This window comes from Cavia porcellus, unplaced genomic scaffold (genome assembly GCF_034190915.1).
Source record: "Cavia porcellus strain 051 isolate PalLab524CR breed Dunkin Hartley unplaced genomic scaffold, mCavPor4.1 scaffold_22, whole genome shotgun sequence".
NCBI classification, from domain to species: domain Eukaryota; kingdom Metazoa; phylum Chordata; class Mammalia; order Rodentia; family Caviidae; genus Cavia; species Cavia porcellus.
Genome location: NW_026947505.1, coordinates 1,332,886 through 1,477,064, shown reverse-complemented (window position 1 = coordinate 1,477,064; position 144,179 = coordinate 1,332,886).

Genomic DNA, 144,179 nt, shown 5'->3' with positions numbered 1-144,179 from the left:
GTAGGATAGGTTTCTGAAAAACATCTCGGGGTGGTGCGCATTGTATGGGTGTGTGTTATATTACATTCACTAGTAGGAGTGAGAAAAACATCGCGGGGTGGTGCGCATTGTATTGGGTGTGTGTTACATTACATTCACCAATACGAGTGAGAAAAACATCTCGGGGTGGTGCGCATTGTATGGGTGCGTGTTACATTACATTCACTAGTAGGAGTGAGAAAAACATCACGGGGTGGTGTGAATCGGAGGGTCTGAATTAGGATAGGCAGTGAGTGGCTATGTAGGATGGAGAAAAGCACCGCGGGGTGGTCAGCATGTTGAGGTCAGCGAACATGTAGTGGCAATGTAGGATAGGTTTCTTAAAAGCATCGCGGGGTGGTGCGCATTGTATGGGTGTGTGTTACATTACATTCACTAGTAGGAGTGATAAAAACATCACAGGGTGGTGCGCATTATATGGGTGTGTGTTCCATTACATTCACTAGTAGGAGTGAGAAAAACATCACGGGGTGGTGCGCATAGTATGGGTGTGTGTTACATTACATTCACTAGGAGGAGTGAGAAAAACATCACGGGGTGGTGGGAATCGGAGGGTCTGTATTAGGATAGGCAGTGAGTTGCAATGTAGGATGGAGAAAAGCACCGCGGGGTGGTCAGCATGGGGAGGTCAGGGAACATGCAGTGGCAATGTAGGATAGGTTTCTGAAAAACATCGTGCGGTGGTGCGCATTGTATGGTTGTGTGTTATATTACATTCACTAGTAGGTGTCAGAAAAACATCACGGTGTGGCGCGCATTGTATGGGTGTGTGTTACATTACATTCAATAGTAGGAGTGAGAAAAACATCACGGGGTGGTGCGCATTGTATGGGTGTGTGTTACATTTCATTCACTAGTAGGAGTGAGAAAAACATCAAGGGGTGGTGCGCATTGTATGGGTGTGTGTTACATTTCATTCACTAGTAGGAGTGAGAAAAACATCACGGGGTGGTGTGAATCGGAGGGTCTGAATTAGGATAGGCAGTGAGTGGCAATGTACGATGGAGAAAAGCACCGCGGGGTGGTCAGCATGGTGAGGTCAGCGAACATGCAGTGGCAAAGGAGGATAGGTTTGTGTAAAACATCACGGGGTGGTGCGCATTGTATGGGTGTGTGTTATATTACATTCACTAGTAGGAGTGAGAAAAACATCACGGGGTGGTGCGCAATGTATGGGTGTGTGTTACATTACATTCACTAGTAGGAGTGAGAAAAACATCACGGAGTGGTGCGCATTGTATGGGTGTGTGTTACATTTCATTCACTAGTAGGAGTGAGAAAAACATCACGGGGAGGTGCGCATTGTATGGGTGTGTGTTACATGACATTCACTAGTAGGAGTGAGAAAAACATCACGTGGTGGTGCGCATTGTATGGGTGTGTGTTACATTACATTCACTAGTAGGAGTGAGAAAAACATCACGGGGTGGTTTGAATCGGACGGTCTGAATTATGATAGGCAGTGAGTGGCCATGTAGGATGGAGAAAAGCACCGCCGGGTGGTCAGTATGGGGAGGTCAGGGAACATGCAGTGGCAATGTAGGATAGGTTTCTGAAAAACATCGTGGGGTGGTGCGCATTGTATGGGTGTGTGTTACATTACATTCACTAGGAGGAGTGAGAAAAACGTCACGGGGTGGTGTGCATCGGAGGGTCTGAATTAGGATAGGCAGTGAGTGGCAATGTACGATGGAGAAAAGCACCGCGGGGTGGTCAGCATGGTGAGGTCAGCGAACATGCAGTGGCAAAGTAGGATAGGTTTCTGTAAAACATCACGGGGTGGTGTGCATTGTATGGGTATGTGTTATATTACATTCACTAGTAGGAGTGAGAAAAACATCACGGGGTGGTGCGCATTGTATGGGTGTGTGTTACATTACATTCACTAGTAGGAGTGAGAAAAACATCACGGGGTGGTGCGCATTGTATGGGTGTGTGTTACATTTCACTCACTAGTAGGAGTGAGAAAAACATCACGGGGAGGTGCGCATTGTATGGGTGTGTGTTACATGACATTTACTAGTAGGAGTGAGAAAAACATCACGGGGTGGTGTGCATTGTATGGGTGTGTGTTACATTACATTCACTAGTAGGAGTGAAAAAAACATCACGGGGTGGTACGCATTTTATGGGTGTGTGTTACATTACATTCACTTGTAGGAGTGAGAAAAACATCACGGGGTGGTGCGCATTATATGGGTGTGTGTTACATTACATTCACTAGTAGGAGTGAGAAAAACATCACGGGGTGGTGCGCATAGTATGGGTGTGTGTTACATTACATTCATTAGGAGGAGTGAGAAAAACAACACGGGGTGGTGGGAATCGAAGGGTCTGAATTAGGATAGGCAGTGAGTGGCAATGTAGGATGGAGAAAAGCCCCGCGGGGTGGTCAGCATGGGGAGGTCAGGGAACATGCAGTGGCAATGTAGGATAAGTTTCTGAAAAACATCGCGGGGTGGTGCGCATTGTATGAGTGTGTGTTACATTACATTCACTAGTAGGAGTGAGAAAAACATCACGGGGTGGTGCGCATTATATGGGTGTGTGTTACATTACATTCACTAGTAGGAGTGAGAAAAACATCACGGGGTGGTGCGCATAGTATGGGTGTGTGTTACATTTCATTCACTAGGAGGAGTGAGAAAAACATCACGGGGTGGTGGGAATCGGAGTGTCTGAATTAGGATAGGCAGTGAGTGGCAATGTAGGATGGAGAAAAGCACCGCGGGGTGGTCAGCATTGGGAGGTCACGGAACATGCAGTGGCAATGTAGGATAGGTTTTTGAAAAACATCTCGGCGTGGTGCGCATTGTATGGGTGTGTTTTACATTACATTCACTAGTAGGAGTGAGAAAAACATCACGGGGTGGTGCGCATTGTATTGGTGTGTGTTACATTTCATTCACTAGTAGGAATGAGAAAAGCATCACGGGGTGGTGTGTTCGGAGGGTCTGAATTAGGATAGGCAGTGAGTGGCAATGTAGGATGGAGAAAACCACCGCGGTGTGGTCAGCATTGGGAGGTCAGGGAACATGCAGTGGCAATGTTGGATAGGTATCTGAAAAACATCGCGGGGTGGTGCGCATTGTATGGGTGTGTGTTACATTACATTCACTAGTAGGAGTGAGAAAAACATCACGGGGTGGTGCGCATTGTATGGGTGTTTGTTACATTACATTCACTAGTAGGAGTGAGAAAAACATCACGGGGTGGTGGGAATCGGAGGGTCTGAATTAGGATAGGCAGTGAGTGGCAATGTAGGATGGAGAAAAGCACCGTGGGGTGGTCAGCATGGGGAGGTCAGGGAACATGCAGTGGCAATGTAGGATAGGTTTCTGAAAAACATCTCGGGGTGGTGCGCATTGTATGGTTGTGTGTTACATTACATTCACTAGTAGGTGTCAGAAAAACATCACGGTGTGGTGCGCATTGTATGGGTGTGTGTTGCATTACATTCACTAGTAGGATTGAGAAAAACATCACGGGCTGGTGCGCATTGTATGGGTGTGTGTTACATTACATTCACTAGTAGGAGTGAGAAAAACATCACGGGGTGGTGCGCATTGTATGGGTGTGTGTTACATTTCATTCACTAGTAGGAGTGAGAAACACATCACGGGGTGGTGCGCATTGTATGGGTGTGTGTTACATTTCATTCACTAGTAGGAGTGAGAAAAGCATCACGGGGTGGTGTGAATCGGAGGGTCCGAATGAGGATAGGCAGTGAGTGGCAATGTAGGATGGAGAAAAGCACCGCGGGGTGGTCAGCATTGGGAGGTTAGGGAACATGCAGTGGCAATGTAGGATAGGTTTCTGAAAAACATCGCGGGGTGGTGCGCATTGTATGGGTGTGTGTTATATAACATTCACTAGTAGGAGTGAGAAATACATCACGGGGTGGTGTGAATCGCAGGGTCTGAATTAGGACAGGCAGTGAGTGGCAATGTAGGATGGAGAAAAGCACCGCGGGGTGGTCAGCATGGGGAGGTCACGGAACATGCAGTGGCAATGTAGGACAGGTTTCTGAAAAACATCGCGGGGTGGTGCGCATTGTATGGATGTGTGTTACATTACATTCACTAGTAGGAGTGAGAAAAACGTCACGGGGTGGTGTGAATCGGAGGGTCTGAATTAGGATAGCCAGTGAGTGGCAATGTACGATGGAGAAAAGCACCGCGGGGTGGTCAGGATGGTGAGGTCAGCGAACATGCAGTGGCAAAGTAGGATAGATTTCTGTAAAACATCACGGGGTGGTGCGCATTGTATGGGTGTGTGTTATATTACATTCACTAGTAGGAGTGAGAAAAACATCACGGGGTGGTGCGCAATGTATGGGTGTGTGTTACATTTCATTCACTAGTAGGAGTGAGAAAAACATCACGGGGAGGTGCCCATTGTATGGGTGTGTGTTACATGACATTCACTAGTAGGAGTGAGAAAAACATCACGGAGTGGTGCGCATTGTATGGGTGTGTGTTACATTACATTCACTAGTAGGAGTGAGAAAAACATCACGGGGTGGTGTGCATTGTATGGGTGTGTGTTACATTACATTCACTAGGAGGAGTGAGAAAAACATCACGGGGTGGTGGGAATTGGAGGGTCTGAATTAGGATAGGCAGTGAGTGGCAATGTAGGATGGAGAAAAGCACCGCGGGGTGGTCAGCATTGGGAGGTCAGGGAACATGCAGTGGCAATGTACGATAGGTTTCTGAAAAACATCGCGGGGTGGTGCGCATTGTATGGTTGTGTGTTACATTACATTCACTAGTAGGTGTCAGAAAAACATCACGGTGTGGTGCGCATTGTATGGGTGTGTGTTGCATTACATTCACTAGTAGGATTGAGAAAAACATCACGGGGTGGTGCGCATTGTACGGGTGTGTGTTACATTACATTCACTAGTAGGAGTGAGAAAAACATCACGGGGTGGTGCGCATTGTATGGGTGTGTGTTACATTACATTCACTAGTAGGAGTGAGAAAAACATCACAGGGTGGTGTGAATCGGAGTGTCTGAAATAGGATAGGCAGTGAGTGGCAATGTAGGATGGAGAAAAGCACCGCGGGGTGGTCAGCATGGGGAGGTCAGGGAACATGCAGTGGCAATGTAGGATAGGTTTCTGAAAAACATCGCGGGGTGGTGCGCATTGTATGGGTGTGTGTTACATTACATTCACTAGTAGGAGTGAGAAAAACATCACGGGGTGGTGGGAATCGGAGGGTCTGGATTAGGATAGGCAGTGAGTGGCAATGTAGGATGGAGAAAAGCACCGCGGGGTGGTCAGCATGGGGAGGTCAGGGAACATGCAGTGGCAATGTAGGATAGGTTTCTGAAAAACATCGCGGGGTGGTGCGCATTGTATGGGTGTGTGTTACATTACATTCACTAGTAGGAGTGAGAAAAACATCACGGGGTGGTGCGCATTGTATGGGTGTGTGTTACATTTCATTCACTAGTAGGAGTGAGAAAAACATCACGGGGTGGTGCGCATTGTATGGGTGTGTGTTGCATTACATTCACTAGTAGGATTGAGAAAAACATCACGGGGTGGTGCGCATTGTATGGGTGTGTGTTACATTACATTCACTAGTAGGAGTGAGAAAAACATCACGGAGTGGTGCGCATTGTATGGGTGTGTGTTACATGACATTAACTAGTAGGAGTGAGAAAAACATCACGGAGTGGTGCGCATTGTATGGGTGTGTGTTACATTACATTCACTAGGAGGAGTGAGAAAAACATCACGGGGTGTTGTGCATTGTATGGGTGTGTGTTACATTACATTCACTAGGAGGAGTGAGAAAAACATCACGGGGTGGTGGGAATCGGAGGGTCTGAATTAGGATAGGCAGTGAGTGGCAATGTACGATGGAGAAAAGCACCGCGGGGTGGTCAGCATGGTGAGGTCAGCGAACATGCAGTGGCAAAGTAGGATAGATTTCTGTAAAACATCACGGGGTGGTGCGCATTGTATGGGTGTGTGTTATATTACATTCACTAGTAGGAGTGAGAAAAACATCACGGGGTGGTGCGCAATGTATGGGTGTGTGTTACATTTCATTCACTAGTAGGAGTGAGAAAAACATCACAGGGAGGTGCGCACTGTATGGGTGTGTGTTACATGACATTCACTAGTAGGAGTGAGAAAAACATCACGGAGTGGTGCGCATTGTATGGGTGTGTGTTACATTACATTCACTAGTAGGAGTGAGAAAAACATCACGGGGTGGTGTGCATTGTATGGGTGTGTGTTACATTACATTCACTAGGAGGAGTGAGAAAAACATCACGGGGTGGTGGGAATCGGAGGGTCTGAATTAGGATAGGCAGTGAGTGGCAATGTAGGATGGAGAAAAGCACCGCGGGGTGGTCAGCATTGGGAGGTCAGGGAACATGCAGTGGCAATGTAGGATAGGTTTCTGAAAAACATCGCGGGGTGGTGCGCATTGTATGGGTGTGTGTTATATTACATTCACTAGTAGGAGTGAGAAATACATCACGGGGTGGTGTGAATCGCAGGTTCTGAATTAGGACAGGCAGTGAGTGGCAATGTAGGATGGAGAAAAGCACCGCGGGGTCGTCAGCATGGGGAGGTCAGGGAACATGCAGTGGCAATGTAGGATAGGTTTCTGAAAAACATCGCGGGGTGGTGCACATTGTATGGATGTGTGTTACATTACATTCACTAGTAGGAGTGAGAAAAACGTCACGGGGTGGTGTGAATCGGAGGGTCTGAATTAGGATAGGCAGTGAGTGGCAATGTACGATGGAGAAAAGCACCGCGGGGTGGTCAGCATGGTGAGGTCAGCGAACATGCAGTGGCAAAGTAGGATAGATTTCTGTAAAACATCACGGGGTGGTGCGCATTGTATGGGTGTGTGTTATATTACATTCACTAGTAGGAGTGAGAAAAACATCACGGGGTGGTGCGCATTGTATGGGTGTGTGTTACATTTCATTCACTAGTAGGAGTGAGAAAAACATCACGGGGAGGTGCGCATTGTATGGGTGTGTGTTACATGACATTCACTAGTAGGAGTGAGAAAAACATCACGGAGTGGTGCCCATTGTATGGGTGTGTGTTACATTACATTCACTAGTAGGAGTGAGAAAAACATCACGGGGTGGTGTGCATTGTATGGGTGTGTGTTACATTACATTCACTAGGAGGAGTGAGAAAAACATCACGGGGTGGTGGGAATCGGAGGGTCTGAATTAGGATAGGCAGTGAGTGGCAATGTAGGATGGAGAAAAGCACCGCGGGGTGGTCAGCATTGGGAGGTCAGGGAACATGCAGTGGCAATGTAGGATAGGTTTCTGAAAAACATCTCGGGGTGGTGCGCATTGTATGGGTGTGTTTTACATTACATTCACTAGTAGGAGAGAGAAAAACATCACGGGGTAGTGCGCATTGTATGGGTGTGTGTTACATTACATTCACTAGTAGGAGTGAGAAAAACATCACGGGGTGGTGCGCATTGTATCGGTGTGTGTTACATTTCATTCACTAGTAGGAATGAGAAAAGCATCACGGGGTGTTGTGTTCCGAGGGTCTGAATTAGGATAGGCAGTGAGTGGCAATGTAGGATGGAGAAAAGCACCGCGTGGTGGTCAGCATTGGGAGGTCAGGGAACATGCAGTGGCAATGTAGGATAGGTTTCTGAAAAACATCGCGGGGTGGTGCGCATTGTATGGGTGTGTGTTACATTACATTCACTAGTACGAGTGAGAAAAACATCACAGGGTGGTGTGCATTGTATGGGTGTGTGTTACATTACATTCACTAGTAGAAGTGAGAAAAACATCACGGGGTGGTGGGAATCGCAGGGTCTGAATAAGGACAGGCAGTGAGTGGCAATGTAGGATGGAGAAAAGCAGCGCGGGGTGGTCAGCATGGGGAGGTCAGGGAACATGCAGTGGCAATGTAGGATACGTTTCTGAAAAACATCGCGGGGTGGTGCGCATTGTATGGATGTGTGTTACATTACATTCACTAGTAGGAGTGAGAAAAACGTCACGGGGTGGTGTGAATCGGAGGGTCTGAATTAGGATAGGCAGTGAGTGGCAATGTACGATGGAGAAAAGCACCGCGGAGTGGTCAGCATGGTGAGGTCAGCGAACATGCAGTGGCAAAGTAGGATAGATTTCTGTAAAACATCACGGGGTGGTGCGCATTGTATGGGTGTGTGTTATATTACATTCACTAGTAGGAGTGAGAAAAACATCACGGGGTGGTGCGCATTGTATGGGTGTGTGTTACATTTCATTCACTAGTAGGAGTGAGAAAAACATCACGGGGAGGTGCGCATTGTATGGGTGTGTGTTACATGACATTCACTAGTAGGAGTGAGAAAAACATCACGGAGTGGTGCCCATTGTATGGGTGTGTGTTACATTACATTCACTAGTAGGAGTGAGAAAAACATCACGGGGTGGTGTGCATTGTATGGGTGTGTGTTACATTACATTCACTAGGAGGAGTGAGAAAAACATCACGGGGTGGTGGGAATCGGAGGGTCTGAATTAGGATAGGCAGTGAGTGGCAATGTAGGATGGAGTAAAGCACCGCAGGGTGGTCAGCATTGGGAGGTCAGGGAACATGCAGTGGCAATGTAGGATAGGTTTCTGAAAAACATCTCGGGGTGGTGCGCATTGTATGGGTGTGTTTTACATTACATTCACTAGTAGGAGTGAGAAAAACATCACGGGGTAGTGCGCATTGTATGGGTGTGTGTTACATTACATTCACTAGTAGGAGTGAGAAAAACATCACGGGGTGGTGCGCATTGTATCGGTGTGTGTTACATTTCATTCACTAGTAGGAATGAGAAAAGCATCACGGGGTGTTGTTTTCCGAGGGTCTGAATTAGGATAGGCAGTGAGTGGCAATGTAGGATGGAGAAAAGCACCGCGGGGTGGTCAGCATTGGGAGGTCAGGGAACATGCAGTGGCAATGTAGGATAGGTTTCTGAAAAACATCGCGGGGTGGTGCGCATTGTATGGGTGTGTGTTACATTACATTCACTAGTACGAGTGAGAAAAACATCACAGGGTGGTGTGCATTGTATGGGTGTGTGTTACATTACATTCACTAGTAGAAGTGAGAAAAACATCACGGGGTGGTGGGAATCGCAGGGTCTGAATTAGGACAGGCAGTGAGTGGCAATGTAGGATGGAGAAAAGCAGCGCGGGGTGGTCAGCATGGGGAGGTCAGGGAACATGCAGTGGCAATGTAGGATACGTTTCTGAAAAACATCGCGGGGTGGTGCGCATTGTATGGATGTGTGTTACATTACATTCACTAGTAGGAGTGAGAAAAACGTCACGGGGTGGTGTGAATCGGAGGGTCTGAATTAGGATAGGCAGTGAGTGGCAATGTACGATGGAGAAAAGCACCGCGGGGTGGTCAGCATGGTGAGGTCTGCGAACATGCAGTGGCAAAGTAGGATAGATTTCTGTAAAACATCAAGGGGTGGTGCGCATTGTATGGGTGTGTGTTATATTACATTCACTAGTAGGAGTGAGAAAAACATCACGGGGTGGTGCGCAATGTATGGGTGTGTGTTACATTTCATTCACTAGTAGGAGTGAGAAAAACATCACGGGGAGGTGCGCATTTTATGGGTGTGTGTTACATTACATTCACTAGTAGGAGTGAGAAAAACATCACGGGGTGGTGCGCATTGTATGGGTGTGTGTTACATTTCATTCACTAGTAGGAGTGAGAAAAACGTCACGGGGTGGTGTGAATCGGAGGGTCTGAATTAGGATAGGCAGTGAGTGGCAATGTACGATGGAGAAAAGCACCACGGGGTGGTCAGCATGGTGAGGTCTGCGAACATGCAGTGGCAAAGTAGGATAGATTTCTGTAAAACATCACGGGGTGGTGCGCATTGTATGGGTGTGTGTTATATTACATTCACTAGTAGGAGTGAGAAAAACATCACGGGGTGGTGCGCATTGTATGGGTGTGTGTTACATTTCATTCACTAGTAGGAGTGAGAAAAACATCACGGGGAGGTGCGCATTGTATGGGTGTGTGTTACATGACATTCACTAGTAGGAGTGAGAAAAACATCACGGGGTGGTGCGCATTGTATGGGTGTGTGTTACATTACATTCACTAGTAGGAGTGAGAAAAACATCACGGGGTGGTACGCATTGTATGGGTGTGTGTTACATTACATTCACTAGTAGGAGTGAGAAAAACATCACGGGGTGGTGTGAATCGGAGGGTCTGAATTAGGATAGGCAGTGAGTGGCAATGTAGGATGGAGAAAAGCACCGCGGGGTGGTCAGCATGGGGAGTTCAGGGAACATGCAGTGGCAATGTAGGATAGGTTTCTGAAAAACATCGCGGGGTGGTGCGCATTGTATGGGTGTGTGTTACATTACATTCACTCGGAGGAGTGAGAAAAACATCACGGGGTGGTGCGCATTGTATGGGTGTGTGTTACATTACATTCACTAGGAGGAGTGAGAAAAACATCACGGGGTGGTGGGAATCGGAGGGTCTGAATTAGGATAGGCAGTGAGTGGCAATGTAGGATGGAGAAAAGCACCGCGGGGTGGTCAGCATTGGGAGGTCAGGGAACATGCAGTGGCAATGTAGGATAGGTTTCTGAAAAACATCTCGGGGTGGTGCGCATTGTATGGGTGTGTGTTATATTACATTCACTAGTAGGAGTGAGAAAAACATCACGGGGTGGTGCGCATTGTATGGGTGTGTGTTACATTACATTCACTAGTAGGAGTGATAAAAACATCACGGGGTGGTGCGCATTATATGGGTGTGTGTTCCATTACATTCACTAGTAGGAGTGAGAAAAACATCGCGGGGTGGTGCGCATTGTATGGGTGTGTTTTACATTACATTCACTAGTAGGAGTGAGAAAAACATCACGGGGTAGTGCGCATTGTATGGGTGTGTGTTACATTACATTCACTAGTAGGAGTGAGAAAAACATCACGGGGTGGTGCGCATTGTATCTGTGTGTGTTACATTTCATTCACTAGTCGGAATGAGAAAAGCATCACGGGGTGGTGTGTTCGGAGGCTCTGAATTAGGATAGGCAGTGAGTGGCAATGTAGGATGGAGAAAAACACCGCGGTGTGGTCAGCATTGGGAGGTCAGGGAACATGCAGTGGCAATGTATGATAGGTTTCTGAAAAACATCGCGGGGTGGAGCGCATTGTATGGGTGTGTGTTACATTACATTCACTAGTAGGAGTGAGAAAAACATCACGGGGTGGTGGGAATCGGAGGGTCTGAATTAGGATAGGCAGTGAGTGGCAATGTAGGATGGAGAAAAGCACCGCGGGGTGGTCAGCATGGGGAGGTCAGGGAACATGCAGTGGCAATGTAGGATAGGTTTCTGAAAATCATCGCGGGGTGGTGCGCATTGTATGGTTGTGTGTTATATTACATTCACTAGTAGGTGTCAGAAAAACATCACGGTGTGGTGGGCATTGTATGGGTGTGTGTTACATTACATTCACTAGTAGGAGTGAGAAAAACATCACGGGGTGGTGCGCATTGTATGGGTGTGTGTTACATTTCATTCACTAGTAGGAGTGAGTAAAACATCACGGGGTGGTGCGCATTGTATGGGTGTGTGTTACATTACATTCACTATTAGGAGTGAGAAAAACATCACGGGGTGGTGTGAATCGGAGGGTCTGAATTAGGATAGGCAGTGAGTGGCAATGTAGGATGGAGAAAAGCACCGCGGGGTGGTCAGCATGGGGAGGTCAGGGAACATGCAGTGTCAATGTAGGATAGGTTTCTGAAAAACATCGCGGGGTGGTGCGCATTGTATGGGTGTGTGTTACATTACATTCACTAGTAGGAGTGAAAAAAACATCACGGGGTGGTGCGCATTGTATGGGTGTGTGTTACATTACATTCACTAGTAGGAGTGAGAAAAACATCAAGGTGTGGTGCGCATAGTATGCGTGTGTGTTACATTACATTCACTAGGAGGAGTGAGAAAAACATCACGGGGTGGTGGGAATCGGAGGGTCTGAATTAGGATAGGCAGTGAGTGGCAATGTAGGATGGAGAAAAGCACCGCGGGGTGGTCAGCATTGGGAGGTCAGGGAACATGCAGTGGCAATGTAGGATAGGTTTCTGAAAAACATCTCGGGGTGGTGCGCATTGTATGGGTGTGTTTTACATTACATTCACTAGTAGGAGTGAGAAAAACATCACGGGGTAGTGCGCATTGTATGGGTGTGTGTTACATTACATTCACTAGTAGGAGTGAGAAAAACATCACGGGGTGATGCGCATTGTATGGGTGTGTGTTACATTTCATTCACTAGTAGGAGTGAGAAAAACATCACGGGGTGGTGCGCATTGTATGGGTGTGTGTTACATTTCATTCACTAGTAGGAGTGAGAAAAGCATCACGGGGTGGTTTGAATCGGAGGGTCTGAATTAGGATAGGCAGTGAGTGGCAATGTAGGATGGAGAAAAGCACCGCCGGGTGGTCAGCATTGGGAGGTCAGGGAACATGCAGTGGCAATGTAGGATAGGTTTCTGAAAAACATCGCGGGGTGGTGCGCATTGTATGTGTGTGTGTTATATTACATTCACTAGTAGGAGGAGAAATACATCACGGGGTGGTGTGAATCGCAGGGTCTGAATTAGGATAGGCAGTGAGTGGCAATGTACGATGGAGAAAAGCACCACGGGGTGGTCAGCATGGTGAGGTCAGCGAACATGCAGTGGCAAAGTAGGATAGGTTTCTGTAAAACATCACGGGGTGGTGCGCATTTTATGGGTATGTGTTATATTACATTCACTAGTAGGAGTGAGAAAAACATCACGGGGTGGTGCGCAATGTATGGGTGTGTGTTACATTACATTCACTAGTAGGAGTGAGAAAAAAATCACGGGGTGATGCGCATTGTATGGGTGTGTGTTACATTTCACTCACTAGTAGGAGTGAGAAAAACATCACGGGGAGGTGCGCATTGTATGGGTGTGTGTTACATGACATTCACTAGTAGGAGTGAGAAAAACATCACGGGGTGGTGCGCATTGTATGGGTGTGTGTTACATTACATTCACTAGTAGGAGTGAAAAAAACATCACGGGGTGGTACGCATTGTATGGGTGTGTGTTACATTACATTCACTTGTAGGAGTGAGAAAAACATCACGGGGTGGTGCGCATTATATGGGTGTGTGTTACATTACATTCACTAGTAGGAGTGAGAAAAACATCACGGGGTGGTGCGCATAGTATGGGTGTGTGTTACATTACATTCACTAGGAGGAGTGAGAAATACATCACGGGGTGGTGTGAATCGCAGGGTCTGAATTAGGATAGGCAGTGAGTGGCAATGTAGGATGGAGAAAAGCACCGCGGGGTGGTCAGCATGGTGAGGTCAGGGAACATGCAGTGGCAATGTAGGATAGGTTTCTGAAAAACATCGCGGGGTGGTGCGCATTGTATGGGTGTGTGTTACTTTACATTCACTAGTAGGAGTGAGAAAAACGTCACGGGGTGGTGTGAATCGGAGGGTCTGAATTCGGATAGGCAGTGAGTGGCAATGTATGATGGAGAAAAGCACCGCGGGGTGGTCAGCATGGTGAGGTCAGCAAACATGCAGTGGCAAAGTAGGATAGATTTCTGTAAAACATCACGGGGTGGTGCGCATTGTATGGGTGTGTGTTATATTACATTCACTAGTAGGAGTGAGAAAAACATCACGGGGTGGTGCGCAATGTATGGGTGTGTGTTACATTACATTCACTAGTAGGAGTGAGAAAAACATCACGGGGTGGTGCGCATTGTATGGGTGTGTGTTACATTTCATTCACTAGTAGGAGTGAGAAAAACATCACGGGGAGGTGCGCATTGTATGGGTGTGTGTTACATGACATTCACTAGTAGGAGTGAGAAAAACATCACGGAGTGGTGCGCATTATATGGGTGTGTGTTACATTACATTCACTAGTAGGAGTGAGAAAAACATCACGGGGTGGTGTGCATTGTATGGGTGTGTGTTACATTACATTCACTAGGAGGAGTGAGAAAAACATCACGGGGTGGTGGGAATCGGAGGGTCTGAATTAGGATAGGCAGTGAGTGGCAATGTAGGATGGAGAAAAGCACCGCGGGGTGGTCAGCATTGGGAGGTCAGGGAACATGCAGTGGCAATGTAGGATAGGTTTCTGAAAAACATCGCGGGGTGGTGCGCATTGTATGGGTGTGTGTTACATTACATTCACTAGTACGAGTGAGAAAAACATCACAGGGTGGTGTGCATTGTATGGGTGTGTGTTACATTACATTCACTAGTAGGAGTGAGAAAAACATCACGGGGTTGTGGGAATCGGAGGGTCTGAATTAGGATAGGCAGTGAGTGGCATTGTAGGATGGAGAAAAGCACCGCGGGGTGGTCAGCATTGGGAGGTCAGGGAACATGCAGTGGCAATGTAGGATAGGTTTCTGAAAAACATCGCTGGGTGGTGCGCATTGTATGGGTGTGTGTTACATTACATTCACTAGTAGCAGTGAGAAAAACATCACGGGGTGGTGCGCATTGTATGGGTGTGTGTTACATTACATTCACTAGTAGGAGTGAGAAAAACATCACGGGGTGGTGCGCATTGTATGGGTGTGTGTTACATTACATACACTAGTAGGAGTGAGAAAAACATCACGGGGTGGTGCGCATTGTATGGGTGTGTGTTACATTACATTCACTGGTAGGAGTGAGAAAAACATCACGGGGTGGTGCGCATTGTATGGGTGTGTGTTACATTACATTCACTAGTAGGAGTGAGAAAAACATCACGGGGTGGTGCGCATTGTATGGGTGTGTGTTACATTACATTCACTAGTATGAGTGAGAAAAATATCACAGGGTGGTGCGCATTGTATGGGTGTGTGTTACATTACATTCACTAATAGGAGTGAGAAAAACATCACGAGGTGGTGCGCATTGTATGGGTGTGTGTTACATTACATTCCCTAGTAGGAGTGAGAAAACCATCACGGGGTGCTGCGCAATGAATGGGTTTGTGTTACATTACATTCACTAGTAGGAGTGAGAAAAACATCACGGGGTGGTGCGCATTGTATGGGTGTGTGTTACATTACATTCACTAATAGGAGTGAGAAAAACATCACGGGGTGGTGCGCATTGTATGGGTGTGTGTTACATTACATTCACTAGTAGGAGTGAGAAAAACATCACGGGGTGGTGTGCATTGTAAGGGTGTGTGTTACATTACATTCACTAGTAGGAATGAGAAAAATATCACGGGGTGGTGCGCATTGTATGGGTGTGTGTTACATTACATTCACTAGTAGGAGTGAGAAAAACATCACGGGGTGGTGCGCATTGTATGGGTGTGTGTTACATTACATTCACTAGTAGGAGTGAGAAAAACATCACGGGGTGGTGCGCATTGTATGGGTGTGTGTTACATTACATTCACTAGTAGGAGTGAGAAAAATATCACAGGGTGGTGCGCATTGTATGGGTGTGTGTTACATTACATTCACTAGTAGGAGTGAGAAAAACATCACGGGGTGGTGTGCATTGTATGGGTGTGTGTTACATTACATTCACTAGTAGGAGTGAGAAAAACATCACGGGGTTGTGGGAATCGGAGGGTCTGAATTAGGATAGGCAGTGAGTGGCATTGTGGGATGGAGAAAAGCACCGCGGGGTGGTCAGCATTGGGAGGTCAGGGAACATGCAGTGGCAATGTAGGATAGGTTTCTGAAAAACATCGCGGGGTGGTGCGCATTGTATGGGTGTGTGTTACATTACATTCACTAGTAGGAGTGAGAAAAACATCACGGGGTTGTGCGCATTGTATGGGTGTGTGTTACATTACATTCACTAGTAGGAGTGAGAAAAACATCACGGGGTTGTGCGCATTGTATGGGTGTGTGTTACATTACATTCACTAGTAAGAGTGAGAAAAACATCACGGGGTGGTGTGCATTGTATGGGTGTGTGTTACATTACATTCACTAGTAGGAGTGAGAAAAACATCACGGGGTGGTGTGCATTGTATGGGTGTGTGTTACATTACATTCACTAGTAGGAGTGAGAAAAACATCACGGGGTGGTGCGCATTGTATGGGTGTGTGTTACATTACATTCACTACTAGGTGTGAGAAAAACATCACGGAGTGGTGCGCATTGTATGGGTGTGTGTTACATTACATTCACTAGTATGAGTGAGAAAAACATCACGGGGTGGTGGGAATCGGAGGGTCTGATTTAGGATAGGCAGTGATTGGCATTGTAGGATGGAGAAAAGCACCGCGGAGTGGGCAGCATTGGGAGGTCAGGGAACATGCAGTGGCAATGTAGCATAGGTTGCTGAAAAACATCGCGGGGTGGTGCCCATTGTATGGGTGTGTGTTACATTACATTCACTAGTAGCAGTGAGAAAAACATCACGGGGTGGTGCGCATTGTATGGGTGTGTGTTACATTACATTCACTAGTAGGAGTGAGAAAAACATCACGGGGTGGTGCGCATTGTATGGGTGTGTGTTACATTACATACACTAGTAGGAGTGAGAAAAACATCACGGGGTGGTGCGCATTGTATGGGTGTGTGTTACATTACATTCACTAGTAGGAGTGAGAAAAACATCACGGGGTGGTGCGCATTGTATGGGTGTGTGTTACATTACATTCACTAGTAGGAGTGAGAAAAACATCACGGGGTGGTGCGCATTGTATGGGTGTGTGTTACATTACATTCACTAGTATGAGTGAGAAAAATATCACAGGGTGGTGCGCATTGTATGGGTGTGTGTTACATTACATTCACTAATAGGAGTGAGAAAAACATCACGAGGTGGTGCGCATTGTATGGGTGTGTGTTACATTACATTCACTAGTAGGAGTGAGAAAACCATCACGGGGTGCTGCGCAATGAATGGGTTTGTGTTACATTACATTCACTAGTAGGAGTGAGAAAAACATCACGGGGTGGTGCGCATTGTATGGGTGTGTGTTACATTACATTCACTAATAGGAGTGAGAAAAACATCACGGGGTGGTGCGCATTGTATGGGTGTGTGTTACATTACATTCACTAGTAGGAGTGAGAAAAACATCACGGGGTGGTGTGCATTGTAAGGGTGTGTGTTACATTACATTCACTAGTAGGAATGAGAAAAACATCACGGGGTGGTGCGCATTGTATGGGTGTGTGTTACATTACATTCACTAGTAGGAGTGAGAAAAACATCACGGGGTGGTGCGCATTGTATGGGTGTGTGTTACATTACATTCACTAGTAGAAGTGAGAAAAACATCACGGGGTGGTGCGCATTGTATGGGTGTGTGTTACATTACATTCACTAGTAGGAGTGAGAAAAATATCACAGGGTGGTGCGCATTGTATGGGTGTGTGTTACATTACATTCACTAATAGGAGTGAGAAAAACATCACGAGGTGGTGCGCATTGTATGGGTGTGTGCTACATTACATTCACTAGTAGGAGTGAGAAAACCATCACGGGGTGCTGCGCAATGAATGGGTTTGTGTTACATTACATTCACTAGTAGGAGTGAGAAAAACATCACGGTGTGGTGCGCATTGTATGGGTGTGTGTTGCATTACATTCACTAGTAGGATTGAGAAAAACATCACGGGGTGGTGCGCATTGTATGGGTGTGTGTTACATTACATTCACTAGTAGGAGTGAGAAAAGCATCACGGGGTGGTGCGCATTGTATGGGTGTGTGTTACATTTCATTCACTAGTAAGAGTGAGAAAAGCATCACGGGGTGGTGTGAATCGGAGGGTCTGAATTAGGATAGGCAGTGAGTGGCAATGTAGGATGGAGAAAAGCACCGCGGGGTGGTCAGCATTGGGAGGTAGGGAACATACAGTGGCAATGTAGGATAGGTTTCTGAAAAACTTCGCGGGGTGGTGCGCATTGTATGGGTGTGTGTTATATTACATTCACTAGTAGGAGTGAGAAATACATCACGGGGTGGTGTGAATCGCAGGGTCTGAATTAGGATAGGCAGTGAGTGGCAATGTAGGATGGAGAAAAGCACCGCGGGGTGGTCAGCATGGTGAGGTCAGGGAACATGCAGTGGCAATGTAGGATAGGGTTCTGAAAAACATCGCGGGGTGGTGCGCATTGTATGGGTGTGTGTTACATTACATTCACTACTAGGAGTGAGAAAAACGTCACGGGGTGGTGTGAATCGGAGGGTCTGAATTCGGATAGGCAGTGAGTGGCAATGTACGATGGAGAAAAGCACCGCGGGGTGGTCAGCATGGTGAGGTCAGCAAACATGCAGTGGCAAAGTAGGATAGATTTCTGTAAAACATCACGGGGTGGTGCGCATTGTATGGGTGTGTGTTATATTACATTCACTAGTAGGAGTGAGAAAAACATCACGGGGTGGTGCGCAATGTATGGGTGTGTGTTACATTACATTCACTAGTAGGAGTGAGAAAAACATCACGGGGTGGTGCGCATTGTATGGGTGTGTGTTACATTTCATTCACTAGTAGGAGTGAGAAAAACATCACGGGGAGGTGCGCATTGTATGGGTGTGTGTTACATGACATTCACTAGTAGGAGTGAGAAAAACATCACGGAGTGGTGCGCATTATATGGGTGTGTGTTACATTACATTCACTAGTAGGAGTGAGAAAAACATCACGGGGTGGTGTGCATTGTATGGGTGTGTGTTACATTACATTCACTAGGAGGAGTGAGAAAAACATCACGGGGTGGTTGGAATCGGAGGGTCTGAATTAGGATAGGCAGTGAGTGGCAATGTAGGATGGAGAAAAGCACCGCGGGGTGGTCAGCATTGGGAGGTCAGGGAACATGCAGTGGCAATGTAGGATAGGTTTCTGAAAAACATCGCGGGGTGGTGCGCATTGTATGGGTGTGTGTTACATTACATTCACTAGTACGAGTGAGAAAAACATCACAGGGTGGTGTGCATTGTATGGGTGTGTGTTACAATACATTCACTAGTAGGAGTGAGAAAAACATCACGGGGTGGTGGGAATCGGAGGGTCTGAATTAGGATAGGCAGTGAGTGGCAATGTAGGATGGAGAAAAGCACCGCGGGGTGGTCAGCATTGGGAGGTCAGGGAACATGCAGTGGCAATGTAGGATAGGTTTCTGAAAAACATCGCGGGGTGCTGCCCATTGTATGGGTGTGTGTTACATTACATTCACTAGTAGCAGTGAGAAAAACATCACGGGGTGGTGCGCATTGTATGGGTGTGTGTTACATTACATTCACTAGTAGGAGTGAGAAAAACATCACGGGGTGGTGCGCATTGTATGGGTGTGTGTTACATTACATACACTAGTAGGAGTGAGAAAAACATCACGGGGTGGTGCGCACTGTATGGGTGTGTGTTACATTACATTCACTAGTAGGAGTCAGAAAAACATCACGGGGTGGTGCGCATTGTATGGGTGTGTGTTACATTACATTCAGTAGTAGGAGTGAGAAAAACATCACGGGGTGGTGCGCATTGTATGTGTGTGTGTTACATTACATTCACTAGTAGGAGTGAGAAAAACATCACGGGGTGGTGCACATTGTATGGGTGTGTGTTACATTACATTCACTAGTAGGAGTGAGAAAAACATCACGGGGTGGTGTGAATCGGAGGGTCTGAATTAGGATACGCAGTGAGTGGCTATGTAGGATGGAGAAAAGCACCGCGGGGTGGTAAGCATGTTGAGGTCAGCGAACATGTAGTGGCAATGTAGGATAGGTTTCTGAAAAACATCGCGGGGTGGTGCGCATTGTATGGGTGTGTGTTACATTACATTCACTAGTAGGAGTGAGAAAAATATCACGGGGTGGTGGGCATTGTATGGGTGTGTGTTACATTACATTCACTAGTAGGAGTGAGAAAAACATCACGGGGTCGTGCGCATTGTGTTGGTGTGTGTTACATTACATTCACTAGTAGGAGTGAGAAAAACATCACAGAGTGGTGTGCATTGTATGAGTGTGTGTTACGTTACATTCACTAGTAGGAGTGAGAAACACATCAGGGGGTGGTGCGCATTGTATGGGTGTGTGTTACATTACATTCACTAGTAGGAGTGAGAAAAACATCACGGGGTGGTGTGCATTGTATGAGTGTGTGTTACGTTACATTCACTAGTAGGAGTGAGAAAAACATCAGGGGGTGGTGCGCATTGTATGGGTGTGTGTTACATTACATTCACTAGTAGGAGTGAGAAAAACATCACGGGGTGGTGTGAATCGGAGGGTCTGAATTAGGATAGGCAGTGAGTGGCAATGTAGGATGGAGAAAAGCACCGCGGGGTGGTCAGCATGGTGAGGTCAGGGAACATGCTGTGGCAATGTAGGATAGGTTTCTGAAAAACATCGCGGGGTGGTGCGCATTGTATGGGTGTGTGTTACATTACATTCACTAGTAGGAGTGAGAAAAACATCACGGGTTGGTGCGCATTGTATGGGTGTGTGTTACATTACATTCACTAGTAGGAGTGAGAAAAACATCACGGGGTGGTGCGCATTGTATGGGTGTGTGTTACATTACATTCACTAGTAGGAGTGAGAAAAACATCACGGGGTGGTGCGCATTGTATGGGTGTGTGTTACATTACATTCACTAGTAGGTGTGAGAACAACATCACGGGGTGGTGCGCATTGTATGGGTGTGTGTTACATTACATTCACTAGTAGGAGTGAGAAAAACATCACGGGGTGGTGGGAATCGGAGGCTCTGATTTAGGATAGGCAGTGAGTGGCAATGTAGGATGGAGACAAGCACCGCGGAGTGGGCAGCATTGGGAGGTCAGGGAACATGCAGTGGCAATGTAGCATAGGTTTCTGAAAAACATCGCGAGGTGGTGCGCCTTGTATGGGTGTGTGTTACATTACATTCACTATAAGGTGTGAGAAAAACATCACGGGGTGGTGCGCAATGTATGGGTGTGTGTTACATTAAATTCACTAGTAGGAGTGAGAAAAACATCACGGGGTGGTGCGCATTGTATGGGTGTGTGTTACATTACATTCACTAGTAGGAGTGAGAAAAACATCACGGGGTGGTGCGCATTGTATGGGTGTGTGTTACATTACATTCACTAGTAGGAGTGAGAAAAACATCACGTGGTGGTGCACATTGTATGGGTGTGTGTTACATAACGTTCACTAGTGGGAGTGAGAAAAACATCACGGGGTGGTGTGAATCGGAGGGTCTGAATTAGGATAGGCAGTGAGTGGCTATGTAGGATGGAGAAAAGCACCGCGGGGTGGTCAGCATGTTGAGGTCAGCGAACATGTAGTGGCAATGTAGGATAGGTTTCTTAAAAACATCGCGGGGTGATGCGCATTGTATGGGTGTGTGTTACATTACATTCACTAGTAGGAGTGAGAAAAACATCACGGGGTGGTGCGCATTGTATGGGTGTGTGTTACATTACATTCACTAGTAGGAGTGAGAAAAACATCACGGGATGGTTCGCATTGTATGGGTGTGTGTTACATTACATTCACTAGTAGGATTGAGAAAAACATCACGGGGTGGTGCGCATTGTATGGGTGTGTGTTACATTACATTCACTAGTAGGAGTGAGAAAAACATGACGGGGTGGTGCGCATTGTATGGGTATGTGTTACATTACATTCACTAGTAGGGGTGAGAAAAACATCACGGGGTGGTGTGCATTGTATGGGTGTGTGTTACATTACATTCACTAGTAGGAGTGAGAAAAACATCACGGGGTGGTGCGCATTGTATGGGTGTGTGTTACATTACATTCACTAGTAGGAGTGACAAAAACATCACGGGGTGGTGGGAATCGGAGGGTCTGAATTAGGATAGGCAGTGAGTGGCAATGTAGGATGGAGAAAAGCACCGCGGGGTGGTCAGCATGGGGAGGTCAGGGAACATGCAGTGGCAATGTAGGATAGGTTTCTGAAAAACATCGCGGGATGGTGCGCATTGTATGAGTGTGTGTTACATTACATTCACTAGTAGGAGTGAGAAAAACATCACGGGGTGGTATGCATTATATGGGTGTGTGTTACATTACATTCACTAGTAGGAGTGAGAAAAACATCACGGGGAGTGCGCATAGTATGGGTGTGTTACATTTCATTCACTAGGAGGAGTGAGAAAAACATCACGGGGTGGTGGGAATTGGAGAGTCTGAATTAGGATAGGCAGTGAGTGGCAATGTAGGATGGAGAAAAGCACCGCGGGGTGGTCAGCATTGGGAGGTCAGGGAACATGCAGTGGCAATGTAGGATAGGTTTTTGAAAAACATCTCGGGGTGGTGCGCATTGTATGGGTGTGTTTTACATTACATTCACTAGTAGGAGTGAGAAAAACATCATGGGGTGGTGCGCATTGTATGGGTGTGTGTTACATTTCATTCACTAGTAGGAATGAGAAAAGCATCAGGGGTGGTGTGTTCGGAGGGTCTGAATTAGGATAGGCAGTGAGTGGCAATGTAGGATGGAGAAAAGCACCGCGGGGTGGTCAGCATTGGGAAGTCAGGGAACATGCAGTGGCAATGTAGGATAGGTATCTGAAAAACATCGCAGGGTGGTGCGCATTGTATGGGTGTGTGTTACATTACATTAACTAGTACGAGTGAGAAAAACATCACGGGGTGGTGCGCATTGTATGGGTGTGTGTTACATTACATTCACTAGTAGGAGTGAGAAAAACATCACGGGGTGGTGGGAATCGGAGGGTCTGAATTAGGATAGGCAGTGAGTGGCAATGTAGGATGGAGAAAAGCACCGCGGGGTGGTCAGCATGGGGAGGTCAGGGAACATGCAGTGGCAATGTAGGATAGGTTTCTGAAAAACATCGCGGGGTGGTGCGCATTGTATGGTTCTGTGTTACATTACATTCACTAGTAGGTGTCAGAAAAACATCACGGTGTGGTGCGCATTGTATGGGTGTGTGTTGCATTACATTCACTAGTAGGATTGAGAAAAACATCACGGGGTGGTGCGCATTGTATGGGTGTGTGTTACATTACATTCACTAGTAGGAGTGAGAAAAACATCACGGGGTGGTGCGCATTGTATGGGTGTGTGTTATATTTCATTCACTAGTAGGAGTGAGGAAAGCATCACGGGGTGGTGTGAATCGGAGGGTCTGAATTAGGATAGGCAGTGAGTGGCAATGTAGGATGGAGAAAAGCACCGCGGGGTGGTCAGCATTGGGAGGTCAGGGAACATGCAGTGGCAATGTAGGATAGGTTTCTGAAAAACTTCGCGGGGTGGTGCGCATTGTATGGGTGTGTGTTATATTACATTCACTAGTAGGAGTGAGAAATACATCACGGAGTGGTGTGAATCGCAGGGTCTGAATTAGGATAGGCAGTGAGTGGCAATGTAGGATGGAGAAAAGCACCGCGGGGTGGTCAGCATGGGGAGGTCAGGGAACATGCAGTGGCAATGTAGGATAGGTTTCTGAAAAACATCGCGGGGTGGTGCGCATTGTATGGGTGTGTGTTACATTACATTCACTAGTAGGAGTGAGAAAAACGTCACGGGGTGGTGTGAATCGGAGGGTCTGAATTAGGATAGGCAGTGAGTGGCCATGTATGATGGAGAAAAGCACCGCGGGGTGGTCAGCATGGTGAGGTCAGCGAACATGCAGTGGCAAAGTAGGATAGATTTCTGTAAAACATCACGGGGTGGTGCGCATTTTATGGGGGTGTGTTATATTACATTCACTAGTAGGAGTGAGAAAAACATCACGGGGTGGTGCGCAATGTATGGGTGTGTGTTACATTACATTCACTAGTAGGAGTGAGAAAAACATCACGGGGTGGTGGACATTGTATGGGTGTGTGTTACATTTCATTCACTAGTAGGAATGAGAAAAGCATCACGGGGTGGTGTGTTCGGAGGGTCTGAATTAGGATAGGCAGTGAGTGGCAATGTAGGATGGAGAAAAGCACCGCGGGGTGGTCAGCATTGGGAGGTCAGGGAACATGCAGTGGCAATGTAGGATAGGTATCTGAAAAACATCGCGGGGTCGTGCGCATTGTATGGGTGTGTGTTACATTACATTCACTAGTACGAGTGAGAAAAACATCACGGGGTGGTGCGCATTGTATGGGTGTGTGTTACATTACATTCACTAGTAGGAGTGAGAAAAACATCACGGGGTGGTGGGAATGGGAGAGTCTGAATTAGGATAGGCAGTGAGTGGCAATGTAGGATGGAGAAAAGCACCGCGGGGTGGTCAGCATGGGGAGGTCAGGGAACATGCAGTGGCAATGTAGGATAGGTTTCTGAAAAACATCGCGGGGTGGTGCGCATTGTATGGTTCTGTGTTACATTACATTCACTTGTAGGTGTCAGAAAAACATCACGGTGTGGTGCGCATTGTATGGGTGTGTGTTGCATTACATTCACTAGTAGGATTGAGAAAAACTTCACGGGGTGGTGCGCATTGTATGGGTGTGTGTTACATTACATTCACTAGTAGGAGTGAGAAAAACTTCACGGGGTGGTGCGCATTGTATGGGTGTGTGTTACATTTCATTCACTAGTAGGAGTGAGAAAAGCATCACGGGGTGGTGTGAATCGGAGGGTCTGAATTAGGATAGGCAGTGAGTGGCAATGTAGGATGGAGAAAAGCACCGCGGGGTGGTCAACATTGGGAGGTCAGGGAACATGCAGTGGCAAAGTAGGATAGGTTTCTGAAAAACTTCGCGGGGTGGTGCGCATTGTATGGGTGTGTGTTATATTACATTCACTAGTAGGAGTGAGAAATACATCATGGGGTGGTGTGAATCGCAGGGTCTGAATTAGGATAGGCAGTGAGTGGCAATGTAGGATGGAGAAAAGCACCGCGGGGTGGTCAGCATGGTGAGGTAAGGGAACATGCAGTGGCAATGTAGGATAGGTTTCTGAAAAACAGCGCGGGGTGGTGCGCATTGTATGGGTGTGTGTTACATTACATTCACTAGTAGGAGTGAGAAAAACGTCACGGGGTGGTGTGAATCGGAGGGTCTGAATTCGGATAGGCAGTGAGTGGCAATGTACGATGGAGAAAAGCACCGCGGGGTGGTCAGCATGGTGAGGTCAGCAAACATGCAGTGGCAAAGTAGGATAGATTTCTGTAAAACATCACGGGGTGGTGCGCATTGTATGGGTGTGTGTTATATTACATTCACTAGTAGGAGTGAGAAAAACATCACGGGGTGTTGTGAATCGGAGGGTCTGAATTAGGATAGGCAGTGAGTGGCAATTTGGGATGGAGAAAAGCACCGCGTGGTGGTCAGCATGGGGAGGTCAGGGAACATGTAGTGGGAATGTAGGATAGGTTTCTGAAAAACATCGCGGGGTGGTGCGCATTGTATGGGTGTGTGTTACATTAGATACACTAGTAGGAGTGAGAAAAACATCACGGGGTGGTGCGCATTGTATGGGTGTGTGTTACATTACATTCACTAGTAGGAGTGAGAAAACCATCACGGCGTGGTGCGCATTGTATGGGTGTGTGTTACATTACATTCACTAGTAGGAGTGAGAAAAACATCACGGGGTGGTGCGCATTGTATGGGTGTGTGTTACATTACATTCACTACTAGGAGTGAGAAAAACATCACGGGCTGGTGCGCATTGTATGGGTGTGTGTTACATTACATTCACTAGTAGGAGTGAGAAAAACATCACGGGGTGATGCGCATTGTATGGGTGTGTGTTACATTACATTCACTAGAAGGAGTGAGAAAAACATCACGGGGTGTTGTGAATCGGAGGGTCTGAATTAGGATAGGCAGTGAGTGGCAATGTAGGATGGAGAAAAGCACCGCGCGGTGGTCAGCATGGGGAGGTCAGGGAACATGTAGTGGGAATGTAGGATAGGTTTCTGAAAAACATCGCGGGGTGGTGCGCATTGTATGGGTGTGTGTTACATTAGATACACTAGTAGGAGTGAGAAAAACATCACGGGGTGGTGCGCATTGTATGGGTGTGTGTTACATTACATTCACTAATAGGAGTGAGAAAAACATCACGGGGTGGTGCGCATTGTATGGGTGTGTGTTACATTACATTCACTAATAGGAGTGAGAAAAACATCACGTGGTGGTGCGCATTGTATGGGTGTGTGTTACATTACATTCACTAGTAGGAGTCAGAAAAACATCACGGGGTGGTGCGCATTGTATGGGTGTGTGTTACATTACATTCACTAGTAGGAGTGAGAAAAACATTACGGGGTGGTGCGCATTGTATGGGTGTGTGTTACATTACATTCACTAGTAGGAGTGAGAAAAACATCACGGGGTGGTGCGCATTGTATGGGTGTGTGTTACATTACATTCACTAGTAGGAGTGAGATAAACATCACGGGGTGTTGTGAATCGGAGGGTCTGAATTAGGATAGGCAATGAGTGGCAATGTGGGAAGGAGAAAAGCACCGCGCGGTGGTCAGCATGGGGAGGTCAGGGAACATGTAGTGGGAATGTAGGATAGGTTTCTGAAAAACATCGGGGGTGGTGCGCATTGTATGGGTGTGTGTTACATTAGATACACTAGTAGGATTGAGAAAAACATCACGGGGTGGTGCGCATTGTATGGGTGTGTGTTACATTACATTCACAAACAGGAGTGAGAAAAACATCACGGGGTGGTGCGCATTGTATGGGTGTGTGTTACATTATATTCACTAGTAGGAGTGAGAAAAACATCACGGGGTGGAGCGCATTGTATGGGTGTGTGTTACATTACATTCACTAGTAGGAGTGAGAAAAACATCACGGGGTGGTGCGCATTGTATGGGTGTGTGTTACATTACATTCACTTGTAGGAGTGAAAAAAACATCACGGGGTGGTGCGCATTGAATGGGTGTGTGTTACATTACATTCACTAGTAGGAGTGAGAAAAACATCACGGGGTGGTGCGCATTGTATGGGTGTGTGTTACATTACATTCACTAGTAGGAGTGAGAAAAACATCACGGGGTGGTGAGCATTGTATGGGTGTGTGTTACATTACATTCACTAGTAGGAGTGAGAAAAACATCACGGGGTGGTGCGCATTTTATGGGTGTGTAATACATTACATTCACTAGTAGGAGTGAGAAAAACATCACGGGGTGGTGCGCATTGTATGGGTGTGTGTACATTACATTCACTAATAGGATTGAGAAAAACATCACGGGGTGGTGCGCATTGTATGGGTATGTGTTACATTACATTCACTAGTAGGAATGAGAAAACCATCACGGGGTGGTGCGCAATGTATGGGTTTGTGTTACATCACATTCACTAGTAGGAGTGAGAAAAACGTCATGGGGCGGTGTGCATTGTATGGGTGTGTGTTACATTACATTCACTAATAGGAGTGAGAAAAACATCACGGGGTGGTGTGAATCGGAGGGTCTGAATTAGGATAGGCAGTGAGTGGCAATGTAGGATGGAGAAAAGCACCGCGCGGTGGTCAGCATGGGGAGGTCAGGGAACATGCAGTGGCAATGTAGGATAGGTTTCTGAAAAACATCGCGGGGTGGTGCGCATTGTATGGGTGTGTGTTACATTACATTCACTAGTAGGAGTGAGAAAAACATCACGGGGTGGTGTGCATTGTAAGGGTGTGTGTTACATTACATTCACTAGTCAGAATGAGAAAAACATCACGGGGTGGTGCGCATTGTATGGGTGTGTGTTACATTACATTCACTAGTAGGAGTGAGAAAAACATCATGGGGTGGTGCGCATTGTATGGGTGTGTGTTACATTACATTCACTAGTAGGAGTGAGAAAAACATCACGGGGTGGTGCGCATTGTATGGGTGTGTGTTACATTACATTCACTAGTAGGAGTGAGAAAAATATCACAGGGTGGTGCGCATTGTATGGGTGTGTGTTACATTACATTCACTAATAGGAGTGAGAAAAACATCACGAGGTGGTGCGCATTGTATGGGTGTGTGTTACATTACATTCACTAGTAGGAGTGAGAAAACCATCACGGGGTGCTGCGCAATGAATGGGTTTGTGTTACATTACATTCACTAGTAGGAGTGAGAAAAACATCACGGGGTGGTGCGCATTGTATGGGTGTGTGTTACATTACATTCACTAATAGGAGTGAGAAAAACATCACGGGGTGGTGCGCATTGTATGGGTGTGTGTTACATTACATTCACTAGTAGGAGTGAGAAAAACATCACGGGGTGGTGTGCATTGTAAGGGTGTGTGTTACATTACATTCACTAGTAGGAATGAGAAAAACATCACGGGGTGGTGCGCATTGTATGGGTGTGTGTTACATTACATTCACTAGTAGGAGTGAGAAAAACATCACGGGGTGGTGCGCATTGTATGGGTGTGTGTTACATTACATTCACTAGTAGGAGTGAGAAAAACATCATGGGGTGGTGCGCATTGTATGGGTGTGTGTTACATTACATTCCCTAGTAGGAGTGAGAAAAATATCACAGGGTGGTGCGCATTGTATGGGTGTGTGTTACATTACATTCACTAATAGGAGTGAGAAAAACATCACGAGGTGGTGCGCATTGTATGGGTGTGTGTTACATTACATTCACTAGTAGGAGTGAGAAAACCATCACGGGGTGCTGCGCAATGAATGGGTTTGTGTTACATTACATTCACTAGTAGGAGTGAGAAAAACATCACGGGGTGGTGCGCATTGTATGGGTGTGTGTTACATTACATTCACTAATAGGACTGAGAAAAACATCACGGGGTGGTGCGCATTGTATGGGTGTGTGTTACATTACATTCACTAGTAGGAGTGAGAAAAACATCACGGGGTGGTGCGCATTGTATGGGTGTGTGTTACATTACATTCACTAGTAGGAGTGAGAAAAACATCACGGGGTGGTGCGCATTGTATGGGTGTGTGTTACATTACATTCACTAGTAGGAGTGAGAAAAACATCACGGGGTGGTGCGCATTGTATGGGTGTGTGTTACATTACATTCACTAGTAGGAGTGAGATAAACATCACGGGGTGCTGTGAATCGGAGGGTCTGAATTAGGATAGGCAGTGAGTGGCAATGTGGGATGGAGAAAAGCACCGCGCGGTGGTCAGCATGGGGAGGTCAGGGAACATGTAGTGGGAATGTAGGATAGGTTTCTGAAAAACATCGCGGGGTGGTGCGCATTGTATGGGTGTGTGTTACATTAGATACACTAGTAGGAGTGAGAAAAACATCACGGGGTGGTGCGCATTGTATGGGTGTGTGTTACATTACATTCACTAATAGGAGTGAGAAAAACATCACGGGGTGGTGCGCATTGTACGGGTGTGTGTTACATTACATTCACTAGTAGGAGTGAGAAAAACATCACGGGGTGGAGCGCATTGTATGGGTGTGTGTTACATTACATTCACTAGTAGGAGTGAGAAAAACATCACGGGGTGGTGCGCATTGTATGGGTGTGTGTTACATTACATTCACTTGTAGGAGTGAGAAAAACATCACGGGGTGGTGCGCATTGAATGGGTGTGTGTTACATTACATTCACTAGTAGGAGTGAGAAAAACATCACGGGGTGGTGCGCATTGTATGGGTGTGTGTTACATTACATTCACTAGTAGGAGTGAGAAAAACATCACGGGGTGGTGAGCATTGTATGGGTGTGTGTTACATTACATTCACTAGTAGGAGTGAGAAAAACATCACGGGGTGGTGCGCATTGTATGGGTGTGTGTTACATTACATTCACTAGTAGGAGTGAGAAAAACATCACAGGGTGGTGCGCATTGTATGGGTGTGTGTTACATTACATTCACTAGTAGGAGTGAGAAAAACATCACGGGTTGGTGTGAATCGGAGGGTCTGAATTAGGATAGGCAGTGAGTGGCAATGTAGGATGGAGAAAAGCACCGCGGGGTGGTCAGCATGGGGAGGTCAGGGAACATGCAGTGGGAATGTAGGATAGGTTTCTGAAAAACATCCCGGGGTGGTGCGCATTGTATGGGTGTGTGTTACATTAGATTCACTAGTAGGAGTGAGAAAAACATCACGGGGTGGTGCGCATTGTATGGGTGTGTGTTACATTACATTCACTAATAGGAGTAAGAAAAACATCACAGGGTGGTGCGCATTGTATGGGTGTGTGTTACATTACATTCACTAGTAGGAGTGAGAAAAACATCACGGGGTGGTGCGCATTGTATGGTTGTGTGTTACATTACATTCACTAATAGGAGTGAGAAAAACATCACGGGGTGGTGCGCATTGTATGGGTGTGTGTTACATTAGATTCACTAGTAGGAGTGAGAAAAACATCATGGGGTGGTGCGCATTGTATGGGTGTGTGTTACATTACATTCACTACTAGGAGTGAGAAAAACATCACAGGGTGGTGTGAATCGGAGGGTCTGAATTAGGATAGGCAGTGAGTGGCAATGTAGAATGGAGAAAAGCACCGCGGGGTGGTCAGCATGGGGAGGTCAGGGAACATGCAGTGGCAATGTAGGATAGGTTTCTGAAAAACATCGCGGGGTGGTGCGCATTGTATGGGTGTGTGTTACATTACATTCACTAGTAGGAGTGAGAAAAACATCACGGGGTGGTGTGCATTGTATGGGTGTGTGTTACACTACATTCACTAGTAGGAATGAGAAAAACATCACGGGATGGTTCGCATTGTATGGGTGTGTGTTACATTACATTCACTAGTAGGAGTGAGAAAAACATCACGGGGTGGTGCGCATTGTATGGTTGTGTGTTACATTACATTCACCAGTAGGAGTGAGAAAAACATCACGGGGTGGTGCGCATTGTATGGGTGTGTGTTACATTACATTCACTAGTAGGAGTGAGAAAAACATCACGGGGTGGTGCGCATTTTATGGGTGTGTGATACATTACATTCACTAGTAGGAGTGAGAAAAACATCACGGGGTGGTGCGCATTGTATGGGTGTGTGTTACATTACATTCACTACTAGGAGTGAGAAATACATCACGGGCTGGTGCGCATTGTATGGGTGTGTGTTACATTACATTCACTAGTAGGAGTGAGAAAAACATCACGGGGTGATGCGCATTGTATGGGTGTGTGTTACATTACATTCACTAGAAGGAGTGAGAAAAACATCACGAGGTGTTGTGAATCGGAGGGTCTGAATTAGGATAGGCAGTGAGTGGCAATGTAGGATGGAGAAAAGCACCGCGCGGTGGTCAGCATGGGCAGGTCAGGGAACATGTAGTGGGAATGTAGGATAGGTTTCTGAAAAACATTGCGGGGTGGTGCGCATTGTATGGGTGTGTGTTACATTAGATACACTAGTAGGAGTGAGAAAAACATCACGGGGTGGTGCGCATTGTATGGGTGTGTGTTACATTACATTCACTAATAGGAGTGAGAAAAACATCACGGGGTGGTGCGCATTGTATGGGTGTGTGTTACATTACATTCACTAATAGGACTGAGAAAAACATCACGGGGTGGTGCGCATTGTATGGGTGTGTGTTACATTACATTCACTAGTAGGAGTGAGAAAAACATCACGGGGTGGTGCGCATTGTATGGGTGTGTGTTACATTACATTCACTAGTAGGAGTGAGAAAAACATCACGGGGTGGTGCGCATTGTATGGGTGTGTGTTACATTACATTCACTAGTAGGAGTGAGAAAAACATCACGGGGTGGTGCGCATTGTATGGGTGTGTGTTACATTACATTCACTAGTAGGAGTGAGATAAACATCACGGGGTGTTGTGAATCGGAGGGTCTGAATTAGGATAGGCAATGAGTGGCAATGTGGGATGGAGAAAAGCACCGCGCGGTGGTCAGCATGGGGAGGTCAGGGAACATGTAGTGGGAATGTAGGATAGGTTTCTGAAAAACATCGCGGGGTGGTGCGCATTGTATGGGTGTGTGTTACATTAGATACACTAGTAGGATTGAGAAAAACATCACGGGGTGGTGCGCATTGTATGGGTGTGTGTTACATTACATTCACTAACAGGAGTGAGAAAAACATCACGGGGTGGTGCGCATTGTATGGGTGTGTGTTACATTATATTCACTAGTAGGAGTGAGAAAAACATCACGGGGTGGAGTGCATTGTATGGGTGTGTGTTACATTACATTCACTAGTAGGAGTGAGAAAAACATCACGGGGTGGTGCGCATTGTATGGGTGTGTGTTACATTACATTCACTTGTAGGAGTGAGAAAAACATCACGGGGTGGTGCGCATTGAATGGGTGTGTGTTACATTACATTCACTAGTAGGAGTGAGAAAAACATCACGGGGTGGTGCGCATTGTATGGGTGTGTGTTACATTACATTCACTAGTAGGAGTGAGAAAAACATCACGGGGTGGTGAGCATTGTATGGGTGTGTGTTACGTTACATTCACTAGTAGGAGTGAGAAAAACATCACGGGGTGGTGCGCATTTTATGGGTGTGTAATACATTACATTCACTAGTAGGAGTGACAAAAACATCACGGGGTGGTGCGCATTGTATGGGTGTGTGTTACATTACATTCACTAATAGGAGTGAGAAAAACATCACGGGGTGGTGCGCATTGTATGGGTATGTGTTACATTACATTCACTAGTAGGAATGAGAAAACCATCACGGGGTGGTGCGCAATGTATGGGTTTCTGTTACATCACATTCACTAGTAGGAGTGAGAAAAACATCACGGGGTGGTGCGCATTGTATGGGTGTGTGTTACATTACATTCACTAATAGGAGTGAGAAAAACATCACGGGGTGGTGTGAATCGGAGGGTCTGAATTAGGATAGGCAGTGAGTGGCAATGTAGGATGGAGAAAAGCACCGCGCGGTGGTCAGCATGGGGAGGTCAGGGAACATGCAGTGGCAATGTAGGATAGGTTTCTGAAAAACATCGCGGGGTGGTGCGCATTGTATGGGTGTGTGTTACATTACATTCACTAGTAGGAGTGAGAAAAACATCACGGGGTGGTGTGCATTGTAAGGGTGTGTGTTACATTACATTCACTAGTAGGAATGAGAAAAACATCACGGGGTGGTGCGCATTGTATGGGTGTGTGTTACATTACATTCACTAGTAGGAGTGAGAAAAACATCACGGGGTGGTGCGCATTGTATGGGTGTGTGTTACATTACATTCACTAGTAGGCGTGAGAAAAACATCACGGGGTGGTGCGCATTGTATGGGTGTGTGTTACATTACATTCACTAGTAGGAGTGAGAAAAATATCACAGGGTGGTGCGCATTGTATGGGTGTGTGTTACATTACATTCACTAATAGGAGTGAGAAAAACATCACGAGGTGGTGCGCATTGTATGGGTGTGTGTTACATTACATTCACTAGTAGGAGTGAGAAAACCATCACGGGGTGCTGCGCAATGAATGGGTTTGTGTTACATTACATTCACTAGTAGGAGTGAGAAAAACATCACGGGGTGGTGCGCATTGTATGGGTGTGTGTTACATTACATTCACTAATAGGAGTGAGAAAAACATCACGGGGTGGTGCGCATTGTATGGGTGTGTGTTACATTACATTCACTAGTAGGAGTGAGAAAAACATCACGGGGTGGTGTGCATTGTAAGGGTGTGTGTTACATTACATTCACTAGTAGGAATGAGAAAAACATCACGGGGTGGGGCGCATTGTATGGGTGTGTGTTACATTACATTCACTAGTAGGAGTGAGAAAAACATCACGGGGTGGTGCGCATTGTATGGGTGTGTGTTACATTACATTCACTAGTAGGAGTGAGAAAAACATCACGGGGTGGTGCGCATTGTATGGGTGTGTGTTACATTACATTCACTAGTAGGAGTGAGAAAAATATCACAGGGTGGTGCGCATTGTATGGGTGTGTGTTACATTACATTCACTAATAGGAGTGAGAAAAACATCACGAGGTGGTGCGCATTGTATGGGTGTGTGCTACATTACATTCACTAGTAGGAGTGAGAAAACCATCACGGAGTGCTGCGCAATGAATGGGTTTGTGTTACATTACATTCACTAGTAGGAGTGAGAAAAACATCACGGGGTGGTGCGCATTGTATGGGTGTGTGTTACATTACATTCACTAATAGGAGTGAGAAAAACATCACGGGGTGGTGCGCATTGTATGGGTGTGTGTTACATTACATTCACTAGTAGGAGTGAGAAAAACATCACGGGGTGGTGCGCATAGTATGGGTGTGTGTTACATTACATTCACTAGTAGGAGTGAGAAAAACATCACGGGGTGGTGCGCATTGTATGGGTGTGTGTTACATTACATTCACTAGTAGGAGTGAGAAAAACATCACGGGGTGGTGCGCATTGTATGGGTGGGTGTTACATTACATTCACTAGTAGGAGTGAGATAAACATCACGGGGTGTTGTGAATCGGAGGGTCTGAATTAGGATAGGCAGTGAGTGGCAATGTGGGATGGAGAAAAGCACCGCGCGGTGGTCAGCATGGGGAGGTCAGGGAACATGTAGTGGGAATGTAGGATAGGTTTCTGAAAAACATCGCGGGGTGGTGCGCATTGTATGGGTGTGTGTTACATTAGATACACTAGTAGGAGTGAGAAAAACATCACGGGGTGGTGCGCATTGTATGGGTGTGTGTTACATTACATTCACTAATAGGAGTGAGAAAAACATCACGGGGTGGTGCGCATTGTACGGGTGTGTGTTACATTACATTCACTAGTAGGAGTGAGAAAAACATCACGGGGTGGAGCGCATTGTATGGGTGTGTGTTACATTACATTCACTAGTAGGAGTGAGAAAAACATCACGGGGTGGTGCGCATTGTATGGGTGTGTGTTACATTACATTCACTTGTAGGAGTGAGAAAAACATCACGGGGTGGTGCGCATTGAATGGGTGTGTGTTACATTACATTCACTAGTAGGAGTGAGAAAAACATCACGGGGTGGTGCGCATTGTATGGGTGTGTGTTACATTACATTCACTAGTAGGAGTGAGAAAAACATCACGGGGTGGTGCGCATTGTATGGGTGTGTGTTACATTACATTCACTAGTAGGAGTGAGAAAAACATCACGGGGTGGTGCGCATTGTATGGGTGTGTGTTACATTACATTCACTAATAGGAGTGAGAAAAACATCACGGGGTGGTGCGCATTGTTTGGGTGTGTGTTACATTACATTCACTAATAGGACTGAGAAAAACATCACGGGGTGGTGCGCATTGTATGGGTGTGTGTTACATTACATTCACTAGTAGGAGTGAGAAAAACATCACGGGGTGGTGCGCATTGTATGGGTGTGTGTTACATTACATTCACTAGTAGGAGTGAGAAAAACATCACGGGGTGGTGCGCATTGTATGGGTGTGTGTTACATTACATTCACTAGTAGGAGTGAGAAAAACATCACGGGGTGGTGCGCATTGTATGGGTGTGTGTTACATTACATTCACTAGTAGGAGTGAGATAAACATCACGGGGTGTTGTGAATCGGAGGGTCTGAATTAGGATAGGCAATGAGTGGCAATGTGGGATGGAGAAAAGCACCGCGCGGTGGTCAGCATGGGGAGGTCAGGGAACATGTAGTGGGAATGTAGGATAGGTTTCTGAAAAACATCGCGGGGTGGTGCGCATTGTATGGGTGTGTGTTACATTAGATACACTAGTAGGATTGAGAAAAACATCACGGGGTGGTGCGCATTGTATGGGTGTGTGTTACATTACATTCACTAACAGGAGTGAGAAAAACATCACGGGGTGGTGCGCATTGTATGGGTGTGTGTTACATTATATTCACTAGTAGGAGTGAGAAAAACATCACGGGGTGGAGCGCATTGTATGGGTGTGTGTTACATTACATTCACTAGTAGGAGTGAGAAAAACATCACGGGGTGGTGCGCATTGTATGGGTGTGTGTTACATTACATTCACTTGTAGGAGTGAGAAAAACATCACGGGGTGGTGCGCATTGAATGGGTGTGTGTTACATTACATTCACTAGTAGGAGTGAGAAAAACATCACGGGGTGGTGCGCATTGTATGGGTGTGTGTTACATTACATTCACTAGTAGGAGTGAGAAAAACATCACGGGGTGGTGAGCATTGTATGGGTGTGTGTTACATTACATTCACTAGTAGGAGTGAGAAAAACATCACGGGGTGGTGCGCATTTTATGGGTGTGTAATACATTACATTCACTAGTAGGAGTGAGAAAAACATCACGGGGTGGTGCGCATTGTATGGGTGTGTGTTACATTACATTCACTAATAGGAGTGAGAAAAACATCACGGGGTGGTGCGCATTGTATGGGTATGTGTTACATTACATTCACTAGTAGGAATGAGAAAACCATCACGGGGTGGTGCGCAATGTATGGGTTTCTGTTACATCACATTCACTAGTAGGAGTGAGAAAAACGTCACGGGGCGGTGCGCATTGTATGGGTGTGTGTTACATTACATTCACTAATAGGAGTGAGAAAAACATCACGGGGTGGTGTGAATCGGAGGGTCTGAATTAGGATAGGCATTGAGTGGCAATGTAGGATGGAGAAAAGCACCGCGCGGTGGTCAGCATGGGGAGGTCAGGGAACATGCAGTGGCAATGTAGGATAGGTTTCTGAAAAACATCGCGGGGTGGTGCGCATTGTATGGGTGTGTGTTACGTTACATTCACTAGTAGGAGTGAGAAAAACATCACGGGGTGGTGTGCATTGTAAGGGTGTGTGTTACATTACATTCACTAGTAGGAATGAGAAAAACATCACGGGGTGGTGCGCATTGTATGGGTGTGTGTTACATCACATTCACTAGTAGGAGTGAGAAAACCATCACGGGGTGCTGCGCAATGAATGGGTTTGTGTTACATTACATTCACTAGTAGGAGTGAGAAAAACATCACGGGGTGGTGCGCATTGTATGGGTGTGTGTTACATTACATTCACTAATAGGAGTGAGAAAAACATCACGGGGTGGTGCGCATTGTATGGGTGTGTGTTACATTACATTCACTAGTAGGAGTGAGAAAAACATCACGGGGTGGTGTGCATTGTAAGGGTGTGTGTTACATTACATTCACTAGTAGGAATGAGAAAAACATCACGGGGTGGTGCGCATTTTATGGGTGTGTGTTACATTACATTCACTAGTAGGAGTGAGAAAAACATCACGGGGTGGTGCGCATTGTATGGGTGTGTGTTACATTACATTCACTAGTAGGAGTGAGAAAAACATCACGGGGTGGTGCGCATTGTATGGGTGTGTGTTACATTACATTCACTAGTAGGAGTGAGAAAAATATCACAGGGTGGTGCGCATTGTATGGGTGTGTGTTACATTACATTCACTAATAGGAGTGAGAAAAACATCACGAGGTGGTGCGCATTGTATGGGTGTGTGCTACATTACATTCACTAGTAGGAGTGAGAAAACCATCACGGGGTGCTGCGCAATGAATGGGTTTGTGTTACATTACATTCACTAGTAGGAGTGAGAAAAACATCACGGGGTGGTGCGCATTGTATGGGTGTGTGTTACATTACATTCACTAATAGGAGTGAGAAAAACATCACGGGGTGGTGCGCATTGTATGGGTGTGTGTTACATTACATTCACTAGTAGGAGTGAGAAAAACATCACGGGGTGGTGCGCATTGTATGGGTGTGTGTTACATTACATTCACTAGTAGGAGTGAGAAAAACATCACGGGGTGGTGCGCATTGTATGGGTGTGTGTTACATTACATTCACTAGTAGGAGTGAGAAAAACATCACGGGGTGGTGCGCATTGTATGGGTGTGTGTTACATTACATTCACTAGTAGGAGTGAGATAAACATCACGGGGTGTTGTGAATCGGAGTGTCTGAATTAGGATAGGCAGTGAGTGGCAATGTGGGATGGAGAAAAGCACCGCGCGGTGGTCAGCATGGGGAGGTCAGGGAACATGTAGTGGGAATGTAGGATAGGTTTCTGAAAAACATAGCGGGGTGGTGCGCATTGTATGGGTGTGTGTTACATTAGATACACTAGTAGGAGTGAGAAAAACATCACGGGGTGGTGCGCATTGTATGGGTGTGTGTTACATTACATTCACTAATAGGAGTGAGAAAAACATCACGGGGTGGTGCGCATTGTACGGGTGTGTGTTACATTACATTCACTAGTAGGAGTGAGAAAAACATCACGGGGTGGAGCGCATTGTATGGGTGTGTGTTACATTACATTCACTAGTAGGAGTGAGAAAAACATCACGGGGTGGTGCGCATTGTATGGGTGTGTGTTACATTACATTCACTTGTAGGAGTGAGAAAAACATCACGGGGTGGTGCGCATTGAATGGGTGTGTGTTACATTACATTCACTAGTAGGAGTGAGAAAAACATCACGGGGTGGTTCGCATTGTATGGGTGTGTGTTACATTACATTCACTAGTAGGAGTGAGAAAAACATCACGGGGTGGTGAGCATTGTATGGGTGTGTGTTACGTTACATTCACTAGTAGGAGTGAGAAAAACATCACGGGGTGGTGCGCATTTTATGGGTGTGTAATACATTACATTCACTAGTAGGAGTGAGAAAAACATCACGGGGTGGTGCGCATTGTATGGGTGTGTGTTACATTACATTCACTAATAGGAGTGAGAAAAACATCACGGGGTGGTGCGCATTGTATGGGTATGTGTTACATTACATTCACTATTAGGAATGAGAAAACCATCACGGGGTGGTGCGCAATGTATGGGTTTCTGTTACATCACATTCACTAGTAGGAGTGAGAAAAACGTCACGGGGCGGTGCGCATTGTATGGGTGTGTGTTACATTACATTCATTAATAGGAGTGAGAAAAACATCACGGGGTGGTGTGAATCGGAGGGTCTGAATTAGGATAGGCAGTGAGTGGCAATGTAGGATGGAGAAAAGCACCGCGCGGTGGTCAGCATGGGGAGGTCAGGGAACATGCAGTGGCAATGTAGGATAGGTTTCTGAAAAACATCGCGGGGTGGTGCGCATTGTATGGGTGTGTGTTACATTACATTCACTAGTAGGAGTGAGAAAAACATCACGGGGTGGTGTGCATTGTAAGGGTGTGTGTTACATTACATTCACTAGTAGGAATGAGAAAAACATCACGGGGTGGTGCGCATTGTATGGGTGTGTGTTACATTACATTCACTAGTAGGAGTGAGAAAAACATCACGGGGTGGTGCGCATTGTATGGGTGTGTGTTACATTACATTCACTAGTAGGAGTGAGAAAAACATCACGGGGTGGTGCGCATTGTATGGGTGTGTGTTACATTACATTCACTAGTAGGAGTGAGAAAAATATCACAGGGTGGTGCGCATTGTATGGGTGTGTGTTACATTACATTCACTAATAGGAGTGAGAAAAACATCACGAGGTGGTGCGCATTGTATGGGTGTGTGTTACATTACATTCACTAGTAGGAGTGAGAAAACCATCACGGGGTGCTGCGCAATGAATGGGTTTGTGTTACATTACATTCACTAGTAGGAGTGAGAAAAACATCACGGGGTGGTGCGCATTGTATGGGTGTGTGTTACATTACATTCACTAATAGGAGTGAGAAAACATCACGGGGTGGTGCGCATTGCATGGGTGTGTGTTACATTACATTCACTAGTAGGAGTGAGAAAAACATCACGGGGTGGTGTGCATTGTAAGGGTGTGTGTTACATTACATTCACTAGTAGGAATGAGAAAAACATCACGGGGTGGTGCGCATTGTATGGGTGTGTGTTACATTACATTCACTAGTAGGAGTGAGAAAAACATCACGGGGTGGTGCGCATTGTATGGGTGTGTGTTACATTACATTCACTAGTAGGAGTGAGAAAAACATCACGGGGTGGTGCGCATTGTATGGGTGTGTGTTACATTACATTCACTAGTAGGAGTGACAAAAACATCACGGGGTGGTGCGCATTGTATGGGTGTGTGTTACATTACATTCACTAGTAGGAGTGAGAAAAACATCACGGGGTGGTGCGCATTGTATGGGTGTGTGTTACATTACATTCACTAGTAGGAGTGAGAAAAATATCACAGGGTGGTGCGCATTGTATGGGTGTGTGTTACATTACATTCACTAATAGGAGTGAGAAAAACATCACGAGGTGGTGCGCATTGTATGGGTGTGTGCTACATTACATTCACTAGTAGGAGTGAGAAAACCATCACGGGGTGCTGCGCAATGAATGGGTTTGTGTTACATTACATTCACTAGTAGGAATGAGAAAAACATCACGGGGTGGTGCGCATTGTATGGGTGTGTGTTACATTACATTCACTAATAGGAGTGAGAAAAACATCACGGGGTGGTGCGCATTGTATGGGTGTGTGTTACATTACATTCACTAGTAGGAGTGAGAAAAACATCACGGGGTGGTGCGCATTGTATGGGTGTGTGTTACATTACATTCACTAGTAGGAGTGAGAAAAACATCACGGGGTGGTGCGCATTGTATGGGTGTGTGTTACATTACATTCACTAGTAGGAGTGAGAAAAACATCACGGGGTGGTGCGCATTGTATGGGTGTGTGTTACATTACATTCACTAGTAGGAGTGAGATAAACATCACGGGGTGTTGTGAATCGGAGGGTCTGAATTAGGATAGGCAGTGAGTGGCAATGTGGGATGGAGAAAAGCACCGCGCGGTGGTCAGCATGGGGAGGTCAGGGAACATGTAGTGGGAATGTAGGATAGGTTTCTGAAAAACATCGCGGGGTGGTGCGCATTGTATGGGTGTGTGTTACATTAGATACACTAGTAGGAGTGAGAAAAACATCACGGGGTGGTGCGCATTGTATGGGTGTGTGTTACATTACATTCACTAATAGGAGTGAGAAAAACATCACGGGGTGGTGCGCATTGTACGGGTGTGTGTTACATTACATTCACTAGTAGGAGTGAGAAAAACATCACGGGGTGGAGCGCATTGTATGGGTGTGTGTTACATTACATTCACTAGTAGGAGTGAGAAAAACATCACGGGGTGGTGCGCATTGTATGGGTGTGTGTTACATTACATTCACTTGTAGGAGTGAGAAAAACATCACGGGGTGGTGCGCATTGAATGGGTGTGTGTTACATTACATTCACTAGTAGGAGTGAGAAAAACATCACGGGGTGGTGCGCATTGTATGGGTGTGTGTTACATTACATTCACTAGTAGGAGTGAGAAAAACATCACGGGGTGGTGAGCATTGTATGGGTGTGTGTTACATTACATTCACTAGTAGGAGTGAGAAAAACATCACGGGGTGGTGCGCATTGTATGGGTGTGTGTTACATTACATTCACTAATAGGAGTGAGAAAAACATCACGGGGTGGTGCGCATTGTATGGGTGTGTGTTACATTACATTCACTAATAGGACTGAGAAAAACATCACGGGGTGGTGCGCATTGTATGGGTGTGTGTTACATTACATTCACTAGTAGGAGTGAGAAAAACATCACGGGGTGGTGCGCATTGTATGGGTGTGTGTTACATTACATTCACTAGTAGGAGTGAGAAAAACATCACGGGGTGGTGCGCATTGTATGGGTGTGTGTTACATTACATTCACTAGTAGGAGTGAGAAAAACATCACGGGGTGGTGCGCATTGTATGGGTGTGTGTTACATTACATTCACTAGTAGGAGTGAGATAAACATCACGGGGTGTTGTGAATCGGAGGGTCTGAATTAGGATAGGCAATGAGTGGCAATGTGGGATGGAGAAAAGCACCGCGCGGTGGTCAGCATGGGGAGGTCAGGGAACATGTAGTGGGAATGTAGGATAGGTTTCTGAAAAACATCGCGGGGTGGTGCGCATTGTATGGGTGTGTGTTACATTAGATACACTAGTAGGATTGAGAAAAACATCACGGGGTGGTGCGCATTGTATGGGTGTGTGTTACATTACATTCACTAACAGGAGTGAGAAAAACATCACGGGGTGGTGCGCATTGTATGTGTGTGTTACATTATATTCACTAGTAGGAGTGAGAAAAACATCACGGGGTGGAGCGCATTGTATGGGTGTGTGTTACATTACATTCACTAGTAGGAGTGAGAAAAACATCACGGGGTGGTGCGCATTGTATGGGTGTGTGTTACATTACATTCACTTGTAGGAGTGAGAAAAACATCACGGGGTGGTGCGCATTGAATGGGTGTGTGTTACATTACATTCACTAGTAGGAGTGAGAAAAACATCACGGGGTGGTGCGCATTGTATGGGTGTGTGTTACATTACATTCACTAGTAGGAGTGAGAAAAACATCACGGGGTGGTGAGCATTGTATGGGTGTGTGTTACATTACATTCACTAGTAGGAGTGAGAAAAACATCACGGGGTGGTGCGCATTTTATGGGTGTGTAATACATTACATTCACTAGTAGGAGTGAGAAAAACATCACGGGGTGGTGCGCATTGTATGGGTGTGTGTTACATTACATTCACTAATAGGAGTGAGAAAAACATCACGGGGTGGTGCGCATTGTATGGGTATGTGTTACATTACATTCACTAGTAGGAATGAGAAAACCATCACGGGGTGGTGCGCAATATATGGGTTTCTGTTACATCACATTCACTAGTAGGAGTGAGAAAAACGTCACGGGGCGGTGCGCATTGTATGGGTGTGTGTTACATTACATTCACTAATAGGAGTGAGAAAAACATCACGGGGTGGTGTGAATCGGAGGGTCTGAATTAGGATAGGCATTGAGTGGCAATGTAGGATGGAGAAAAGCACCGCGCGGTGGTCAGCATGGGGAGGTCAGGGAACATGCAGTGGCAATGTAGGATAGGTTTCTGAAAAACATCGCGGGGTGGTGCGCATTGTATGGGTGTGTGTTACATTACATTCACTAGTAGGAGTGAGAAAAACATCACGGGGTGGTGTGCATTGTAAGGGTGTGTGTTACATTACATTCACTAGTAGGAATGAGAAAAACATCACGGGGTGGTGCGCATTGTATGGGTGTGTGTTACATTACATTCACTAGTAGGAGTGAGAAAAACATCACGGGGTGGTGCGCATTGTATGGGTGTGTGTTACATTACATTCACTAGTAGGAGTGAGAAAAACATCACGGGGTGGTGCGCATTGTATGGGTGTGTGTTACATTACATTCACTAGTAGGAGTGAGAAAAATATCACAGGGTGGTGCGCATTGTATGGGTGTGTGTTACATTACATTCACTAATAGGAGTGAGAAAAACATCACGAGGTGGTGCGCATTGTATGGGTGTGTGTTACATTACATTCACTAATAGGAGTGAGAAAAACATCACGGGGTGGTGCGCATTGTATGGGTATGTGTTACATTACATTCACTAGTAGGAATGAGAAAACCATCACGGGGTGGTGCGCAATGTATGGGTTTCTGTTACATCACATTCACTAGTAGGAGTGAGAAAAACGTCACGGGGCGGTGCGCATTGTATGGGTGTGTGTTACATTACATTCACTAATAGGAGTGAGAAAAACATCACGGGGTGGTGTGAATCGGAGGGTCTGAATTAGGATAGGCATTGAGTGGCAATGTAGGATGGAGAAAAGCACCGCGCGGTGGTCAGCATGGGGAGGTCAGGGAACATGCAGTGGCAATGTAGGATAGGTTTCTGAAAAACATCGCGGGGTGGTGCGCATTGTATGGGTGTGTGTTACATTACATTCACTAGTAGGAGTGAGAAAAACATCACGGGGTGGTGTGCATTGTAAGGGTGTGTGTTACATTACATTCACTAGTAGGAATGAGAAAAACATCACGGGGTGGTGCGCATTGTATGGGTGTGTGTTACATTACATTCACTAGTAGGAGTGAGAAAAACATCACGGGGTGGTGCGCATTGTATGGGTGTGTGTTACATTACATTCACTAGTAGGAGTGAGAAAAACATCACGGTGTGGTGCGCATTGTATGGGTGTGTGTTACATTACATTCACTAGTAGGAGTGAGAAAAATATCACAGGGTGGTGCGCATTGTATGGGTGTGTGTTACATTACATTCACTAGTAGGAGTGAGAAAACCATCACGGGGTGCTGCGCAATGAATGGGTTTGTGTTACATTACATTCACTAGTAGGAGTGAGAAAAACATCACGGGGTGGTGCGCATTGTATGGGTGTGTGTTACATTACATTCACTAATAGGAGTGAGAAAAACATCACGGGGTGGTGCGCATTGTATGGGTGTGTGTTACATTACATTCACTAGTAGGAGTGAGAAAAACATCACGGGGTGGTGTGCATTGTAAGGGTGTGTGTTACATTACATTCACTAGTAGGAATGAGAAAAACATCACGGGGTGGTGCGCATTTTATGGGTGTGTGTTACATTACATTCACTAGTAGGAGTGAGAAAAACATCACGGGGTGGTGCGCATTGTATGGGTGTGTGTTACATTACATTCACTAGTAGGAGTGAGAAAAACATCACGGGGTGGTGCGCATTGTATGGGTGTGTGTTACATTACATTCACTAGTAGGAGTGAGAAAAATATCACAGGGTGGTGCGCATTGTATGGGTGTGTGTTACATTACATTCACTAATAGGAGTGAGAAAAACATCACGAGGTGGTGCGCATTGTATGGGTGTGTGCTACATTACATTCACTAGTAGGAGTGAGAAAACCATCACGGGGTGCTGCGCAATGAATGGGTTTGTGTTACATTACATTCACTAGTAGGAGTCAGAAAAACATCACGGGGTGGTGCGCATTGTATGGGTGTGTGTTACATTACATTCACTAATAGGAGTGAGAAAAACATCACGGGGTGGTGCGCATTGTATGGGTGTGTGTTACATTACATTCACTAGTAGGAGTGAGAAAAACATCACGGGGTGGTGCGCATTGTATGGGTGTGTGTTACATTACATTCACTAGTAGGAGTGAGAAAAACATCACGGGGTGGTGCGCATTGTATGGGTGTGTGTTACATTACATTCACTAGTAGGAGTGAGAAAAACATCACGGGGTGGTGCGCATTGTATGGGTGTGTGTTACATTACATTCACTAGTAGGAGTGAGATAAACATCACGGGGTGTTGTGAATCGGAGGGTCTGAATTAGGATAGGCAGTGAGTGGCAATGTGGGATGGAGAAAAGCACCGCGCGGTGGTCAGCATGGGGAGGTCAGGGAACATGTAGTGGGAATGTAGGATAGGTTTCTGAAAAACATCGCGGGGTGGTGCGCATTGTATGGGTGTGTGTTACATTAGATACACTAGTAGGAGTGAGAAAAACATCACGGGGTGGTGCGCATTGTATGGGTGTGTGTTACATTACATTCACTAATAGGAGTGAGAAAAACATCACGGGGTGGTGCGCATTGTACGGGTGTGTGTTACATTACATTCACTAGTAGGAGTGAGAAAAACATCACGGGGTGGAGCGCATTGTATGGGTGTGTGTTACATTACATTCACTAGTAGGAGTGAGAAAAACATCACGGGGTGGTGCGCATTGTATGGGTGTGTGTTACATTACATTCACTTGTAGGAGTGAGAAAAACATCACGGGGTGGTGCGCATTGAATGGGTGTGTGTTACATTACATTCACTAGTAGGAGTGAGAAAAACATCACGGGGTGGTGCGCATTGTATGGGTGTGTGTTACATTACATTCACTAGTAGGAGTGAGAAAAACATCACGGGGTGGTGAGCATTGTATGGGTGTGTGTTACGTTACATTCACTAGTAGGAGTGAGAAAAACATCACGGGGTGGTGCGCATTTTATGGGTGTGTAATACATTACATTCACTAGTAGGAGTGAGAAAAACATCACGGGGTGGTGCGCATTGTATGGGTGTGTGTTACATTACATTCACTAATAGGAGTGAGAAAAACATCACGGGGTGGTGCGCATTGTATGGGTATGTGTTACATTACATTCACTATTAGGAATGAGAAAACCATCACGGGGTGGTGCGCAATGTATGGGTTTCTGTTACATCACATTCACTAGTAGGAGTGAGAAAAACGTCACGGGGCGGTGCGCATTGTATGGGTGTGTGTTACATTACATTCACTAATAGGAGTGAGAAAAACATCACGGGGTGGTGTGAATCGGAGGGTCTGAATTAGGATAGGCAGTGAGTGGCAATGTAGGATGGAGAAAAGCACCGCGCGGTGGTCAGCATGGGGAGGTCAGGGAACATGCAGTGGCAATGTAGGATAGGTTTCTGAAAAACATCGCGGGGTGGTGCGCATTGTATGGGTGTGTGTTACATTACATTCACTAGTAGGAGTGAGAAAAACATCACGGGGTGGTGCGCATTGTATGGGTGTGTGTTACATTACATTCACTAGTAGGAGTGAGAAAAACATCACGGGGTGGTGCGCATTGTATGGGTGTGTGTTACATTACATTCACTAGTAGGAGTGAGAAAAACATCACGGGGTGGTGCGCATTGTATGGGTGTGTGTTACATTACATTCACTAGTAGGAGTGAGAAAAATATCACAGGGTGGTGCGCATTGTATGGGTGTGTGTTACATTACATTCACTAATAGGAGTGAGAAAAACATCACGAGGTGGTGCGCATTGTATGGGTGTGTGTTACATTACATTCACTAGTAGGAGTGAGAAAACCATCACGGGGTGCTGCGCAATGAATGGGTTTGTGTTACATTACATTCACTAGTAGGAGTGAGAAAAACATCACGGGGTGGTGCGCATTGTATGGGTGTGTGTTACATTACATTCACTAATAGGAGTGAGAAAAACATCACGGGGTGGTGCGCATTGTATGGGTGTGTGTTACATTACATTCACTAGTAGGAGTGAGAAAAACATCACGGGGTGGTGTGCATTGTAAGGGTGTGTGTTACATTACATTCACTAGTAGGAATGAGAAAAACATCACGGGGTGGTGCGCATTGTATGGGTGTGTGTTACATTACATTCACTAGTAGGAGTGAGAAAAACATCACGGGGTGGTGCGCATTGTATGGGTGTGTGTTACATTACATTCACTAGTAGGAGTGAGAAAAACATCACGGGGTGGTGCGCATTGTATGGGTGTGTGTTACATTACATTCACTAGTAGGAGTGAGAAAAATATCACAGGGTGGTGCGCATTGTATGGGTGTGTGTTACATTACATTCACTAATAGGAGTGAGAAAAACATCACGAGGTGGTGCGCATTGTATGGGTGTGTGCTACATTACATTCACTAGTAGGAGTGAGAAAACCATCACGGGGTGCTGCGCAATGAATGGGTTTGTGTTACATTACATTCACTAGTAGGAATGAGAAAAACATCACGGGGTGGTGCGCATTGTATGGGTGTGTGTTACATTACATTCACTAATAGGAGTGAGAAAAACATCACGGGGTGGTGCGCATTGTATGGGTGTGTGTTACATTACATTCACTAGTAGGAGTGAGAAAAACATCACGGGGTGGTGCGCATTGTATGGGTGTGTGTTACATTACATTCACTAGTAGGAGTGAGAAAAACATCACGGGGTGGTGCGCATTGTATGGGTGTGTGTTACATTACATTCACTAGTAGGAGTGAGAAAAACATCACGGGGTGGTGCGCATTGTATGGGTGTGTGTTACATTACATTCACTAGTAGGAGTGAGATAAACATCACGGGGTGTTGTGAATCGGAGGGTCTGAATTAGGATAGGCAGTGAGTGGCAATGTGGGATGGAGAAAAGCACCGCGCGGTGGTCAGCATGGGGAGGTCAGGGAACATGTAGTGGGAATGTAGGATAGGTTTCTGAAAAACATCGCGGGGTGGTGCGCATTGTATGGGTGTGTGTTACATTAGATACACTAGTAGGAGTGAGAAAAACATCACGGGGTGGTGCGCATTGTATGGGTGTGTGTTACATTACATTCACTAATAGGAGTGAGAAAAACATCACGGGGTGGTGCGCATTGTACGGGTGTGTGTTACATTACATTCACTAGTAGGAGTGAGAAAAACATCACGGGGTGGAGCGCATTGTATGGGTGTGTGTTACATTACATTCACTAGTAGGAGTGAGAAAAACATCACGGGGTGGTGCGCATTGTATGGGTGTGTGTTACATTACATTCACTTGTAGGAGTGAGAAAAACATCACGGGGTGGTGCGCATTGAATGGGTGTGTGTTACATTACATTCACTAGTAGGAGTGAGAAAAACATCACGGGGTGGTGCGCATTGTATGGGTGTGTGTTACATTACATTCACTAGTAGGAGTGAGAAAAACATCACGGGGTGGTGAGCATTGTATGGGTGTGTGTTACATTACATTCACTAGTAGGAGTGAGAAAAACATCACGGGGTGGTGCGCATTGTATGGGTGTGTGTTACATTACATTCACTAATAGGAGTGAGAAAAACATCACGGGGTGGTGCGCATTGTATGGGTGTGTGTTACATTACATTCACTAATAGGACTGAGAAAAACATCACGGGGTGGTGCGCATTGTATGGGTGTGTGTTACATTACATTCACTAGTAGGAGTGAGAAAAACATCACGGGGTGGTGCGCATTGTATGGGTGTGTGTTACATTACATTCACTAGTAGGAGTGAGAAAAACATCACGGGGTGGTGCGCATTGTATGGGTGTGTGTTACATTACATTCACTAGTAGGAGTGAGAAAAACATCACGGGGTGGTGCGCATTGTATGGGTGTGTGTTACCTTACATTCACTAGTAGGAGTGAGATAAACATCACGTGGTGTTGTGAATCGGAGGGTCTGAATTAGGATAGGCAATGAGTGGCAATGTGGGATGGAGAAAAGCACCGCGCGGTGGTCAGCTTGGGGAGGTCAGGGAACATGTAGTGGGAATGTAGGATAGGTTTCTGAAAAACATCGCGGGGTGGTGCGCATTGTATGGGTGTGTGTTACATTAGATACACTAGTAGGATTGAGAAAAACATCACGGGGTGGTGCGCATTGTATGGGTGTGTGTTACATTACATTCACTAACAGGAGTGAGAAAAACATCACGGGGTGGTGCGCATTGTATGGGTGTGTGTTACATTATATTCACTAGTAGGAGTGAGAAAAACATCACGGGGTGGAGCGCATTGTATGGGTGTGTGTTACATTACATTCACTAGTAGGAGTGAGAAAAACATCACGGGGTGGTGCGCATTGTATGGGTGTGTGTTACATTACATTCACTTGTAGGAGTGAGAAAAACATCACGGGGTGGTGCGCATTGAATGGGTGTGTGTTACATTACATTCACTAGTAGGAGTGAGAAAAACATCACGGGGTGGTGCGCATTGTATGGGTGTGTGTTACATTACATTCACTAGTAGGAGTGAGAAAAACATCACGGGGTGGTGAGCATTGTATGGGTGTGTGTTACATTACATTCACTAGTAGGAGTGAGAAAAACATCACGGGGTGGTGCGCATTTTATGGGTGTGTAATACATTACATTCACTAGTAGGAGTGAGAAAAACATCACGGGGTGGTGCGCATTGTACGGGTGTGTGTTACATTACATTCACTAATAGGAGTGAGAAAAACATCACGGGGTGGTGCGCATTGTATGGGTATGTGTTACATTACATTCACTAGTAGGAATGAGAAAACCATCACGGGGTGGTGCGCAATGTATGGGTTTCTGTTACATCACATTCACTAGTAGGAGTGAGAAAAACGTCACGGGGCGGTGCGCATTGTATGGGTTTGTGTTACATTACATTCACTAATAGGAGTGAGAAAAACATCACGGGGTGGTGTGAATCGGAGGGTCTGAATTAGGATAGGCAGTGAGTGGCAATGTAGGATGGAGAAAAGCACCGCGCGGTGGTCAGCATGGGGAGGTCAGGGAACATGCAGTGGCAATGTAGGATAGGTTTCTGAAAAACATCGCGGGGTGGTGCGCATTGTATGGGTGTGTGTTACATTACATTCACTAGTAGGAGTGAGAAAAACATCACGGGGTGGTGTGCATTGTAAGGGTGTGTGTTACATTACATTCACTAGTAGGAATGAGAAAAACATCACGGGGTGGTGCGCATTGTATGGGTGTGTGTTACATTACATTCACTAGTAGGAGTGAGAAAAACATCACGGGGTGGTGCGCATTGTATGGGTGTGTGTTACATTACATTCACTAGTAGGAGTGAGAAAAACATCACGGGGTGGTGCGCATTGTATGGGTGTGTGTTACATTACATTCACTAGTAGGAGTGAGAAAAATATCACAGGGTGGTGCGCATTGTATGGGTGTGTGTTACATTACATTCACTAATAGGAGTGAGAAAAACATCACGAGGTGGTGCGCATTGTATGGGTGTGTGTTACATTACATTCACTAGTAGGAGTGAGAAAACCATCACGGGGTGCTGCGCAATGAATGGGTTTGTGTTACATTACATTCACTAGTAGGAGTGAGAAAAACATCACGGGGTGGTGCGCATTGTATGGGTGTGTGTTACATTACATTCACTAATAGGAGTGAGAAAAACATCACGGGGTGGTGCGCATTGTATGGGTGTGTGTTACATTACATTCACTAGTAGGAGTGAGAAAAACATCACGGGGTGGTGTGCATTGTAAGGGTGTGTGTTACATTACATTCACTAGTAGGAATGAGAAAAACATCACGGGGTGGTGCGCATTGTATGGGTGTGTGTTACATTACATTCACTAGTAGGAGTGAGAAAAACATCACGGGGTGGTGCGCATTGTATGGGTGTGTGTTACATTACATTCACTAGTAGGAGTGAGAAAAACATCACGGGGTGGTGCGCATTGTATGGGTGTGTGTTACATTACATTCACTAGTAGGAGTGAGAAAAATATCACAGGGTGGTGCGCATTGTATGGGTGTGTGTTACATTACATTCACTAATAGGAGTGAGAAAAACATCACGAGGTGGTGCGCATTGTATGGGTGTGTGCTACATTACATTCACTAGTAGGAGTGAGAAAACCATCACGGGGTGCTGCGCAATGAATGGGTTTGTGTTACATTACATTCACTAGTAGGAGTGAGAAAAACATCACGGGGTGGTGCGCATTGTATGGGTGTGTGTTACATTACATTCACTAATAGGAGTGAGAAAAACATCACGGGGTGGTGCGCATTGTATGGGTGTGTGTTACATTACATTCACTAGTAGGAGTGAGAAAAACATCACGGGGTGGTGCGCATTGTATGGGTGTGTGTTACATTACATTCACTAGTAGGAGTGAGAAAAACATCACGGGGTGGTGCGCATTGTATGGGTGTGTGTTACATTACATTCACTAGTAGGAGTGAGAAAAACATCACGGGGTGGTGCGCATTGTATGGGTGTGTGTTACATTACATTCACTAGTAGGAGTGAGATAAACATCACGGGGTGTTGTGAATCGGAGGGTCTGAATTAGGATAGGCAATGAGTGGCAATGTGGGATGGAGAAAAGCACCGCGCGGTGGTCAGCATGGGGAGGTCAGGGAACATGTAGTGGGAATGTAGGATAGGTTTCTGAAAAACATCGCGGGGTGGTGCGCATTGTATGGGTGTGTGTTACATTAGATACACTAGTAGGATTGAGAAAAACATCACGGGGTGGTGCGCATTGTATGGGTGTGTGTTACATTACATTCACTAACAGGAGTGAGAAAAACATCACGGGGTGGTGCGCATTGTATGGGTGTGTGTTACATTATATTCACTAGTAGGAGTGAGAAAAACATCACGGGGTGGAGCGCATTGTATGGGTGTGTGTTACATTACATTCACTAGTAGGAGTGAGAAAAACATCACGGGGTGGTGCGCATTGTATGGGTGTGTGTTACATTACATTCACTTGTAGGAGTGAGAAAAACATCACGGGGTGGTGCGCATTGAATGGGTGTGTGTTACATTACATTCACTAGTAGGAGTGAGAAAAACATCACGGGGTGGTGCGCATTGTATGGGTGTGTGTTACATTACATTCACTAGTAGGAGTGAGAAAAACATCACGGGGTGGTGAGCATTGTATGGGTGTGTGTTACATTACATTCACTAGTAGGAGTGAGAAAAACATCACGGGGTGGTGCGCATTTTATGGGTGTGTAATACATTACATTCACTAGTAGGAGTGAGAAAATCATCACGGGGTGGTGCGCATTGTATGGGTGTGTGTTACATTACATTCACTAATAGGAGTGAGAAAAACATCACGGGGTGGTGCGCATTGTATGGGTATGTGTTACATTACATTCACTAGTAGGAATGAGAAAACCATCACGGGGTGGTGCGCAATGTATGGGTTTCTGTTACATTACATTCACTAGTAGGAGTGAGAAAAACATCACGGGGTGGTGCGCATTGTATGGGTGTGTGTTACATTACATTCACTAATAGGAGTGAGAAAAACATCACGGGGTGGTGCGCATTGTATGGGTGTGTGTTACATTACATTCACTAGTAGGAGTGAGAAAAACATCACGGGGTGGTGCGCATTGTATGGGTGTGTGTTACATTACATTCACTAGTAGGAGTGAGAAAAACATCACGGGGTGGTGCGCATTGTATGGGTGTGTGTTACATTACATTCACTAGTAGGAGTGAGAAAAACATCACGGGGTGGTGCGCATTGTATGGGTGTGTGTTACATTACATTCACTAGTAGGAGTGAGATAAACATCACGGGGTGTTGTGAATCGGAGGGTCTGAATTAGGATAGGCAGTGAGTGGCAATGTGGGATGGAGAAAAGCACCGCGCGGTGGTCAGCATGGGGAGGTCAGGGAACATGTAGTGGGAATGTAGGATAGGTTTCTGAAAAACATCGCGGGGTGGTGCGCATTGTATGGGTGTGTGTTACATTAGATACACTAGTAGGAGTGAGAAAAACATCACGGGGTGGTGCGCATTGTATGGGTGTGTGTTACATTACATTCACTAATAGGAGTGAGAAAAACATCACGGGGTGGTGCGCATTGTACGGGTGTGTGTTACATTACATTCACTAGTAGCAGTGAGAAAAACATCACGGGGTGGTGCGCATTGTATGGGTGTGTGTTACATTACATTCACTAGTAGGAGTGAGAAAAACATCACGGGGTGGTGCGCATTGTATGGGTGTGTGTTACATTACATTCACTTGTAGGAGTGAGAAAAACATCACGGGGTGGTGCGCATTGAATGGGTGTGTGTTACATTACATTCACTAGTAGGAGTGAGAAAAACATCACGGGGTGGTGTGCATTGTAAGGGTGTGTGTTACATTACATTCACTAGTAGGAATGAGAAAAACATCACGGGGTGGTGCGCATTGTATGGGTGTGTGTTACATTACATTCACTAGTAGGAGTGAGAAAAACATCACGGGGTGGTGCGCATTGTATGGGTGTGTGTTACATTACATTCACTAGTAGGAGTGAGAAAAACATCACGGGGTGGTGCGCATTGTATGGGTGTGTGTTACATTACATTCACTAGTAGGAGTGAGAAAAATATCACAGGGTGGTGCGCATTGTATGGGTGTGTGTTACATTACATTCACTAATAGGAGTGAGAAAAACATCACGAGGTGGTGCGCATTGTATGGGTGTGTGCTACATTACATTCACTAGTAGGAGTGAGAAAACCATCACGGGGTGCTGCGCAATGAATGGGTTTGTGTTACATTACATTCACTAGTAGGAGTGAGAAAAACATCACGGGGTGGTGCGCATTGTATGGGTGTGTGTTACATTACATTCACTAATAGGAGTGAGAAAAACATCACGGGGTGGTGCGCATTGTATGGGTGTGTGTTACATTACATTCACTAGTAGGAGTGAGAAAAACATCACGGGGTGGTGCGCATTGTATGGGTGTGTGTTACATTACATTCACTAGTAGGAGTGAGAAAAACATCACGGGGTGGTGCGCATTGTATGGGTGTGTGTTACATTACATTCACTAGTAGGAGTGAGAAAAACATCACGGGGTGGTGCGCATTGTATGGGTGTGTGTTACATTACATTCACTAGTAGGAGTGAGATAAACATCACGGGGTGTTGTGAATTGGAGGGTCTGAATTAGGATAGGCAGTGAGTGGCAATGTGGGATGGAGAAAAGCACCGCCCGGTGGTCAGCATGGGGAGGTCAGGGAACATGTAGTGGGAATGTAGGATAGGTTTCTGAAAAACATCGCGGGGTGGTGCGCATTGTATGGGTGTGTGTTACATTAGATACACTAGTAGGAGTGAGAAAAACATCACGGGGTGGTGCGCATTGTATGGGTGTGTGTTACATTACATTCACTAATAGGAGTGAGAAAAACATCACGGGGTGGTGCGCATTGTACGGGTGTGTGTTACATTACATTCACTAGTAGGAGTGAGAAAAACATCACGGGGTGGAGCGCATTGTATGGGTGTGTGTTACATTACATTCACTAGTAGGAGTGAGAAAAACATCACGGGGTGGTGCGCATTGTATGGGTGTGTGTTACATTACATTCACTTGTAGGAGTGAGAAAAACATCACGGGGTGGTGCGCATTGAATGGGTGTGTGTTACATTACATTCACTAGTAGGAGTGAGAAAAACATCACGGGGTGGTGCGCATTGTATGGGTGTGTGTTACATTACATTCACTAGTAGGAGTGAGAAAAACATCACGGGGTGGTGAGCATTGTATGGGTGTGTGTTACATTACATTCACTAGTAGGAGTGAGAAAAACATCACGGGGTGGTGCGCATTGTATGGGTGTGTGTTACATTACATTCACTAGTAGGAGTGAGAAAAACATCACAGGGTGGTGCGCATTGTATGGGTGTGTGTTACATTGCATTCACTAGTAGGAGTGAGAAAAACATCACGGGGTGGTGTGAATCGGAGGGTCTGAATTAGGATAGGCAGTGAGTGGCAATGTAGGATGGAGAAAAGCACCGCGGGGTGGTCAGCATGGGGAGGTCAGGGAACATGCAGTGGGAATGTAGGATAGGTTTCTGAAAAACATCCCGGGGTGGTGCGCATTGTATGGGTGTGTGTTACATTAGATTCACTAGTAGGAGTGAGAAAAACATCACGGGGTGGTGCGCATTGTATGGGTGTGTGTTACATTACATTCACTAATAGGAGTAAGAAAAACATCACGGGGTGGTGCGCATTGTATGGGTGTGTGTTACATTACATTCACTAGTAGGAGTGAGAAAAACATCACGGGGTGGTGCGCATTGTATGGTTGTGTGTTACATTACATTCACTAATAGGAGTGAGAAAAACATCACGGGGTGGTGCGCATTGTATGGGTGTGTGTTACATTAGATTCACTAGTAGGAGTGAGAAAAACATCATGGGGTGGTGCGCATTGTATGGGTGTGTGTTACATTACATTCACTACTAGGAGTGAGAAAAACATCACAGGGTGGTGTGAATCGGAGGGTCTGAATTAGGATAGGCAGTGAGTGGCAATGTAGAATGGAGAAAAGCACCGCGGGGTGGTCAGCATGGGGAGGTCAGGGAACATGCAGTGGCAATGTAGGATAGGTTTCTGAAAAACATCGTGGCGTGGTGCGCATTGTATGGGTGTGTGTTACATTACATTCACTAGTAGGAGTGAGAAAAACATCACGGGGTGGTGTGCATTGTATGGGTGTGTGTTACACTACATTCACTAGTAGGAATGAGAAAAACATCACGGGATGGTTCGCATTGTATGGGTGTGTGTTACATTACATTCACTAGTAGGAGTGAGAAAAACATCACGGGGTGGTGCGCATTGTATGGTTGTGTGTTACATTACATTCACCAGTAGGAGTGAGAAAAACATCACGGGGTGGTGCGCAATGTATGGGTGTGTGTTACATTACATTCACTAGTAGGAGTGAAAAAAACATCACGGGGTGGTGCGCATTGTATGGGTGTGTGATACATTACATTCACTAGTAGGAGTGAGAAAAACATCAAGGTGTGGTGCGCATTGTATGGGTGTGTGTTCCATTACATTCACTAGTAGGAGTGAGAAAAACATCACGGGGTGGTGATCATTGTATGGGTGTGTGTTACATTACATTCACTAGTAGGAGTGAGAAAAACATCACGGGGTGGTGTGAATCGGAGGGTCTGAATTAGGATAGGCAGTGAGTGGCAATGTAGGATGGAGAAAAGCACCGCGGGTTGGTCAGCATGGGGAGGTCAGGGAACATGCAGTGGCAATGTAGGATAGGTTTCTGAAAAACATCGCGGGGTGGTGCGCATTGTATGGGTGTGTGTTACATTAGATTCACTAGTAGCAGTGAGAAAAACATCACGGGGTGTTGCGCCTTTTATGGGTGTGTATTACATTACATTCACTAGTAGGAGTGAGAAAAACATCGCGGGGTGGTGCGCATTGTATGGGTGTGTGTTACATTACATTCACTAGTAGGAGTGAGAAAAACATCACGGGGTGTTGCGCCTTTTATGGGTGTGTATTACATTACATTCACTAGTAGGAGTGAGAAAAACATCGCGGGGTGGTGCGCATTGTATGGGTGTGTGTTACATTACATTCACTAGTAGGAGTGAGAAAAACGTCACGGGGTGGTGTGAATCGGAGGGTCTGAATTCGGATAGGCAGTGAGTGGCAATGTACGATGGAGAAAAGCACCGCGGGGTGGTCAGCATGGTGAGGTCAGCAAACATGCAGTGGCAAAGTAGGATAGATTTCTGTAAAACATCACGGGGTGGTGCGCATTGTATGGGTGTGTGTTATATTACATTCACTAGTAGGAGTGAGAAAAACATCACGGGGTGGTGCGCAATGTATGGGTGTGTGTTACATTACATTCACTAGTAGGAGTGAGAAAAACATCACGGGGTGGTGGGAATCGGAGGGTCTGAATTAGGATAGGCAGTGAGTGGCAATGTAGGATGGAGAAAAGCACCGCGGGGTGGCCAGCATTGGGAGGTCAGGGAACATGCAGTGGCAATGTAGGATAGGTTTCTGAAAAACATCGCGGGGTGGTGCGCATTGTATGGGTGTGTGTTACATTACATTCACTTGTAGGAGTGAGAAAAACATCACGGGGTGGTGCGCATTGTATGGGTGTGTGTTACATTACATTCACTAGTAGGAGTGAGAAAAACATCACGGGGTGGTGCGCATTGTATGGGTGTGTGTTACATTACATTCACTAGTAGGAGTGAGAAAAACATCACGGGGTGGTGTGCATTGTATGGGTGTGTGTTACATTACATTCACTAGTAGGAGTGAGAAAAACATCACGGGGTGGTGCGCAATGTATGGGTGTGTGTTATATTACATTCACTAGTAGGAGTGAGAAAAACATCACGGGGTGGTGGGAATCGGAGGGTCTGAATTAGGATAGGCAGTGAGTGGCAATGTAGGATGGAGAAAAGCACGGCGGGGTGGTCAGCATGGGAAGGTCAGGGAACATGCAGTGGCAATGTAGGATAGGTTTCTGAAAAACATCGCGGGGTGGTGCGCATTGTATGGGTGTGTGTTACATTACATTCACTAGTAAGAGTGAGAAAAACATCACGGGGTGGTGTGCATTGTATGGGTGTGTGTTACACTACATTCACCAGTAGGAGTGAGAAAAACATCACGGGGTGGTGCGCATTGTATGGGTGTGTGTTACATTACATTCACTAGTAGGAGTGAGAAAAACATCACGGGGTGGTGCGCATTGTATGGTTGTGTGTTACATTACATTCACCAGTAGGAGTGAGAAAAACATCACGGGGTGGTGCGCATTGTATGGGTGTGTGTTACATTACATTCACTAGTAGGAGTGAGAAAAACATCACGGGGTGGTGCGCATTGTATGGGTGTGTGATACATTACATTCACTAGTAGGAGTGAGAAAAACATCAAGGTGTGGTGCGCATTGTATGGGTGTGTGTTCCATTACATTCACTAGTAGGAGTGACAAAAACATCACGGGGTGGTGATCATTGTATGGGTGTGTGTTACATTACATTCACTAGTAGGAGTGAGAAAAACATCACGGGGTGGTGTGAATCGGAGGGTCTGAATTAGGATAGGCAGTGAGTGGCAATGTAGGATGGAGAAAAGCACCGCGGGGTGGTCAGCATGGGGATGTCAGGGAACATGCAGTGGCAATGTAGGATAGGTTTCTGAAAAACATCGCGGGGTGGTGCGCATTGTATGGGTGTGTGTTACATTAGATTCACTAGTAGCAGTGAGAAAAACATCACGGGGTGTTGCGCCTTTTATGGGTGTGTATTACATTACATTCACTAGTAGGAGTGAGAAAAACATCACGGGGTGGTGCGCATTTTATGGGTGTGTGATACATTACATTCACTAGTAGGAGTGAGAAAAACATCACGGGGTGTTGCGCATTGTATGGGTGTGTGTTACATTACATTCACTAATAGGAGTGAGAAAAACATCACGGGGTGGTGCGCATTGTATGGGTGTGTGTTACATTACATTCACTAGTAGGAGTGAGAAAACCATCACGGGGTGGTGCGCAATGTATGGGTTTGTGTTACATCACATTCACTAGTAGGAGTGAGAAAAACATCACGGGGTGGTGCGCATTGTATGGGTGTGTGTTACATTACATTCACTAGTAGGAGTGAGAAAAACATCACGGGGTGGTGCGCATTGTATGGGTGTGTGTTACATTACATTCACTAGTAGGAGTGAGAAAAACATCACGGGGTGGTGCGCATTGTATGGGTGTGTGTTACATTACATTCACTAGTAGGAGTGAGAAAAACATCACGGGGTGGTGCGCATTGTATGGGTGTGTGTTACATTACATTCACTAGTAGGAGTGAGAAAAACATCACGGGGTGGTGCGCATTGTATGGGTGTGTGTTACATTACATTCACTAGTAGGAGTGAGATAAACATCACGGGGTGTTGTGAATCGGAGGGTCTGAATTAGGATAGGCAGTGAGTGGCAATGTGGGATGGAGAAAAGCACCGCGCGGTGGTCAGCATGGGGAGGTCAGGGAACATGTAGTGGGAATGTAGGATAGGTTTCTGAAAAACATCGCGGGGTGGTGCGCATTGTATGGGTGTGTGTTACATTAGATACACTAGTAGGAGTGAGAAAAACATCACGGGGTGGTGCGCATTGTATGGGTGTGTGTTACATTACATTCACTAATAGGAGTGAGAAAAACATCACGGGGTGGTGCGCATTGTACGGGTGTGTGTTACATTACATTCACTAGTAGGAGTGAGAAAAACATCACGGGGTGGAGCGCATTGTATGGGTGTGTGTTACATTACATTCACTAGTAGGAGTGAGAAAAACATCACGGGGTGGTGCGCATTGTATGGGTGTGTGTTACATTACATTCACTTGTAGGAGTGAGAAAAACATCACGGGGTGGTGCGCATTGAATGGGTGTGTGTTACATTACATTCACTAGTAGGAGTGAGAAAAACATCACGGGGTGGTGCGCATTGTATGGGTGTGTGTTACATTACATTCACTAGTAGGAGTGAGAAAAACATCACGGGGTGGTGAGCATTGTATGGGTGTGTGTTACATTACATTCACTAGTAGGAGTGAGAAAAACATCACGGGGTGGTGCGCATTGTATGGGTGTGTGTTACATTACATTCACTAGTAGGAGTGAGAAAAACATCACAGGGTGGTGCGCATTGTATGGGTGTGTGTTACATTACATTCACTAGTAGGAGTGAGAAAAACATCACGGGGTGGTGTGAATCGGAGGGTCTGAATTAGGATAGGCAGTGAGTGGCAATGTAGGATGGAGAAAAGCACCGCGGGGTGGTCAGCATGGGGAGGTCAGGGAACATGCAGTGGGAATGTAGGATAGGTTTCTGAAAAACATCCCGGGGTGGTGCGCATTGTATGGGTGTGTGTTACATTAGATTCACTAGTAGGAGTGAGAAAAACATCACGGGGTGGTGCGCATTGTATGGGTGTGTGTTACATTACATTCACTAATAGGAGTAAGAAAAACATCACGGGGTGGTGCGCATTGTATGGGTGTGTGTTACATTACATTCACTAGTAGGAGTGAGAAAAACATCACGGGGTGGTGCGCATTGTATGGTTGTGTGTTACATTACATTCACTAATAGGAGTGAGAAAAACATCACGGGGTGGTGCGCATTGTATGGGTGTGTGTTACATTAGATTCACTAGTAGGAGTGAGAAAAACATCATGGGGTGGTGCGCATTGTATGGGTGTGTGTTACATTACATTCAGTACTAGGAGTGAGAAAAACATCACAGGGTGGTGTGAATCGGAGGGTCTGAATTAGGATAGGCAGTGAGTGGCAATGTAGAATGGAGAAAAGCACCGCGGGGTGGTCAGCATGGGGAGGTCAGGGAACATGCAGTGGCAATGTAGGATAGGTTTCTGAAAAACATCGTGGGGTGGTGCGCATTGTATGGGTGTGTGTTACATTACATTCACTAGTAGGAGTGAGAAAAACATCACGGGGTGGTGTGCATTGTATGGGTGTGTGTTACACTACATTCACTAGTAGGAATGAGAAAAACATCACGGGATGGTTCGCATTGTATGGGTGTGTGTTACATTACATTCACTAGTAGGAGTGAGAAAAACATCACGGGGTGGTGCGCATTGTATGGTTGTGTGTTACATTACATTCACCAGTAGGAGTGAGAAAAACATCACGGGGTGGTGCGCATTGTATGGGTGTGTGTTACATTACATTCACTAGTAGGAGTGAAAAAAACATCACGGGGTGGTGCGCATTGTATGGGTGTGTGATACATTACATTCACTAGTAGGAGTGAGAAAAACATCAAGGTGTGGTGCGCATTGTATGGGTGTGTGTTCCATTACATTCACTAGTAGGAGTGAGAAAAACATCACGGGGTGGTGATCATTGTATGGGTGTGTGTTACATTACATTCACTAGTAGGAGTGAGAAAAACATCACGGGGTGGTGTGAATCGGAGGGTCTGAATTAGGATAGGCAGTGAGTGGCAATGTAGGATGCAGAAAAGCACCGCGGGTTGGTCAGCATGGGGAGGTCAGGGAACATGCAGTGGCAATGTAGGATAGGTTTCTGAAAAACATCGCGGGGTGGTGCGCATTGTATGGGTGTGTGTTACATTAGATTCACTAGTAGCAGTGAGAAAAACATCACGGGGTGTTGCGCCTTTTATGGGTGTGTATTACATTACATTCACTAGTAGGAGTGAGAAAAACATCACGGGGTGGTGCGCATTGTATGGGTGTGTGTTACATTACATTCACTAGTAGGAGTGAGAAAAACATCACGGGGTGTTGCGCCTTTTATGGGTGTGTATTACATTACATTCACTAGTAGGAGTGAGAAAAACATCGCGGGGTGGTGCGCATTGTATGGGTGTGTGTTACATTACATTCACTAGTAGGAGTGAGAAAAACGTCACGGGGTGGTGTGAATCGGAGGGTCTGAATTCGGATAGGCAGTGAGTGGCAATGTACGATGGAGAAAAGCACCGCGGGGTGGTCAGCATGGTGAGGTCAGCAAACATGCAGTGGCAAAGTAGGATAGATTTCTGTAAAACATCACGGGGTGGTGCGCATTGTATGGGTGTGTGTTATATTACATTCACTAGTAGGAGTGAGAAAAACATCACGGGGTGGTGCGCAATGTATGGGTGTGTGTTACATTACATTCACTAGTAGGAGTGAGAAAAACATCACGGGGTGGTGGGAATCGGAGGGTCTGAATTAGGATAGGCAGTGAGTGGCAATGTAGGATGGAGAAAAGCACCGCGGGGTGGCCAGCATTGGGAGGTCAGGGAACATGCAGTGGCAATGTAGGATAGGTTTCTGAAAAACATCGCGGGGTGGTGCGCATTGTATGGGTGTGTGTTACATTACATTCACTAGTAGGAGTGAGAAAAACATCACGGGGTGGTGCGCATTGTATGGGTGTGTGTTACATTACATTCACTAGTAGGAGTGAGAAAAACATCACGGGGTGGTGCGCATTGTATGGGTGTGTCTTACATTACATTCACTAGTAGGAGTGAGAAAAACATCACGGGGTGGTGTGCATTGTATGGGTGTGTGTTACATTACATTCACTAGTAGGAGTGAGAAAAACATCACGGGGTGGTGCGCAATGTATGGGTGTGTGTTATATTACATTCACTAGTAGGAGTGAGAAAAACATCACGGGGTGGTGTGAATCGGAGGGTCTGAATTAGGATAGGCAGTTTGTGGCAATGTAGGATGGAGAAAAGCACGGCGGGGTGGTCAGCATGGGAAGGTCAGGGAACATGCAGTGGCAATGTAGGATAGGTTTCTGAAAAACATCGCGGGGTGGTGCGCATTGTATGGGTGTGTGTTACATTACATTCACTAGTAAGAGTGAGAAAAACATCACGGGGTGGTGTGCATTGTATGGGTGTGTGTTACACTACATTCACCAGTAGGAGTGAGAAAAACATCACGGGGTGGTGCGCATTGTATGGGTGTGTGTTACATTACATTCACTAGTAGGAGTGAGAAAAACATCACGGGGTGGTGCGCATTGTATGGTTGTGTGTTACATTACATTCACCAGTAGGAGTGAGAAAAACATCACGGGGTGGTGCGCATTGTATGGGTGTGTGTTACATTACATTCACTAGTAGGAGTGAGAAAAACATCACGGGGAGGTGCGCATTGTATGGGTGTGTGATACATTACATTCACTAGTAGGAGTGAAAAAAACATCAAGGTGTGGTGCGCATTGTATGGGTGTGTGTTCCATTACATTCACTAGTAGGAGTGAGAAAAACATCACGGGGTGGTGATCATTGTATGGGTGTGTGTTACATTACATTCACTAGTAGGAGTGAGAAAAACATCACGGGGTGGTGTGAATCGGAGGGTCTGAATTAGGATAGGCAGTGAGTGGCAATGTAGGATGGAGAAAAGCACCGCGGGGTGGTCAGCATGGGGATGTCAGGGAACATGCAGTGGCAATGTAGGATAGGTTTCTGAAAAACATCGCGGGGTGGTGCGCATTGTATGGGTGTGTGTTACATTAGATTCACTAGTAGCAGTGAGAAAAACATCACGGGGTGTTGCGCCTTTTATGGGTGTGTATTACATTACATTCACTAGTAGGAGTGAGAAAAACATCACGGGGTGGTGCGCATTTTATGGGTGTGTGATACATTACATTCACTAGTAGGAGTGAGAAAAACATCACGGGGTGGTGCGCATTGTATGGGTGTGTGTTACATTACATTCACTAATAGGAGTGAGAAAAACATCACGGGGTGGTGCGCATTGTATGGGTGTGTGTTACATTACATTCACTAGTAGGAGTGAGAAATCCATCACGGGGTGGTGCGCATTGTATGGGTGTGTGTTACATTAGATTCACTAGTAGGAGTGAGAAAAACATCATGGGGTGGTGCGCATTGTATGGGTGTGTGTTACATTACATTCAGTACTAGGAGTGAGAAAAACATCACAGGGTGGTGTGAATCGGAGGGTCTGAATTAGGATAGGCAGTGAGTGGCAATGTAGAATGGAGAAAAGCACCGCGGGGTGGTCAGCATGGGGAGGTCAGGGAACATGCAGTGGCAATGTAGGATAGGTTTCTGAAAAACATCGTGGGGTGGTGCGCATTGTATGGGTGTGTGTTACATTACATTCACTAGTAGGAGTGAGAAAAACATCACGGGGTGGTGTGCATTGTATGGGTGTGTGTTACACTACATTCACTAGTAGGAATGAGAGAAACATCACGGGATGGTTCGCATTGTATGGGTGTGTGTTACATTACATTCACTAGTAGGAGTGAGAAAAACATCACGGGGTGGTGCGCATTGTATGGTTGTGTGTTACATTACATTCACCAGTAGGAGTGAGAAAAACATCACGGGGTGGTGCGCATTGTATGGGTGTGTGTTACATTACATTCACTAGTAGGAGTGAAAAAAACATCACGGGGTGGTGCGCATTGTATGGGTGTGTGATACATTACATTCACTAGTAGGAGTGAGAAAAACATCAAGGTGTGGTGCGCATTGTATGGGTGTGTGTTCCATTACATTCACTAGTAGGAGTGAGAAAAACATCACGGGGTGGTGATCATTGTATGGGTGTGTGTTACATTACATTCACTAGTAGGAGTGAGAAAAACATCACGGGGTGGTGTGAATCGGAGGGTCTGAATTAGGATAGGCAGTGAGTGGCAATGTAGGATGGAGAAAAGCACCGCGGGTTGGTCAGCATGGGGAGGTCAGGGAACATGCAGTGGCAATGTAGGATAGGTTTCTGAAAAACATCGCGGGGTGGTGCGCATTGTATGGGTGTGTGTTACATTAGATTCACTAGTAGCAGTGAGAAAAACATCACGGGGTGTTGCGCCTTTTATGGGTGTGTATTACATTACATTCACTAGTAGGAGTGAGAAAAACATCACGGGGTGGTGCGCATTGTATGGGTGTGTGTTACATTACATTCACTAGTAGGAGTGAGAAAAACATCACGGGGTGTTGCGCCTTTTATGGGTGTGTATTGCATTACATTCACTAGTAGGAGTGAGAAAAACATCGCGGGGTGGTGCGCATTGTATGGGTGTGTGTTACATTACATTCACTAGTAGGAGTGAGAAAAACGTCACGGGGTGGTGTGAATCGGAGGGTCTGAATTCGGATAGGCAGTGAGTGGCAATGTACGATGGAGAAAAGCACCGCGGGGTGGTCAGCATGGTGAGGTCAGCAAACATGCAGTGGCAAAGTAGGATAGATTTCTGTAAAACATCACGGGGTGGTGCGCATTGTATGGGTGTGTGTTATATTACATTCACTAGTAGGAGTGAGAAAAACATCACGGGGTGGTGCGCAATGTATGGGTGTGTGTTACATTACATTCACTAGTAGGAGTGAGAAAAACATCACGGGGTGGTGGGAATCGGAGGGTCTGAATTAGGATAGGCAGTGAGTGGCAATGTAGGATGGAGAAAAGCACCGCGGGGTGGCCAGCATTGGGAGGTCAGGGAACATGCAGTGGCAATGTAGGATAGGTTTCTGAAAAACATCGCGGGGTGGTGCGCATTGTATGGGTGTGTGTTACATTACATTCACTAGTAGGAGTGAGAAAAACATCACGGGGTGGTGCGCATTGTATGGGTGTGTGTTACATTACATTCACTAGTAGGAGTGAGAAAAACATCACGGGGTGGTGCGCATTGTATGGGTGTGTCTTACATTACATTCACTAGTAGGAGTGAGAAAAACATCACGGGGTGGTGTGCATTGTATGGGTGTGTGTTACATTACATTCACTAGTAGGAGTGAGAAAAACATCACGGGGTGGTGCGCAATGTATGGGTGTGTGTTATATTACATTCACTAGTAGGAGTGAGAAAAACATCACGGGGTGGTGGGAATCGGAGGGTCTGAATTAGGATAGGCAGTGAGTGGCAATGTAGGATGGAGAAAAGCACGGCGGGGTGGTCAGCATGGGAAGGTCAGGGAACATGCAGTGGCAATGTAGGATAGGTTTCTGAAAAACATCGCGGGGTGGTGCGCATTGTATGGGTGTGTGTTACATTACATTCACTAGTAAGAGTGAGAAAAACATCACGGGGTGGTGTGCATTGTATGGGTGTGTGTTACACTACATTCACCAGTAGGAGTGAGAAAAACATCACGGGGTGGTGCGCATTGTATGGGTGTGTGTTACATTACATTCACTAGTAGGAGTGAGAAAAACATCACGGGGTGGTGCGCATTGTATGGTTGTGTGTTACATTACATTCACCAGTAGGAGTGAGAAAAACATCACGGGGTGGTGCGCATTGTATGGGTGTGTGTTACATTACATTCACTAGTAGGAGTGAGAAAAACATCACGGGGTGGTGCGCATTGTATGGGTGTGTGATACATTACATTCACTAGTAGGAGTGAAAAAAACATCAAGGTGTGGTGCGCATTGTATGGGTGTGTGTTCCATTACATTCACTAGTAGGAGTGAGAAAAACATCACGGGGTGGTGATCATTGTATGGGTGTGTGTTACATTACATTCACTAGTAGGAGTGAGAAAAACATCACGGGGTGGTGTGAATCGGAGGGTCTGAATTAGGATAGGCAGTGAGTGGCAATGTAGGATGGAGAAAAGCACCGCGGGGTGGTCAGCATGGGGATGTCAGGGAACATGCAGAGGCAATGTAGGATAGGTTTCTGAAAAACATCGCGGGGTGGTGCGCATTGTATGGGTGTGTGTTACATTAGATTCACTAGTAGCAGTGAGAAAACATCACGGTGTGTTGCGCCTTTTATGGGTGTGTATTACATTACATTCACTAGTAGGAGTGAGAAAAACATCACGGGGTGGTGCGCATTTTATGGGTGTGTGATACATTACATTCACTAGTAGGAGTGAGAAAAACATCACGGGGTGGTGCGCATTGTATGGGTGTGTGTTACATTACATTCACTAATAGGAGTGAGAAAAACATCACGGGGTGGTGCGCATTGTATGGGTGTGTGTTACATTACATTCACTAGTAGGAGTGAGAAAACCATCACGGGGTGGTGCGCAATGTATGGGTTTGTGTTACATCACATTCACTAGTAGGAGTGAGAAAAACATCACGGGGTGGTGCGCATTGTATGGGTGTGTGTTACATTACATTCACTAGTAGGAGTGAGAAAAACATCACGGGGTGGTGCGCATTGTATGGGTGTGTGTTACATTACATTCACTAGTAGGAGTGAGAAAAACATCACGGGGTGGTGCGCATTGTATGGGTGTGTGTTACATTACATTCACTAGTAGGAGTGAGAAAAACATCACGGGGTGGTGCGCATTGTATGGGTGTGTGTTACATTACATTCACTAGTAGGAGTGAGAAAAACATCACGGGGTGGTGCGCATTGTATGGGTGTGTGTTACATTACATTCACTAGTAGGAGTGAGATAAACATCACGGGGTGTTGTGAATCGGAGGGTCTGAATTAGGATAGGCAGTGAGTGGCAATGTGGGATGGAGAAAAGCACCGCGCGGTGGTCAGCATGGGGAGGTCAGGGAACATGTAGTGGGAATGTAGGATAGGTTTCTGAAAAACATCGCGGGGTGGTGCGCATTGTATGGGTGTGTGTTACATTAGATACACTAGTAGGAGTGAGAAAAACATCACGGGGTGGTGCGCATTGTATGGGTGTGTGTTACATTACATTCACTAATAGGAGTGAGAAAAACATCACGGGGTGGTGCGCATTGTACGGGTGTGTGTTACATTACATTCACTAGTAGGAGTGAGAAAAACATCACGGGGTGGAGCGCATTGTATGGGTGTGTGTTACATTACATTCACTAGTAGGAGTGAGAAAAACATCACGGGGTGGTGCGCATTGTATGGGTGTGTGTTACATTACATTCACTTGTAGGAGTGAGAAAAACATCACGGGGTGGTGCGCATTGAATGGGTGTGTGTTACATTACATTCACTAGTAGGAGTGAGAAAAACATCACGGGGTGGTGCGCATTGTATGGGTGTGTGTTACATTACATTCACTAGTAGGAGTGAGAAAAACATCACGGGGTGGTGAGCATTGTATGGGTGTGTGTTACATTACATTCACTAGTAGGAGTGAGAAAAACATCACGGGGTGGTGCGCATTGTATGGGTGTGTGTTACATTACATTCACTAGTAGGAGTGAGAAAAACATCACAGGGTGGTGCGCATTGTATGGGTGTGTGTTACATTACATTCACTAGTAGGAGTGAGAAAAACATCACGGGGTGGTGTGAATCGGAGGGTCTGAATTAGGATAGGCAGTGAGTGGCAATGTAGGATGGAGAAAAGCACCGCGGGGTGGTCAGCATGGGGAGGTCAGGGAACATGCAGTGGGAATGTAGGATAGGTTTCTGAAAAACATCCCGGGGTGGTGCGCTTTGTATGGGTGTGTGTTACATTAGATTCACTAGTAGGAGTGAGAAAAACATCACGGGGTGGTGCGCATTGTATGGGTGTGTGTTACATTACATTCACTAATAGGAGTAAGAAAAACATCACGGGGTGGTGCGCATTGTATGGGTGTGTGTTACATTACATTCACTAGTAGGAGTGAGAAAAACATCACGGGGTGGTGCGCATTGTATGGTTGTGTGTTACATTACATTCACTAATAGGAGTGAGAAAAACATCACGGGGTGGTGCGCATTGTATGGGTGTGTGTTACATTAGATTCACTAGTAGGAGTGAGAAAAACATCATGGGGTGGTGCGCATTGTATGGGTGTGTGTTACATTACATTCAGTACTAGGAGTGAGAAAAACATCACAGGGTGGTGTGAATCGGAGGGTCTGAATTAGGATAGGCAGTGAGTGGCAATGTAGAATGGAGAAAAGCACCGCGGGGTGGTCAGCATGGGGAGGTCAGGGAACATGCAGTGGCAATGTAGGATAGGTTTCTGAAAAACATCGTGGGGTGGTGCGCATTGTATGGGTGTGTGTTACATTACATTCACTAGTAGGAGTGAGAAAAACATCACGGGGTGGTGTGCATTGTATGGGTGTGTGTTACACTACATTCACTAGTAGGAATGAGAAAAACATCACGGGATGGTTCGCATTGTATGGGTGTGTGTTACATTACATTCACTAGTAGGAGTGAGAAAAACATCACGGGGTGGTGCGCATTGTATGGTTGTGTGTTACATTACATTCACCAGTAGGAGTGAGAAAAACATCACGGGGTGGTGCGCATTGTATGGGTGTGTGTTACATTACATTCACTAGTAGGAGTGAAAAAAACATCACGGGGTGGTGCGCATTGTATGGGTGTGTGATACATTACATTCACTAGTAGGAGTGAGAAAAACATCAAGGTGTGGTGCGCATTGTATGGGTGTGTGTTCCATTACATTCACTAGTAGGAGTGAGAAAAACATCACGGGGTGGTGATCATTGTATGGGTGTGTGTTACATTACATTCACTAGTAGGAGTGAGAAAAACATCACGGGGTGGTGTGAATCGGAGGGTCTGAATTAGGATAGGCAGTGAGTGGCAATGTAGGATGGAGAAAAGCACCGCGGGTTGGTCAGCATGGGGAGGTCAGGGAACATGCAGTGGCAATGTAGGATAGGTTTCTGAAAAACATCGCGGGGTGGTGCGCATTGTATGGGTGTGTGTTACATTAGATTCACTAGTAGCAGTGAGAAAAACATCACGGGGTGTTGCGCCTTTTATGGGTGTGTATTACATTACATTCACTAGTAGGAGTGAGAAAAACATCACGGGGTGGTGCGCATTGTATGGGTGTGTGTTACATTACATTCACTAGTAGGAGTGAGAAAAACATCACGGGGTGTTGCGCCTTTTATGGGTGTGTATTACATTACATTCACTAGTAGGAGTGAGAAAAACATCGCGGGGTGGTGCGCATTGTATGGGTGTGTGTTACATTACATTCACTAGTAGGAGTGAGAAAAACGTCACGGGGTGGTGTGAATCGGAGGGTCTGAATTCGGATAGGCAGTGAGTGGCAATGTACGATGGAGAAAAGCACCGCGGGGTGGTCAGCATGGTGAGGTCAGCAAACATGCAGTGGCAAAGTAGGATAGATTTCTGTAAAACATCACGGGGTGGTGCGCATTGTATGGGTGTGTGTTATATTACATTCACTAGTAGGAGTGAGAAAAACATCACGGGGTGGTGCGCAATGTATGGGTGTGTGTTACATTACATTCACTAGTAGGAGTGAGAAAAACATCACGGGGTGGTGGGAATCGGAGGGTCTGAATTAGGATAGGCAGTGAGTGGCAATGTAGGATGGAGAAAAGCACCGCGGGGTGGCCAGCATTGGGAGGTCAGGGAACATGCAGTGGCAATGTAGGATAGGTTTCTGAAAAACATCGCGGGGTGGTGCGCATTGTATGGGTGTGTGTTACATTACATTCACTAGTAGGAGTGAGAAAAACATCACGGGGTGGTGCGCATTGTATGGGTGTGTGTTACATTACATTCACTAGTAGGAGTGAGAAAAACATCACGGGGTGGTGCGCATTGTATGGGTGTGTCTTACATTACATTCACTAGTAGGAGTGAGAAAAACATCACGGGGTGGTGTGCATTGTATGGGTGTGTGTTACATTACATTCACTAGTAGGAGTGAGAAAAACATCACGGGGTGGTGCGCAATGTATGGGTGTGTGTTATATTACATTCACTAGTAGGAGTGAGAAAAACATCACGGGGTGGTGGGAATCGGAGGGTCTGAATTAGGATAGGCAGTGAGTGGCAATGTAGGATGGAGAAAAGCACGGCGGGGTGGTCAGCATGGGAAGGTCAGGGAACATGCAGTGGCAATGTAGGATAGGTTTCTGAAAAACATCGCGGGGTGGTGCGCATTGTATGGGTGTGTGTTACATTACATTCACTAGTAAGAGTGAGAAAAACATCACGGGGTGGTGTGCATTGTATGGGTGTGTGTTACACTACATTCACCAGTAGGAGTGAGAAAAACATCACGGGGTGGTGCGCATTGTATGGGTGTGTGTTACATTACATTCACTAGTAGGAGTGAGAAAAACATCACGGGGTGGTGCGCATTGTATGGTTGTGTGTTACATTACATTCACCAGTAGGAGTGAGAAAAACATCACGGGGTGGTGCGCATTGTATGGGTGTGTGTTACATTACATTCACTAGTAGGAGTGAGAAAAACATCACGGGGTGGTGCGCATTGTATGGGTGTGTGATACATTACATTCACTAGTAGGAGTGAAAAAAACATCAAGGTGTGGTGCGCATTGTATGGGTGTGTGTTCCATTACATTCACTAGTAGGAGTGAGAAAAACATCACGGGGTGGTGATCATTGTATGGGTGTGTGTTACATTACATTCACTAGTAGGAGTGAGAAAAACATCACGGGGTGGTGTGAATCGGAGGGTCTGAATTAGGATAGGCAGTGAGTGGCAATGTAGGATGGAGAAAAGCACCGCGGGGTGGTCAGCATGGGGATGTCAGGGAACATGCAGTGGCAATGTAGGATAGGTTTCTGAAAAACATCGCGGGGTGGTGCGCATTGTATGGGTGTGTGTTACATTAGATTCACTAGTAGCAGTGAGAAAAACATCACGGGGTGTTGCGCCTTTTATGGGTGTGTATTACATTACATTCACTAGTAGGAGTGAGAAAAACATCACGGGGTGGTGCGCATTTTATGGGTGTGTGATACATTACATTCACTAGTAGGAGTGAGAAAAACATCACGGGGTGGTGCGCATTGTATGGGTGTGTGTTACATTACATTCACTAATAGGAGTGAGAAAAACATCACGGGGTGGTGCGCATTGTATGGGTGTGTGTTACATTACATTCACTAGTAGGAGTGAGAAAACCATCACGGGGTGGTGCGCATTGTATGGGTGTGTGTTACATTAGATTCACTAGTAGGAGTGAGAAAAACATCATGGGGTGGTGCGCATTGTATGGGTGTGTGTTACATTACATTCAGTACTAGGAGTGAGAAAAACATCACAGGGTGGTGTGAATCGGAGGGTCTGAATTAGGATAGGCAGTGAGTGGCAATGTAGAATGGAGAAAAGCACCGCGGGGTGGTCAGCATGGGGAGGTCAGGGAACATGCAGTGGCAATGTAGGATAGGTTTCTGAAAAACATCGTGGGGTGGTGCGCATTGTATGGGTGTGTGTTACATTACATTCACTAGTAGGAGTGAGAAAAACATCACGGGGTGGTGTGCATTGTATGGGTGTGTGTTACACTACATTCACTAGTAGGAATGAGAAAAACATCACGGGATGGTTCGCATTGTATGGGTGTGTGTTACATTACATTCACTAGTAGGAGTGAGAAAAACATCACGGGGTGGTGCGCATTGTATGGTTGTGTGTTACATTACATTCACCAGTAGGAGTGAGAAAAACATCACGGGGTGGTGCGCATTGTATGGGTGTGTGTTACATTACATTCACTAGTAGGAGTGAAAAAAACATCACGGGGTGGTGCGCATTGTATGGGTGTGTGATACATTACATTCACTAGTAGGAGTGAGAAAAACATCAAGGTGTGGTGCGCATTGTATGGGTGTGTGTTCCATTACATTCACTAGTAGGAGTGAGAAAAACATCACGGGGTGGTGATCATTGTATGGGTGTGTGTTACATTACATTCACTAGTAGGAGTGAGAAAAACATCACGGGGTGGTGTGAATCGGAGGGTCTGAATTAGGATAGGCAGTGAGTGGCAATGTAGGATGGAGAAAAGCACCGCGGGTTGGTCAGCATGGGGAGGTCAGGGAACATGCAGTGGCAATGTAGGATAGGTTTCTGAAAAACATCGCGGGGTGGTGCGCATTGTATGGGTGTGTGTTACATTAGATTCACTAGTAGCAGTGAGAAAAACATCACGGGGTGTTGCGCCTTTTATGGGTGTGTATTACATTACATTCACTAGTAGGAGTGAGAAAAACATCACGGGGTGGTGCGCATTGTATGGGTGTGTGTTACATTACATTCACTAGTAGGAGTGAGAAAAACATCACGGGGTGTTGCGCCTTTTATGGGTGTGTATTGCATTACATTCACTAGTAGGAGTGAGAAAAACATCGCGGGGTGGTGCGCATTGTATGGGTGTGTGTTACATTACATTCACTAGTAGGAGTGAGAAAAACGTCACGGGGTGGTGTGAATCGGAGGGTCTGAATTCGGATAGGCAGTGAGTGGCAATGTACGATGGAGAAAAGCACCGCGGGGTGGTCAGCATGGTGAGGTCAGCAAACATGCAGTGGCAAAGTAGGATAGATTTCTGTAAAACATCACGGGGTGGTGCGCATTGTATGGGTGTGTGTTATATTACATTCACTAGTAGGAGTGAGAAAAACATCACGGGGTGGTGCGCAATGTATGGGTGTGTGTTACATTACATTCACTAGTAGGAGTGAGAAAAACATCACGGGGTGGTGGGAATCGGAGGGTCTGAATTAGGATAGGCAGTGAGTGGCAATGTAGGATGGAGAAAAGCACCGCGGGGTGGCCAGCATTGGGAGGTCAGGGAACATGCAGTGGCAATGTAGGATAGGTTTCTGAAAAACATCGCGGGGTGGTGCGCATTGTATGGGTGTGTGTTACATTACATTCACTAGTAGGAGTGAGAAAAACATCACGGGGTGGTGCGCATTGTATGGGTGTGTGTTACATTACATTCACTAGTAGGAGTGAGAAAAACATCACGGGGTGGTGCGCATTGTATGGGTGTGTCTTACATTACATTCACTAGTAGGAGTGAGAAAAACATCAAGGGGTGGTGTGCATTGTATGGGTGTGTGTTACATTACATTCACTAGTAGGAGTGAGAAAAACATCACGGGGTGGTGCGCAATGTATGGGTGTGTGTTATATTACATTCACTAGTAGGAGTGAGAAAAACATCACGGGGTGGTGGGAATCGGAGGGTCTGAATTAGGATAGGCAGTGAGTGGCAATGTAGGATGGAGAAAAGCACGGCGGGGTGGTCAGCATGGGAAGGTCAGGGAACATGCAGTGGCAATGTAGGATAGGTTTCTGAAAAACATCGCGGGGTGGTGCGCATTGTATGGGTGTGTGTTACATTACATTCACTAGTAAGAGTGAGAAAAACATCACGGGGTGGTGTGCATTGTATGGGTGTGTGTTACACTACATTCACCAGTAGGAGTGAGAAAAACATCACGGGGTGGTGCGCATTGTATGGGTGTGTGTTACATTACATTCACTAGTAGGAGTGAGAAAAACATCACGGGGTGGTGCGCATTGTATGGTTGTGTGTTACATTACATTCACCAGTAGGAGTGAGAAAAACATCACGGGGTGGTGCGCATTGTATGGGTGTGTGTTACATTACATTCACTAGTAGGAGTGAGAAAAACATCACGGGGTGGTGCGCATTGTATGGGTGTGTGATACATTACATTCACTAGTAGGAGTGAAAAAAACATCAAGGTGTGGTGCGCATTGTATGGGTGTGTGTTCCATTACATTCACTAGTAGGAGTGAGAAAAACATCACGGGGTGGTGATCATTGTATGGGTGTGTGTTACATTACATTCACTAGTAGGAGTGAGAAAAACATCACGGGGTGGTGTGAATCGGAGGGTCTGAATTAGGATAGGCAGTGAGTGGCAATGTAGGATGGAGAAAAGCACCGCGGGGTGGTCAGCATGGGGATGTCAGGGAACATGCAGAGGCAATGTAGGATAGGTTTCTGAAAAACATCGCGGGGTGGTGCGCATTGTATGGGTGTGTGTTACATTAGATTCACTAGTAGCAGTGAGAAAAACATCACGGGGTGTTGCGCCTTTTATGGGTGTGTATTACATTACATTCACTAGTAGGAGTGAGAAAAACATCACGGGGTGGTGCGCATTTTATGGGTGTGTGATACATTACATTCACTAGTAGGAGTGAGAAAAACATCACGGGGTGGTGCGCATTGTATGGGTGTGTGTTACATTACATTCACTAATAGGAGTGAGAAAAACATCACGGGGTGGTGCGCATTGTATGGGTGTGTGTTACATTACATTCACTAGTAGGAGTGAGAAAACCATCACGGGGTGGTGCGCAATGTATGGGTTTGTGTTACATCACATTCACTAGTAGGAGTGAGAAAAACATCACGGGGTGGTGCGCATTGTATGGGTGTGTGTTACATTACATTCACTAGTAGGAGTGAGAAAAACATCACGGGGTGGTGCGCATTGTATGGGTGTGTGTTACATTACATTCACTAGTAGGAGTGAGAAAAACATCACGGGGTGGTGCGCATTGTATGGGTGTGTGTTACATTACATTCACTAGTAGGAGTGAGAAAAACATCACGGGGTGGTGCGCATTGTATGGGTGTGTGTTACATTACATTCACTAGTAGGAGTGAGAAAAACATCACGGGGTGGTGCGCATTGTATGGGTGTGTGTTACATTACATTCACTAGTAGGAGTGAGATAAACATCACGGGGTGTTGTGAATCGGAGGGTCTGAATTAGGATAGGCAGTGAGTGGCAATGTGGGATGGAGAAAAGCACCGCGCGGTGGTCAGCATGGGGAGGTCAGGGAACATGTAGTGGGAATGTAGGATAGGTTTCTGAAAAACATCGCGGGGTGGTGCGCATTGTATGGGTGTGTGTTACATTAGATACACTAGTAGGAGTGAGAAAAACATCACGGGGTGGTGCGCATTGTATGGGTGTGTGTTACATTACATTCACTAATAGGAGTGAGAAAAACATCACGGGGTGGTGCGCATTGTACGGGTGTGTGTTACATTACATTCACTAGTAGGAGTGAGAAAAACATCACGGGGTGGAGCGCATTGTATGGGTGTGTGTTACATTACATTCACTAGTAGGAGTGAGAAAAACATCACGGGGTGGTGCGCATTGTATGGGTGTGTGTTACATTACATTCACTTGTAGGAGTGAGAAAAACATCACGGGGTGGTGCGCATTGAATGGGTGTGTGTTACATTACATTCACTAGTAGGAGTGAGAAAAACATCACGGGGTGGTGCGCATTGTATGGGTGTGTGTTACATTACATTCACTAGTAGGAGTGAGAAAAACATCACGGGGTGGTGAGCATTGTATGGGTGTGTGTTACATTACATTCACTAGTAGGAGTGAGAAAAACATCACGGGGTGGTGCGCATTGTATGGGTGTGTGTTACATTACATTCACTAGTAGGAGTGAGAAAAACATCACAGGGTGGTGCGCATTGTATGGGTGTGTGTTACATTACATTCACTAGTAGGAGTGAGAAAAACATCACGGGGTGGTGTGAATCGGAGGGTCTAAATTAGGATAGGCAGTGAGTGGCAATGTAGGATGGAGAAAAGCACCGCGGGGTGGTCAGCATGGGGAGGTCAGGGAACATGCAGTGGGAATGTAGGATAGGTTTCTGAAAAACATCCCGGGGTGGTGCGCATTGTATGGGTGTGTGTTACATTAGATTCACTAGTAGGAGTGAGAAAAACATCACGGGGTGGTGCGCATTGTATGGGTGTGTGTTACATTACATTCACTAATAGGAGTAAGAAAAACATCACGGGGTGGTGCGCATTGTATGGGTGTGTGTTACATTACATTCACTAGTAGGAGTGAGAAAAACATCACGGGGTGGTGCGCATTGTATGGTTGTGTGTTACATTATATTCACTAATAGGAGTGAGAAAAACATCACGGGGTGGTGCGCATTGTATGGGTGTGTGTTACATTAGATTCACTAGTAGGAGTGAGAAAAACATCATGGGGTGGTGCGCATTGTATGGGTGTGTGTTACATTACATTCACTACTAGGAGTGAGAAAAACATCACAGGGTGGTGTGAATCGGAGGGTCTGAATTAGGATAGGCAGTGAGTGGCAATGTAGAATGGAGAAAAGCACCGCGGGGTGGTCAGCATGGGGAGGTCAGGGAACATGCAGTGGCAATGTAGGATAGGTTTCTGAAAAACATCGTGGGGTGGTGCGCATTGTATGGGTGTGTGTTACATTACATTCACTAGTAGGAGTGAGAAAAACATCACGGGGTGGTGTGCATTGTATGGGTGTGTGTTACACTACATTCACTAGTAGGAATGAGAAAAACATCACGGGATGGTTCGCATTGTATGGGTGTGTGTTACATTACATTCACTAGTAGGAGTGAGAAAAACATCACGGGGTGGTGCGCATTGTATGGTTGTGTGTTACATTACATTCACCAGTAGGAGTGAGAAAAACATCACGGGGTGGTGCGCATTGTATGGGTGTGTGTTACATTACATTCACTAGTAGGAGTGAAAAAAACATCACGGGGTGGTGCGCATTGTATGGGTGTGTGATACATTACATTCACTAGTAGGAGTGAGAAAAACATCAAGGTGTGGTGCGCATTGTTTGGGTGTGTGTTCCATTACATTCACTAGTAGGAGTGAGAAAAACATCACGGGGTGGTGATCATTGTATGGGTGTGTGTTACATTACATTCACTAGTAGGAGTGAGAAAAACATCACGGGGTGGTGTGAATCGGAGGGTCTGAATTAGGATAGGCAGTGAGTGGCAATGTAGGATGGAGAAAAGCACCGCGGGTTGGTCAGCATGGGGAGGTCAGGGAACATGCAGTGGCAATGTAGGATAGGTTTCTGAAAAACATCGCGGGGTGGTGCGCATTGTATGGGTGTGTGTTACATTAGATTCACTAGTAGCAGTGAGAAAAACATCACGGGGTGTTGCGCCTTTTATGGGTGTGTATTACATTACATTCACTAGTAGGAGTGAGAAAAACATCACGGGGTGGTGCGCATTGTATGGGTGTGTGTTACATTACATTCACTAGTAGGAGTGAGAAAAACATCACGGGGTGCTGCGCCTTTTATGGGTGTGTATTACATTACATTCACTAGTAGGAGTGAGAAAAACATCGCGGGGTGGTGCGCATTGTATGGGTGTGTGTTACATTACATTCACTAGTAGGAGTGAGAAAAACGTCACGGGGTGGTGTGAATCGGAGGGTCTGAATTCGGATAGGCAGTGAGTGGCAATGTACGATGGAGAAAAGCACCGCGGGGTGGTCAGCATGGTGAGGTCAGCAAACATGCAGTGGCAAAGTAGGATAGATTTCTGTAAAACATCACGGGGTGGTGCGCATTGTATGGGTGTGTGTTATATTACATTCACTAGTAGGAGTGAGAAAAACATCACGGGGTGGTGCGCAATGTATGGGTGTGTGTTACATTACATTCACTAGTAGGAGTGAGAAAAACATCACGGGGTGGTGGGAATCGGAGGGTCTGAATTAGGATAGGCAGTGAGTGGCAATGTAGGATGGAGAAAAGCACCGCGGGGTGGCCAGCATTGGGAGGTCAGGGAACATGCAGTGGCAATGTAGGATAGGTTTCTGAAAAACATCGCGGGGTGGTGCGCATTGTATGGGTGTGTGTTACATTACATTCACTAGTAGGAGTGAGAAAAACATCACGGGGTGGTGCGCATTGTATGGGTGTGTGTTACATTACATTCACTAGTAGGAGTGAGAAAAACATCACGGGGTGGTGCGCATTGTATGGGTGTGTCTTACATTACATTCACTAGTAGGAGTGAGAAAAACATCACGGGGTGGTGTGCATTGTATGGGTGTGTGTTACATTACATTCACTAGTAGGAGTGAGAAAAACATCACGGGGTGGTGCGCAATGTATGGGTGTGTGTTATATTACATTCACTAGTAGGAGTGAGAAAAACATCACGGGGTGGTGGGAATCGGAGGGTCTGAATTAGGATAGGCAGTGAGTGGCAATGTAGGATGGAGAAAAGCACGGCGGGGTGGTCAGCATGGGAAGGTCAGGGAACATGCAGTGGCAATGTAGGATAGGTTTCTGAAAAACATCGCGGGGTGGTGCGCATTGTATGGGTGTGTGTTACATTACATTCACTAGTAAGAGTGAGAAAAACATCACGGGGTGGTGTGCATTGTATGGGTGTGTGTTACACTACATTCACCAGTAGGAGTGAGAAAAACATCACGGGGTGGTGCGCATTGTATGGGTGTGTGTTACATTACATTCACTAGTAGGAGTGAGAAAAACATCACGGGGTGGTGCGCATTGTATGGTTGTGTGTTACATTACATTCACCAGTAGGAGTGAGAAAAACATCACGGGGTGGTGCGCATTGTATGGGTGTGTGTTACATTACATTCACTAGTAGGAGTGAGAAAAACATCACGGGGTGGTGCGCATTGTATGGGTGTGTGATACATTACATTCACTAGTAGGAGTGAAAAAAACATCAAGGTGTGGTGCGCATTGTATGGGTGTGTGTTCCATTACATTCACTAGTAGGAGTGAGAAAAACATCACGGGGTGGTGATCATTGTATGGGTGTGTGTTACATTACATTCACTAGTAGGAGTGAGAAAAACATCACGGGGTGGTGTGAATCGGAGGGTCTGAATTAGGATAGGCAGTGAGTGGCAATGTAGGATGGAGAAAAGCACCGCGGGGTGGTCAGCATGGGGATGTCAGGGAACATGCAGTGGCAATGTAGGATAGGTTTCTGAAAAACATCGCGGGGTGGTGCGCATTGTATGGGTGTGTGTTACATTAGATTCACTAGTAGCAGTGAGAAAAACATCACGGGGTGTTGCGCCTTTTATGGGTGTGTATTACATTACATTCACTAGTAGGAGTGAGAAAAACATCACGGGGTGGTGCGCATTTTATGGGTGTGTGATACATTACATTCACTAGTAGGAGTGAGAAAAACATCACGGGGTGGTGCGCATTGTATGGGTGTGTGTTACATTACATTCACTAATAGGAGTGAGAAAAACATCACGGGGTGGTGCGCATTGTATGGGTGTGTGTTACATTACATTCACTAGTAGGAGTGAGAAAACCATCACGGGGTGGTGCGCAATGTATGGGTTTGTGTTACATCACATTCACTAGTAGGAGTGAGAAAAACATCACGGGGTGGTGCGCATTGTATGGGTGTGTGTTACATTACATTCACTAGTAGGAGTGAGAAAAACATCACGGGGTGGTGCGCATTGTATGGGTGTGTGTTACATTACATTCACTAGTAGGAGTGAGAAAAACATCACGGGGTGGTGCGCATTGTATGGGTGTGTGTTACATTACATTCACTAGTAGGAGTGAGAAAAACATCACGGGGTGGTGCGCATTGTATGGGTGTGTGTTACATTACATTCACTAGTAGGAGTGAGAAAAACATCACGGGGTGGTGCGCATTGTATGGGTGTGTGTTACATTACATTCACTAGTAGGAGTGAGATAAACATCACGGGGTGTTGTGAATCGGAGGGTCTGAATTAGGATAGGCAGTGAGTGGCAATGTGGGATGGAGAAAAGCACCGCGCGGTGGTCAGCATGGGGAGGTCAGGGAACATGTAGTGGGAATGTAGGATAGGTTTCTGAAAAACATCGCGGGGTGGTGCGCATTGTATGGGTGTGTGTTACATTAGATACACTAGTAGGAGTGAGAAAAACATCACGGGGTGGTGCGCATTGTATGGGTGTGTGTTACATTACATTCACTAATAGGAGTGAGAAAAACATCACGGGGTGGTGCGCATTGTACGGGTGTGTGTTACATTACATTCACTAGTAGGAGTGAGAAAAACATCACGGGGTGGAGCGCATTGTATGGGTGTGTGTTACATTACATTCACTAGTAGGAGTGAGAAAAACATCACGGGGTGGTGCGCATTGTATGGGTGTGTGTTACATTACATTCACTTGTAGGAGTGAGAAAAACATCACGGGGTGGTGCGCATTGAATGGGTGTGTGTTACATTACATTCACTAGTAGGAGTGAGAAAAACATCACGGGGTGGTGCGCATTGTATGGGTGTGTGTTACATTACATTCACTAGTAGGAGTGAGAAAAACATCACGGGGTGGTGAGCATTGTATGGGTGTGTGTTACATTACATTCACTAGTAGGAGTGAGAAAAACATCACGGGGTGGTGCGCATTGTATGGGTGTGTGTTACATTACATTCACTAGTAGGAGTGAGAAAAACATCACAGGGTGGTGCGCATTGTATGGGTGTGTGTTACATTACATTCACTAGTAGGAGTGAGAAAAACATCACGGGGTGGTGTGAATCGGAGGGTCTGAATTAGGATAGGCAGTGAGTGGCAATGTAGGATGGAGAAAAGCACCGCGGGGTGGTCAGCATGGGGAGGTCAGGGAACATGCAGTGGGAATGTAGGATAGGTTTCTGAAAAACATCCCGGGGTGGTGCGCATTGTATGGGTGTGTGTTACATTAGATTCACTAGTAGGAGTGAGAAAAACATCACGGGGTGGTGCGCATTGTATGGGTGTGTGTTACATTACATTCACTAATAGGAGTAAGAAAAACATCACGGGGTGGTGCGCATTGTATGGGTGTGTGTTACATTACATTCACTAGTAGGAGTGAGAAAAACATCACGGGGTGGTGCGCATTGTATGGTTGTGTGTTACATTACATTCACTAATAGGAGTGAGAAAAACATCACGGGGTGGTGCGCATTGTATGGGTGTGTGTTACATTAGATTCACTAGTAGGAGTGAGAAAAACATCATGGGGTGGTGCGCATTGTATGGGTGTGTGTTACATTACATTCACTACTAGGAGTGAGAAAAACATCACAGGGTGGTGTGAATCGGAGTGTCTGAATTAGGATAGGCAGTGAGTGGCAATGTAGAATGGAGAAAAGCACCGCGGGGTGGTCAGCATGGGGAGGTCAGGGAACATGCAGTGGCAATGTAGGATAGGTTTCTGAAAAACATCGTGGGGTGGTGCGCATTGTATGGGTGTGTGTTACATTACATTCACTAGTAGGAGTGAGAAAAACATCACGGGGTGGTGTGCATTGTATGGGTGTGTGTTACACTACATTCACTAGTAGGAATGAGAAAAACATCACGGGATGGTTCGCATTGTATGGGTGTGTGTTACATTACATTCACTAGTAGGAGTGAGAAAAACATCACGGGGTGGTGCGCATTGTATGGTTGTGTGTTACATTACATTCACCAGTAGGAGTGAGAAAAACATCACGGGGTGGTGCGCATTGTATGGGTGTGTGTTACATTACATTCACTAGTAGGAGTGAAAAAAACATCACGGGGTGGTGCGCATTGTATGGGTGTGTGATACATTACATTCACTAGTAGGAGTGAGAAAAACATCAAGGTGTGGTGCGCATTGTATGGGTGTGTGTTCCATTACATTCACTAGTAGGAGTGAGAAAAACATCACGGGGTGGTGATCATTGTATGGGTGTGTGTTACATTACATTCACTAGTAGGAGTGAGAAAAACATCACGGGGTGGTGTGAATCGGAGGGTCTGAATTAGGATAGGCAGTGAGTGGCAATGTAGGATGGAGAAAAGCACCGCGGGGTGGTCAGCATGGGGAGGTCAGGGAACATGCAGTGGCAATGTAGGATAGGTTTCTGAAAAACATCGCGGGGTGGTGCGCATTGTATGGGTGTGTGTTACATTAGATTCACTAGTAGCAGTGAGAAAAACATCACGGGGTGTTGCGCCTTTTATGGGTGTGTATTACATTACATTCACTAGTAGGAGTGAGAAAAACATCACGGGGTGGTGCGCATTGTATGGGTGTGTGTTACATTACATTCACTAGTAGGAGTGAGAAAAACATCACGGGGTGTTGTGCCTTTTATGGGTGTGTATTACATTACATTCACTAGTAGGAGTGAGAAAAACATCGCGGAGTGGTGCGCATTGTATGGGTGTGTGTTACATTACATTCACTAGTAGGAGTGAGAAAAACGTCACGGGGTGGTGTGAATCGGAGGGTCTGAATTCGGATAGGCAGTGAGTGGCAATGTACGATGGAGAAAAGCACCGCGGGGTGGTCAGCATGGTGAGGTCAGCAAACATGCAGTGGCAAAGTAGGATAGATTTCTGTAAAACATCACGGGGTGGTGCGCATTGTATGGGTGTGTGTTATATTACATTCACTAGTAGGAGTGAGAAAAACATCACGGGGTGGTGCGCAATGTATGGGTGTGTGTTACATTACATTCACTAGTAGGAGTGAGAAAAACATCACGGGGTGGTGGGAATCGGAGGGTCTGAATTAGGATAGGCAGTGAGTGGCAATGTAGGATGGAGAAAAGCACCGCGGGGTGGCCAGCATTGGGAGGTCAGGGAACATGCAGTGGCAATGTAGGATAGGTTTCTGAAAAACATCGCGGGGTGGTGCGCATTGTATGGGTGTGTGTTACATTACATTCACTAGTAGGAGTGAGAAAAACATCACGGGGTGGTGCGCATTTTATGGGTGTGTGTTACATTACATTCACTAGTAGGAGTGAGAAAAACATCACGGGGTGGTGCGCATTGTATGGGTGTGTCTTACATTACATTCACTAGTAGGAGTGAGAAAAACATCACGGGGTGGTGTGCATTGTATGGGTGTGTGTTACATTACATTCACTAGTAGGAGTGAGAAAAACATCACGGGGTGGTGCGCAATGTATGGGTGTGTGTTACATTACATTCACTAGTAGGAGTGAGAAAAACATCACGGGGTGGTGGGAATCGGAGGGTCTGAATTAGGATAGGCAGTGAGTGGCAATGTAGGATGGAGAAAAGCACCGCGCGGTGGTCAGCATGGGGAGGTCAGGGAACATGTAGTGGGAATGTAGGATAGGTTTCTGAAAAACATCGCGGGGTGGTGCGCATTGTATGGGTGTGTGTTACATTAGATACACTAGTAGGAGTGAGAAAAACATCACGGGGTGGTGCGCATTGTATGGGTGTGTGTTACATTACATTCACTAATAGGAGTGAGAAAAACATCACGGGGTGGTGCGCATTGTACGGGTGTGTGTTACATTACATTCACTAGTAGGAGTGAGAAAAACATCACGGGGTGGAGCGCATTGTATGGGTGTGTGTTACATTACATTCACTAGTAGGAGTGAGAAAAACATCACGGGGTGGTGCGCATTGTATGGGTGTGTGTTACATTACATTCACTTGTAGGAGTGAGAAAAACATCACGGGGTGGTGCGCATTGAATGGGTGTGTGTTACATTACATTCACTAGTAGGAGTGAGAAAAACATCACGGGGTGGTGCGCATTGTATGGGTGTGTGTTACATTACATTCACTAGTAGGAGTGAGAAAAACATCACGGGGTGGTGAGCATTGTATGGGTGTGTGTTACATTACATTCACTAGTAGGAGTGAGAAAAACATCACGGGGTGGTGCGCATTGTATGGGTGTGTGTTACATTACATTCACTAGTAGGAGTGAGAAAAACATCACAGGGTGGTGCGCATTGTATGGGTGTGTGTTACATTACATTCACTAGTAGGAGTGAGAAAAACATCACGGGGTGGTGTGAATCGGAGGGTCTGAATTAGGATAGGCAGTGAGTGGCAATGTAGGATGGAGAAAAGCACCGCGGGGTGGTCAGCATGGGGAGGTCAGGGAACATGCAGTGGGAATGTAGGATAGGTTTCTGAAAAACATCCCGGGGTGGTGCGCATTGTATGGGTGTGTGTTACATTAGATTCACTAGTAGGAGTGAGAAAAACATCACGGGGTGGTGCGCATTGTATGGGTGTGTGTTACATTACATTCACTAATAGGAGTAAGAAAAACATCACGGGGTGGTGCGCATTGTATGGGTGTGTGTTACATTACATTCACTAGTAGGAGTGAGAAAAACATCACGGGGTGGTGCGCATTGTATGGTTGTGTGTTACATTACATTCACTAATAGGAGTGAGAAAAACATCACGGGGTGGTGCGCATTGTATGGGTGTGTGTTACATTAGATTCACTAGTAGGAGTGAGAAAAACATCATGGGGTGGTGCGCATTGTATGGGTGTGTGTTACATTACATTCACTACTAGGAGTGAGAAAAACATCACAGGGTGGTGTGAATCGGAGGGTCTGAATTAGGATAGGCAGTGAGTGGCAATGTAGAATGGAGAAAAGCACCGCGGGGTGGTCAGCATGGGGAGGTCAGGGAACATGCAGTGGCAATGTAGGATAGGTTTCTGAAAAACATCGTGGGGTGGTGCGCATTGTATGGGTGTGTGTTACATTACATTCACTAGTAGGAGTGAGAAAAACATCACGGGGTGGTGTGCATTGTATGGGTGTGTGTTACACTACATTCACTAGTAGGAATGAGAAAAACATCACGGGATGGTTCGCATTGTATGGGTGTGTGTTACATTACATTCACTAGTAGGAGTGAGAAAAACATCACGGGGTGGTGCGCATTGTATGGTTGTGTGTTACATTACATTCACCAGTAGGAGTGAGAAAAACATCACGGGGTGGTGCGCATTGTATGGGTGTGTGTTACATTACATTCACTAGTAGGAGTGAAAAAAACATCACGGGGTGGTGCGCATTGTATGGGTGTGTGATACATTACATTCACTAGTAGGAGTGAGAAAAACATCAAGGTGTGGTGCGCATTGTATGGGTGTGTGTTCCATTACATTCACTAGTAGGAGTGAGAAAAACATCACGGGGTGGTGATCATTGTATGGGTGTGTGTTACATTACATTCACTAGTAGGAGTGAGAAAAACATCACGGGGTGGTGTGAATCGGAGGGTCTGAATTAGGATAGGCAGTGAGTGGCAATGTAGGATGGAGAAAAGCACCGCGGGGTGGTCAGCATGGGGAGGTCAGGGAACATGCAGTGGCAATGTAGGATAGGTTTCTGAAAAACATCGCGGGGTGGTGCGCATTGTATGGGTGTGTGTTACATTAGATTCACTAGTAGCAGTGAGAAAAACATCACGGGGTGTTGCGCCTTTTATGGGTGTGTATTACATTACATTCACTAGTAGGAGTGAGAAAAACATCACGGGGTGGTGCGCATTGTATGGGTGTGTGTTACATTACATTCACTAGTAGGAGTGAGAAAAACATCACGGGGTGTTGCGCCTTTTATGGGTGTGTATTACATTACATTCACTAGTAGGAGTGAGAAAAACATCGCGGAGTGGTGCGCATTGTATGGGTGTGTGTTACATTACATTCACTAGTAGGAGTGAGAAAAACGTCACGGGGTGGTGTGAATCGGAGGGTCTGAATTCGGATAGGCAGTGAGTGGCAATGTACGATGGAGAAAAGCACCGCGGGGTGGTCAGCATGGTGAGGTCAGCAAACATGCAGTGGCAAAGTAGGATAGATTTCTGTAAAACATCACGGGGTGGTGCGCATTGTATGGGTGTGTGTTATATTACATTCACTAGTAGGAGTGAGAAAAACATCACGGGGTGGTGCGCAATGTATGGGTGTGTGTTACATTACATTCACTAGTAGGAGTGAGAAAAACATCACGGGGTGGTGGAATCGGAGGGTCTGAATTAGGATAGGCAGTGAGTGGCAATGTAGGATGGAGAAAAGCACCGCGGGGTGGCCAGCATTGGGAGGTCAGGGAACATGCAGTGGCAATGTAGGATAGGTTTCTGAAAAACATCGCGGGGTGGTGCGCATTGTATGGGTGTGTGTTACATTACATTCACTAGTAGGAGTGAGAAAAACATCACGGGGTGGTGCGCATTTTATGGGTGTGTGTTACATTACATTCACTAGTAGGAGTGAGAAAAACATCACGGGGTGGTGCGCATTGTATGGGTGTGTCTTACATTACATTCACTAGTAGGAGTGAGAAAAACATCACGGGGTGGTGTGCATTGTATGGGTGTGTGTTACATTACATTCACTAGTAGGAGTGAGAAAAACATCACGGGGTGGTGCGCAATGTATGGGTGTGTGTTACATTACATTCACTAGTAGGAGTGAGAAAAACATCACGGGGTGGTGGGAATCGGAGGGTCTGAATTAGGATAGGCAGTGAGTGGCAATGTAGGATGGAGAAAAGCACGGCGGGGTGGTCAGCATGGGAAGGTCAGGGAACATGCAGTGGCAATGTAGGATAGGTTTCTGAAAAACATCGCGGGGTGGTGCGCATTGTATGGGTGTGTGTTACATTACATTCACTAGTAAGAGTGAGAAAAACATCACGGGGTGGTGTGCATTGTATGGGTGTGTGTTACACTACATTCACCAGTAGGAGTGAGAAAAACATCACGGGGTGGTGCGCATTGTATGGGTGTGTGTTACATTACATTCACTAGTAGGAGTGAGAAAAACATCACGGGGTGGTGCGCATTGTATGGTTGTGTGTTACATTACATTCACCAGTAGGAGTGAGAAAAACATCACGGGGTGGTGCGCATTGTATGGGTGTGTGTTACATTACATTCACTAGTAGGAGTGAGAAAAACATCACGGGGTGGTGCGCATTGTATGGGTGTGTGATACATTACATTCACTAGTAGGAGTGAGAAAAACATCAAGGTGTGGTGCGCATTGTATGGGTGTGTGTTCCATTACATTCACTAGTAGGAGTGAGAAAAACATCACGGGGTGGTGATCATTGTATGGGTGTGTGTTACATTACATTCACTAGTAGGAGTGAGAAAAACATCACGGGGTGGTGTGAATCGGAGGGTCTGAATTAGGATAGGCAGTGAGTGGCAATGTAGGATGGAGAAAAGCACCGCGGGGTGGTCAGCATGGGGAGGTCAGGGAACATGCAGTGGGAATGTAGGATAGGTTTCTGAAAAACATCGCGGGGTGGTGCGCATTGTATGGGTGTGTGTTACATTAGATTCACTAGTAGGAGTGAGAAAAACATCACGGGGTGGTGCGGCATTGTATGGGTGTGTGTTACATTACATTCACTAATAGGAGTAAGAAAAACATCACGGGGTGGTGCGCATTGTATGGGTGTGTGTTACAATACATTCACTAGTAGGAGTGAGAAAAACATCACGGGGTGGTGCGCATTGTATGGTTGTGTGTTACATTACATTCACTAATAGGAGTGAGAAAAACATCACGGGGTGGTGCGCATTGTATGGGTGTGTGGTACATTAGATTCACTAGTAGGAGTGAGAAAAACATCATGGGGTGGTGCGCATTGTATGGGTGTGTGTTACATTACATTCACTAGTAGGAGTGAGAAAAACATCACGGGGTGGTGCGCATTGTATGGGTGTGTGTTACATTACATTCACTAGTAGGAGTGAGAAAAACATCACGGGGTGGTGCGCATTGTATGGGTGTGTGTTACATTACATTCACTAGTAGGAGTGAGAAAAACATCACGGGGTGGTGCGCATTGTATGGGTGTGTGTTACATTACATTCACTAATAGGAGTGAGAAAAACATCACGGGGTGGTGCGCATTGTATGGGTGTGTGTTACATTAGATTCACTAGGAGGAGTGAGAAAAACATCACGGGGTGGTGCTCATTGTATGGGTGTGTGTTACATTACATTCACTACTAGGAGTGAGAAAAACATCACGGCGTGGTGTGAATCGGAGGGTCTGAATTAGGATAGGCAGTGAGTGGCAATGTAGGATGGAGAAAAGCACCGCGGGGTGGTCAGCATGGGGAGGTCAGGAAACATGCAGTGGCAATGTAGGATAGGTTTCTGAAAAACATCGCGGGTGGTGCGCATTGTATGTGTGTGTGTTACATTAGATTCACTAGTAGCAGTGAGAAAAACATCACGGGGTGGTGCGCATTGTATGGGTGTGTATTACATAACATTCACTAGTAGGAGTGAGAAAACCATCACGGGGTGGTGCGCATTGTATGGGTGTGTGTTACATTAGATTCACTAGTAGGAGTGAGAAAAACATCACGGGGTGGTGCGCATTGTATGGGTGTGTGTTACATTACATTCACTAATAGGAGTGAGAAAAACATCACGGGGTGGTGCGCATTGTATGGGTGTGTGTTACATTACATTCACTAGTAGGAGTGAGAAAAACATCACGGGGTGGTGAGCATTGTATGGGTGTGTGTTACATTACATTCACTAGTAGGAGTGAGAAAAACATCACGGGGTGGTGCGCATTGTATGGGTGTGTGTTACATTACATTCACTAGTAGGAGTGAGAAAAACATCATGTGGTGGTGCGCATTGTATGGGTGTGTGTTACATTACATTCACTAGTAGGAGTGAGAAAAACATCACGGGGTGGTGTGAATCGGAGGGTCTGAATTAGGATAGGCAGTGAGTGGCAATGTAGGATGGAGAAACGCACCGCGGGGTGGTCAGCATGGGGAGGTCAGGGAACATGCAGTGGGAATGTAGGATAGGTTTCTGAAAAACATCGCGGGGTGGTGCGCATTGTATGGGTGTGTGTTACATTAGATTCACTAGTAGGAGTGAGAAAAACATCACGGGGTGGTGCGCATTGTATGGGTGTGTGTTACATTACATTCACTAGTAGGAGTGAGAAAACCATCACGGGGTGGTGCGCATTGTATGGGTGTGTGTTACATTACATTCACTAGTAGGAGTGAGAAAAACATCACGGGGTGGTGCGCATTGTATGGGTGTGTGTTACATTACATTCACTAATAGGAGTGAGAAAAACATCACGGGGTGGTGCGCATTGTATGGGTGTGTGTTACATTACATTCACTAGTAGGAGTGAGAAAAACATCACGGGGTGGTGAGCATTGTATGGGTGTGTGTTACATTACATTCACTAGTAGGAGTGAGAAAAACATCACGAGGTGGTGCGCATTGTATGGGTGTGTGTTACATTACATTCACTAGTAGGAGTGAGAAAAACATCATGGGGTGGTGCGCATGGTATGGGTGTGTGTTACATTACATTCACTAGTAGGAGTGAGAAAAACATCACGGGGTGGTGTGAATCGGAGGGTCTGAATTAGGATAGGCAGTGAGTGGCAATGTAGGATGGAGAAAAGCACCGCGGGTTGGTCAGCATGTGGAGGTCAGGGAACATGCAGTGGGAATGTAGGATAGGTTTCTGAAAAACATCGCGGGGTGGTGCGCATTGTATGGGTGTGTGTTACATTAGATTCACTAGTAGGAGTGAGAAAAACATCACGGGGTGGTGCGCATTGTATGGGTGTGTGTTACATTACATTCACTAATAGGAATAAGAAAAACATCACGGGGTGCTGCGCATTGTATGGGTGTGTGTTACATTACATTCACTAGTAGGAGGGAGAAAAACATCACGGGGTGGTGCGCATTGTATGGTTGTGTGTTACATTACATTCACTAATAGGAGTGAGAAAAACATCACGGGGTGGTGCGCATTGTATGGGTGTGTGGTACATTAGATTCACTAGTAGGAGTGAGAAAAACATCATGGGGTGGTGCGCATTGTATGGGTGTGTGTTACATTACATTCACTACTAGGAGTGAGAAAAACATCACGGGGTGGTGTGAATCGGAGGGACTGAATTAGGATAGGCAGTGAGTGGCAATGTAGGATGGAGAAAAGCACCGCGTTGTGGTCAGCATGTGGAGGTCAGGGAAAATGCAGTGGCAATGTAGGATAGGTTTCTGAAAAACATCGCGGGGTGGTGCGCATTGTATGGGTGTGTGTTACATTACATTCACTAGTAGGAGTGAGAAAAACATCACGGGGTGGTGTGCATTGTGTGGGTGTGTGTTACATTACATTCACTAGTAGGAGTGAGAAAAACATCACGTGGTGATGCGCATTGTATGGGTGTGTGTTACATTACATTCACTAGTAGGAGTGAGAAAAACATCACGGGGTGGTGTGCATTGTATGGGTGTGTGTTACATTACATTCACTAGTAGGAGTGAGAAAAACATCACGGCGTGGTGCGCATTGTATGGGTGTGTGTTACATTACATTCACTAGTAGGAGTGAGAAAAACATCACGGGGTGGTGTAAATCGGAGGGTCTGAATTAGGATAGGCAGTGAGTGGCAATGTAGGATGGAGAAAAGCACCGCGGGGTGGTCAGCATGGGGAGGTCAGGGAACATGCAGTGGCAATGTAGGATAGGTTTCTGAAAAACATCGCGGGGTGGTGCGCATTGTATGGGTGTGTGTTACATTAGATTCACTAGTAGCAGTGAGAAAAACATCACGGGGTGTTGCGCCTTTTATGGGTGTGTATTACATTACATTCACTAGTAGGAGTGAGAAAAACATCACGGGGTGGTGCGCATTTTATGGGTGTGTGATACATTACATTCACTAGTAGGAGTGAGAAAAACATCACGGGGTGGTGCGCATTGTATGGGTGTGTGTTACATTACATTCACTAATAGGAGTGAGAAAAACATCACGGGGTGGTGCGCATTGTATGGGTGTGTGTTACATTACATTCACTAGTAGGAGTGAGAAAACCATCACGGGGTGGTGCGCAATGTATGGGTTTGTGTTACATCACATTCACTAGTAGGAGTGAGAAAAACATCACGGGGTGGTGCGCATTGTATGGGTGTGTGTTACATTACATTCACTAGTAGGAGTGAGAAAAACATCACGGGGTGGTGCGCATTGTATGGGTGTGTGTTACATTACATTCACTAGTAGGAGTGAGAAAAACATCACGGGGTGGTGCGCATTGTATGGGTGTGTGTTACATTACATTCACTAGTAGGAGTGAGAAAAACATCACGGGGTGGTGCGCATTGTATGGGTGTGTGTTACATTACATTCACTAGTAGGAGTGAGAAAAACATCACGGGGTGGTGCGCATTGTATGGGTGTGTGTTACATTACATTCACTAGTAGGAGTGAGATAAACATCACGGGGTGTTGTGAATCGGAGGGTCTGAATTAGGATAGGCAGTGAGTGGCAATGTGGGATGGAGAAAAGCACCGCGCGGTGGTCAGCATGGGGAGGTCAGGGAACATGTAGTGGGAATGTAGGATAGGTTTCTGAAAAACATCGCGGGGTGGTGCGCATTGTATGGGTGTGTGTTACATTAGATACACTAGTAGGAGTGAGAAAAACATCACGGGGTGGTGCGCATTGTACGGGTGTGTGTTACATTACATTCACTAGTAGGAGTGAGAAAAACATCACGGGGTGGAGCGCATTGTATGGGTGTGTGTTACATTACATTCACTAGTAGGAGTGAGAAAAACATCACGGGGTGGTGCGCATTGTATGGGTGTGTGTTACATTACATTCACTTGTAGGAGTGAGAAAAACATCACGGGGTGGTGCGCATTGAATGGGTGTGTGTTACATTACATTCACTAGTAGGAGTGAGAAAAACATCACGGGGTGGTGCGCATTGTATGGGTGTGTGTTACATTACATTCACTAGTAGGAGTGAGAAAAACATCACGGGGTGGTGAGCATTGTATGGGTGTGTGTTACATTACATTCACTAGTAGGAGTGAGAAAAACATCACGGGGTGGTGCGCATTGTATGGGTGTGTGTTACATTACATTCACTAGTAGGAGTGAGAAAAACATCACAGGGTGGTGCGCATTGTATGGGTGTGTGTTACATTACATTCACTAGTAGGAGTGAGAAAAACATCACGGGGTGGTGTGAATCGGAGGGTCTGAATTAGGATAGGCAGTGAGTGGCAATGTAGGATGGAGAGAAGCACCGCGGGGTGGTCAGCATGGGGAGGTCAGGGAACATGCAGTGGGAATGTAGGATAGGTTTCTGAAAAACATCCCGGGGTGGTGCGCATTGTATGGGTGTGTGTTACATTAGATTCACTAGTAGGAGTGAGAAAAACATCACGGGGTGGTGCGCATTGTATGGGTGTGTGTTACATTACATTCACTAATAGGAGTAAGAAAAACATCACGGGGTGGTGCGCCTTGTATGGGTGTGTGTTACATTACATTCACTAGTAGGAGTGAGAAAAACATCACGGGGTGGTGCGCATTGTATGGTTGTGTGTTACATTACATTCACTAATAGGAGTGAGAAAAACATCACGGGGTGGTGCGCATTGTATGGGTGTGTGTTACATTAGATTCACTAGTAGGAGTGAGAAAAACATCATGGGGTGGTGCGCATTGTATGGGTGTGTGTTACATTACATTCACTACTAGGAGTGAGAAAAACATCACAGGGTGGTGTGAATCGGAGGGTCTGAATTAGGATAGGCAGTGAGTGGCAATGTAGAATGGAGAAAAGCACCGCGGGGTGGTCAGCATGGGGAGGTCAGGGAACATGCAGTGGCAATGTAGGATAGGTTTCTGAAAAACATCGTGGGGTGGTGCGCATTGTATGGGTGTGTGTTACATTACATTCACTAGTAGGAGTGAGAAAAACATCACGGGGTGGTGTGCATTGTATGGGTGTGTGTTACACTACATTCACTAGTAGGAATGAGAAAAACATCACGGGATGGTTCGCATTGTATGGGTGTGTGTTACATTACATTCACTAGTAGGAGTGAGAAAAACATCACGGGGTGGTGCGCATTGTATGGTTGTGTGTTACATTACATTCACCAGTAGGAGTGAGAAAAACATCACGGGGTGGTGCGCATTGTATGGGTGTGTGTTACATTACATTCACTAGTAGGAGTGAAAAAAACATCACGGGGTGGTGCGCATTGTATGGGTGTGTGATACATTACATTCACTAGTAGGAGTGAGAAAAACATCAAGGTGTGGTGCGCATTGTATGGGTGTGTGTTCCATTACATTCACTAGTAGGAGTGAGAAAAACATCACGGGGTGGTGATCATTGTATGGGTGTGTGTTACATTACATTCACTAGTAGGAGTGAGAAAAACATCACGGGGTGGTGTGAATCGGAGGGTCTGAATTAGGATAGGCAGTGAGTGGCAATGTAGGATGGAGAAAAGCACCGCGGGGTGGTCAGCATGGGGAGGTCAGGGAACATGCAGTGGCAATGTAGGATAGGTTTCTGAAAAACATCGCGGGGTGGTGCGCATTGTATGGGTGTGTGTTACATTAGATTCACTAGTAGCAGTGAGAAAAACATCACGGGGTGTTGCGCCTTTTATGGGTGTGTATTACATTACATTCACTAGTAGGAGTGAGAAAAACATCACGGGGTGGTGCGCATTGTATGGGTGTGTGTTACATTACATTCACTAGTAGGAGTGAGAAAAACATCACGGGGTGTTGCGCCTTTTATGGGTGTGTATTACATTACATTCACTAGTAGGAGTGAGAAAAACATCGCGGAGTGGTGCGCATTGTATGGGTGTGTGTTACATTACATTCACTAGTAGGAGTGAGAAAAACGTCACGGGGTGGTGTGAATCGGAGGGTCTGAATTCGGATAGGCAGTGAGTGGCAATGTACGATGGAGAAAAGCACCGCGGGGTGGTCAGCATGGTGAGGTCAGCAAACATGCAGTGGCAAAGTAGGATAGATTTCTGTAAAACATCACGGGGTGGTGCGCATTGTATGGGTGTGTGTTATATTACATTCACTAGTAGGAGTGAGAAAAACATCACGGGGTGGTGCGCAATGTATGGGTGTGTGTTACATTACATTCACTAGTAGGAGTGAGAAAAACATCACGGGGTGGTGGGAATCGGAGGGTCTGAATTAGGATAGGCAGTGAGTGGCAATGTAGGATGGAGAAAAGCACCGCGGGGTGGCCAGCATTGGGAGGTCAGGGAACATGCAGTGGCAATGTAGGATAGGTTTCTGAAAAACATCGCGGGGTGGTGCGCATTGTATGGGTGTGTGTTACATTACATTCACTAGTAGGAGTGAGAAAAACATCACGGGGTGGTGCGCATTGTATGGGTGTGTGTTACATTACATTCACTAGTAGGAGTGAGAAAAACATCACGGGGTGGTGCGCATTGTATGGGTGTGTCTTACATTACATTCACTAGTAGGAGTGAGAAAAACATCACGGGGTGGTGTGCATTGTATGGGTGTGTGTTACATTACATTCACTAGTAGGAGTGAGAAAAACATCACGGGGTGGTGCGCAATGTATGGGTGTGTGTTACATTACATTCACTAGTAGGAGTGAGAAAAACATCACGGGGTGGTGGGAATCGGAGGGTCTGAATTAGGATAGGCAGTGAGTGGCAATGTAGGATGGAGAAAAGCACGGCGGGGTGGTCAGCATGGGAAGGTCAGGGAACATGCAGTGGCAATGTAGGATAGGTTTCTGAAAAACATCGCGGGGTGGTGCGCATTGTATGGGTGTGTGTTACATTACATTCACTAGTAAGAGTGAGAAAAACATCACGGGGTGGTGTGCATTGTATGGGTGTGTGTTACACTACATTCACCAGTAGGAGTGAGAAAAACATCACGGGGTGGTGCGCATTGTATGGGTGTGTGTTACATTACATTCACTAGTAGGAGTGAGAAAAACATCACGGGGTGGTGCGCATTGTATGGTTGTGTGTTACATTACATTCACCAGTAGGAGTGAGAAAAACATCACGGGGTGGTGCGCATTGTATGGGTGTGTGTTACATTACATTCACTAGTAGGAGTGAGAAAAACATCACGGGGTGGTGCGCATTGTATGGGTGTGTGATACATTACATTCACTAGTAGGAGTGAGAAAAACATCAAGGTGTGGTGCGCATTGTATGGGTGTGTGTTCCATTACATTCACTAGTAGGAGTGAGAAAAACATCACGGGGTGGTGATCATTGTATGGGTGTGTGTTACATTACATTCACTAGTAGGAGTGAGAAAAACATCACGGGGTGGTGTGAATCGGAGGGTCTGAATTAGGATAGGCAGTGAGTGGCAATGTAGGATGGAGAAAAGCACCGCGGGGTGGTCAGCATGGGGATGTCAGGGAACATGCAGTGGCAATGTAGGATAGGTTTCTGAAAAACATCGCGGGGTGGTGCGCATTGTATGGGTGTGTGTTACATTAGATTCACTAGTAGCAGTGAGAAAAACATCACGGGGTGTTGCGCCTTTTATGGGTGTGTATTACATTACATTCACTAGTAGGAGTGAGAAAAACATCACGGGGTGGTGCGCATTTTATGTGTGTGTGATACATTACATTCACTAGTAGGAGTGAGAAAAACATCACGGGGTGGTGCGCATTGTATGGGTGTGTGTTACATTACATTCACTAATAGGAGTGAGAAAAACATCACGGGGTGGTGCGCATTGTATGGGTGTGTGTTACATTACATTCACTAGTAGGAGTGAGAAAACCATCACGGGGTGGTGCGCAATGTATGGGTTTGTGTTACATCACATTCACTAGTAGGAGTGAGAAAAACGTCACGGGGCGGTGCGCATTGTATGGGTGTGTGTTACATTACATTCACTAATAGGAGTGAGAAAAACATCATGGGGTGGTGCGCATTGTATGGGTGTGTGTTACATTACATTCACTAGTAGGATTGAGAAAAACATCACGGGGTGGTGCGCATTGTATGGGTGTGTGTTACATTACATTCACTAGTAGGAGTGAGAAAAACATCACGGGGTGGTGCGCATTGTATGGGTGTGTGTTACATTACATTCACTAGTAGGAGTCAGAAAAACATCACGTGGTGGTGCGCATTGTATGGGTGTGTGTTACATTACATTCACTAGTAGGAGTGAGATAAACATCACGGGGTGGTGTGAATCGGAGGGTCTGAATTAGGATAGGCAGTGAGTGTCAATGTAGGATGGAGAAAAGCACCGCGCGGTGGTCAGCATGGGGAGGTCAGGGAACATGCAGTGGGAATGTAGGATAGGTTTCTGAAAAACATCGCGGGGTGGTGCGCATTGTATGGGTGTGTGTTACATTAGATTCACTAGTAGGAGTGAGAAAAACATCACGAGGTGGTGCGCATTGTATGGGTGTGTGTCACATTACATACACTAGTAGCAGTGAGAAAAACATCACGGGGTGGTGCGCATTGTATGGGTGTGTGTTACATTACATTCACTAGTAGCAGTGAGAAAAACATCAAGGGGTGGTGCGCATTGTATGGGTGTGTGTTACATTACATTCACTAGTAGCATTACATTCACTAGTAGGAGTGAGGAAAACATCACGGGGTGGTTCGCATTGTATGGGTGTATGTTACAGTAGATTCACTAGTAGGAGTGAGAAAAACATCACGGGGTGGTGCGCATTGTATGGGTGTGTGTTACATTACATAAACTAGTAGGAGTGAGAAAAACATCACGGGGTGCTGCGCATTGTATGGGTGTGTGTTACATTACATTCACTAGTAGGAGTGAGAAAAACATCACGGGGTGGTGCGCATTGTATGGTTGTGTGATACATTACATTCACTAGTAGGAGTGAGAAAAACATCAAGGTGTGGTGCGCATTGTATGGGTGTGTGTTCCATTACATTCACTAGTAGGAGTGAGAAAAACATCACGGGGTGGTGATCATTGTATGGGTGTGTGTTACATTACATTCACTAGTAGGAGTGAGAAAAACATCACGGGGTGGTGTGAATCGGAGGGTCTGAATTAGGATAGGCAGTGAGTGGCAATGTAGGATGGAGAAAAGCACCGCGGGGTGGTCAGCATGGGGAGGTCAGGGAACATGCAGTGGCAATGTAGGATAGGTTTCTGAAAAACATCGCGGGGTGGTGCGCATTGTATGGGTGTGTGTTACATTAGATTCACTAGTAGCAGTGAGAAAAACATCACGGGGTGTTGCGCCTTTTATGGGTGTGTATTACATTACATTCACTAGTAGGAGTGAGAAAAACATCACGGGGTGGTGCGCATTGTATGGGTGTGTGTTACATTACATTCACTAGTAGGAGTGAGAAAAACATCACGGGGTGGTGCGCATTGTATGGGTGTGTGTTACATTACATTCACTAGTAGGAGTGAGAAAAACATCACGGGGTGGTGCGCATTGTATGGGTGTGTGTTACATTACATTCTCTTGTAGGAGTGAGAAAAACATCACGGGGTGGTGCGCATTGAATGGGTGTGTGTTACATTACATTCACTAGTAGGAGTGAGAAAAACATCACGGGGTGGTGCGCATTGTATGGGTGTGTGTTACATTACATTCACTAGTAGGAGTGAGAAAAACATCACGGGGTGGTGAGCATTGTATGGGTGTGTGTTACATTACATTCACTAGTAGGAGTGAGAAAAACATCACGGGGTGGTGCGCATTGTATGGGTGTGTGTTACATTACATTCACTAGTAGGAGTGAGAAAAACATCACAGGGTGGTGCGCATTGTATGGGTGTGTGTTACATTACATTCACTAGTAGGAGTGAGAAAAACATCACGGGGTGGTGTGAATCGGAGGGTCTGAATTAGGATAGGCAGTGAGTGGCAATGTAGGATGGAGAAAAGCACCGCGGGGTGGTCAGCATGTGGAGGTCAGGGAACATGCAGTGGGAATGTAGGATAGGTTTCTGAAAAACATCCCGGGGTGGTGCGCATTGTATGGGTGTGTGTTACATTAGATTCACTAGTAGGAGTGAGAAAAACATCACAGGGTGGTGCGCATTGTATGGGTGTGTGTTACATTACATTCACTAATAGGAGTAAGAAAAACATCACGGGGTGGTGCACATTGTATGGGTGTGTGTTACATTACATTCACTAGTAGGAGTGAGAAAAACATCACGGGGTGGTGCGCATTGTATGGTTGTGTGTTACATTACATTCACTAATAGGAGTGAGAAAAACATCACGGGGTGGTGCGCATTGTATGGGTGTGTGTTACATTAGATTCACTAGTAGGAGTGAGAAAAACATCATGGGGTGGTGCGCATTGTATGGGTGTGTGTTACATTACATTCACTACTAGGAGTGAGAAAAACATCACAGGGTGGTGTGAATCGGAGGGTCTGAATTAGGATAGGCAGTGAGTGGCAATGTAGAATGGAGAAAAGCACCGCGGGGTGGTCAGCATGGGGAGGTCAGGGAACATGCAGTGGCAATGTAGGATAGGTTTCTGAAAAACATCGCGGGGTGGTGCGCATTGTATGGGTGTGTGTTACATTAGATTCACTAGTAGGAGTGAGAAAAACATCACGGGGTGGTGTGCATTGTATGGGTGTGTGTTACACTACATTCACTAGTAGGAATGAGAAAAACATCACGGGATGGTTCGCATTGTATGGGTGTGTGTTACATTACATTCACTAGTAGGAGTGAAAAAAACATCACGGGGTGGTGCGCATTGTATGGTTGTGTGTTACATTACATTCACCAGTAGGAGTGAGAAAAACATCACGGGGTGGTGCGCATTGTATGGGTGTGTGTTACATTACATTCACTAGTAGGAGTGAGAAAAACATCACGGGGTGGTGCGCATTGTATGGGTGTGTGATACATTACATTCACTAGTAGGAGTGAGAAAAACATCAAGGTGTGGTGCGCATTGTATGGGTGTGTGTTCCATTACATTCACTAGTAGGAGTGAGAAAAACATCACGGGGTGGTGATCATTGTATGGGTGTGTGTTACATTACATTCACTAGTAGGAGTGAGAAAAACATCACGGGGTGGTGTGAATCGGAGGGTCTGAATTAGGATAGGCAGTGAGTGGCAATGTAGGATGGAGAAAAGCACCGCGGGGTGGTCAGCATGGGGAGGTCAGGGAACATGCAGTGGCAATGTAGGATAGGTTTCTGAAAAACATCGCGGGGTGGTGCGCATTGTATGGGTGTGTGTTACATTAGATTCACTAGTAGCAGTGAGAAAAACATCACGGGGTGTTGCGCCTTTTATGGGTGTGTATTACATTACATTCACTAGTAGGAGTGAGAAAAACATCACGGGGTGGTGCGCATTTTATGGGTGTGTGATACATTACATTCACTAGTAGGAGTGAGAAAAACATCACGGGGTGGTGCGCATTGTATGGGTGTGTGTTACATTACATTCACTAATAGGAGTGAGAAAAACATCACGGGGTGATGCGCATTGTATGGGTGTGTATTACATTACATTCACTAGTAGGAGTGAGAAAAACATCACGGGGTGGTGCGCATTGTATGGGTGTGTGTTACATTACATTCACTAGTAGGAGTGAGAAAAACATCACTGGGTGTTGCGCCTTTTATGGGTGTGTATTACATTACATTCACTAGTAGGAGTGAGAAAAACATCGCGGGGTGGTGCGCATTGTATGGGTGTGTGTTACATTACATTCACTAGTAGGAGTGAGAAAAACGTCACGGGGTGGTGTGAATCGGAGGGTCTGAATTCGGATAGGCAGTGAGTGGCAATGTACGATGGAGAAAAGCACCGCGGGGTGGTCAGCATGGTGAGGTCAGCAAACATGCAGTGGCAAAGTAGGATAGATTTCTGTAAAACATCACGGGGTGGTGCGCATTGTATGGGTGTGTGTTATATTACATTCACTAGTAGGAGTGAGAAAAACATCACGGGGTGGTGCGCAATGTATGGGTGTGTGTTACATTACATTCACTAGTAGGAGTGAGAAAAACATCACGGGGTGGTGTGAATCGGAGGGTCTGAATTAGGATAGGCAGTGAGTGGCAATGTAGGATGGAGAAAAGCACCGCGGGTTGGTCGGCATGGGGAGGTCAGGGAACATGCAGTGGCAATGTAGGATAGGTTTCTGAAAAACATCGCGGGGTGGTGCGCATTATATGGGTGTGTGTTATATTAGATTCACTAGAAGCAGTGAGAAAAACATCACGGGGTGGTGCGCATTGTATGGGTGTGTGTTATATTACATTCACTAGTAGGAGTGAGAAAAACATCACGGGGTGGTGCGCAATGTATGGGTGTGTGTTACATTACATTCACTAGTAGGAGTGAGAAAAACATCACGGGGTGTTGCGCCTTTTATGGGTGTGTATTACATTACATTCACTAGTAGGAGTGAGAAAAACATCACGGGGTGGTGCGCATTTTATGGGTGTGTGATACATTACATTCACTAGTAGGAGTGAGAAAAACATCACGGGGTGGTGCGCATTGTATGGGTGTGTGTTACATTACATTCACTAATAGGACTGAGAAAAACATCACGGGGTGGTGCGCAATGTATGGGTGTGTGTTACATTACATTCACTAGTAGGAGTGAGAAAAACATCACGGGGTGGTGCGCATTGTATGGGTGTGTGTTACATTACATTCACTAGTAGGAGTGAGAAAAACATCACGGGGTGGTGCGCATTGTATGGGTGTGTGTTACATTACATTCACTAGTAGGAGTGAGAAAAACATCACGGGGTGGTGCGCATTGTATGGGTGTGTGTTACATTACATTCACTAGTAGGAGTGAGATAAACATCACGGGGTGTTGTGAATCGGAGGGTTTGAATTAGGATAGGCAATGAGTGGCAATGTGGGATGGAGAAAAGCACCGTGCGGTGGTCAGCATGGGGAGGTCAGGGAACATGTAGTGGGAATGTAGGATAGGTTTCTGAAAAACATCGCGGGGTTGTGCGCATTGTATGGGTGTGTGTTACATTAGATACACTAGTAGGATTGAGAAAAACATCACGGGGTGGTGCGCATTGTATGGGTGTGTGTTACATTACATTCACTAACAGGAGTGAGAAAAACATCACGGGGTGGTGCGCATTGTATGGGTGTGTGTTACATTATATTCACTAGTAGGAGTGAGAAAAACATCACGGGGTGGAGCGCATTGTATGGGTGTGTGTTACATTACATTCACTAGTAGGAGTGAGAAAAACATCACGGGGTGGTGCGCATTGTATGGGTGTGTGTTACATTACATTCACTTGTAGGAGTGAGAAAAACATCACGGGGTGGTGCGCATTGAATGGGTGTGTGTTACATTACATTCACTAGTAGGAGTGAGAAAAACATCACGGGGTGGTGCGCATTGTATGGGTGTGTGTTACATTACATTCACTAGTAGGAGTGAGAAAAACATCACGGGGTGGTGAGCATTGTATGGGTGTGTGTTACATTACATTCACTAGTAGGAGTGAGAAAAACATCACGGGGTGGTGCGCATTTTATGGGTGTGTAATACATTACATTCACTAGTAGGAGTGAGAAAAACATCACGGGGTGGTGCGCATTGTATGGGTGTGTGTTACATTACATTCACTAATAGGAGTGAGAAAAACATCACGGGGTGGTGCGCATTGTATGGGTATGTGTTACATTACATTCACTAGTAGGAATGAGAAAACCATCACGGGGTGGTGCGCAATGTATGGGTTTCTGTTACATCACATTCACTAGTAGGAGTGAGAAAAACGTCACGGGGCGGTGCGCATTGTATGGGTGTGTGTTACATTACATTCACTAATAGGAGTGAGAAAAACATCACGGGGTGGTGTGAATCGGAGGGTCTGAATTAGGATAGGCAGTGAGTGGCAATGTAGGATGGAGAAAAGCACCGCGCGGTGGTCAGCATGGGGAGGTCAGGGAACATGCAGTGGCAATGTAGGATAGGTTTCTGAAAAACATCGCGGGGTGGTGCGCATTGTATGGGTGTGTGTTACATTACATTCACTAGTAGGAGTGAGAAAAACATCATGGGGTGGTGTGCATTGTAAGGGTGTGTGTTACATTACATTCACTAGTAGGAATGAGAAAAACATCACGGGGTGGTGCGCATTGTATGGGTGTGTGTTACATTACATTCACTAGTAGGAGTGAGAAAAACATCACGGGGTGGTGCGCATTGTATGGGTGTGTGTTACATTACATTCACTAGTAGGAGTGAGAAAAACATCACGGGGTGGTGCGCATTGTATGGGTGTGTGTTACATTACATTCACTAGTAGGAGTGAGAAAAATATCACAGGGTGGTGCGCATTGTATGGGTGTGTGTTACATTACATTCACTAATAGGAGTGAGAAAAACATCACGAGGTGGTGCGCATTGTATGGGTGTGTGTTACATTACATTCACTAGTAGGAGTGAAAAAACCATCACGGGGTGCTGCGCAATGAATGGGTTTGTGTTACATTACATTCACTAGTAGGAGTGAGAAAAACATCACGGGGTGGTGCGCATTGTATGGGTGTGTGTTACATTACATTCACTAATAGGAGTGAGAAAAACATCACGGGGTGGTGCGCATTGTATGGGTGTGTGTTACATTACATTCACTAGTAGGAGTGAGAAAAACATCACGGGGTGGTGTGCATTGTAAGGGTGTGTGTTACATTACATTCACTAGTAGGAATGAGAAAAACATCACGGGGTGGTGCGCATTGTATGGGTGTGTGTTACATTACATTCACTAGTAGGAGTGAGAAAAACATCACGGGTTGGTGCGCATTGTATGGGTGTGTGTTACATTACATTCACTAGTAGGAGTGAGAAAAACATCACGGGGTGGTGCGCATTGTATGGGTGTGTGTTACATTACATTCACTAGTAGGAGTGAGAAAAATATCACAGGGTGGTGCGCATTGTATGGGTGTGTGTTACATTACATTCACTAGTAGGAGTGAGAAAAACATCACGGGGTGGTGTGAATCGGAGGGTCTGAATTAGGATAGGCAGTGAGTGGCAATGTAGGATGGAGAAAAGCACCGCGGGGTGGTCAGCATGGGGAGGTCAGGGAACATGCAGTGGCAATGTAGGATAGGTTTCTGAAAAACATCGCGGGGTGGTGCGCATTGTATGGGTGTGTGTTACATTAGATTCACTAGTAGCAGTGAGAAAAACATCACGGGGTGTTGCGCCTTTTATGGGTGTGTATTACATTACATTCACTAGTAGGAGTGAGAAAAACATCACGGGGTGGTGCGCATTGTATGGGTGTGTGTTACATTACATTCACTAGTAGGAGTGAGAAAAACATCACGGGGTGTTGCGCCTTTTATGGGTGTGTATTACATTACATTCACTAGTAGGAGTGAGAAAAACATCGCGGAGTGGTGCGCATTGTATGGGTGTGTGTTACATTACATTCACTAGTAGGAGTGAGAAAAACGTCACGGGGTGGTGTGAATCGGAGGGTCTGAATTCGGATAGGCAGTGAGTGGCAATGTACGATGGAGAAAAGCACCGCGGGGTGGTCAGCATGGTGAGGTCAGCAAACATGCAGTGGCAAAGTAGGATAGATTTCTGTAAAACATCACGGGGTGGTGCGCATTGTATGGGTGTGTGTTATATTACATTCACTAGTAGGAGTGAGAAAAACATCACGGGGTGGTGCGCAATGTATGGGTGTGTGTTACATTACATTCACTAGTAGGAGTGAGAAAAACATCACGGGGTGGTGGGAATCGGAGGGTCTGAATTAGGATAGGCAGTGAGTGGCAATGTAGGATGGAGAAAAGCACCGCGGGGTGGCCAGCATTGGGAGGTCAGGGAACATGCAGTGGCAATGTAGGATAGGTTTCTGAAAAACATCGCGGGGTGGTGCGCATTGTATGGGTGTGTGTTACATTACATTCACTAGTAGGAGTGAGAAAAACATCACGGGGTGGTGCGCATTGTATGGGTGTGTGTTACATTACATTCACTAGTAGGAGTGAGAAAAACATCACGGGGTGGTGCGCATTGTATGGGTGTGTCTTACATTACATTCACTAGTAGGAGTGAGAAAAACATCACGGGGTGGTGTGCATTGTATGGGTGTGTGTTACATTACATTCACTAGTAGGAGTGAGAAAAACATCACGGGGTGGTGCGCAATGTATGGGTGTGTGTTACATTACATTCACTAGTAGGAGTGAGAAAAACATCACGGGGTGGTGGGAATCGGAGGGTCTGAATTAGGATAGGCAGTGAGTGGCAATGTAGGATGGAGAAAAGCACGGCGGGGTGGTCAGCATGGGAAGGTCAGGGAACATGCAGTGGCAATGTAGGATAGGTTTCTGAAAAACATCGCGGGGTGGTGCGCATTGTATGGGTGTGTGTTACATTACATTCACTAGTAAGAGTGAGAAAAACATCACGGGGTGGTGTGCATTGTATGGGTGTGTGTTACACTACATTCACCAGTAGGAGTGAGAAAAACATCACGGGGTGGTGCGCATTGTATGGGTGTGTGTTACATTACATTCACTAGTAGGAGTGAGAAAAACATCACGGGGTGGTGCGCATTGTATGGTTGTGTGTTACATTACATTCACCAGTAGGAGTGAGAAAAACATCACGGGGTGGTGCGCATTGTATGGGTGTGTGTTACATTACATTCACTAGTAGGAGTGAGAAAAACATCACGGGGTGGTGCGCATTGTATGGGTGTGTGATACATTACATTCACTAGTAGGAGTGAGAAAAACATCAAGGTGTGGTGCGCATTGTATGGGTGTGTGTTCCATTACATTCACTAGTAGGAGTGAGAAAAACATCACGGGGTGGTGATCATTGTATGGGTGTGTGTTACATTACATTCACTAGTAGGAGTGAGAAAAACATCACGGGGTGGTGTGAATCGGAGGGTCTGAATTAGGATAGGCAGTGAGTGGCAATGTAGGATGGAGAAAAGCACCGCGGGGTGGTCAGCATGGGGATGTCAGGGAACATGCAGTGGCAATGTAGGATAGGTTTCTGAAAAACATCGCGGGGTGGTGCGCATTGTATGGGTGTGTGTTACATTAGATTCACTAGTAGCAGTGAGAAAAACATCACGGGGTGTTGCGCCTTTTATGGGTGTGTATTACATTACATTCACTAGTAGGAGTGAGAAAAACATCACGGGGTGGTGCGCATTTTATGTGTGTGTGATACATTACATTCACTAGTAGGAGTGAGAAAAACATCACGGGGTGGTGCGCATTGTATGGGTGTGTGTTACATTACATTCACTAATAGGAGTGAGAAAAACATCACGGGGTGGTGCGCATTGTATGGGTGTGTGTTACATTACATTCACTAGTAGGAGTGAGAAAACCATCACGGGGTGGTGCGCAATGTATGGGTTTGTGTTACATCACATTCACTAGTAGGAGTGAGAAAAACGTCACGGGGCGGTGCGCATTGTATGGGTGTGTGTTACATTACATTCACTAATAGGAGTGAGAAAAACATCATGGGGTGGTGCGCATTGTATGGGTGTGTGTTACATTACATTCACTAGTAGGATTGAGAAAAACATCACGGGGTGGTGCGCATTGTATGGGTGTGTGTTACATTACATTCACTAGTAGGAGTGAGAAAAACATCACGGGGTGGTGCGCATTGTATGGGTGTGTGTTACATTACATTCACTAGTAGGAGTCAGAAAAACATCACGTGGTGGTGCGCATTGTATGGGTGTGTGTTACATTACATTCACTAGTAGGAGTGAGATAAACATCACGGGGTGGTGTGAATCGGAGGGTCTGAATTAGGATAGGCAGTGAGTGTCAATGTAGGATGGAGAAAAGCACCGCGCGGTGGTCAGCATGGGGAGGTCAGGGAACATGCAGTGGGAATGTAGGATAGGTTTCTGAAAAACATCGCGGGGTGGTGCGCATTGTATGGGTGTGTGTTACATTAGATTCACTAGTAGGAGTGAGAAAAACATCACGAGGTGGTGCGCATTGTATGGGTGTGTGTCACATTACATACACTAGTAGCAGTGAGAAAAACATCACGGGGTGGTGCGCATTGTATGGGTGTGTGTTACATTACATTCACTAGTAGCAGTGAGAAAAACATCAAGGGGTGGTGCGCATTGTATGGGTGTGTGTTACATTACATTCACTAGTAGCATTACATTCACTAGTAGGAGTGAGGAAAACATCACGGGGTGGTTCGCATTGTATGGGTGTATGTTACAGTAGATTCACTAGTAGGAGTGAGAAAAACATCACGGGGTGGTGCGCATTGTATGGGTGTGTGTTACATTACATAAACTAGTAGGAGTGAGAAAAACATCACGGGGTGCTGCGCATTGTATGGGTGTGTGTTACATTACATTCACTAGTAGGAGTGAGAAAAACATCACGGGGTGGTGCGCATTGTATGGTTGTGTGATACATTACATTCACTAGTAGGAGTGAGAAAAACATCAAGGTGTGGTGCGCATTGTATGGGTGTGTGTTCCATTACATTCACTAGTAGGAGTGAGAAAAACATCACGGGGTGGTGATCATTGTATGGGTGTGTGTTACATTACATTCACTAGTAGGAGTGAGAAAAACATCACGGGGTGGTGTGAATCGGAGGGTCTGAATTAGGATAGGCAGTGAGTGGCAATGTAGGATGGAGAAAAGCACCGCGGGGTGGTCAGCATGGGGAGGTCAGGGAACATGCAGTGGCAATGTAGGATAGGTTTCTGAAAAACATCGCGGGGTGGTGCGCATTGTATGGGTGTGTGTTACATTAGATTCACTAGTAGCAGTGAGAAAAACATCACGGGGTGTTGCGCCTTTTATGGGTGTGTATTACATTACATTCACTAGTAGGAGTGAGAAAAACATCACGGGGTGGTGCGCATTGTATGGGTGTGTGTTACATTACATTCACTAGTAGGAGTGAGAAAAACATCACGGGGTGGTGCGCATTGTATGGGTGTGTGTTACATTACATTCACTAGTAGGAGTGAGAAAAACATCACGGGGTGGTGCGCATTGTATGGGTGTGTGTTACATTACATTCTCTTGTAGGAGTGAGAAAAACATCACGGGGTGGTGCGCATTGAATGGGTGTGTGTTACATTACATTCACTAGTAGGAGTGAGAAAAACATCACGGGGTGGTGCGCATTGTATGGGTGTGTGTTACATTACATTCACTAGTAGGAGTGAGAAAAACATCACGGGGTGGTGAGCATTGTATGGGTGTGTGTTACATTACATTCACTAGTAGGAGTGAGAAAAACATCACGGGGTGGTGCGCATTGTATGGGTGTGTGTTACATTACATTCACTAGTAGGAGTGAGAAAAACATCACAGGGTGGTGCGCATTGTATGGGTGTGTGTTACATTACATTCACTAGTAGGAGTGAGAAAAACATCACGGGGTGGTGTGAATCGGAGGGTCTGAATTAGGATAGGCAGTGAGTGGCAATGTAGGATGGAGAAAAGCACCGCGGGGTGGTCAGCATGTGGAGGTCAGGGAACATGCAGTGGGAATGTAGGATAGGTTTCTGAAAAACATCCCGGGGTGGTGCGCATTGTATGGGTGTGTGTTACATTAGATTCACTAGTAGGAGTGAGAAAAACATCACAGGGTGGTGCGCATTGTATGGGTGTGTGTTACATTACATTCACTAATAGGAGTAAGAAAAACATCACGGGGTGGTGCACATTGTATGGGTGTGTGTTACATTACATTCACTAGTAGGAGTGAGAAAAACATCACGGGGTGGTGCGCATTGTATGGTTGTGTGTTACATTACATTCACTAATAGGAGTGAGAAAAACATCACGGGGTGGTGCGCATTGTATGGGTGTGTGTTACATTAGATTCACTAGTAGGAGTGAGAAAAACATCATGGGGTGGTGCGCATTGTATGGGTGTGTGTTACATTACATTCACTACTAGGAGTGAGAAAAACATCACAGGGTGGTGTGAATCGGAGGGTCTGAATTAGGATAGGCAGTGAGTGGCAATGTAGAATGGAGAAAAGCACCGCGGGGTGGTCAGCATGGGGAGGTCAGGGAACATGCAGTGGCAATGTAGGATAGGTTTCTGAAAAACATCGCGGGGTGGTGCGCATTGTATGGGTGTGTGTTACATTAGATTCACTAGTAGGAGTGAGAAAAACATCACGGGGTGGTGTGCATTGTATGGGTGTGTGTTACACTACATTCACTAGTAGGAATGAGAAAAACATCACGGGATGGTTCGCATTGTATGGGTGTGTGTTACATTACATTCACTAGTAGGAGTGAAAAAAACATCACGGGGTGGTGCGCATTGTATGGTTGTGTGTTACATTACATTCACCAGTAGGAGTGAGAAAAACATCACGGGGTGGTGCGCATTGTATGGGTGTGTGTTACATTACATTCACTAGTAGGAGTGAGAAAAACATCACGGGGTGGTGCGCATTGTATGGGTGTGTGATACATTACATTCACTAGTAGGAGTGAGAAAAACATCAAGGTGTGGTGCGCATTGTATGGGTGTGTGTTCCATTACATTCACTAGTAGGAGTGAGAAAAACATCACGGGGTGGTGATCATTGTATGGGTGTGTGTTACATTACATTCACTAGTAGGAGTGAGAAAAACATCACGGGGTGGTGTGAATCGGAGGGTCTGAATTAGGATAGGCAGTGAGTGGCAATGTAGGATGGAGAAAAGCACCGCGGGGTGGTCAGCATGGGGAGGTCAGGGAACATGCAGTGGCAATGTAGGATAGGTTTCTGAAAAACATCGCGGGGTGGTGCGCATTGTATGGGTGTGTGTTACATTAGATTCACTAGTAGCAGTGAGAAAAACATCACGGGGTGTTGCGCCTTTTATGGGTGTGTATTACATTACATTCACTAGTAGGAGTGAGAAAAACATCACGGGGTGGTGCGCATTTTATGGGTGTGTGATACATTACATTCACTAGTAGGAGTGAGAAAAACATCACGGGGTGGTGCGCATTGTATGGGTGTGTGTTACATTACATTCACTAATAGGAGTGAGAAAAACATCACGGGGTGATGCGCATTGTATGGGTGTGTATTACATTACATTCACTAGTAGGAGTGAGAAAAACATCACGGGGTGGTGCGCATTGTATGGGTGTGTGTTACATTACATTCACTAGTAGGAGTGAGAAAAACATCACTGGGTGTTGCGCCTTTTATGGGTGTGTATTACATTACATTCACTAGTAGGAGTGAGAAAAACATCGCGGGGTGGTGCGCATTGTATGGGTGTGTGTTACATTACATTCACTAGTAGGAGTGAGAAAAACGTCACGGGGTGGTGTGAATCGGAGGGTCTGAATTCGGATAGGCAGTGAGTGGCAATGTACGATGGAGAAAAGCACCGCGGGGTGGTCAGCATGGTGAGGTCAGCAAACATGCAGTGGCAAAGTAGGATAGATTTCTGTAAAACATCACGGGGTGGTGCGCATTGTATGGGTGTGTGTTATATTACATTCACTAGTAGGAGTGAGAAAAACATCACGGGGTGGTGCGCAATGTATGGGTGTGTGTTACATTACATTCACTAGTAGGAGTGAGAAAAACATCACGGGGTGGTGTGAATCGGAGGGTCTGAATTAGGATAGGCAGTGAGTGGCAATGTAGGATGGAGAAAAGCACCGCGGGTTGGTCGGCATGGGGAGGTCAGGGAACATGCAGTGGCAATGTAGGATAGGTTTCTGAAAAACATCGCGGGGTGGTGCGCATTATATGGGTGTGTGTTATATTAGATTCACTAGAAGCAGTGAGAAAAACATCACGGGGTGGTGCGCATTGTATGGGTGTGTGTTATATTACATTCACTAGTAGGAGTGAGAAAAACATCACGGGGTGGTGCGCAATGTATGGGTGTGTGTTACATTACATTCACTAGTAGGAGTGAGAAAAACATCACGGGGTGTTGCGCCTTTTATGGGTGTGTATTACATTACATTCACTAGTAGGAGTGAGAAAAACATCACGGGGTGGTGCGCATTTTATGGGTGTGTGATACATTACATTCACTAGTAGGAGTGAGAAAAACATCACGGGGTGGTGCGCATTGTATGGGTGTGTGTTACATTACATTCACTAATAGGACTGAGAAAAACATCACGGGGTGGTGCGCAATGTATGGGTGTGTGTTACATTACATTCACTAGTAGGAGTGAGAAAAACATCACGGGGTGGTGCGCATTGTATGGGTGTGTGTTACATTACATTCACTAGTAGGAGTGAGAAAAACATCACGGGGTGGTGCGCATTGTATGGGTGTGTGTTACATTACATTCACTAGTAGGAGTGAGAAAAACATCACGGGGTGGTGCGCATTGTATGGGTGTGTGTTACATTACATTCACTAGTAGGAGTGAGATAAACATCACGGGGTGTTGTGAATCGGAGGGTTTGAATTAGGATAGGCAATGAGTGGCAATGTGGGATGGAGAAAAGCACCGTGCGGTGGTCAGCATGGGGAGGTCAGGGAACATGTAGTGGGAATGTAGGATAGGTTTCTGAAAAACATCGCGGGGTTGTGCGCATTGTATGGGTGTGTGTTACATTAGATACACTAGTAGGATTGAGAAAAACATCACGGGGTGGTGCGCATTGTATGGGTGTGTGTTACATTACATTCACTAACAGGAGTGAGAAAAACATCACGGGGTGGTGCGCATTGTATGGGTGTGTGTTACATTATATTCACTAGTAGGAGTGAGAAAAACATCACGGGGTGGAGCGCATTGTATGGGTGTGTGTTACATTACATTCACTAGTAGGAGTGAGAAAAACATCACGGGGTGGTGCGCATTGTATGGGTGTGTGTTACATTACATTCACTTGTAGGAGTGAGAAAAACATCACGGGGTGGTGCGCATTGAATGGGTGTGTGTTACATTACATTCACTAGTAGGAGTGAGAAAAACATCACGGGGTGGTGCGCATTGTATGGGTGTGTGTTACATTACATTCACTAGTAGGAGTGAGAAAAACATCACGGGGTGGTGAGCATTGTATGGGTGTGTGTTACATTACATTCACTAGTAGGAGTGAGAAAAACATCACGGGGTGGTGCGCATTTTATGGGTGTGTAATACATTACATTCACTAGTAGGAGTGAGAAAAACATCACGGGGTGGTGCGCATTGTATGGGTGTGTGTTACATTACATTCACTAATAGGAGTGAGAAAAACATCACGGGGTGGTGCGCATTGTATGGGTATGTGTTACATTACATTCACTAGTAGGAATGAGAAAACCATCACGGGGTGGTGCGCAATGTATGGGTTTCTGTTACATCACATTCACTAGTAGGAGTGAGAAAAACGTCACGGGGCGGTGCGCATTGTATGGGTGTGTGTTACATTACATTCACTAATAGGAGTGAGAAAAACATCACGGGGTGGTGTGAATCGGAGGGTCTGAATTAGGATAGGCAGTGAGTGGCAATGTAGGATGGAGAAAAGCACCGCGCGGTGGTCAGCATGGGGAGGTCAGGGAACATGCAGTGGCAATGTAGGATAGGTTTCTGAAAAACATCGCGGGGTGGTGCGCATTGTATGGGTGTGTGTTACATTACATTCACTAGTAGGAGTGAGAAAAACATCATGGGGTGGTGTGCATTGTAAGGGTGTGTGTTACATTACATTCACTAGTAGGAATGAGAAAAACATCACGGGGTGGTGCGCATTGTATGGGTGTGTGTTACATTACATTCACTAGTAGGAGTGAGAAAAACATCACGGGGTGGTGCGCATTGTATGGGTGTGTGTTACATTACATTCACTAGTAGGAGTGAGAAAAACATCACGGGGTGGTGCGCATTGTATGGGTGTGTGTTACATTACATTCACTAGTAGGAGTGAGAAAAATATCACAGGGTGGTGCGCATTGTATGGGTGTGTGTTACATTACATTCACTAATAGGAGTGAGAAAAACATCACGAGGTGGTGCGCATTGTATGGGTGTGTGTTACATTACATTCACTAGTAGGAGTGAAAAAACCATCACGGGGTGCTGCGCAATGAATGGGTTTGTGTTACATTACATTCACTAGTAGGAGTGAGAAAAACATCACGGGGTGGTGCGCATTGTATGGGTGTGTGTTACATTACATTCACTAATAGGAGTGAGAAAAACATCACGGGGTGGTGCGCATTGTATGGGTGTGTGTTACATTACATTCACTAGTAGGAGTGAGAAAAACATCACGGGGTGGTGTGCATTGTAAGGGTGTGTGTTACATTACATTCACTAGTAGGAATGAGAAAAACATCACGGGGTGGTGCGCATTGTATGGGTGTGTGTTACATTACATTCACTAGTAGGAGTGAGAAAAACATCACGGGTTGGTGCGCATTGTATGGGTGTGTGTTACATTACATTCACTAGTAGGAGTGAGAAAAACATCACGGGGTGGTGCGCATTGTATGGGTGTGTGTTACATTACATTCACTAGTAGGAGTGAGAAAAATATCACAGGGTGGTGCGCATTGTATGGGTGTGTGTTACATTACATTCACTAATAGGAGTGAGAAAAACATCACGAGGTGGTGCGCATTGTATGGGTGTGTGTTACATTACATTCACTAGTAGGAGTGAGAAAACCATCACGGGGTGCTGCGCAATGAATGGGTTTGTGTTACATTACATTCACTAGTAGGAGTGAGAAAAACATCACGGGGTGGTGCGCATTGTATGGGTGTGTGTTACATTACATTCACTAATAGGAGTGAGAAAAACATCACGGGGTGGTGCGCATTGTATGGGTGTGTGTTACATTACATTCACTAGTAGGAGTGAGAAAAACATCACGGGGTGGTGCGCATTGTATGGGTGTGTGTTACATTACATTCACTAGTAGGAGTGAGAAAAACATCACGGGGTGGTGCGCATTGTATGGGTGTGTGTTACATTACATTCACTAGTAGGAGTGAGAAAAACATCACGGGGTGGTGCGCATTGTATTGGTGTGTGTTACATTACATTCACTAGTAGGAGTGAGATAAACATCACGGGGTGTTGTGAATCGGAGGGTCTGAATTAGGATAGGCAGTGAGTGGCAATGTGGGATGGAGAAAAGCACCGCGCGGTGGTCAGCATGGGGAGGTCAGGGAACATGTAGTGGGAATGTAGGATAGGTTTCTGAAAAACATCGCGGGGTGGTGCGCATTGTATGGGTGTGTGTTACATTAGATTCACTAGTAGGAGTGAGAAAAACATCACGGGGTGGTGCGCATTGTATGGGTGTGTGTTACATTACATTCACTAATAGGAGTAAGAAAAACATCACGGGGTGGTGCGCATTGTATGGGTGTGTGTTACATTACATTCACTAGTAGGAGTGAGAAAAACATCACGGGGTGGTGCGCATTGTATGGTTGTGTGTTACATTACATTCACTAATAGGAGTGAGAAAAACATCACGGGGTGGTGCGCATTGTATGGGTGTGTGTTACATTAGATTCACTAGTAGGAGTGAGAAAAACATCATGGGGTGGTGCGCATTGTATGGGTGTGTGTTACATTACATTCACTACTAGGAGTGAGAAAAACATCACAGGGTGTTGTGAATCGGAGGGTCTGAATTAGGATAGGCAGTGAGTGGCAATGTAGAATGGAGAAAAGCACCGCGGGGTGGTCAGCATGGGGAGGTCAGGGAACATGCAGTGGCAATGTAGGATAGGTTTCTGAAAAACATCGTGGGGTGGTGCGCATTGTATGGGTGTGTGTTACATTACATTCACTAGTAGGAGTGAGAAAAACATCACGGGGTGGTGTGCATTGTATGGGTGTGTGTTACACTACATTCACTAGTAGGAATGAGAAAAACATCACGGGATGGTTCGCATTGTATGGGTGTGTGTTACATTACATTCACTAGTAGGAGTGAGAAAAACATCACGGGGTGGTGCGCATTGTATGGTTGTGTGTTACATTACATTCACCAGTAGGAGTGAGAAAAACATCACGGGGTGGTGCGCATTGTATGGGTGTGTGTTACATTACATTCACTAGTAGGAGTGAAAAAAACATCACGGGGTGGTGCGCATTGTATGGGTGTGTGTTCCATTACATTCACTAGTAGGAGTGAGAAAAACATCACGGGGTGGTGATCATTGTATGGGTGTGTGTTACATTACATTCACTAGTAGGAGTGAGAAAAACATCACGGGGTGGTGTGAATCGGAGGGTCTGAATTAGGATAGGCAGTGAGTTGCAATGTAGGATGGAGAAAAGCACCGCGGGGTGGTCAGCATGGGGAGGTCAGGGAACATGCAGTGGCAATGTAGGATAGGTTTCTGAAAAACATCGCGGGGTGGTGCGCATTGTATGGGTGTGTGTTACATTAGATTCACTAGTAGCAGTGAGAAAAACATCACGGGGTGTTGCGCCTTTTATGGGTGTGTATTACATTACATTCACTAGTAGGAGTGAGAAAAACATCACGGGGTGGTGCGCATTGTATGGGTGTGTGTTACATTACATTCACTAGTAGGAGTGAGAAAAACATCACGGGGTGTTGCGCCTTTTATGGGTGTGTATTACATTACATTCACTAGTAGGAGTGAGAAAAACATCGCGGGGTGGTGCGCATTGTATGGGTGTGTGTTACATTACATTCACTAGTAGGAGTGAGAAAAACGTCACGGGGTGGTGTGAATCGGAGGGTCTGAATTCGGATAGGCAGTGAGTGGCAATGTACGATGGAGAAAAGCACCGCGGGGTGGTCAGCATGGTGAGGTCAGCAAACATGCAGTGGCAAAGTAGGATAGATTTCTGTAAAACATCACGGGGTGGTGCGCATTGTATGGGTGTGTGTTATATTACATTCACTAGTAGGAGTGAGAAAAACATCACGGGGTGGTGCGCAATGTATGGGTGTGTGTTACATTACATTCACTAGTAGGAGTGAGAAAAACATCACGGGGTGGTGGGAATCGGAGGTTCTGAATTAGGATAGGCAGTGAGTGGCAATGTAGGATGGAGAAAAGCACCGCGGGGTGGCCAGCATTGGGAGGTCAGGGAACATGCAGTGGCAATGTAGGATAGGTTTCTGAAAAACATCGCGGGGTGGTGCGCATTGTATGGGTGTGTGTTACATTACATTCACTAGTAGGAGTGAGAAAAACATCACGGGGTGGTGCGCATTGTATGGGTGTGTGTTACATTACATTCACTAGTAGGAGTGAGAAAAACATCACGGGGTGGTGCGCATTGTATGGGTGTGTCTTACATTACATTCACTAGTAGGAGTGAGAAAAACATCACGGGGTGGTGTGCATTGTATGGGTGTGTGTTACATTACATTCACTAGTAGGAGTGAGAAAAACATCACGGGGTGGTGCGCAATGTATGGGTGTGTGTTACATTACATTCACTAGTAGGAGTGAGAAAAACATCACGGGGTGGTGGGAATCGGAGGGTCTGAATTAGGATAGGCAGTGAGTGGCAATGTAGGATGGAGAAAAGCACGGCGGGGTGGTCAGCATGGGAAGGTCAGGGAACATGCAGTGGCAATGTAGGATAGGTTTCTGAAAAACATCGCGGGGTGGTGCGCATTGTATGGGTGTGTGTTACATTACATTCACTAGTAGGAGTGAGAAAAACATCACGGGGTGGTGCGCATTGTATGGTTCTGTGTTACATTACATTCACCAGTAGGAGTGAGAAAAACATCACGGGGTGGTGCGCATTGTATGGGTGTGTGTTACATTACATTCACTAGTAGGAGTGAGAAAAACATCACGGGGTGGTGCGCATTGTATGGGTGTGTGATACATTACATTCACTAGTAGGAGTGAGAAAAACATCAAGGTGTGGTGCGCATTGTATGGGTGTGTGTTCCATTACATTCACTAGTAGGAGTGAGAAAAACATCACGGGGTGGTGATCATTGTATGGGTGTGTGTTACATTACATTCACTAGTAGGAGTGAGAAAAACATCACGGGGTGGTGCGCATTGTATGGGTGTGTGTTACATTAGATTCACTAGTAGGAGTGAGAAAAACATCACAGGGTGGTGCGCATTGTATGGGTGTGTGTTACATTACATTCACTAGTAGGAGTGAGAAAAACATCACGGGGTGGTGCGCATTGTATGGTTGTGTGTTACATTACATTCACTAATAGGAGTGAGAAAAACATCACGGGGTGGTGCGCATTGTATGGGTGTGTGTTACATTAGATTCACTAGTAGGAGTGAGAAAAACATCATGGGGTGGTGCGCATTGTATGGGTGTGTGTTACATTACATTCACTACTAGGAGTGAGAAAAACATCACAGGGTGGTGTGAATCGGAGGGTCTGAATTAGGATAGGCAGTGAGTGGCAATGTAGAATGGAGAAAAGCACCGCGGGGTGGTCAGCATGGGGAGGTCAGGGAACATGCAGTGGCAATGTAGGATAGGTTTCTGAAAAACATCGCGGGGTGGTGCGCATTGTATGGGTGTGTGTTACATTACATTCACTAATAGGAGTGAGAAAAACATCACGGGGTGATGCGCATTGTACGGGTGTGTGTTACATTACATTCACTAGTAGGAGTGAGAAAAACATCACGGGGTGGAGCGCATTGTATGGGTGTGTGTTACATTACATTCACTAGTAGGAGTGAGAAAAACATCACGGGGTGGTGCGCATTGTATGGGTGTGTGTTACATTACATTCACTTGTAGGAGTGAGAAAAACATCACGGGGTGGTGCGCATTGAATGGGTGTGTGTTACATTACATTCACTAGTAGGAGTGAGAAAAACATCACGGGGTGGTGCGCATTGTATGGGTGTGTGTTACATTACATTCACTAGAAGGAGTGAGAAAAACATCACGGGGTGGTGAGCATTGTATGGGTGTGTGTTACATTACATTCACTAGTAGGAGTGAGAAAAACATCACGGGGTGGTGCGCATTGTATGGGTGTGTGTTACATTACATTCACTAGTAGGAGTGAGAAAAACATCACAGGGTGGTGCGCATTGTATGGGTGTGTGTTACATTACATTCACTAGTAGGAGTGAGAAAAACATCACGGGGTGGTGTGAATCGGAGGGTCTGAATTAGGATAGGCAGTGAGTGGCAATGTAGGATGGAGAAAAGCACCGCGGGGTGGTCAGCATGGGAGGTCAGGGAACATGCAGTGGGAATGTAGGATAGGTTTCTGAAAAACATCCCGGGGTGGTGCGCATTGTATGGGTGTGTGTTACATTAGATTCACTAGTAGGAGTGAGAAAAACATCACGGGGTGGTGCGCATTGTATGGGTGTGTGTTACATTACATTCACTAATAGGAGTAAGAAAAACATCACGGGGTGGTGCGCATTGTATGGGTGTGTGTTACATTACATTCACTATTAGGAGTGAGAAAAACATCACGGGGTGGTGCGCATTGTATGGTTGTGTGTTACATTACATTCACTAATAGGAGTGAGAAAAACATCACGGGGTGGTGCGCATTGTATGGGTGTGTGTTACATTACATTCACTACTAGGAGTGAGAAAAACATCACAGGGTGGTGTGAATCGGAGGGTCTGAATTAGGATAGGCAGTGAGTGGCAATGTAGAATGGAGAAAAGCACCGCGGGGTGGTCAGCATGGGGAGGTCAGGGAACATGCAGTGGCAATGTAGGATAGGTTTCTGAAAAACATCGCGGGGTGGTGCGCATTGTATGGGTGTGTGTTACATTACATTCACTAGTAGGAGTGAGAAAAACATCACGGGGTGGTGCGCATTGTATGGTTGTGTGTTACATTACATTCACCAGTAGGAGTGAGAAAAACATCACGGGGTGGTGCGCATTGTATGGGTGTGTGTTACATTACATTCACTAGTAGGAGTGAGAAAAACATCACGGGGTGGTGCGCATTGTATGGGTGTGTGATACATTACATTCACTAGTAGGAGTGAGAAAAACATCAAGGTGTGGTGCGCATTGTATGGGTGTGTGTTCCATTACATTCACTAGTAGGAGTGAGAAAAACATCACGGGGTGGTGATCATTGTATGGGTGTGTGTTACATTACATTCACTAGTAGGAGTGAGAAAAACATCACGGGGTGGTGTGAATCGGAGGGTCTGAATTAGGATAGGCAGTGAGTGGCAATGTAGGATGGAGAAAAGCACCGCGGGGTGGTCAGCATGGGGAGGTCAGGGAACATGCAGTGGCAATGTAGGATAGGTTTCTGAAAAACATCGCGGGGTGGTGCGCATTGTATGGGTGTGTGTTACATTAGATTCACTAGTAGCAGTGAGAAAAACATCACGGGGTGTTGCGCCTTTTATGGGTGTGTATTACATTACATTCACTAGTAGGAGTGAGAAAAACATCACGGGGTGGTGCGCATTGTATGGGTGTGTGTTACATTACATTCACTAGTAGGAGTGAGAAAAACATCACGGGGTGGAGCGCATTGTATGGGTGTGTGTTACATTACATTCACTAGTAGGAGTGAGAAAAACATCACGGGGTCGTGCGCATTGTATGGGTGTGTGTTACATTATATTCTCTTGTAGGAGTGAGAAAAACATCACGGGGTGGTGCGCATTGAATGGGTGTGTGTTACATTACATTCACTAGTAGGAGTGAGAAAAACATCACGGGGTGGTGCGCATTGTATGGGTGTGTGTTACATTACATTCACTAGTAGGAGTGAGAAAAACATCACGGGGTGGTGAGCATTGTATGGGTGTGTGTTACATTACATTCACTAGTAGGAGTGAGAAAAACATCACGGGGTGGTGCGCATTGTATGGGTGTGTGTTACATTACATTCACTAGTAGGAGTGAGAAAAACATCACAGGGTGGTGCGCATTGTATGGGTGTGTGTTACATTACATTCACTAGTAGGAGTGAGAAAAACATCACGGGGTGGTGTGAATCGGAGTGTCTGAATTAGGATAGGCAGTGAGTTGCAATGTAGGATGGAGAAAAGCACCGCGGGGTGGTCAGCATGGGGAGGTCAGGGAACATGCAGTGGGAATGTAGGATAGGTTTCTGAAAAACATCCCGGGGTGGTGCGCATTGTATGGGTGTGTGTTACATTAGATTCACTAGTAGGAGTGAGAAAAACATCACGGGGTGGTGCGCATTGTATGGGTGTGTGTTACATTACATTCACTAATAGGAGTAAGAAAAACATCACGGGGTGGTGCGCATTGTATGGGTGTGTGTTACATTACATTCACTAGTAGGAGTGAGAAAAACATCACGGGGTGGTGCGCATTGTATGGTTGTGTGTTACATTACATTCACTAATAGGAGTGAGAAAAACATCACGGGGTGGTGCGCATTGTATGGGTGTGTGTTACATTAGATTCACTAGTAGGAGTGAGAAAAACATCATGGGGTGGTGCGCAATGTATGGGTGTGTGTTACATTACATTCACTACTAGGAGTGAGAAAAACATCACAGGGTGGTGTGAATCGGAGGGTCTGAATTAGGATACGCAGTGAGTGGCAATGTAGAATGGAGAAAAGCACCGCGGGGTGGTCAGCATGGGGAGGTCAGGGAACATGCAGTGGCAATGTAGGATAGGTTTCTGAAAAACATCGCAGGGTGGTGCGCATTGTATGGGTGTGTGTTACATTAGATTCACTAGTAGGAGTGAGAAAAACATCACGGGGTGGTGTGCATTGTATGGGTGTGTGTTACACTACATTCACTAGTAGGAATGAGAAAAACATCACGGGATGGTTCGCATTGTATGGGTGTGTGTTACATTACATTCACTAGTAGGAGTGAGAAAAACATCACGGGGTGGTGCGCATTGTATGGTTGTGTGTTACATTACATTCACCAGTAGGAGTGAGAAAAACATCACGGGGTGGTGCGCATTGTATGGGTGTGTGTTACATTACATTCACTAGTAGGAGTGAGAAAAACATCACGGGGTGGTGCGCATTGTATGGGTGTGTGATACATTACATTCACTAGTAGGAGTGAGAAAAACATCAAGGTGTGGTGCGCATTGTATGGGTGTGTGTTCCATTACATTCACTAGTAGGAGTGAGAAAAACATCACGGGGTGGTGATCATTGTATGGGTGTGTGTTACATTACATTCACTAGTAGGAGTGAGAAAAACATCACGGGGTGGTGTGAATCGGAGGGTCTGAATTAGGATAGGCAGTGAGTGGCAATGTAGGATGGAGAAAAGCACCGCGGGGTGGTCAGCATGGGGATGTCAGGGAACATGCAGTGGCAATGTAGGATAGGTTTCTGAAAAACATCGCGGGGTGGTGCGCATTGTATGGGTGTGTGTTACATTAGATTCACTAGTAGCAGTGAGAAAAACATCACGGGGTGTTGCGCCTTTTATGGGTGTGTATTACATTACATTCACTAGTAGGAGTGAGAAAAACATCACGGGGTGGTGCGCATTTTATGGGTGTGTGATACATTACATTCACTAGTAGGAGTGAGAAAAACATCACGGGGTGGTGCGCATTGTATGGGTGTGTGTTACATTACATTCACTAATAGGAGTGAGAAAAACATCACGGGGTGGTGCGCATTGTATGGGTGTGTGTTACATTACATTCACTAGTAGGAGTGAGAAAAACATCACGGGGTGGTGCGCAATGTATGGGATTGTGTTACATCACATTCACTAGTAGGAGTGAGAAAAACGTCACGGGGCGGTGCGCATTGTATGGGTGTGTGTTACATTACATTCACTAATAGGAGTGAGAAAAACATCATGGGGTGGTGCGCATTGTATGGGTGTGTGTTACATTACATTCACTAGTAGGATTGAGAAAAACATCACGGGGTGGTGCGCATTGTATGGGTGTGTGTTACATTACATTCACTAGTAGGAGTGAGAAAAACATCACGGGGTGGTGCGCATTGTATGGGTGTGTGTTACATTACATTCACTAGTAGGAGTGAGAAAAACATCACGTGGTGGTGCGCATTGTATGGGTGTGTGTTACATTACATTCACTAGTAGGAGTGAGATAAACATCACGGGGTGGTGTGAATCGGAGGGTCTGAATTAGGATAGGCAGTGAGTGGCAATGTAGGATGGAGAAAAGCACCGCGCGGTGGTCAGCATGGGGAGGTCAGGGAACATGCAGTGGGAATGTAGGATAGGTTTCTGAAAAACATCGCGGGGTGTTGCGCATTGTATGGGTGTGTGTTACATTAGATTCACTAGTAGGAGTGAGAAAAACATCACGAGGTGGTGCGCATTGTATGGGTGTGTGTCACATTACATACACTAGTAGCAGTGAGAAAAACATCACGGGGTGGTGCGCATTGTATGGGTGTGTGTTACATTACATTCACTAGTAGCAGTGAGAAAAACATCAAGGGGTGGTGCGCATTGTATGGGTGTGTGTTACATTACATTCACTAGTAGCATTACATTCACTAGTAGGAGTGAGGAAAACATCACGGGGTGGTTCGCATTGTATGGGTGTATGTTACAGTAGATTCACTAGTAGGAGTGAGAAAAACATCACGGGGTGGTGCGCATTGTATGGGTGTGTGTTACATTACATAAACTAGTAGGAGTGAGAAAAACATCACGGGGTGCTGCGCATTGTATGGGTGTGTGTTACATTACATTCACTAGTAGGAGTGAGAAAAACATCACGGAGTGGTGCGCATTGTATGGGTGTGTGATACATTACATTCACTAGTAGGAGTGAGAAAAACATCAAGGTGTGGTGCGCATTGTATGGGTGTGTGTTCCATTACATTCACTAGTAGGAGTGAGAAAAACATCACGGGGTGGTGATCATTGTATGGGTGTGTGTTACATTACATTCACTAGTAGGAGTGAGAAAAACATCACGGGGTGGTGTGAATCGGAGGGTCTGAATTAGGATAGGCAGTGAGTGGCAATGTAGGATGGAGAAAAGCACCGCGGGGTGGTCAGCATGGGGAGGTCAGGGAACATGCAGTGGCAATGTAGGATAGGTTTCTGAAAAACATCGCGGGGTGGTGCGCATTGTATGGGTGTGTGTTACATTAGATTCACTAGTAGCAGTGAGAAAAACATCACGGGGTGTTGCGCCTTTTATGGGTGTGTATTACATTACATTCACTAGTAGGAGTGAGAAAAACATCACGGGGTGGTGCGCATTGTATGGGTGTGTGTTACATTACATTCACTAGTAGGAGTGAGAAAAACATCACGGGGTGGAGCGCATTGTATGGGTGTGTGTTACATTACATTCACTAGTAGGAGTGAGAAAAACATCACGGGGTGGTGCGCATTGTATGGGTGTGTGTTACATTACATTCTCTTGTAGGAGTGAGAAAAACATCACGGGGTGGTGCGCATTGAATGGGTGTGTGTTACATTACATTCACTAGTAGGAGTGAGAAAAACATCACGGGGTGGTGCGCATTGTATGGGTGTGTGTTACATTACATTCACTAGTAGGAGTGAGAAAAACATCACGGGGTGGTGAGCATTGTATGGGTGTGTGTTACATTACATTCACTAGTAGGAGTGAGAAAAACATCACGGGGTGGTGCGCATTGTATGGGTGTGTGTTACATTACATTCACTAGTAGGAGTGAGAAAAACATCACAGGGTGTTGCGCATTGTATGGGTGTGTGTTACATTACATTCACTAGTAGGAGTGAGAAAAACATCACGGGGTGGTGTGAATTGGAGGGTCTGAATTAGGATAGGCAGTGAGTGGCAATGTATGATGGAGAAAAGCACCGCGGGGTGGTCAGCATGTGGAGGTCAGGGAACATGCAGTGGGAATGTAGGATAGGTTTCTGAAAAACATCCCGGGGTGGTGCGCATTGTATGGGTGTGTGTTACATTAGATTCACTAGTAGGAGTGAGAAAAACATCACGGGGTGGTGCGCATTGTATGGGTGTGTGTTACATTAAATTCACTAATAGGAGTAAGAAAAACATCACGGGGTGGTGCACATTGTATGGGTGTGTGTTACATTACATTCACTAGTAGGAGTGAGAAAAACATCACGGGGTGGTGCGCATTGTATGGTTGTGTGTTACATTACATTCACTAATAGGAGTGAGAAAAACATCACGGGGTGGTGCGCATTGTATGGGTGTGTGTTACATTAGATTCACTAGTAGGAGTGAGAAAAAACATCATGGGGTGGTGCGCATTGTATGGGTGTGTGTTACATTACATTCACTACTAGGAGTGAGAAAAACATCACAGGGTGGTGTGAATCGGAGGGTCTGAATTAGGATAGGCAGTGAGTGGCAATGTAGAATGGAGAAAAGCACCGCGGGGTGGTCAGCATGGGGAGGTCAGGGAACATGCAGTGGCAATGTAGGATAGGTTTCTGAAAAACATCGCGGGGTGGTGCGCATTGTATGGGTGTGTGTTACATTAGATTCACTAGTAGGAGTGAGAAAAACATCACGGGGTGGTGTGCATTGTATGGGTGTGTGTTACACTACATTCACTAGTAGGAATGAGAAAAACATCACGGGATGGTTCGCATTGTATGGGTGTGTGTTACATTACATTCACTAGTAGGAGTGAGAAAAACATCACGGGGTGGTGCGCATTGTATGGTTGTGTGTTACATTACATTCACCAGTAGGAGTGAGAAAAACATCACGGGGTGGTGCGCATTGTATGGGTGTGTGTTACATTACATTCACTAGTAGGAGTGAGAAAAACATCACGGGGTGGTGCGCATTGTATGGGTGTGTGATACATTACATTCACTAGTAGGAGTGAGAAAAACATCAAGGTGTGGTGCGCATTGTATGGGTGTGTGTTCCATTACATTCACTAGTAGGAGTGAGAAAAACATCACGGGGTGGTGATCATTGTATGGGTGTGTGTTACATTACATTCACTAGTAGGAGTGAGAAAAACATCACGGGGTGGTGTGAATCGGAGGGTCTGAATTAGGATAGGCAGTGAGTGGCAATGTAGGATGGAGAAAAGCACCGCGGGGTGGTCAGCATGGGGAGGTCAGGGAACATGCAGTGGCAATGTAGGATAGGTTTCTGAAAAACATCGCGGGGTGGTGCGCATTGTATGGGTGTGTGTTACATTAGATTCACTAGTAGCAGTGAGAAAAACATCACGGGGTGTTGCGCCTTTTATGGGTGTGTATTACATTACATTCACTAGTAGGAGTGAGAAAAACATCACGGGGTGGTGCGCATTTTATGGGTGTGTGATACATTACATTCACTAGTAGGAGTGAGAAAAACATCACGGGGTGGTGCGCATTGTATGGGTGTGTGTTACATTACATTCACTAATAGGAGTGAGAAAAACATCACGGGGTGGTGCGCATTGTATGGGTGTGTGTTACATTACATTCACTAGTAGGAGTGAGAAAACCATCACGGGGTGGTGCGCAATGTATGGGTTTGTGTTACATCACATTCACTAGTAGGAGTGAGAAAAACGTCACGGGGCGGTGCGCATTGTATGGGTGTGTGTTACATTACATTCACTAATAGGAGTGAGAAAAACATCATGGGGTGGTGCGCATTGTATGGGTGTGTGTTACATTACATTCACTAGTAGGATTGAGAAAAACATCACGGGGTGGTGCGCATTGTATGGGTGTGTGTTACATTACATTCACTAGTAGGAGTGAGAAAAACATCACGGGGTGGTGCGCATTGTATGGGTGTGTGTTACATTACATTCACTAGTAGGAGTGAGAAAAACATCACGTGGTGGTGCGCATTGTATGGGTGTGTGTTACATTACATTCACTAGTAGGAGTGAGATAAACATCACGGGGTGGTGTGAATCGGAGGGTCTGAATTAGGATAGGCAGTGAGTGGCAATGTAGGATGGAGAAAAGCACCGTGCGGTGGTCAGCATGGGGAGGTCAGGGAACATGCAGTGGGAATGTAGGATAGGTTTATGAAAAACATCGCGGGGTGGTGCGCATTGTATGGGTGTGTGTTACATTAGATTCACTAGTAGGAGTGAGAAAAACATCACGAGGTGGTGCGCATTGTATGGGTGTGTGTCACATTACATACACTAGTAGCAGTGAGAAAAACATCACGGGGTGGTGCGCATTGTATGGGTGTGTGTTACATTACATTCACTAGTAGCAGTGAGAAAAACATCAAGGGGTGGTGCGCATTGTATGGGTGTGTGTTACATTACATTCACTAGTAGCATTACATTCACTAGTAGGAGTGAGGAAAACATCACGGGGTGGTTCGCATTGTATGGGTGTATGTTACAGTAGATTCACTAGTAGGAGTGAGAAAAACATCACGGGGTGGTGCGCATTGTATGGGTGTGTGTTACATTACATAAACTAGTAGGAGTGAGAAAAACATCACGGGGTGCTGCGCATTGTATGGGTGTGTGTTACATTACATTCACTAGTAGGAGTGAGAAAAACATCATGGGGTCGTGCGCATTGTATGGGTGTGTGTTACGTTACATTCACTAGTAGGAGTAAGAAAAACATCACGGGGTGGTGCGCATTGTATGGGTGTGTGTTACATTACATTCACTAGTAGGAGTGAGAAAAACATCACGGGGTGGTGCGCATTGTATGGGTGTGTGTTACATTACATTCACTAGTAGGAGTGAGAAAAACATCACAGGGTGGTGCGCATTGTATGGGTGTGTGTTACATTACATTCACTAGTAGGAGTGAGAAAAACATCACGGGGTGGTGTGAATCGGAGGGTCTGAATTAGGATAGGCAGTGAGTTGCAATGTAGGATGGAGAAAAGCACCGCGGGGTGGTCAGCATGGGGAGGTCAGGGAACATGCAGTGGGAATGTAGGATAGGTTTCTGAAAAACATCGCGGGGTGGTGCGCATTGTATGGGTGTGTGTTACATTAGATTCACTAGTAGGAGTGAGAAAAACATCACGGGGTGGTGCGCATTGTATGGGTGTGTGTTACATTACATTCACTAATAGGAGTAAGAAAAACATCACGGGGTGGTGCGCATTGTATGGGTGTGTGTTACATTACATTCACTAGTAGGAGTGAGAAAAACATCACGGGGTGGTGCGCATTGTATGGTTGTGTGTTACATTACATTCACTAATAGGAGTGAGAAAAACATCACGGGGTGGTGCGCATTGTATGGGTGTGTGTTACATTAGATTCACTAGTAGGAGTGAGAAAAACATCATGGGGTGGTGCGCATTGTATGGGTGTGTGTTACATTACATTCACTACTAGGAGTGAGAAAAACATCACAGGGTGGTGTGAATCGGAGGGTCTGAATTAGGATAGGCAGTGAGTGGCAATGTAGAGTGGCGAAAAGCACCGCGGGGTGGTCAGCATGGGGAGGTCAGGGAACATGCAGTGGTAATGTAGCATAGGTTTCTGAAAAACATCGCGAGGTGGTGCGCATTGTATGGGTGTGTGTTACATTACATTCACTAGTAGGAGTGAGAAAAACATCACGGGGTGGTGTGCATTGTATGGGTGTGTGTTACATTACATTCACTAGTAGGAATGAGAAAAACATCACGGGATGGTTCCCATTGTATGGGTGTGTGTTACATTACATTCACTAGTAGGAGTGAGAAAAACATCACGGGGTGGTGCGCATTGTATGGGTGTGTGTTACATTACATTCACTAGTAGGAGTGAGAAAAACATCACGGGGTGGTGCGCATTGTATGGGTGTGTGTTACATTACATTCACTAGTAGGAGTGAGAAAAACATCACGGGGTGGTGTGAATCGGAGGGTCTGAATTAGGATAGGCAGTGAGTGGCAATGTAGGATGGAGAAAAGCACCGCGGGGTGGTCAGCATGGGGAGGTCAGGGAACATGCAGTGGCAATGTAGGATAGGTTTCTGAAAAACATCGCGGGGTGGTGCGCATTATATGGGTGTGTGTTATATTAGATTCACTAGAAGCAGTGAGAAAAACATCACGGGGTGGTGCGCATTTTATGGGTGTGTATTACATTACATTCACTAGTATGAGTGAGAAAAACATCACGGGGTGGTGCGCATTTTACGGGTGTGTGATACATTACATTCACTAGTAGGAGTGAGAAAAACATCACGGGGTGGTGCGCATTGTATGGGTGTGTGTTACATTACATTCACTACTAGGAGTGAGAAAAACATCACGGGGTGGTGCGCATTGTATGGGTGTGTGTTACATTACATTCACTAGTAGGAGTGAGAAAAACATCACGGGGTGGTGCGCATTGTATGGGTGTGTGTTACATTACATTCACTAGTAGGAGTGAGAAAAACATCACAGGGTGGTGCGCATTGTATGGGTGTGTGATGCATTACATTCACTAGTAGGAGTGAGAAAAACATCACGGGGTGGTGCGCATTGTATGGGTGTGTGTTCCATTACATTCACTAGTAGGAGTGAGAAAAACATCACGGGGTGGTGCGCATTGTATGGGTGTGTGTTACATTACATTCACTAGTAGGAGTGAGAAAAACATTACGGGGTGGTGTGAATCGGAGGGTCTGAATTAGGATAGGCAGTGAGTGGCAATGTAGGATGGAGAAAAGCACCGCGGGGTGGTCAGCATGGGGAGGTCAGGGAACATGCAGTGGCAATGTAGGATAGGTTTCTGAAAAACATCGCGGGGTGGTGCGCATTGTATGGGTGTGTGTTACATTAGATTCACTAGTAGCAGTGAGAAAAACATCACGGGGTGGTGCGCATTGTATGGGTGTGTGTTACATTACATTCACTAGTAGGAGTGAGAAAAACATCACGGGGTGGTGAGCATTGTATGGGTGTGTGTTACATTACATTCACTAGTAGGAGTGAGAAAAACATCACGGGGTGGTGCGCATTGTATGGGTGTGTGTTACATTACATTCACTAGTAGGAGTGAGAAAAACATCACGGGGTGGTGCGCATTGTATGGGTGTGTGTTACATTACATTCACTAGTAGGAGTGAAAAAAAATATCACGGGGTGGTTTGAATCGGAGGGTCTGAATTAGGATAGGCAGTGAGTGGCAATGTAGGATGGAGAAAAGCACCGCGGGGTGGTCAGCATGGGGAGGTCAGGGAACATGCAGTGGGAATGTAGGAATGGTTTCTGAAAAACATCGAGGGGTGGTGCGCATTGTATGGGTGTGTGTTACATTAGATTCACTAGTAGGAGTGAGAAAAACATCACGGGGTGGTGCGCATTGTATGGGTGTGTGTTACATTACATTCACTAATAAGAGTAAGAAAAACATCATGGGGTGGTGCGCATTGTATGGGTGTGTGTTACATTACATTCACTAGTAGCAGTGAGAAAAACATCACGGGGTGGTGCGCATTGTATGGTTGTGTGTTACATTACATTCACTAATAGGAGTGAGAAAAACATCACGGGGTGGTGCGCATTGTATGGGTGTGTGGTACATTAGATTCAGTAGTAGGAGTGAGAAAAACATCATGGGGTGGTGCGCATTGTATGGGTGTGTGTTACATTACATTCACTACTAGGAGTGAGAAAAACATCACGGGGTGGTGTGAATCGGAGGGACTGAATTAGGATAGGCAGTGAGTGGCAATGTAGGATGGAGAAAAGCACCGCGGGGTGGTCAGCATGGGGAGGTCAGGGAAAATGCAGTGGCAATGTAGGATAGGTTTCTGAAAAACATCGCGGGGTGGTGCGCATTGTATGGGTGTGTGTTACATTACATTCACTAGTAGGAGTGAGAAAAACATCACGGGGTGGTGTGCATTGTATAGGTGTGTGTTACATTACATTCACTAGTAGGAGTGAGAAAAACATCACGGGATGGTGCGCATTGTATGGGTGTGTGTTACATTACATTCACTAGTAGGAGTGAGAAAAACATGACGGTGTGGTGCACATTGTATGGGTGTGTGTTACATTACATTCACTAGTAGGAGTGAGAAAAACATCACGGGGTGGTGTGCATTGTATGGGTGTGTGTTACATTACTTTCACTAGTAGGAGTGAGAAAAACATCATGGGGTGGTGCGCATTGTATGGGTGTGTGATACATTACATTCACTAGTAGGAGTGAGAAAAACATCACGGGGTGGTGCGCATTGTATGGGTGTGTGTTCCATTATATTCACTAGTAGGAGTGAGAAGAACATCACGGGGTGGTGCGCATTGTATGTGTGTGTGTAACATTACATTCACTAGTAGGAGTGAGAAAAACATCACGGGGTGGTGTGAATCGGAGGGTCTGAATTAGGATAGGCAGTGAGTGGCAATGTAGGATGGAGAAAAGCACCGCAGTGTGGTCAGCATGGGGAGGTCAGGGAACATGCAATGGGAATGTAGGATAGGTTTCGGAAAAACATCGCGGGGTGATTCACATTGTATGGGTGTGTGTTATATTAGATTCACTAGTTGCAGTGAGAAAAACATCACGGGGTGGTGCGCATTTTATGTGTGTGTATTACATTACATTCAAGAGTAGGAGTGAGAAAAACATCACGGGGTGGTGCGCATTGTATGGGTGTGTGATACATTACATTCACTAGTAGGAGTGAGAAAAACATCATGGGGTGGTGCGCATTGTATGGGTGTGTGTTCCATTACATTCACTAGTAGGAATGAGAAAAACATCACGGGGTGGTGCGCATTGTATGGGTGTGTGTTACATTACATTCACTAGTAGGAGTGAGAAAAACATCATGGGGTGGTGCGCATTGTATGGGTGTGTGTTACGTTACATTCACTAGTAGGATTGAGAAAAACATCACGGGGTGGTGCGCATTGTATGGGTGTGTGTTACGTTACATTCACTAGTAGGAGTGAGAAAAACATCACGGGGTGATGCGCATTGTATGGGTGTGTGTTACATTACATTCACTAGTAAGAGTGAGAAAAACATCACGGGGTGTCGCCCATTTTATGGGTGTGTGTTACATTACATTCACTACTAGGAGTGAGAAAAACATCACGGGGTGGTGCGCATTGTATGAGTGTGTGTTACGTTACATTCACTAGTAGGAGTGAGAAAAACATCACGGGGTGGTGCGCATTGTATGGGTGTGTGTTACGTTACATTCACTAGTAGGAGTGAGAAAAACATCACGGGGTGGTGCGCATTGTATGGGTGTATGTCACATTACATACACTAGTAGCAGTGAGAAAAATATCACGCGGGGGTGCCCATTGTATGGGTGTGTGTTACATTATATTCACTAGTAGGAGTGAGAAAAACATCACGGGGTGGTGCGCATTGTATGGGTGTGTGTTACATTACATTCACTTGTAGGAGTGAGAAAAACATCACGGGGTGGTGCGCATTGAATGGGTGTGTGTTACATTACATTCACTAGTAGGAGTGAGAAAAACATCAAGGGGTGGTGCGCATTTTATGGGTGTGTGTTACATTACATTCACTAGTAGGAGTGAGAAAAACATCACGGGGTGGTGCGCATTGTATGGGTGTGTGTTACATTACATTCACTAGTAGGAGTGAGAAAAACATCACGGGGTGGTGCGCATTTTATGGGTGTGTGTTACATTACATTCACTAGTAGGAGTGAGAAAAACATCACGGGGTGGTGCTCATTGTATGGGTGTGTGTTATATTAGATTCACTAGTAGGAGTGAGAAAAACATCACGGGGTTGTGCGCATTTTATGGGTGTGTGTTACATTACATTCACTAGTAGGAGTGAGAAAAACATCACGGTGTGGTGCGCATTGTATGGGTGTGTGTTACATTTCATTCACTAGTAGGAGTGAGAAAAACATCACGGGGTGGTGCGCATTGTATGGGTGTGTGTTACATTACATTCACTAATAGGAGTGAGAAAAACATCACGGGGTGGTGCGCATTGTATGGGTGTGTGTTACATTACATTCACTAGTAGGAGTGAGAAAACCATCACGGGTTGGTGCGCATTGTATGGGTGTGTGTTACATTACATTCACTAGTAGGAGTGAGAAAAACATCACGGGGTGGTGCGCATTGTATGGGTGTGTGTTACATTACATTCACTAATAGGAGTGAGAAAAACATCACGGGGTGGTGCGCATTGTATGGGTGTGTGTTACATTACATTCACTAGTAGGAGTGAGAAAAACATCACGGGGTGGTGAGCATTGTATGGGTGTGTGTTACATTACATTCACTAGTAGGAGTGAGAAAAACATCATGGGGTGGTGCGCATTGTATGGGTGTGTGTTACATTACATTAACTAGTAGGAGTGAGAAAAACATCACGGGGTGGTGCGCATTGTATGGGTGTGTGTTACATTACATTCACTAGTAGGAGTGAAATAAAACATCACGGGGTGGTTTGAATCAGAGGGTCTGAATTAGGATAGGCAGTGAGTGGCAATGTAGGATGGAGAAAAGCACCGCGGGGTGGTCAGCATGGGGAGGTCAGGGAACATGCAGTGGGAATGTAGGATAGGTTTCTGAAAAACATCGATGGGTGGTGCGCATTGTATGGGTGTGTGTTACATTAGATTCACTAGTAGGAGTGAGAAAAACATCACGGGGTGGTGCGCATTGTATGGGTGTGTGTTACATTACATTCACTAATAGGAGTAAGAAAAACATCACGGGGTGGTGCGCATTGTATGGGTGTTTGTTACATTACATTCACTAATAGGAGTGAGAAAAACATCACGGGGTGGTGCGCATTGTATGGTTGTGTGTTACATTACATTCACTAATAGGAGTGAGAAAAACATCACGGGGTGGTGCGCATTGTATGGGTGTGTGGTACATTAGATTCACTAGTAGGAGTGTGAAAAACATCATGGGGTGGTGCGCATTGTATGGGTGTGTGTTACATTACATTCACTACTAGGAGTGAGAAAAACATCACGGGGTGGTGTGAATCAGAGGGACTGAATTAGGATAGGCAGTGAGTGGCAATGTAGGATGGAGAAAAGCACCGCAGTGTGGTCAGCATGGGGAGGTCAGGGAACATGGAATGGGAATGTAGGATAGGTTTCTGAAAAACATCACGGGGTGGTGCGCATTGTATGGGTGTTTGTTACATTACATTCACTAGTAGCAGTGAGAAAAACATCACGGGGTGTTGCGCATTTTATGGGTGTGTATTACATTACATTCACTAGTAGGAGTGAGAAAAACATCACGGGGTGGTGTGCATTGTATGGGTGTGTGATACATTACATTCACTAGTAGGAGTGAGAAAAACATCACGGGGTGGTGCGCATTGTATGGGTGTGTGTTCCATTACATTCACTAGTAGGAATGAGAAAAACATCACGGGGTGGTGCGCATTGTATGGGTGTGTGTTACATTACATTCACTAGTAGGAGTGAGAAAAACATCATGGGGTGGTGCGCATTGTATGGGTGTGTGTTACGTTACATTCACTAGTAGGATTGAGAAAAACATCACGGGGTGGTGCGCATTGTATGGGTGTGTGTTACGTTACATTCACTAGTAGGAGTGAGAAAAACATCACGGGTTGGTGCGCATTGTATGGGTGTGTGTTACGTTACATTCACTAGTAGGAGTGAGAAAAACATCACGGGGTGGTGCGCATTGTATGGGTGTGTGTCACATTACATACACTAGTAGCAGTGAGAAAAACATCACGGGGTGGTGCGCATTGTATGGGTGTGTGTTACATTATATTCACTAGTAGGAGTGAGAAAAACATCACGGGGTGGTGCGCATTGTATGGGTGTGTGTTACATTACATTCACTTGTAGGAGTGAGAAAAACATCACGGGGTGGTGCGCATTGAATGGGTGTGTGTTACATTACATTCACTAGTAGGAGTGAGAAAAACCTCACGGGGTGGTGCGCATTGTATGGGTGTGTGTTACATTACATTCACTAGTAGGAGTGAGAAAAACATCACGGGGTGGTGCGCATTGTATGGGTGTGTGTTACATTACATTCACTAGTAGGAGTGAGAAAAACATCACGGGGTGGTGCGCATTTTATGGGTGTTTGTTACATTACATTCACTAGTAGGAGTGAGAAAAACATCACGGGGTGGTGCTCATTGTATGGGTGTGTGTTATATTAGATTCACTAGTAGGAGTGAGAAAAACATCACGGGGTTGTGCGCATTTTATGGGTGTGTGTTACATTACATTCACTAGTAGGAGTGAGAAAAGCATCACGGTGTGGTGCGCATTGTATGGGTGTGTGTTACATTACATTCACTAGTAGGAGTGAGAAAAACATCACGGGGTGGTGCGCATTGTATGGGTGTGTGTTACATTACATTCACTAATAGGAGTGAGAAAAACATCACGGGGTGGTGCGCATTGTATGGGTGTGTGTTACATTACATTCACTAGTAGGAGTGAGAAAAACATCACGGGGTGGTGAGCATTGTATGTGTGTGAGTTACATTACATTCACTAGTAGGAGTGAGAAAAACATCACGGGGTGGTGCGCATTGTATGGGTGTGTGTTACATGACATTCACTAGTAGGAGTGAGAAAAACATCACGGGGTGGTGCGCATTGTATGGGTGTGTGTTACATTACATTCACTAGTAGGAGTGAGAAAAACATCACGGGGTGGTGTGAATCGGAGGGTCTGAATTAGGATAGGCAGTGAGTGGCAATGTAGGATGGAGAAAAGCACCGCGGGGTGGTCAGCATGGGGAGGTCAGGGAACATGCAGTGGGAATGTAGGATAGGTTTCTGAAAAACATCGGGTTGTGGTGCGCATTGTATGGGTGTGTGTTACATTAGATTCACTAGTAGGAGTGAGAAAAACATCACGGGGTGGTGCGCATTGTATGGGTGTGTGTTACATTACATTCACTAATAGGAGTAAGAAAAACATCACGGGGTGGTGCGCATTGTATGGGTGTGTGTTACATTACATTCACTAGTAGGAGTGAAAAAAACATCACGGGGTGGTGCGCATTGTATGGTTGTGTGTTACATTACATTCACTAATAGGAGTGAGAAAAACATCACGGGGTGGTGCGCATTGTATGGGTGTGTGGTACATTAGATTCACTAGTAGGAGTGAGAAAAACATCATGAGGTGGTGCGCATTGTATGGGTGTGTGTTACATTACATTCACTACTAGGAGTGAGAAAAACATCACGGGGTGGTGTGAATCGGAGGGACTGAATTAGGATAGGCAGTGAGTGGCAATGTAGGATGGAGAAAAGCACCGCGGGGTGGTCAGCATGGGGAGGTCAGGGAAAATGCAGTGGCAATGTAGGATAGGTTTCTGAAAAACATCGCGGGGTGGTGCGCATTGTATGGGTGTGTGTTACATTATATTCACTAGTAGGACTGAGAAAAACATCACGGGGAGGTGTGCATTGTATGGGTGTGTGTTACATTACATTCACTAGTAGGAGTGAGAAAAACATCACGGGATGGTGCGCATTGTATGGGTGTGTGTTACATTACATTCACTAGTAGGAGTGAGAAAAACATCACGGGGTGGTGCGCATTGTATGGGTGTGTGTTACATTACATTCACTAGTAGGAGTGAGAAAAACATCACGGGGTGGTGCGCAATGTATGGGTGTGTGTTACATTACATTCACTAGTAGGAGTGAGAAAAACATCACGGGGTGGTGCGCATTGTATTCGTGTGTGATACATTACATTCACTAGTAGGAGTGAGAAAAACATCACGGGGTGGTGCGCATTGTATGGGTGTGTGTTCCATTACATTCACTAGTAGGAGTGAGAAGAACATCACGGGGTGGTGCGCATTGTATGGGTGTGTGTAACATTACATTCACTAGTAGGAGTGAGAAAAACATCACGGGGTGGTGTGAATCGGAGGGTCTGAAATAGGATAGGCAGTGAGTGGCAATGTAGGATGGAGAAAAGCACCGCAGTGTGGTCAGCATGGGGAGGTCAGGGAACATGCAATGGGAATGTAGGATAGGTTTCTGAAAAACATCGCGGGGTGGTGCGCATTGTTTGGGTGTGTGTTACATTAGATTCACTAGTAGCAGTGAGAAAAACATCACGGGGTGGTGCGCATTATATGTGTGTGTGTTACATTACATTCACTAGTAGGAGTGAGAAAAACATCACAGGGTGGTGCGCATTGTATGGGTGTGTGATACATTACATTCACTAGTAGGAGTGAGAAAAATATCACGGGGTGGTGTGCATTGTATAAGTGTGTGTTACATTACATTCACTAGTAGGAGTGAGAAAAACATCACGGGATGGTGCGCATTGTATGGGTGTGTGTTGCATTACATTCACTAGTAGGAGTGAGAAAAACATCACGGGGTGGTGCGCATTGTATGGGTGTGTGTTACATTACATTCACTAGTAGGAGTGAGAAAAACATCACGGGGTGGTGTGCATTGTATGGTTGTGTGTTACATTACATTCACTAGTAGGAGTGAGAAAAACATCACGGGGTGGTGCGCATTGTATGGGTGTGTGATACATTACATTCACTAATAGGAGTGAGAAAAACATCACGGGGTGGTGCGCATTGTATGGGTGTGTGTCACATTACATACACTAGTAGCAGTGAGAAAAACATCACGGGGGGGTGCGCATTGTATGGGTGTATGTTACATTATATTCACTAGTAGGAGTGAGAAAAACATCACGGGGTGTCGCCCATTTTATGGGTGTGTGTTACATTACATTCACTACTAGGAGTGAGAAAAACATCACAGGGTGGTGCGCATTGTATGAGTGTGTGTTACGTTACATTCACTAGTAGGAGTGAGAAAAACATCACGGGGTGGTGCGCATTGTATGGGTGTGTGTTACGTTACATTCACTAGTAGGAGTGAGAAAAACATCACGGGGTGGTGCGCATTGTATGGGTGTGTGTCACATTACATACACTAGTAGCAGTGAGAAAAACATCACGGGGGGGTGCGCATTGTATGGGTGTATGTTACATTATATTCACTAGTAGGAGTGAGAAAAACATCACGGGGTGGTGCGCATTGTATGGGTGTGTGTTACATTACATTCACTTGTAGGAGTGAGAAAAACATCACGGGGTGGTGCGCATTGAATGGGTGTGTGTTACATTACATTCACTAGTAGGAGTGAGAAAAACATCAAGGGGTGGTGCGCATTGTATGGGTGTGTGTTACATTACATTTACTAGTAGGAGTGAGAAAAACATCACGGGGTGGTGCGCATTGTATGGGTGTGTGTTACATTACATTCACTAGTAGGAGTGAGAAAAACATCACGGGGTGGTGCGCATTTTATGGGTGTGTGTTACATTACATTCACTAGTAGGAGTGAGAAAAACATCACGGGGTGGTGCTCATTGTATGGGTGTGTGTTATATTAGATTCACTAGTAGGAGTGAGAAAAACATCACGGGGTTGTGCGCATTTTATGGGTGTGTGTTACATTACATTCAATAGGAGTGAGAAAAACATCACGGTGTGGTGCGCATTGTATGGGTGTGTGTTACATTACATTCACTAGTAGGAGTGAGAAAAACATCACGGGGTGGTGCGCATTGTATGGGTGTGTGTTACATTACATTCACTAATAGGAGTGAGAAAAACATCACGGGGTGGTGCGCATTGTATGGGTGTGTTTTACATTACATTCACTAGTAGGAGTGAGAAAACCATCACGGGGTGGTGCGCATTGTATGGGTGTGTGTTACATTACATTCACTAGTAGGAGTGAGAAAAACATCACGGGGTGGTGCGCATTGTATGGGTGTGTGTTACATTACATTCACTAATAGGAGTGAGAAAAACATCACGGGGTGGTGCGCATTGAATGGGTGTGTGTTACATTACATTCACTAGTAGGAGTGAGAAAAACATCACGAGGTTGTGAGCATTGTATGGGTGTGTGTTACATTACATTCACTAGTAGGAGTGAGAAAAACATCACGGGGTGGTGCGCATTGTATGGGTGTGTGTTACATTACATTCACTAGTAGGAGTGAGAAAAACATCACGGGGTGGTGCGCATTGTATGGGTGTGTGTTACATTACATTCACTAGTAGGAGTGAAATAAAACATCACGGGGTGTTTGGAATCGGAGGGTCTGAATTAGGATAGGCAGTGAGTGGCAATGTAGGATGGAGAAAAGCACCGCGGGGTGGTCAGCATGGGGAGGTCAGGGAACATGCAGTGGGAATGTAGGATAGGTTTCTGAAAAACATCGAGGGGTGGTGCGCATTGTATGGGTGTGTGTTACATTAGATTCACTAGTAGGAGTGAGAAAAACATCACGGGGTGATGCGCATTGTATGGGTGTGTGTTACATTACATTCACTAACAGGAGTAAGAAAAACATCACGGGGTGGTGTGCATTGTATGGGTGTTTGTTACATTACATTCACTAGTAGCAGTGAGAAAAACATCACGGGGTGGTGCGCATTGTATGGTTGTGTGTTACATTACATTCACTAATAGGAGTGAGAAAAACATCACGGGGTGGTGCGCATTGTATGGGTGTGTGGTACATTAGATTCACTAGTAGGAGTGAGAAAAACATCATGGGGTGGTGCGCATTGTATGGGTGTGTGTTACATTACATTCACTACTAGGAGTGAGAAAACATCACGGGGTTGTGTGAATCGGAGGGTCTGAATTAGGATAGGCAGTGAGTTGCAATGTTGGATGGAGAAAAGCACCGCAGTGTGGTCAGCATGGGGAGGTCAGGGAACATGCAATGGGAATGTAGGATAGGTTTCTGAAAAACATCGCGGGGTGATGCGCATTGTATGGGTGTTGTTACATTAGATTCAATAGTAGCAGTGAGAAAAACATCACGGGGTGGTGCGCATTTTATGGGTGTGTATTACATTACATTCACTAGTAGGAGTGAGAAAAACATCACGGGGTGGTGTGCATTGTATGGGTGTGTGATACATTACATTCACTAGTAGGAGTGAGAAAAACATCACGGGGTGGTGCGCATTGTATGGGTGTGTGTTCCATTACATTCACTAGTAGGAATGAGAAAAACATCACGGGGTGGTGTGCATTGTATGGGTGTGTGTTACATTACATTCACTAGTAGGAGTGAGAAAAACATCATGAGGTGGTGCGCATTGTATGGGTGTGTGTTACGTTACATTCACTAGTAGGATTGAGAAAAACATCACGGGGTGGTGCGCATTGTATGGGTGTGTGTTACGTTGCATTCACTAGTAGGAGTGAGAAAAACATCACGGGGTGATGTGCATTGTATGGGTGTGTGTTACATTACATTCACTAGTAGGAGTGAGAAAAACATCACGGGGTGTCGCCCATTTTATGGGTGTGTGTTACATTACATTCACTACTAGGAGTGAGAAAAACATCACGGGGTGGTGCGCATTGTATGGGTGTGTGTTACGTTACATTCACTAGTAGGAGTGAGAAAAACATCACGGGGTGGTGCGCATTGTATGGGTGTGTGTTACGTTACATTCACTAGTAGGAGTGAGAAAAACATCACGGGGTGGTGCGCATTGTATGGGTGTGTGTCACATTACATACACTAGTAGTAGTGAGAAAAACATCACGGGGTGGTGCGCATTGTATGGGTGTGTGTTACATTATATTCAATAGTAGGAGTGAGAAAAACATCACGGGGTGGTGCGCATTGAATGGGTGTGTGTTACATTACATTCACTAGTAGGAGTGAGAAAAACCTCACGGGGTGGTGCGCATTGTATGGGTGTGTGTTACATTACATTCACTAGTAGGAGTGAGAAAAACATCACGGGGTGGTGCGCATTGTATGGGTGTGTGTTACATTACATTCACTAGTAGGAATGAGAAAAACATCACGGGGTGGTGCGCATTTTATGGGTGTGTGTTACATTACATTCACTAGTAGGAGTGAGAAAAACATCACGGGGTGGTGCTCATTGTATGGGTGTGTGTTATATTAGATTCACTAGTAGGAGTGAGAAAAACATCACGGGGTTGTGCGCATTTTATGGGTGTGTGTTACATTACATTCACTAGTAGGAGTGAGAAAAATATCACGGTGTGGTGCGCATTGTATGGGTGTGGGTTACATTACATTCACTAGTAGGAGTGAGAAAAACATCACGGGGTGGTGCGCATTGTATGGGTGTGTGTTACATTACATTCACTAGTAGGAGTGAGAAAACCATCACGGGGTGGTGCGCATTGTATGGGTGTGTGTTACATTACATTCACTAGTAGGAGTGAGAAAAACATCACGGGCTGGTGCGCGTTGTATGGGTGTGTGTTACATTACATTCACTAGTAGGAGTGAGAAAAACATCACGGGGTGGTGCGCATTGTATGGGTGTGTGTTACATTACATTCACTAGTAGGAGTGAGACAAACATCACGGGGTGGTGCGCATTGTATGGGTGTGTTACATTACATTCACTAGTAGGAGTGAGAAAAACATCACGGGGTGGTGAGCATTGTATGGGTGTGTGTTACATTACATTCACTAGTAGGAGTGAGAAAAACATCACGGGGTGGTGCGCATTGTATGGGTGTGTGTTACATTACATTCACTAGTAGGAGAGAGAAAAACATCACGGGGTGGTGCGCATTGTATGGGTGTGTGTTACATTACATTCACTAGTAGGAGTGAGAAAAACATCACGGGGTGGTGTGAATCGGAGGGTCTGAATTAGGATAGGCAGTGAGTGGCAATGTAGGATGGAGAAAAGCACCGCGGGGTGGTCAGCATGGGGAGGTCAGGGAACATGCAGTGGGAATGTAGGATAGGTTTCTGAAAAACATCGTGGGGTGGTGCGCATTGTATGGGTGTGTGTTACATTAGATTCACTAGTAGGAGTGAGAAAAACATCACGGGGTGGTGCGCATTGTATGGGTGTGTGTTACATTACATTCACTAATAGGAGTAAGAAAAACATCACGGGGTGGTGCGCATTGTATGGGTGTGTGTTACATTACATTCACTAGTAGGAGTGAGAAAAACATCACGGGGTGGTGCGCATTGTATGGTTGTGTGTTACATTACATTCACTAATAGGAGTGAGAAAAACATCACGGGGTGGTGCGCATTGTATGGGTGTGTGGTACATTAGATTCACTAGTAGGAGTGAGAAAAACATCATGGGGTGGTGCGCATTGTATGGGTGTGTGTTACATTACATTCACTACTAGGAGTGAGAAAAACACCACGGGGTGGTGTGAATCAGAGGGACTGAATTAGGATAGGCCATGAGTGGCAATGTAGGATGGAGAAAAGCACAGCGGGGTGGTCAGCATGTGGAGGTCAGGGAAAATGCAGTGGCAATGTAGGATAGGTTTCTGAAAAACATCGCGGGGTGGTGCGCATTGTATGGGTGTGTGTTACATTACATTCACTAGTAGGAGTGAGAAACACATCATGGGGTGGTGTGCATTGTATGGGTGTGTGTTACATTACATTCACTAGTAGGAGTGAGAAAAACATCACGGGATGGTGCGCATTGTATGGGTGTGTGTTACATTACATTCACTAGTAGGAGTGAGAAAAACATCACGGGGTGGTGCGCATTGTATGGGTGTGTGTTACATTACATTCACTAGAAGGAGTGAGAAAAACATCCCGGGGTGGTGCGCATTGTATGGGTGTGTGATACATTACATTCACTAGTAGGAGTGAGAAAAACATCACGGGGTGGTGCGCATTGTATGGGTGTGTGATACATTACATTCACTAGAAGGAGTGAGAAAAACATCCCGGGGTGGTGCGCATTGTATGGGTGTGTGATACATTACATTCACTAGTAGGAGTGAGAAAAACATCACGGGGTGGTGCGCATTGTATGGGTGTGTGTTCCATTACATTCACTAGTAGGAGTGAGAAGAACATCACGGGGTGGTGCGCATTGTATGGGTGTGTGTAACATTACATTCACTAGTAGGAGTGAGAAAAACATCACGGGGTGGTGTGAATCGGAGGGTCTGAATTAGGATAGGCAGTGAGTGGCAATGTAGGATGGAGAAAAGCACCGCAGTGTGGTCAGCATGGGGAGGTCAGGGAACATGCAATGGGAATGTAGGATAGGTTTCTGAAAAACATCGCGGGGTGGTGCGCATTGTATGGGTGTGTGTTACATTAGATTCACTAGTAGCAGTGAGAAAAACATCACGGGGTGGTGCGCATTTTATGGGTGTGTATTACATTACATTCACTAGTAGGAGTGAGAAAAGCATCACGGGGTGGTGCGCATTGTATGGGTGTGTGATACATTACATTCACTAGTAGGAGTGAGAAAAACATCACGGGGTGGTGCACATTGTATGGGTGTGTGTTCCATTACATTTACTAGTAGGAGTGAGAAAAACATCACGGGGTGGTGTGCATTGTATGGGTGTGTGTTACATTACATTCACTAGTAGGAGTGAGAAAAACATCACGGGGTGGTGCGCATTGTATGGGTGTGTGTTACATTACATTCACTAGTAAGAGTGAGAAAAACATCACGGGGTGGTGCGCATTGTATGGGTGTGTGTTACATTAAATTCACTAGTAGAAGTGAGAAAAACCTCACGGGATGGTGCGCATTGTATGGGTGTGTGTTACATTACATTCACTAGTAGGAGTGAGAAAAACATCACGGGGTGGTGCGCATTGTATGGGTGTGTGTTACATTACATTCCCTAGTAGCAGTGAGAAAAACATCACGGGGTGGTGCGCATTGTATGGGTGTGTGTTACATTACATTCACTAGTAGCAGTGAGAAAAACATCACGGGGTGGTGCGCATTGTATGGGTGTGTGTTACATTACATTCACTAGTAGGATTACATTCACTAGTAGGAGTGAGAAAAACATCACGGGGTGGTGCGCATTGTATGAGTGTGTGTTACATTACATTCACTACTAGGAGTGAGAAAAACATCACGGGGTGGTGTGAATCGGAGGGTCTGAATTAGGATAGGCAGTGAGTGGCAATGTAGGATGGAGAAAAGCACTGCGGGTTGGTCAGCATGGGGAGGTCAGGGAACATGCAGTGGCAATGTAGGATAGGTTTCTGAAAAACATCGCGGGGTGGTGCGCATTGTATGGGTGTGTGTTACATTACATTCACTAGTAGGAGTGAGAAAAACATCACGGTGTGGTGTGCATTGTATGGGTGTGTGTTACATTACATTCACTAGTAGGAGTGAGAAACACATCACGTGGTGATGCGCATTGTATGGGTGTGTGTTACATTACATTCACTAGTAGGAGTGAGAAAAACATCACGGGGTGGTGTGCATTGTATGGGTGTGTGTTACATTACATTCACTACTAGGAGTGAGAAAAACTTCACAGGTTGGTGTGAATCGGAGGGTCTGAATTAGGATAGGCAGTGAGTGGCAATGTAGGATGGAGAAAAGCACTGCGGGTTGGTCAGCATGGGGAGGTCAGGGAACATGCAGTGGCAATGTAGGATAGGTTTCTGAAAAACATCGCAGGGTGGTGCGCATTGTATGGGTGTGTGTTACATTACATTCACTAGTAGGAGTGAGAGAAACATCACGGGGTGGTGTGCATTGTATGGGTGTGTGTTACATTACATTCACTAGTAGGAGTGAGAAAAACATCACGGGGTGGTGCGCATTGTCTGGGTGTGTGTTTCATTACATTCACTACTAGGAGTGAGAAAAACATCACGGGGTGGTGTGAATCGGAGGGTCTGAATTAGGATAGGCAGTGAGTGGCAATGTAGGATGGAGAAACGCACCGCGGGGTGGTCAGCATGGGGAGGTCAGGGAACATGCAGTGGCAATGTAGGATAGGTTTCTGAAAAACATCGCGGGGTGGTGCGCATTGTATGTGTGTGTGTTACATTAGATTCACTAGTAGGAGTGAGAAAATCATCACGGGGTGGTGCGCATTGTATGGGTGTGTGTTACATTACATTCACTAATAGGAGTAAGAAAAACATCACGGGGTGGTTCGCATTGTATGGGTGTGTGTTACATTACATTCACTAGTAGGAGTGAGAAAAACATCACGGGGTGGTGCGCATTGTATGGTTGTGTGTTACATTACATTCACTAATAGGAGTGAGAAAAACATCACGGGGTGGTGCGCATTGTATGGGTGTGTGGTACATTAGATTCACTAGTAGGAGTGAGAAAAACATCATGGGGTGGTGCGCATTGTATGGGTGTGTGTTACATTACATTCACTACTAGCAGTGAGAAAAACATCACGGGGTGGTGTGAATCGGAGTGACTGAATTAGGATAGGCAGTGAGTGGCAATGTAGGATGGAGAAAAGCACCGCGGGGTGGTCAGCATGTGGAGGTCAGGGAAAATGCAGTGGCAATGTAGGATAGGTTTCTGAAAAACATCGCGGGGTGGTGCGCATTGTATGGGTGTGTGTTACATTACATTCACTAGTAGGAGTGAGAAAAACATCATGGGGTGGTGTGCATTGTATGGGTGTGTGTTACATTACATTCACTAGTAGGAGTGAGAAAAACATCACGGGATGGTGCGCATTGTATGGGTGTGTGTTACATTACATTCACTAGTAGGAGTGAGAAAAACATCACGGGGTGGTGCGCATTGTATGGGTGTGTGTTACATTACATTCACTAGAAGGAGTGAGAAAAACATGACGGGGTGGTGCGCATTGTATGGGTGTGTGTTACATTACATTCACTAGTAGGAGTGAGAAAAACATCACGGGGTGGTGCGCATTGTATGGGTGTGTGATACATTACATTCACTAGTAGGAGTGAGAAAAATATCACGGTGTGGTGCGCATTGTATGGGTGTGTGTTCCATTACATTCACTAGTAGGAGTGAGAAGAACATCACGGGGTGGTGCGCATTGTATGGGTGTGTGTAACATTACATTCACTAGTAGGAGTGAGAAAAACATCACGGGGTGGTGTGAATCGGAGGGTCTGAATTAGGATAAGCAGTGAGTGGCAATGTAGGATGGAGAAAAGCACCGCAGTGTGGTCAGCATGGGGAGGTCAGGGAACATGCAATGGGAATGTAGGATAGGTTTCTGAAAAACATCGCGGGGTGGTGCGCATTGTATGGGTGTGTGTTACATTAGATTCACTAGTAGCAGTGAGAAAAACATCACGGCGTGGTGCGCATTTTATGGGTGTGTATTACATTACATTCACTAGTAGGAGTGAGAAAAACATCACGGGGTGGTGCGCATTGTATCGGTGTGTGATACATTACATTCACTAGTAGGAGTGAGAAAAACATCACGGGGTGGTGCACATTGTATGGGTGTGTGTTCCATTACATTTACTAGTACGAGTGAGAAAAACATCACGGGGTGGTGCGCATTGTATGGGTGTGTGTTACATTACATTCACTAGTAGGAGTGAGAAAAACATCACGGGGTGGTGCGCATTGTATGGGTGTGTGTTACATTACATTCACTAGTAGGAGTGAGAAAAACATCACGGGGTCGTGCGCATTGTATGGGTGTGTGTTACATTACATTCACTAGTAGGAGTGAGAAAAACCTCACGGGATGGTGCGCATTGTATGGGTGTGTGTTACATTACATTCACTAGTAGGAGTGAAAAAAACATCACGGGGTGGTGCGCATTGTATGGGTGTGTGTTACATTACATTCCCTAGTAGCAGTGAGAAAAACATCACGGGGTGGTGCGCATTGTATGGGTGTGTGTTACATTACATTCACTAGTAGCAGTGAGAAAAACATCACGGGGTGGTGCGCATTGTATGGGTGTGTGTTACATTACATTCACTAGTAGGATTACATTCACTAGTAGGAGTGAGAAAAACATCACGGGGTGGTGC